Source organism: Thermobia domestica, chromosome 1 (assembly GCF_964235325.1).
Source record: "Thermobia domestica chromosome 1, izTheDome1.hap1.1, whole genome shotgun sequence".
NCBI lineage: Eukaryota > Metazoa > Arthropoda > Insecta > Zygentoma > Lepismatidae > Thermobia > Thermobia domestica.
This window is the reverse complement of record NC_137454.1, coordinates 170,557,067-170,701,245: the sequence shown is the minus strand read 5'-3', so window position 1 is coordinate 170,701,245 and position 144,179 is coordinate 170,557,067. Positions and strand designations below refer to the sequence as shown.

General features: G+C 36.3%; 1 protein-coding gene across 2 annotated transcripts; it reads left to right on the top strand.

Moving 5' to 3' along the window:
- The first annotated feature begins 56,720 nt into the window (after nt 1-56,720).
- Nucleotides 56,721-101,851, top strand: LOC145691059 (uncharacterized). 2 transcript variants are annotated; one of them, XM_081766711.1, is made up of 10 exons: nt 56,723-57,023; nt 60,388-60,577; nt 67,692-67,799; nt 73,304-73,408; nt 77,159-77,456; nt 81,773-81,807; nt 82,063-82,252; nt 91,515-91,549; nt 94,314-94,379; nt 99,810-101,851. In XM_081766711.1, exons 1-10 carry the CDS (start codon nt 56,935-56,937, stop codon nt 100,050-100,052), a joined length of 1,359 nt encoding a protein of 452 aa, XP_081622837.1. In that variant the 5' UTR covers nt 56,723-56,934; the 3' UTR covers nt 100,053-101,851. The 2 variants fall into 2 exon arrangements, with proteins under 2 accessions (XP_081622846.1, XP_081622837.1); XM_081766720.1 differs by lacking the exon at nt 73,304-73,408 and having other exon boundaries at nt 56,721-57,023.
- Nucleotides 101,852-144,179: the final 42,328 nt, after the last annotated feature.

The window sequence follows — 144,179 nt, the reverse complement described above, 5'->3', positions numbered from 1 at the left end:
CCCGAGAATGGGTTCCAAAACAGCTGAAACTAGCACTGCACCAGAAGAAGATCCTCCTGTGTGTTTGGCGGACTGCTCGCGCATCGTGCATCAGGAACTGCCACCAGCTGGTCAAAGCATCAATGCAACTGTGTACTATCAGCAGGTGTGCCGTGTTCAACAAAAACTCATAACTCTGGAGCCAGCACTTCTGAATCGCAAAGAAGTCCTCCTGTTACAGGACAAAGCTAAGTCCCACATGGCTAGGATGACCCGGGACACCATTCTTCACCTTGGATGGAAAACAGTACTGCAACCGCCATACTCCCCGGACATTACTCCGTCTGATTATCACCTGCTCCATTGCTTGGACAATCACTTTAGAGAACGCCAGTTCAAATTCCTAGTAGAGGTGCAAAATGCACTTGATATCTTCTTTGCTTCACGACACACCAAGTTCTATCGCGATGGAATCTATGGCCTTCCAGAACGTTCGAAGAAGATCGTCGAAGCTAATGGGGACTATTTTTGATCTTCAGGGTACGTCTTAAGTGACATATCGATGTTCGAAGGTGGTGGGTGGAAAAGCGTTAGAACTTTCCTGGTTACCTCGTATTTTGACTGTTTTGAACACTAAATGTGGTTTCTACTAATTAGTTTTCCTTTATAAATAGGTCAATAGTTCTAGAATGAGAATGATTAGACTGTTCATCTAGTTGTTAATAATATTAAATATATGAATAATGGATGTTATAGTAATTCAAAATATCTTATCTGTCCCAGTTGTACATCTTTGTATCTAGGAGTACTAACCTACGTCAATGAGACTTGGCAAATACATACCTATAGGCTATACATGAATATAAGCTTCGACCAACTAGAAATTTTCCGAGTACTTTCCATGTAGATGCCTGACCCAGGGGTTACAACAGGGCCGCCCAATCCTTTTCATATATACCCTTTTCAGGAAATTATTGGGGATTTTTTCCAAATTATGGATTTATTGTGATACAAAGCTAGGATAAAAAGTAATGACAATACTATTATTATTTGCACCTGTTTTTATAACCTGTCATATTCCTTCAATCTAATCACCTTCCATCTATATCACCTTCTGCCACACATGTGGAAGTCGTCGTACAGCACGTCAATCTTTGTCGATGTCCCGCAAGAACTAACATATGAAGAGAACGGGTGATGGATTCTTTTGTGTCACAGTATTTCTACCGAAGTGATTCGTTCATTTTGGCTAAAAGGTCGCCACGAAGTTTCTAAAAACATTGTTGTGCACTGCGCCCATGTGTCACTTCAGTCTTAAACCACACACGTTTAATGGCGCTTCCAATTTTCAGATTTTTCAAGAATGGTACGATATGGATAGAGTACCTTGTTATATCTTCATACCTATCAATATTTGAACGAAGCTTGGCTCATACATACACTAGGACTTCTACCGTTTTGGGGGGTATATTTTACAGATAGACCTACCTCATCCTGGAATCCTAATAGTGGCGCCACGCAGTTCTTATATGCTACACAAACACCGTGTGTGGGGGTTTCCTCGGGGTTCTCCTACTTTCTTCATTCCACCATTTCATTCATTGCTCATCAGCACCTTCTCCTTTAGCCTAGCCGGCATAACCGTGGGACGTAAAACTTAAAGATTTCATTTCATTTTTCTTCTATGTTACATTTTGGAACATAATATGCATATTAGTTCTCAGTTGATCAGAAGTGAAATTATTGATACACGCAGGTTTATCTCTCAACACGTGTCTTATTTTAAATGTTTACAGAAGGAAACACAAAGAAACCTTTTCTATGTCTCCTGTAGGAAGAATTCCTACTTTAAAATCCAAACTATGTCTTTTTTCATGTGCTTACTGTACAACTAAAGCCGAGTTCGATCCTCGCTAGGAGTACTTGGCACGGATACAAACCAAACCAGACTTGTTGTTCGAATCCATTTTTAACTGTAAACCTCGTTTTATATAGCCTCGACGAAGAAGGGGGTTAAACATCATGCAAACAATAAACATGCAAACCAATAGGAAAACGTGTTAAGAAGGTCAAGAAAACTGAAGATTTAACATCCACATCGTTATGAACTAACTCGCTACTCTTCGTGGGGGAAAGAGAAGTGAAGAACCTGTGCAAGTACATTTTTCGATCTAGAGACAGATCATTCATCTCATTGACAACTGTCTCGTTGAGGTCTTCTACACAAGACTTTTATGGTCACATCTTCGAATATAATTAACATCAGTGTACAGTAGGCACGTGCCTACGGCGCCAGCGCTGAAGGGACGCCCAAGAAAAATATATTTAAAAAATATAAATTATCGAGAAGTTTCGGTGGCAATAAGGCACCGATGTCATTTGCTGAGGCACCCACCTGTGTACACTGTGCAGTTTTGTTGGAAACAAGGCACCGATTTCATTTGCTGAACCGCTCACCTGTGTATACACATCTTATTCGCTTTCTTTCTGTTTCCTAGCAGATTAAAATACTAAACAGAGGGCGCTGTCGACTTTGATATTTTAAAAGGATTATAGATGGAGCACTGCACTGCAATGTTCGTTTCAAATACACTCGCATAACAAATAACGAGACAGTATTATCTAGTTCTATGTTTACTTTGTTCTTATGCGCACGAAATGTCGATAATTAAATCAGAATGAGTGATTTAAGAAAGAAATGATCAGGTGCAGAAAGACGCAAGTTAAACAGACAGAAGGAGAAACACGAAAGAGAGGAGCTGAAGAAAATTTCTAAACTCGAAAATTTTTTTGTTGGCAGGAAAAGTGATAAGACAACAAACACGTCAGCACATGATACAGTTGTGGATAGTATCCAGCAAGAATTCAACGTGAACACCAATTACAGTCGCACGGATGAGGTTAATCCTTGCAGTTCTGCAGTAATTCCAATGACTTTGAAAAATCCCGAAAGTTCGACTGAGAAGGCCAGTATAAGAAATGACAGTTTGGACTCACAGGAAAAGTTACAAACGAGATAGAGATCACTGATTTTGAGAGTAGGCATACCGAATCGGTTATCGAATACATTGGTATTATCGACGCATGGGTAGGCATGGGTATTATCGATACCCATGCTGCAGCTCACTCTACTACCCTATTCCAAACAGACAGTTTTCATCTGAAGGTTTTTGCGATTGGCAAAATGTTGCACACCGTGTTGTTGAGCATGAAGATTCTTCTAGTTACTGGGCAACAATGTCAGTGTTCTTGTTCTATGCCGACGTGAGAAATAGGATAGACAAACAACTCGTTCTGCAAGCGAAAACTGAAGCAAAGTCCTGGAAAAGTGTTTTAAGAGAAGTGGTTGCAGTTGTGAAACTTCTGACATCCAGAGGTTTGCCATTTCGTGGACATGAGGAGACATTCGGATCATCGCATGATGGAAATTACATGGGGTTTGAGAAGTCATAGCAGAATTCAACTCTTTTTTTGGCCGATCACATAGCGCGGTTTTGGTAATGCTGGGAGAGGAATTCCTTCCTATTTGAGCTCTATTATATGCGATGAATTCATCCAACTTTTTGGAGACAAATTAACTGAAGAAATTGTGAGAGAGTTGAAAAAAGCCAAGTATTGATCCATCATTGTTGATTTCACATCTGATATTGCACATATACCTAGGTAGATAAGTTCACTTTCGTGATTCGCTATGTTCTTTCAAATGGCGAAACAGCAGGAAGGTTTATTAGGCTTATTGAGCACCCAAGACACAAATCTCAGAAGTTAATACAAGTCGTGCTAACAGAAATTTTAAATCTTGGACTTGGTATAAAATACTATAGGGGACAAAGCTACGATAATGCTAACAACATATCAGGAGCTTACGCTTTCTTACAGGTAAGAATTATATATGTTAGTCCTTTGGCAGAATACAAAACCTGTATAAACAATTCATTGAAACTAGAGTGCGTCCATCGAAATTCACTTTTTCTTCTCTATCGATTGACAAATTTTATTTTATTCTTGAATGTTTTCATATCTTTTCTCCTCAGAATGCAGTATACCCTAATTAAATATTATTTCGGGTTATAATGGGAAAACCTATGTGAAACGTACTGTTATCTCTCTATTAAGTTTGAAATATTTTTAAAAACATAAAACTTCGCAGGTAAAAACGCCACAGAAAGAACTTTTTTTGAGTCCTTATATCTCTACCCGTTACCCTCTTAGAACGCTCATTTCAACCTAAATGTTACGATAAAAATCCCATCTCAATCCAAGCGCTAATTATGTTCAGGCAATTAATTTTAAACGGTTCAATCGTTTTCTCGCTTTCCCCATTCTGAGAACAAAGTAGGAAAATAAAAAACTAAACTGAATCGGCTTTAGAAAGCTCCTGCATGTACCCTAATTTGCTTATATTCATGGTTTAAAAGTCCTTATCTTTCGAATGAATCAGGAATTGTAATGATATCATACACATAAGTCACGGCCATAAATTCGGGAAAAATTCCCAAACTAATCGAGAGTTTTCCCAAAAGGCTTCTTTTTGGATTCAGGCACCTATCGAAGGTTCCAAGGTCAGGCAGGCACATTCACAAAATGTATGAAGTCGTCCAAACATCCATGTCTTCTAGTCAATGTATTTGTCAAGTTTGATTGAAATACGACTAGTATGAAGATAAAAGTAATTTTCATGAATATATAAAAAATAATTTGAAAATAACAACATAGAACGAATCTTATTCACGTCCTATAATTGTCTTATATTCATTATGTCTACATCATTGTCTTTAGAATGGGGCAATCTTTGGAATAATACTACATAATGTGTCACAGATCCATAAATTGAAAAGAAATTGCAAAAAGGTTCCCCGGATTCCCAGGATCAGGCATCTGCAAAAAACTTACCTCAAAGTATACTACATACTTTAGGTTATATATTTGATAAATTTCGTTCAAATGTGTACAAAGATAAAATCTATTTTTAATCCTCATTTTGAAGGAAAAAAAAGGACTGATATCATCAATTTTAAAAAGTCGTGTCACTAAGCTATTACCTGACCAGTGAAAGAGTGCGGGCGGCCGGTTTTGGAACTAAAATGCAAACAACAGTGTTTCTAACCGGATTACTTGTAATTAATCTATCACAGTTATTTTTGTCCTGTTCGTAATAAACCACTTCACGCATACGTTCAAGTTAAGACAAACAGTTTCAAACACGGGAGTCCCTGGCGGGGGACGCGTTCCCCCCAACATTTTGAAGTACAAAATATTCTATATTTTATTCTAATTTAATTTATATATTAACGAGAGAATAACATATAAATACTATTATATTTATTTGGAATATAATATTCAGGTTGTGAAACGATTATAACACAGTTCTTGATACACCTAAGGGAGTCTGTGAAGATAAGCAGAAAGGTAAGAAATAGAATCGAATATTATACACAGGTTCAGCTAGGTAGTGCCATTTTAATCACTTTCGTTGATCCGCCCCAAATTTTACATGGTAGAAACGCCAGTGATTCCAAAAGTTATAGAAGTTATTTCCAGAACACTTTAAGGGAGTGCAAAAAAAAAGTGCATACACTCTCTATATTAATTTGGTAATAACTTGCGAATAAACGTCAGTGTTGTACAAAGAAACACTTCGAACTCCGTAGGCTCGATTACGATAATAATTCTAAAAGAAATATGCATTGTAATCAGAATTTACATGCCAATGCCGAAAGGCAAATTATCCAATCCCATAGCCCTTTAAAAAATGAAGGAAAAATTTCTTCTTCACCTCCTTTTTCTCCCAAAGGGTTCACATTCATCGAAAAAATGAAATGAAATTTCTTTAGTTTAACGTCCCATTATTATGCTCTTTATGCTAGAGAAGACAGATGATTAATGAAAGTGAAAGGTTGTAAAATTAATTTTTGAGTTCACTCGGATTTCAACCTAGAACCAAGTACAACAAAGGCACATGCGCTAGCCAATAGACCAACGGAGAGGACTTCCACAGTTCTCAAGTGGAAAGATATCGGAATTCTTCTTTGGCTAAAACTCGAGAAAATAATTTGCCAACCGATAAACATACATTTAAAACAAATACAAGCAACGCGAGCCTTAACTTTATTTAAACTTACAGTTACAATGTATTGCGCAAGTCTCTAAGCTATCAACCCTAATTAATCTTTTAGTCATTGGCATTGCTATTCCTCTGTTTTACAGGTTGCTCCTGTCTTATAAGGAAATCAAATAAAACGTAATTTTTATACAATCTGCCTAATACATGGTAGAAACTCAATTGCGTGCTATGTTGTTCTTAAATTGTTAATTTCCATGCATATGTCATTACCCACAATACATCTGCATTACTGCAGGAATAACCATTCCTGCATTCAATAACAACTATATAATTTATAGCGTTCTTATTAAGCGAAACAGATTAGGCTACTTATAACATGTAAACTGAAACTTTTAGAAATCGTTGGATACACTGCAGAGTGACGCTCTCCTCTCCCCTGACCCACCGCGCTTACCTAGAAACTGATGTAAACACAACAGCAGCGACCTCCTCGAAAAACCGCACTAATATCCTGGTCAGGTTATACAAGGCTTAAACAGTATCCTCAAATCTTGCAACGCTAATTTAACTCATTTTTCGATATGCTACAATGATGAAATGTTACACAGTGACAAAGTCGGGTGACAATACATTACATTGTTACATTTTCTATATTTCTAGATAGTATGTCTTAATAGTTAGATCGATATCAGCTTTTTCATAGGCAACCAGCTTTACTGTGTTTTACTCCCTAGTAAAGCGGAATTAACTTGTACTTACACGAGGTTAACATTCGAAATTCGAACAAAATTTCCATTTTCACGATTTTTCATACCACATTTGAAAAATATAAAAATATACATTTTTAAAACAAATATGTTTTTCCTTTTAAAAAATAACAAACAATATAAATCAAATCTACTATAAAGTAAAAAATAAAATAAAATAAAAATATGGTTAAATGCATGCTTTCTTTAAAAAATAAACAAAATTAAACAAATCGTACTATATAGTAGAAAATAAAATAGCTTGAAAGTTATTTTAGAAGTAGAAAATCACTTGTTAACTTGAGACCCACTCTAGTCGGCCAGACCGTCCTCAAATCGTCAATAATAATAATAATAATAATAATAATAATAATAATAATAATAATAATAATAATAATAATAATAATAATAATAATAATAATAATAATAATAATAATAAACGGAAGTGCGTCGGGACCGTAATACAGCAAATTATGGATGCGTTAAAATATTAAATAATACTTTTGATAAAGTGGATAGTGTCAAATATCTAGGATCAATATTAACAGACGAAAATCATATTCACGAAGAAATTAAATGTCGACTAAAAGCAAGGAATTCATGTTACTATTCGGATCAAAATCTCTTGTCGTCGCGAATTCTGTCGAGGAATTTGAAGCTTTTGGAGTTGAGAGCTTTTGTGAACGCGGCATTGAACCTCGGGGTTCCATAGGCCATAGAGTTAGTTAGTTAATAATAATAATAATAATAATAATAATAATAATAATAATAATAATAATAATAATAATAATAATAATAATAATAATAATAATAATAATAATAATAATAATAATAAATGGAAGTGCGTCGGGACCGTAATACAGCAAATTATGGATGCGTTAAAATATTAAATAATACTTTTGATAAAGTGGATAGTGTCAAATATCTAGGATCAATATTAACAGACGAAAATCATATTCACGAAGAAATTAAATGTCGACTAAAAGCAGGGAATTCATGTTACTATTCGGTTCAAAATCTCTTGTCGCGAATTCTGTCGAGGAATTTGAAGCTTTTGGAGTGGAGAGCTTTTGTGAACGCGGCATTGAACCTCCGGGTTCCATAGGCCATAGAGTTAGTTAGTTAGTTAATAATAATAATAATAATAATAATAATAATAATAATAATAATAATAATAATAATAATAATAATAATAAAGAGTAATAGTTTACTAATTTATTTCAATTTTCTCGAAAATATACATGATAATTTATTCTTAAGCATATTTTATCTTGTTCAGCTCGGTGTGATGTATCGACTGATATATATTCTATACAGAATTTGGGCAATATTTTAGTTGAACAGAAATTAAATTTTAAGAGTTAATGAGAAATTTAGGCTATATCTTATTCACCGTACTATGTAGTATCTAGGTATCATAACAGAGAGCTTAATTAAGTTATTTAGCATCAACAGTTTTACTTCAATAAGTGGCATGATTTTCATACAGCATCAATTTTTATATTTGTCAATTAATTGAGTTTCTCCATTTTTTCGAAAACTACACATGAGGTTTTACAATTCAAGCATATCATATTGTTCAGCATAATGAGATCTATAGATTGGTACATGCTCCATTTTTGGATGATTTTTTCTTAAACTCAAATAATACTGTAGAATTTTGTGTTTGTACGATATTTACTTTTACGCTTTATAACATTCGTAATATTTGTAATTACGAATGTAGTTTAATTCTGGCAGTAGCTTGTACCCTGATTGCTCGCTCTTCACGCTCCCAACGCTGTGCACCCCATAGGTTAGGAACCAGGCTCTGCTTTAATGATTAAAATTATTTTTTCATGCAGGATAATTAAGTTAATAGCCATCTGAATGTTGATCTTATTCATAATTAACACAAAACTTCTTAAATTACATAGTACACGACCGCATTCACATGCAAATTTGATTATATTCCACTTATTATGTTTATTTTCTTTAAATACTCATAACACATGGAAGAAATTTCAAGTAAAAGCAGTATTTCTGAGAACATTGCCAGATGTCTGATATCACTTGTAAATAACAAAATTAGTTTGCAATCTTGCCGTCTGTGCACAAAAATATTATACACTACTTAGTCAGCATTATTGGCGAATAATAGAAATTAGTAATATAATGTATTGAATTTCTAGATTTTCTTTTATTCCTTTGATTTGATTTATAAAGAACAGACTTATCTCAAAATAAACAAATCAGAAGGAATAACAAGTTCTAGATTTTCTAAATTTTTCTTTGTGCGTTCCTTTGATTTGAGTTTTTAAGAACACACTTGCCTAAATATAAACAGATCACAAGGAGGATGATCTTAACGTATTATCCCGATGTTCACTTGTCCATGGGCCCACGAGTAGAATGAAATGTATTACGTGTAAAATTTAGTCATAGAGGCTCATTATTGGTATCCCTAGAGGCCTATAATACTCTTAAGACATCACTGATTGTTTTATATCTAAGAAGAGTAATATCTAGAGGTTTTTTTCCTTATCTCCTTGATTTTATTTACTAACAACAAACTTATCTAAATTTAAAGAGATTAGAAGAGAAAATAAGTTCTAGATATTTTACTTATTCGTTTAATTTGATTCTTTACGAACACACTTATCTAAACAGGTTGAAGGAAGAATAAGTTCAAATTTCCTATAATTTTCTTTACTTGTTCCTTTGATTAAATATTTTTAAAGAATAAACTTATCTAAATACGTATGAACATATCAGAACGGAGAGTTTTTACTTATTCATTTAATTTGATTTTTTTAGGACAGACTTATATCTTAATAAAACTAAACATATCAGCAGGAAGACAAAGTTCTAGATTTTTTACTTATTCATTTGATTTAGTTTTTTTAAACCGTCAAACTTATCAAAATATACCGAAATAAGTCGGAAGAGAGAATAAATTCTAGACTTTCTAGACTGTTTTTACTTAAACATTTACTTTGAGTTTTTTTTAGCTCTTTTTCTCGTGCTGTTCCTTGATTGAAACATAAAGTAAAAAGATTGTTAGATAAAAACGACGGGGACAAAAAAACACACTAAAGAATCGAATAGGGAGTAACATTTTGTGAAACAATATGAGATGAGTGAGAAACGATCCCCGGATAGGGCAAAGAATAAGTTATATGCACTACCAGAAAGAGAATAGTAGTGGCAAAGAAACCCAAAACTTGGTACCCACTGTGGGTTTTTCAGTTTTCACTTTCTTTTTCTTTTTTTCTTTTTTTTTTTTTTTTGAATGAAAGAAGTTGAAAGAATAGAAAGAGTAACTGAAAAGAAAAAAAAGAAAAAATAGTAGAAAGATAAATGTATGTATCTTTATTTGTCTGTGAGTGTGTGATAGTATGTAGGGGAAAGTCAGGCGTATTCATGTGTATGTGTGCGTCTTTATACTGTAGATATACGAGTATGTGAGTTAGAGATAGGTTGTGTGTGTGTGTGTGCGAAAAGAGAGAAAAAGAGACCTCTTTTCTGAAGACAGGAGTCGACGTTATTTGTTATATTACGTGTAGCAATATGGTTTCCCCGTCATTCGGAGGCTGGAACTAATTTGAAGTTGGCGGAAGGATACATTTGTCATACGGTCCCTTGTGGGCCATGATCGGGTCGGATGAAGTTATGAGAACTAGAGTGCAGTAGATCACGGGCAACTCGAAATGAGGGAGGGATATGAGAGAGAAAGAGAGAGAGATTGCAAGAGTGAGAGGGGAGGCACCCCAAGATGAGAAAGCCCTGCCGAGTGAACGGAGAGATCGAGGGGGGAGTTCAGATCCCTTACCCCCTCTCTCCCTTTCTTGAAAGAGGAATGGTCAGATCCGAGTCGAGGATAGAATCCCTTGAGGTCCGACCCGGCAAAAATCATCTCCACAACCATTCTCGAGTAAAAATCATCTTGTTCTCCTTTCTCAACTCTTGGACTGTGGAGGGGACTAGAATGAGTTCTTCAGATAGGGATACCCACTTGAATAAATTCTTACTTTATTATTATTATTATTATTATTATTATTATTATTATTATTATTATTATTATTATTATTATTATTATTATTATTATTATTACTATTATTATTATTATTATTATTATTATTAGATTCAAGTTCATTACGTGTATACAGTTGTATTATTAAAACATGCTATCAATTTCATCACTGATAAATTACAGCAATGTTAATGACAGGAAAAGTGGTTGTTTTAACATATATATTATTAACAAACTCATAATATTATATTATTAACAACAATATTATTAATATTACGCTTATATATCACTGTAATTTAATAACAAGGACTAACAGTACTTTTAGCAGTATTTCGTTGTAATTTAACAGAAATCTATTACAGTGTAGTTGGGTTTTCCAGCATTGCGATTTGCATAATCGATTTTCTTTTTTTTTTTTTAATACCGAAAAATATTGATATACCGAAAAACAGAAATTCGAAACAACAACGAGAATACAAAATCATCGAATACTGAACTAAGTCAGGAACGGGAAGTGAAAATCGGAACAAAAAACAGAAGAAAATAAAAATGATTTTTTCTAGTTGCACAATAGACTAGGAATTGTGAATGTTGCATATCTTTTAAGTGGAAGTATGAATTTTGAAAGAACAATCTTTCTAAACAAAAATCTCTAAAATATTTTATATGGCTTAAATAAATTTGTATATAATCAGTTTTCTTAGTTCATTTTTCAAGTAAAAAGAAAATCCGAAAAATTTTATACGGGAAGAATGTATGTTATGAAAAGCTTATAGAATAGGTGTATGGTGTTACATCAACATATAAGAAATGATATGAAGGCAGTAATGGTGATAGGGACTCTAAAATTAAGTGATGTAGGTAGCTGGCGAATGAAGGCTTGAGAAATGACTACACATTATATAAAACAAACACAAATTATCTTTAGTTAAATGGACTAATATGCAGTAGGGTCTCGAAATCTCTATCGCCTACAACGTACGCAGGATATTTTAAAAAATAAAAGAAACTTTTCAATTATATTTTCCAATTTTAAATAGTGTAGTAATTATACGAATAGATTATTATATTTTAAGGCTGATTCTCACGAACTGAAAGCTGAAGGTACAATGGTAGGAAAACATTCTTGAAGTTTTTTAATGTTAATGTTAAATACTAAAACAAAGTTATGTAATAAGAAATCTAGTAAATGCATTTATTATAGTATTTTCCTTCTCGTATCTTCTAGTATACCAGTTTGTTGCCCTTACCGCTGGTCAAGTGTCCGATAGAGAAGCACTGAAATTGGAACACATTACGGTGATTCCACCGTAAACAGTAGGTCTACTCCCCATGTAGTGTCAGTGCTGAAAAAGGACAGTAAACTTCAATAAAAAAAAAACAAAACAAATATACCGGTTTATTGTTGGTAATTTTTAAAAGACATCCACACCTCTGCAAAGCTTTGTGCTCCTACCGAGGGACGAACCCAGAACTTTTTACATGACAAGCATGGACCTCAAAGCCACGAAGAGTCACTACAGCCTTTCAACTATCACTCTAGTCAAGTAGCAATTGCATTCGTCACAGTATAGATCTATATATGCTTTTCTCTTCGTTCATATATCTTATGTGAAACCAGACAAATCATAGTTTAAAAGTCAGTCAAACATTTGATTACGTCTTCTTGAAGATCTTATGGTTTTCTCTTTCAAATTATTTCTTTTCACCTCATGTAATTCAACTGGTTGAGTTGCCACGATGACAAATTATGCAAATTCATACCATATTCTTTATCAGTTGTCTTTTTCTCGAAGAGACTTATTTAAAAGGACAAGTGAATAATGACAAATCTATTGTAAATCTTCAAATGTAATCAATTTATTTCTTATTTACGTGTCTATGTAGGCTAGCAACATTCGTTTAAATATGGTCCACTTAAAATTTGCCGACTATTTGTAAATTTTACTGATTCATTTTAACGAACAGAAGAAAACTATACTATACATATATTACTATTCTATGCACGGCCCATTTAAGAGCAATAACGCTCGATGGGCTGAAACCTGATGGGACCCAATTTATAATTAGCAATGTAGAAAATACAAAGATAATTCAAAGTCCAATAACACTTAACTTTACTCTATTTTATAGTTGCATTTAAAAATAGAAATAGAGGCATGTAATTCCTCTGCCTTCTCCCCCTCCTCCTACTACTACTACTGTTACTATAATAATAATAATAATAATAATAATAATAATAATAATAATAATAATAATAATAATAATAATAATAATAATAAGAATAAGAATAAGAATAAGAATATTAAACATCAGAAAGAGAACTTATTATATAGTGACTAAATGGCATAAATGGTAAATCTATAGCTAAGGTGGAATCCGTCAAGGATCTTGGTGTACCATGTAATATTTGACTTCTAACTCACATTCAGCCTTCATGTGTCTGATATTATTAAACATGAAAACGTAGTGATTGGCAATTTACTCAGAAACTGATCGAGATTCAAGAACTATGACATATGTAAGCCTACACAAAACTCTTATCAGACCTAAACTTGAATTTGCAAATGCGATTTGGATAACTGCTCTGCATTTTGAAAAAAAAAAAAAAAAAGTTCCGATGATCTTGGTTTAAGACGTAGCACCGATTACGCATATAACATCAATTTTGCCCTATCACGTCACGTTTTTCTAGAAATGAGGAGGTACGTTTATATCAATAGTACAAACTACATTATAATATAGAATCCATGATATATATATATATATATATATATATATATATATATATATATATATATATATATATATATTCCATGTACACTCATGTCCAAAATTATTGTCGTATATCTATAACTGTTCTCTTGTAAGAATATAATTTGATAAGGATTTTGCAGGGTATTTTTAATACTGATACTATGTATATAATCAGGGAATGTAAATTTCATAGGAAAAAGTTATAAATACAAAAATTAGAATGAGTAAAACAAAATATTGCTAAATGGACAAGAAAGTTTTATTTTCGTTTTATTGTTCTTATTTACTGCTTTTTTGACATGAAATTTGTCACATACATGTCTTTGCCGATTATACACACACTAACATTATAAGAAATACCAGGCGAATTCGTTATCAAATTACATTCCTACAACAACATATTTATAGACATGCGACAATAATTTTGAATATGAGTGTACATACAGTAGTTTCAAAACGACAAAAATAACTAAATATACACAAATGCAAACAAATATCATAGTTTCCTCAAATATGTACGATTAATCATACAAAAGCCTACTACGTATGAAACAATTTCTCTTTCTTTTTTTTTTTTTTTTTTTTTACCATTTCTCAAGGTAACGCCTGTATTCTCCATTTTCAGCAATCGGTAATAGTCGCCCATCATATTGATGATCCAACCATCTTGATACCTCTTTTCAATATCCTTTAAGTTCTGGTGAAAATGTTTACCGTGTAATTTCCTATACACACCAAAATTGTATGGGAAATTTTCTAAATGTGCATGCAAAAAGTGTAGTTTGACACTCATATTACACCCAAGATTTCTAAGATCTTGCAGCAACTCTTCTACAATATGTTCGTCATCAGGACTTCTTGTGTTACCCAGGAAGTTCTTCACAACATTCCTGAAGCTTTGCCATGCTTTCTTCTCCATTTGGGTCATGATATTCTCAAAAAGTGAGTTGCTGGGAAGTTTTCTTAACTGTGGTCCAGTATTTATACTAGCTGTGAGTTTTTCAATGCTCATAGTACTAAATACTTTACATATGCATTTAAAACACTTACTGTCCTTATTTAGAGCACGAACTGTCATGATGCCTAACTTTATATCCAGGGTAGGGAGTAAAATTTTTGAACGCTCCACGAGTGGTTCATGTTCAACATTCCTCACACCAGGTGACAAGAGATTTTCGGGATGGCTATTTCCTCCTAGCTCAATGTTCACTTTTTGCACGACTGTCTCATTTGCAAAGATATCAAGGAAGTTTCTTATAGCTTAATTGAAATTCCAGCAGGAGGTCTATAACTTAAAGATCGCCACACAGAAGCCATTGGTGTTCTTTGTAGTTCACACAATCTAGCAAACATTTAATATTTTCATATGTCCCCTTCATATGAATAGAATGTGCAATAGGAATAGATATTGTCCTTGTAAAGTAAGATATCTTTCAAACTTGATTTCCATGAGTCGATAAAGTCTCCAATCAGAAGCATTGTAAGTCACACAAAACTATTCTATAAGCCATGGTTTGTCACGGCAGTAAACCATTGATCCATGTTTAGCAAAGAAAGATGTCCTGGGACAAAACTTGTGAATAGTTTTATCATTCCTTATCTTATCTGATTGTAAAGATGTCACGACATCGTAGGACTCACCCATAGTAAAATTAATGTAAATTTTCTAGCAATTACTAGAATATATTCATGTTTCCTAGTGGTTTTCCTATATAGACATAAATAGTTTTTCCACTAAACCTTGATTTTTGAATATGTCGAATTCTCAAAAAAAAAAATCTGACGTGATAGAAAAGAAACTGATTACATATTTGAAATCAGTGCAAAAATTAAGTTCAGAAAATGTTATTCGTTTAAAAACAGAATGCATGCAGAGAAGTGTAATAGAAGAAATAAGGACAAAATTGAAAGGATACACAAAAACTTCTTAAACAAAATTTTAATTTAAGAGTTAGTGGCATGTGAATTTCGAGGGCATAAATTTGTAAAATCTACTGAATTAATATGTCACTTCATTTCACAATAGGATTGCATAAGTAATTTAAGTATATTGGGATCTTACTTCTTACATGAATAATAAAGGAGAAACACAAAGTGTGCTGTTTACCAGGTTGTACTGTACTTCAAAGGAAGACATGATGAAATGAAATGCTGTGTGAAGGCAGTTTACATAATGATCATAGAAGTATTGCAAAGCTGTGCCACATGCAAAACACATGTTTTTATGCCATATGGAATGTTATTCTACTATCCTAGTTTATGCGTATACCTATCGTCGCTGATGCCCGTGCTCCCTACGGACACATCTCCGAGCTGCTGCGCGTGCCCAGTGTTGCGCTCCTGCTTTAACTCGATTAGATAGCATTTTTTGTAGTGGGTACTTACACAAGTTGATTGATACTTTTAAGTTGGTCCGTGTTTATACTCAGCCCTTCTAAAGTAAATCTGCTCCCAGTAATATAACTCCTCAAATAAGATACACATTTTTAAGACAATAAGAATGTATTTTGTGTTAAGAAAGCTAATAATTAATGAACGTACGTATGTTCCCTAAAATAGGATAGTACCAAAATGATGATGGCTAACAACAAAACTTTCGAATTAAATTTTAGTCACTAGATTAAAATTTAGGGATTTCTAAGCTAGCTCTAGAATGACTAGATTAGTACTAAGGTAAGTACAAATAATTAAGACAAACTTGAAAACTGCAAACAGCAGCACATTTTAAATAGCTGCTATTGTTCCACTTTTCAAAATTGTATGTAACTTCAAAGAATAAATAAGAAGAAAACTTTATATCAGTATTTGCATTTCAGTTCTGTAAGTTATTTTTAATATTTACAAGAAACAGATTTTATTTCGTTCTTGCTTGAAATTTTATAGTAAACGAGAAAGAAAAAAGTTCAAAAAATAACAAATAAATAAAAGGAATGCCATGTAATGAAGCGTTATTAATAAATTATAAAAAGCGAAGTGATAGGATAAAAATACATTTTACATTAACTCGTAGCGCCATCTGGTACTAAATGAAAACAAACCGACACAGGAGAAAAACAAAAGAAGTGAGAAAATGAATAATAAAACACAAAAATATGAAGACCTAAAGTTGGTAAGACGCGGGAAATGAGCTGAATCGTGTAAAAGAGATACGACGAGGCAAGGAGGATAGGGAAATAAAATGTTTATATCAGCATTTTACAAGCTGGAGTAGCTTTGATCACAAAAATCTTCTAGTACTATTATGTACTATTGTATTCATAGCCACTCAAAAAGCAAGACCAACCCATTTCCAACGCATTGCTGAGAAAAAAAGCAGCACTCTACAGCACAACAGAACTAAGAGAATGAAGAGAGGGGGTTGGAAGGTAATAAGATATCTCGAGCGGATGTTGAATAAGTCAAAAGCTTCCCTCATTTTCTCCAGACATTCGTTGCCATTGCCTACTAGATTCCCGGTGCTTGTTTATGTGAATGTATTGTGAATGTCCCTTTCTCTTTCCTTCTGCTCAACTTGTTGAATTGGTCGCGGTATGCTCATCTATTGTTTATGGTTTACTATGTTTAACGCAAGAGTGCAGCACTGAACGGAAATGGAAGTTGCACCAAATGGAAAACAACTGCATTTTATACTGAGTGCTTTTAAATTGTTTTTCTTTTCTTTTCTTTTCTTTTCTTTTTCTTTTTTTTTTTTTCATTTTCAGTACTGCTACTGCAATTGCAGATAGTAAAATATGAATGTAAGTAATCATTTGTAGCAAATGAATTGTCAGTTTTAAGAAGGGAATCAATCGTCAGTTTGAAGCAGTGTTGGGCAAAATCAATTGAAATCAATTGCAATTAATCAGTCAATTGAAAGTAATTGCTCTGAAAATTAATTGCAATTGATTTCAATTGCAATTAATTTCAATTTGTAATTGACAATTAATTTCAATTGCAATTGAATTCAATCATAAAATTTGCAATTAAATTTTCGTCAATTGTTAATTGTTAATTGGTCACCAACAATTGAAACTTTTAATTGTTAATTGTCAATCGCAAAGGGTGCCATTGAAACATTTAATTGTTAATTGCAATTGACGATTGAAACTTGTAATTGTTAATTGTAATTGTTAATTGCAATTGAAATCAGCAATTAAAACTGAAGATAAGAAGATGTGTGTATATTGTGTTGTCCACTTGTTACTGTTTTAAATATTTCAAATAAGGTACTTATAAGAAATGCTGGATAACTACCATCCCTTCGCCCCCCTGGGAAGAAAGCCGTTAAACTAACTATTTTTTAAATATATTATGTTTATGGTTCTATCCCCCTCGAAAGAACTCTATATGCCCGTCATGCATACAATAGGAATGGGCACGAGCAAGTTCGAGCGAGTTTTCTTTAAAGCTCGACTCGACTCGAAACAGACATCTTTGAGCTCGACTCGAGAACTCGGCTCGAAAAATTTCCCCCAACTCGACTCGAATTCGGATCGAGTTTCCAGTTGAGTCGAGCCAAAACTAGCCAATCCGAGCTAAATCCCTTGTGTAGTTCCAAGTACTACTCTTCAAGTATCCTACATAGACAATATAATTATCAATGATACTACTACTATTACTAGAAATAATTATTATTATAACACCGTGTACCTGTATAAACATGGAATATAGGCGGCTTGTATCTCAATACTAAAAATTAGTTGACTGTCGATCTCGGTCGTCAAGAAATCTTCAGGAGGCAAGGACATCGGTCACGAGGTTCTACGTTTGAGTTCAGGAGGAGCAAGTATTCGGGCTCGAGCCAAAAATTGTTAAAAGTTATAGGACTCCAGCCAAACATGTTCAAAACTGCTCGAACCGGGTTTAGGGTTGTCAACGACTCAAGCGGCTTGCTCACAGCTCATTCACTCATCGAGCCGAACCGAGAAGTGAGAAGAATCAACAGCTCATCCAACCGAGCCAGCTCGAGCCGATGGTTCACACGAGCCGAATCGAACCGAGCTGATTGCTTACCCCAACCGAGCCGGTTCGAGCCATCGGCTCAGATAAGTTGACTCCAACCCAGCCTTTGAACTCGTTTCAACGGAACTGGTTCGAGCTATTGGCTCCAATCGAGCCGAGTCGATGACTCGTCCCTACCGAGCCAGCTCAAGCCATCGGCTCAATTGAACCCAGTCGATGGGTTATACCAACCCAGCCAGCTCAAGCTGTACGCTCAGTTGAACCGACCCGAGTCGGTTGACATCACTAACCCGCTTGGACTTCTACTTTGGCTAAAAAATTGGACCGTGCAGTTCTCAGCCTTGATGGTAAGAACCACAGTATATACTTATATTGGTGCTCACTGCGTCATTAACTTGTTCCCCCATCAACGAATTTCGAGGTACTTTGTTTTGCATCTTTATTGCGTGTTTTGGGTCGCTTTATGCGCTTATTCCCACATTTTGTGCCTCACAGCAAGTGGGTCAAAATGGACCTACTAATATGGTGGAACAAGTTATTGCTGTTCCGCAACACACGAATTTCGACGTCGTTTTCTTAACATCGTGTTGTGCCATTTTGTGCGTCTACTTCCACGTTTTGTGCGTCAAGGGAAGTGGGTTAAAATGAGTCCCCAAGGTAGGACGAAAATGAATCACTGTTCCGTCACCAACGAATTTCGAGGTCGCTTCTTTCGCATCGTTTAGTGCCAGTTTCTTGCCGTTTTGAGAGCGTACTTTCACGTTTTGTGCGTCACCGGAAGTGGGTCAAAATGGGCTTCAAAGATGGGACGAAAATGACCAATAGTTCCGCCACTATCGAATTTCGAGGTCGTTAATTTCACATCGCGTACCCTTTTGTGCGCCTATTTCGACGTTTTATGTGTCACTGGAAGACGGTCAAAATGGGCCTCAAAAGAGGGACGAAAATGACCCACAGCTCCGCCACTACCGAATTTCGAGGTCCTTCCTTTCGTATCGACTAGTGAATTTTATTGCCGTTTCGTGCCCCTATTTCCACGTTTTGTGCGTCACCGGAAGTGGGTCAAAATGGGCTTCCAAGATCGAACGAAAATGACCAAGAGTTCCGCCACTATTAAATTTCGAGGTCGTTAATTTCACATCGCGTACCCTTTTGTGCGCCTATTTCGACGTTTTATGTGTCACTGGAAGACGGTCAAAATGGGCCTCAAAGGAGGGACGAAAATGACCCACAGCTCCGCCACTACCGAATTTCGTGGTCCTTCCTTTCGCATCGACTAGTGAATGTTTCGTGCCGTTTCGTGCCCCTATTTCCAGGTTTCGCGCTTCACCAGAAGTGTGTCAAAATGAGCCTCCAAAGTGTGACGAAAATGACCCACTCTTCCGCCACTATTAAATTTCTAGGTTGTTTCTTTCGCATCGTTAGTGCCTACTTTTTAAAAAGTTTTCTGTGCCTACTTCCTCGTCTTGTGCATCACCGGAAGTGAGTTAAACGGACCTTCAAAGTGGGGGGTTAAATGACACACTGCTCCGGCACTACCGAATTTCGAGGTCCTTCCTTTCGCATTGACTAGTGCCTGTTTTGTTCCGTTTTGTGCCCCTATTTCCACGTTTTGTTCGTCACCACAAGTGTGTCAAGATGAGCCTCCAAGGTGTGACGTAAATGACGTCTGTGAAGTTGTCCCGCCCACCTAACGAATTTTTCTTTTTTTATCTACATCGTTAGTTTATCGTTAGTTTACGTTAGTTTTGCTAAAATTTTCGTTAGTTTTGCAAAAATAACGATTTTATTCGAGAAATAAATGGGCAGGCCAACTTCACGGTTCCCCGCCCACAAACGAATTTCAAAAGTTTTTCATATCACATCGTTAGTTTACGTTAGTTTTGCTAAAATTATCGTTAGTTTCGCAAAAATAACGATTTTATTCAAGAAATAAAGTTTCCCGCCAACTGTGAATTAGCCCGCCCATATTGAATTCTCATAAAATTCCAACTCATATCGTTAGCTTATCGTTAGTTTACGCTAGTTTTGCTAAAACTATCGTTAGTTTCGCAAAAATAACGATTTTATTCAAGAAATAAAGTTTCCCGCCAACTGTAAATTAGCCCGCTCATATTGAATTCTCATAAAATTCCAACTCACATCGTTAGTCTATCGTTAGTTTACGTTAGTTTTACTAAAACTATCGTTAGTTTTGCAAAAATAACGATTTTATTCGAGAAATAAATGGGCAGGCCAACTTCACGGTTCCCCGCCCACAAACGAATTTCAAAAGTTTTTCATATCACATCGTTAGTTTACGTTAGTTTTGCTAAAATTATCGTTAGTTTCGCAAAAATAACGAATTTATTCGAGAAATAAAGTTTCCCGCCAACTGTGAATTAGCCCGCCCATACTGAATTCTCATAAAATTCCAACTCATATCGTTAGTTTATCGTTACTTTACGTTAGTTTTGCTAAAATTATCGTTAGTTTCGCAAAAATAACGAATTTATTCGAGAAATAAAGTTTCCCGCCAACTGTGAATTAGCCCGCACATACTGAATTCTCATAAAATTCCAACTCATATCGTTAGTTTACGTTAGTTTTGCTATAACTATCGTTAGTTTTGCAAAAATAACGATTTTATTTAAGAAATAAAGTTTCCAGCCAACTGTGAATTAGCCCGCCCATACTGAATTCTCATAAACTTCCAACTCACATCGTTAGTTTATCATTAGTTTACGTTAGTTTTGCTAAAATTATCGTTAGTTTCGCAAAAATAACGAATTTATTCGAGAAATAAAGTTTTTCGCCAACTGTGAATTATCCCGCCCATACTGAATTCTCATAAAATTCCAACTCATATCGTTAGTTTACGTTAGTTTTACTAAAACTATTCTTAATTTTTACAAAAATAACGATTTTATTTAAGAAATAAAGTTTCCCGCCAACTGTGAATTAGCCCGTCCATACTGAATTCTCATAAACTTCCAACTCACATCGTTAATTTATCGTTAGTTTACGTTAGTTTTGCTAAAATTATCGTTAGTTTCGCAAAAATAACGATTTTATTCGAGAAATAAAGTTTCCCGACAACTGTGAATTAGCCCGCCTATATTAAATTCCCTTAAAATTCTGACTCATATCGTTAGTTTATCGTTAGTTTACGTTAGTTTTGCAAAAACTATCGTTAGTTTCGTAAAAATAACGATTTTATTCAAGAAATAAAGTTTCCCGCCAACTGTGAATTAGCCCGCGCATACTGAATTCTCATAAACTTCCAACTCATATCGTTATTTTATCGTTAGTTTACGTTAGTTTTGCTAAAATTATCGTTAGTTTCGCAAAAATAACGATTTTATTCAAGAAATAAAGTTTCCCGCCAACTGTGAATTAGCCAATCCATATTGAATGCCTTAAACTTACAACTCATATCTTAGTTTAACGTTAGTTTACGTTAGTTTTACTAAAAGTAACTTTCGTTTTGGAAAAAATAACGATTTTATTCGACAAATAAAAGTTCCCGCCAAATGTAAACTCTAACAGCACATTTACATAACAGGCATACGTAAGAAGTATATAAGGCACATACTGGACACATTCTCATGTACCTGAGGGAACATGATAGGCGTATGCCTGCTATGTAGTTGTATTTACATTTGGCGGGAACTTTTATTTCTCAAATAAAATCGTTATTTTTGCAAAACAAACGTTAATTTTAGCAAAGCTAACGTAAACTAACGATAAATTAACGATATGAGTTGGAAGTTTAAGAGAATTCAATATGGATTGGCTAATTCACAGTTGGCGAGAAACTTTATTTCTTGAATAAAATCATTATTTTTGCGAAACTAACGATAGTTTTAACAAAACTAACGTAAACTAACGATAAACTAACGATAAGCTAACGATGTGATAGAAAAAGTTATGAAATTCATTTGCGGGTGGGGAACCGTGAAATTTGTCTGCCCATTTATTTCTCGAATAAAATTGTTATTTTTGCGTAATTTACTATAGTTTTAGTAAAACTAACGTAAACTAACGATGAACTAACGATATGAGTTGGAATTTTATGAGAATTCAGTATGGGCGGGCTAATTCACAGTGGCGGGAAACTTTATTTCTTAAATTAAATCGTTATTTTTGCAAAACAAACGTTAATTTTAGCAAAGCTAACGTAAACTAACGATAAACTAACGATATGAGTTGGAAGTTTATGAGAATTCAGTATGGGCGGGCTAATTCACAGTTGGCGGGAAACTTTATTTCTTGAATAAAATCGTTGTTTTTGCGAAACTAACGATAGTTTTCGCAAAACTAACGTAAACTAACGATAAGCTAACGATGTGATAGAAAAAAGTTATGAAATTCATTTGCGGGTGGGGAACCGTGAAATTTGCCTGCCCATTTATTTCTCGAATAAAATTGTTATTTTTGCGTAATTTACTATAGTTTTAGTAAAACTAACGTAAACTAACGATGAACTAACGATATGAGTTGGAATTTTATGAGAAATCAGTATGGACGGGCTAATTCACTGTTGGCGTGAAATTTTATTTCTTAAATAAAATCGTTATTTTTGCAAAACAAACGTTAATTTTAGCAAAGCTAACGTAAACTAACGATAAACTAACGATATGAGTTGAAAATTTATGAGAATTCAGTATGGGCGGGCTAATTCACAGTTGGCGGGAAACTTTATTTCTTGAATAAAATCGTTGTTTTTGCGAAACTAACGATAGTTTTAGCAAAACTAACGTAAACTAACGATAAGCTAACGATGTGATAGAAAAAAGTTATGAAATTCATTTGCGGGTGTTGAACCGTGAAATTTGCCTGCCCATTTATTTCTCGAATAAAATTGTTATTTTTGCGTAATTTACTATAGTTTTAGTAAAACTAACGTAAACTAACGATGAACTAACGATATGAGTTGGAATTTTATGAGAAATCAGTATGGGCGGGCTAATTCACTGTTGGCGGGAAACTTTATTTCTCGAATAAATTCGTTATTTTTGCGAAACTAACGATAATTTTAGCAAAACTAACGTAAACTAACGATAAACTAACGATGTGAGTTGGAAGTTTATGAGAATTCAGTATGGGCGGGCTAATTCACAGTTGGCGGGAAACTTTATTTCTTAAATAAAATCGTTATTTTTGCGAAACTAACGATAGTTTTAGCAAAACTAACGTAAACTAACGATAAACTAACAATATGATTTGGAATTTTATGAGAATTCAGTATGGGCGGGCTAATTCACAGTTGGTGGGAAACTTTGTTTCTCGAATAAATTCGTTATTTTTGCGAAACTAACGATAATTTTAGCAAAACTAACGTAAACTAACGATAAACTAACGATGTGATATGAAAAACTTTTGAAATTCGTTTGTGGGCGGGGAACCGTGAAGTTGGCCTGCCCATTTATTTCTCGAATAAAATCGTTATTTTTGCAAAACTAACGATAGTTTTAGTAAAACTAACGTAAACTAACGATAGACTAACGATGTGAGTTGGAATTTTATGAGAATTCAATATGGGCGGGCTAATTTACAGTTGGCGGGAAACTTTATTTCTCGAATAAAATCGTTATTTTTGCGAAACTAACGATAGTTTAACAAAACTAACGTAAACTAACGATAAACTAACGATATGAGTTGGAATTTTATGAGAATTCAATATGGGCGGGCTAATTCACAGTTGGCGGGAAACTTTATTTCTTGAATAAAATCGTTATTTTTGCGAAACTAACGATAATTTTAGCAAAACTAACGTAAGCTAACGATAAACTAACGATGTGATATGAAAAACTTTTGAAATTCGTTTGTGGGCGGGGAACCGTGAAGTTGGCCTGCCCATTTATTTCTCGAATAAAATCGTTATTTTTGCAAAACTAACGATAATTTTAGCAAAACTAACGTAAACTAACGATAAACTAACGATGTAGATAAAAAAATGAAAAATTCCTTAGGTGGGCGGGACAACTTCACAGACGTACGGAAATGACCCACCTTTCCGACACTATCGAATTTCTACATCGTTACTTTCCTATCGTTTAATGCCTTTTTCTTTTAAGTTTTCTGTACCTGTTTCTCGTCTTGTTCATCACCCAAGGTGAGTTAAACGGGCCTTGAAAGCAGTGGTGCCCACCTCCCTCATGTCCATGACGCACCCCCCTCAATTGTCTATCCGTAGGTGTTCTTCCATGAAAAATTTTTTTTCGATTGATTTTTACACCCCCTCAAACATATTTATATAGATTTTTACCCCCCAAATATGTCAATGACGCAGTTTGCGTCATAGTTCCCCCTTGTGGGCCAGAGTTGGCGTGGGTCAATGAAAACTTGACCCACGACCCACTGACCCACCACCCACCGTGACCCACGACCCACTAACCCACCACCTACCATAACCCACTCTGACCCACGACCCACCATGACCCACCACCCACCGTGACCCACTCTGACCCACCACCCACCATGACCCACTGTGACCCACCATGACCAACCACCTACGGTGACCCACTCTAACCCACCACCCACCGTGACCCACTCTGACCCACCACCCACCATGACCCACTCTGACCCACCATGACCAACCACCTACGGTGACCCACTCTGACCCACCACCCACCGTGACCCACCACCCACGGTGATCCACTCTGACCCATCACCCACCATGAACTACTCTCATCTACTTTGACCTACTCTGACTCACCAAAATCCATCGTCACCAACTCTGAACACGATCCACGGCCTCTTCTGAACTGACTAAAGAGTTTACACTTGTAATAAAGCAAGAGTGCGAAATTATTACTAATCGGAGTTTGAATTTCTAGTCAATCGCTCAAGCACAACTCTGTTACAATAACGGTGGAACTGACCTTTAAGGTATAAAATGGTAAAGTGTTTGTCAGTGAGGAAATTGAAGCAGTTCGAGGTGGGGGGAAATAAGTGTGTGCCTAAAATATACTTGTACTAAGAGAGTATTCTTGCAAGTGTTAATTTCTGAACGCATTCCCCAAGAAACTTCTATTCGCAGGAAAATATCCCTGTACTATATGGAAAAGGTTATGGTTTCTCAGTTCACAGTATTTTTCTCACAAAAAACTTGAAAAATCAGTTTTTCATAGTGTATAAAGGTGGTCTGGTACCCTATGTGAGAGCATTTCCATAAAGCATGCTCATAATTGTAATTTGTGTAATCACTAAAACACCACGTTAAATATAAGTTACAAATATGCATAATTGCAATTATTATGAATATTTATTCAAAGTAGTTTACCTAAAGCAAACAAGAGACTTACTAAAAATTAGGTACAAAGTTGAATAACATAAGTAATTAGCCATTAGTAATACAAGTATACATTTTCCGTAACTCGTAATTTTCCACCTTAAAACAAATCTGAAATCGGATTTATTTCCTGTTGGTAACTTTTTCGTGGTAAATCATCCGCAGCGGAATGATGTCCATCCTTCAGCCAAGAAATAACTAGCTCGTCTATTTCGAGCTTGTCTAGCGGTGGGTCATTAACATTGATGAGCAACAAGTTAGACAATGTTTGAGCACTTAGTCTATTTCTAATATGTCATCTGTAAATTCATAAGGAGAAATCCCCGTTTGCACTCTGTCGTGGAAATTGATAATACTTCTACCCGATTTCTGCAACTTCTCATCGACAATCTACTTGTTAGACTCAAGTCTGATAACGATTTTTCTTGGCCAGGTTTGAAATACTCAGCAAGAAGTATCATCTCTCCATCACCATACAACATTTTTCCATATCGACCATGTCAGTTGGCAATGTCGACCCATGTAGAACAGAAACTTCATCTACCACACCTTTGATAGGGAATCTTGTGAATAAATTATCAATTAAAGCCTGATAAACTGATGATTTCTTATTTGTTTATAAATTTAATTTTTGTAGTTACACATGAAGGTTTGATACCATTACCAAGTTTCCTCCCCTGTCTAGAAAGCGAAAGGGAAGGAGGTTCCTGGAAAGTGTTCACAGGTGAATGGGAATTTCCCTCCTTCCCCTTCAATTACCACACTGCTGTTTGCCATGTGCCAAATTACGATGAATTTCAATTAAATTATCATAATATAATTATTTCCTTGTTGAATTATCAATACTTTTCAGTGGAAAAAAGGATGAAATTTCAAAGTTCCAAATCAAAGTAAGTAGACCAACATAAAGGAAAAACAGTGTAAAATTTTCCATACAATTATGCGTGCAATCCAAACTTAAAAGTTCCGTGTAATTAAGCTTACAGTACAAATTTTATGCCTATTTTTCTCACAACTTTATGGGTTGATTGCCCTGTGCTGTAAGCGCTCCATATAATAAACATAAGCTTCAGCAATTATTATAACAGAAAGCAATGGATATATGAAGCCAAGCACTGTATTTTTTGTTTCTGATTTTTTTTCTTAAATAACATCGATCGTTTTCGATCATTTTTACTAAAGGTGGGCACGAGTCGAGTTCGAGCCGTGTGAAAGGTTGTTTTCTCGAGTCGAGTTTCGAGCTGAGTTACTGTTTTTGAGATCGAGTTTCGAGTCGAGTCAAGTTTGGTACATGGCTCGCTCGTTTAGCTCGTTTTAGCTCGATTTGAAATCATGGCCTGATTAAACTGTAAAGCGAAAGCCATGAGAAATGTAAGCCGTACTGTGGAATACTTTTAGTGTTGCTCACGAGAGGGGACACTGCTTGCATCTCATCTCGTCTCGATAACGAGAGCACAATAGATTTTTTTTTCTTTAAATAAAAGGACAGCCTCAAATGTCGTGAGCACCAATATATGTATATACTGTAGTTTTTACCATCAAGAATGAGACCTGCACCGTCGTATTTCTGAACCTAAGCAGAAGCCCAACCCGGGTAGTGATGTCAACGGGCTCGGCTCGGTTCAACTGAGCAAACAGCTCGAGCCGGCTCGGTTGGAATGAGCCATCGGCTCGGTTCAATTGAGCCGATGGCCTCAGCCGACTCGTTCGGAATGGGTTCGGCCCTGGTGAGCCATCGGTTTTTGCCGTCTCGGTTAGGTGAGGTGTTTACCATTAAAATTTACCATATTTTCCAATATTTTATCATATATTCCTCGAATAACCCCTCCAACCATAATTATCAACATTAAATCTCCTTGTCTTTATATATGTGACTGTGTATAGCTGTGTTGAAATGGCTCCCATTATGAATGATTAATAAAAGGGATAATTCAAAATTGATCACTTTTCTGAATATCTTATCATAGGCTATGTGGAGAAATTACTAATTTTTCAGTATTAACATATTGGTTTATTAGTCTGTTTTTCTGTTAGTATCAATCATTATAAAGAATTCTAGTGACAAAAGAAATCATACTTAACTTTAAATTATCTTCATAATACTCTTTAATATAGACAGAATATTCCTATATTGTCTTTAGCTTTATAATTTTCCTATGGTATTTTTAAATTCCTCATATTTAGAATTTCTTGCGAGAAGAATAATCGTCATCTAGTTTCTACGTATTATTATTATTGTTATTATTATTATTATTATTATTATTATTATTATTATTATTATTATTATTATTATTAACAATATTATAAAAAGCCTATTCCGGATAACAATGTTGCTATTTGTATAATATGGGCAGCTCGTGGAAACATAATTGTATGCCACATTTTCTGACTTTCGAGTAAGTATGAAAAGAAAGTTCATCATTCCTATGCAATTCGATACAATGACACATACCAAACAAGTTTCCCTTGTGGTTTAATACCAATCCGGTCCACGTAATAACTTAATTTTACCAGAAGTGACAATTAACATGATGTTCGCTAAATCCTCTCGTATCATGGTAAAAACGAAATGAAATCTTTAAGTTTTATGTCCAACGGTTTTGCCGGTTAGGCTAAAGTAGACGGTGATGATGAGATATGAGTGAAATGGTGGAATGAAGAAAGTGTGAGGAAACGGGAGAATCAAGACAAAACCCACGAGCACGGTGTTTGTCCACCACAAAGTTCACACGGCGCGAGCTGTGATCGAACTAGGGACCCCAAGCACCGGAGGTGAACGCTCTACTACTGAGCTACCGCCCCCCCCCCCACACACACACATCATGGTAAATAAAGTGATGACTTCGCTTCTTCATATTTTGTATGGCCGGAAATTCTCTTTTATCTTCTTCATTGGAGGCAAACGTTCTTACAGATTTAGTGCGTTTGCACACGGCAACGATAATATCAAAGGAACCACCGATAATGTCGGCGGTGAAATCGACTTCAATGTATTCAAATTGTAGCTTGCACACGCCACCGATATTATCGGCCGATCCTCCGACACGCAGATGCTGTCGGCCAAGCCCCCGATACTGTCGGCGGTACCGCCGACACCGATTTTGTCGGGGGCAATGTTTTCTTATGATTGGATGCACACGCCACCGATAATGTCGGCCGGTCAGCGGGTTAGATGAAGAGAGTGAGTGACAAGGCGCTGTGTATTTTTGTTTCGTTTCTTGTCTTTGGAATTTTGTTCTTTCCATTTTTTCTATTACAATTGTATATTATTATTATTATTATTATTATTATTATTATTATTATTATTATTATTATTATTATTATTATTATTATTTCCTATAAACAACTTCGGAACAGCTTATTATTTTTTTACAGTCTCTATTTTGGAGTAGCTAATTCCCTTTATTAAATAAATATAAAATGTGGGAAGTCTGAAGAGTACTGGTTTCCCTCTAAATAGCTATTACCAAATAGAATATAGGAAATTTAGATAACCAATTTCTTGATTATTTTCCACTCCTTTTTTATTTTTGTTCTTTCTCTTTCTCTCTCACACACATTCTTTGATGGTATGTTTTTTAATCTATTAATGCTTTTAAATTTTAAAACATTCTGGAAATTAATTTAAGCGTAATTTTCAAAATTCGATACACTGTGAACATAAGCATATGGAAAAAATCCAGATTATTATTACTTTCTTTTATTTTCATCAGAATTGTGTGCAGATCGCTTTTCCCGGTTCCACTCAATAAGCAATGATTGAATAGAATATTTGTTGACAAGTCAAAGTAGAATTATTATTATTTTGAAACGAAACCAGCGCAATCAAACACTCTTTCCAAAGCTCCAAGGACAAGTTACTCATTTGGTATTTTCTCAACAATAGGGATGTGACTTCATGCTTCACTTGTTGCAGATTTTTTTCTCTCATTTCCAAAAACTATCCCAAATCCCCCTTTTTAAAAATAATTTGTGGAATGGCAATTGAAAACAAAGACCAAAGCCATGTATCCAAGTTTTCCCTCTCCCCTTTGTACCGGGATCGACCCCCTGATAGAGTTGTGCAGTTTAGCTACAGTGACTGAATGGAAAGATTGTGTATTATTGCATTCGTATCTTTCTAGTTTTGCTTAGATTTTTAGGGATGACAGGAATTTTTCCATTCGATATTTTTACCCTTATTGAACTTGTGGAATGTAGACCTTGCATATGGGATAAGATAACAGACTCTTTCAAGGACAGAATTGAAAAACAAAAAGCATGGCGAAAAGTTTATGCAAGCCTTGCCCAGGATTTTGAGTTCATGGACAAAAAGAAACGAGAAACGACAGGTATGTATGCAACAGCGCAAATCTGTCTTCAACATTGAAAGGGGGGGAAGAGGCGGGTAAGATCGTTCCCATGTAGCCGAGAAACAATGCTGTGGAGGATCAAGAGAGCAGAGTTGTCTTCAACATTGGGAGGCGGACAGATTTGAGGCTTATTCTGAGTGGACGTTTAATTTCATCTCACTTTCCTTTCTGGCGATCGGACACAATCAAATTTCTCTCCCAAAAGACACATTTCAAATCGGATTTTTGGGGGAGGACAATCTCCCCAGTTCCAATATTGGAGGGGACATGTCCCCTTCATCCCCCCGGGATTTGCGCCAGTGTATGTATGGAGCAATGTAAAACAGAATTACTAATTCGAATCTTATCATTTAATCTACTATGACATTAATGTTAATTGCATGGAAAACAAAATAATATACATACAATATGTAACAGTGTTCCAACAAAAATTAAAACTAATATAGTTTGCAATGTACAGCAGCATCAATTCTCATCGAAACGAAAATATGTTTACAGCGTCTATTTAAAACGGCACATCTAAACATGTTTAGGCATAGGGCTACTTTTTCTAAGTTTTGTACCGTCCTTCACACCTCTTCAAAACAATTTTTGTAGTCCTTGTTTTAAAAAATAATTTTCCCAATTTTTTTTTTTATTTGTTTTCATATATGGAGAAGATTTTTTGTGTGTCGCTTACTTCGCTCATCACCGGCAACGATATTGTCGGGGCTTCCACCGATATTGTCGGCGACGTGTGCAAAGTACGCCGACACCGACACCGATATTATCGGGGCTTCCACCGATAATGTCGGCGGTGAAATCGACTTCAATGTATTCAAATCGTAGCTTGCACACGCCACCGATATTATCGGCCGTTCCTCCGACACGCAGATGCTGTCGGCCAAGCCCCCGATACTGTCGGCGGTACCGCCGACACCGATTTTGTCGGGGGCAATGTTTTCTTATGATTGGATGCACACGCCACCGATAATGTCGGCCGGCCAGCGGGTTAGATGAAGAGAGTGACAAGGCGCTGTGTATTTTTGTTTTTTTCTTTTCTTTGGAATTTTGTTGTTTTTCCATTTTTTCTATTACAATTGTATATTATTATTATTATCTTGTCCTATAAACAACTTTGGAACAGCTTATTATTTTTTTACAGTCTCTGTTTTGGAGTAGCTAATTCCCTTTATTAAATAAATATAAAATGTGGGAAGTCTGAAGAGTACTGATTTCCCTCTAAATAGTTATCAAATAGAATATAGGAAATTTACATAACCAATTTCCGTTGATTATTTTCTACTCCCTTTTTTTTCTTTCTCTCTCTCTCTCTTTGATTGTATCTTTTTAAATCTACTAATGCATTTAAGTTTTATTATATTCTGGAAATTAATTCAAGCGTAATTTTCAAAGTTTGATACTCTGTGAACATAAGCATATGGAAAAATCCTGATTATTATTACTTTCTTTTATTTACATCAGAATTGTGTGCACACAATTTTCCCGGTCTCACTCGATAAGCAATGATTGAATAGAATATTTATTGACAAGTAGAATTATTATTATTATTATTTTGAAACGAACCTAGGATAATCAAACGTTCTTTTCAAAGCTCCCGAGGACAAGTGACTCATTTGGCATTCTCTTGATTGTGATCTCAAAAACAGGGATGTGACTCCACGCTTCACTTGTCGCACATCTTTTCTCTAACTTCCAACGCTACCCCCATTTTTTAAAAGAATTTGTAGAATGGCGAATGGAAACACAGACCAGAGCTATGTATGCAAGTTTTCCCTCTCCCCTTTGTACCGGGATCGACCACCTGATAGAGTTCTCCAGTTTAGCTATAGTGAGTGGGCGAAAAGGTTGTGTGTTCTTGTGTTCTTATCTTTCTAGTTTTGCTTACAATTTTAGAGATGGCAAAAATTTTTCCGTATGATATTTTAACCCTTATCGAACTTGTGGAATGCAGACCTTGCATATGGGATAAGACAACAGACTCTTTTAAGGACAAAATTGAAAAGCAAAAATTATATTCCTACATCAACATATTTATAGACATGCGACAATAATTTTGGACATGAGTGTACCTTTATCGCAACATTGTAGGTAACTCAATTCGTTTAAATTTATAGCCAATGTAATTTTGTATTTTGTAATTTTGTAATTTTTTACCAATGTGACTCATATATTCACGAATGTATTAATAGTCTTGATGACTACCGTATGCATATTTTGACAAACTCTCCTCTGAACCGTCATTATTACGCTTCTTCACATTTTCACACATTGTAACACCACTTTATAACTTATACATGCCTTATGCGGGTTTGTTTAATAAGCAAGTTAAATGCTCTTTGTGATCCTAATGAAAAAAAAAAGTATTGGAAATATATTTACAAGCATATTTGTGAACCGCGGCGCAGTCTTACAAATATTGAAAATCACTGTTCCAAGTTCTTTAATGTTCTTTGAAACGCAAGTTCATTTATTTTGATTCACTCATGGTCCAACTGAACCGATGTCACTCGTATAGGACTTCTGAACCATTTCCCGTATGCACAACCAGGCCGGTAGCCAGCCCAAAAATGTAGGGGGAAAGAGGCAGAAGTTAGGGATGGCCCGATCCAACCATATTATAGTTCATCACCATATTATAGGTCATTTGCAACCCTACCGTGAAAATTTTAGGAGGGGGCAGCAAAAATTTAGGGGGGCCGCCCCCCTAGACCCCCTTGGATACGGGCGGATGGGCCTGTGCACAACCTATAAAATTTTCAAAATCAGCCTCAACACTTTTATTTTCACTTCAAACATCAGTAAACAAGGTTCTTCCAAGGACACCTTCAAATTATTAACGTGTTCTGGGGGAGCCGGCACCGTTCTGAAGTTAAAATTCTATTCATTGTTGAAGATGATCTCTCGACTGAAGCGGTACCGATTGGAACAAGCACACGTTTTGTTGCCAGAGCTGACAAATTAGGAAATATAATGGATTTATATTCTTCACAGGAAAGTTTCATTAGAAATCCCTTGAAGAAACTTATTCTTTCAATCGTTTGAAAGTTCTATATTCAAATAGGACTTCGCACAAAACATGAAATAATTGTGAAAAATCGCCTATTGAGGCTCGGATCAAGGCAGAAGTTTGGAGGGTGTTACTCGAAGTTTAGGGGTGACACCCCCTATCGGGGGGGTCTGGCGGAATCCCTGACTGGATAAAACACTTGTTTGTATAATTGTTCGTCAGAGTTAAAGCCCGTCGACGGGAAAAAACGTTCTTTTCCATTGAAAGTGATATTCTAGAAATTATTGCCGTAACGTATACCCACTCTTGAATATTTTAAAATCTTTTTAATAATAATAATAATAATAATAATAATAATAATAATAATAATAATAATAATAATAATAATAATAATAATAATAATAATAATAATAATAGACTTACCTTATTGCAACTGCCAACATTTCTATGGGTGGAATACAGGGTCTCATTTCTGTATGCTGGCGTTGAATATGGTTTCCAATTCTTTCTATTAAAAAATCAAAAGTTTGTGTGGACATGCGATAGTAATTAAAAAATTTTGCATCGTCTTCGCGTAATTTCTCATATAGTGTATAAAAAGCACCTTCTACATAACGCACAGTCAATAATGGATGAACCCAAAGCTTTCGCGATCTACATTTCCTGTTTCTACGTCGTAAGTACAACAAGGCAAGAAGATATCTCTTGTTGATAGCTGGACTCATCTTCTCTCTTTCACGTCCTGTCCAATACTAGTCTCAGCGCCGACATTATCGGCCACGTGTGCAAACTATCGCCGACACCGATATTGTCGGGGCTTCCACCGATATTGTCGGCGACGTGTGCAAAGTACGCCGACACCGACACCGATATTATCGGGGCTTCCACCGATATTATCGTTGCCGTGTGCAAACGTCCTTAGACTGGACTGCAACTGAACACGTGTGGTTTATTGTTCTACAGCCCTGCAACTCTGCAAGTAAACAAGTTACCACCAAACGGAATCTGTAATCAGAGGTCCCTCTCTACAGAGGTTCAGACTTCTCTTTACTGAATAGTTTTAAGCTCTTTCCTTTTTTATAGGAGGCAATAAAAATAGGAGAAGAACAATATTACTTTTCTGCGGCAGTGTGTCATTTATTTGAGCAAAGCTATGGTATTCAAAATTTGCAGACACTCCTCAAATAACAGGAAGAATCGCACAGCTATTTACAAAGGCAATCGGAAAAACAAGTTCATTTCTCTGCTTTCACGAAAATATTTACATGTGTGACACTTTGCGTGCTGAAATTAATAATAATAATAATAATAATAATAATAATAATAATAATAATAATAATAATAATAATAATAATAATAATAATAATAATAAGAAGAAGAAGAAGAAGAAGAAGAAGAAGAAGTGTCATTGATAATAATTGTATTGTGTATGTATAATACTTGAAGAGAGTACTTGAACTACACACACGATTAGGCTCGATTTGGCTCAACTCGAAACTCGAACCAAATTCGAGTCGAGTTTGGAGTTGAGTTGGAGGAAATTTTTCGAGCCGAGTTCTCGAGTCGAGTTCAAACATGTCTGTTTCCAGTCGAGTCGAGTTTCAAAGAAAACTCGCTCGAACTGGCTCGTGCCCATCCCTAATTTTTACAAACCAACTCACTACCAATTTTCCATATATAGAAAAGTGCCCCTCCCGCACATAAAGGAGAATTTTAAAAATGCTAGGACACATTCTGTTTATTTTCAATAAAGAGTTAATACACTGAATTTCAGCTCCGTAAGTTTAACGGGTTGCGAGATACTCATTTTTTTTTCCGCAAAAATTTGTTTCCTCACTACCTCCTTAGCATATTATGCATTATAATACAAGAAATATAACATCCCAATTTGGATTAAGGCAGAACTATATACCAAAAGCAATTTCATTTGACTTGGCAATTTGACCGTGATGATCAGGCACACATAGTTACATGCATTTTTTTTTATATATTACAGTGATTCAAAAATGTATTTTTTTCCAGTAGTTAGCTCTAAAAACTCACAGGTCTCGAAAGCCAAGTTGTAGTATAAGTCCTATTGCTATTATTACAATTAAAAATATCAATATCCAAAAATGCCTGAAGTTCTTTTTTCACTTGGTTAGATATACTCACCTCAGGTAGGTAGACAGAAACAAGTGGAAAAGGAAGGGAAATGAAGGTCTTGAAAGTAAAACAGAGACAAATTTACCAGTCTTCAGAAGATACTGTCTACAATGCATTGAGCAGAGAGGGTCGGTAGACCATACTGAGTCGGTGGGTCGCAGTGGGTCATGGTGGGTGGTGGGTCATAGTAGGTCATGGTGGGTGGTGGGTCACAGTGGGTCATGGTGGGTGGTGGCTCGCAGTGGGTCACGGTGGGTGGTGGGTCACAGTGGGTCATGGTGGGTGGTGGGTCACAGTGGGTCATGGTGGGTGGTGGGTCGCAGTGGGTCACGGTGGGTGGTGGGTCACAGTGGGTCATGGTGGGTGGTGGGTCACAGTGGGTCATGGTGGGTGGTGGGTCGCAGTGGGTCACGGTGGGTGGTGGGTCACAGTGGGTCACATGCTGTTGACCCACGACCCAATGACCCACTCAGAAAACTTGACCCACTGACCCACCGACCCACTCCAACTCTGTTGTGGGCACCTCTGTTGAAAGTGAAAGTTAAATGGCTCACTGTTCCGCCTCTATCGAATTTCGGGGTCGGTTCTTTCGCATCGTTTAGTGCCTGTTTTTGTACGTTTTGTGCGGCACCGGAAGTGGGTCAAAATGGACCTACGAATATAACGAAACAAGTTAATGCTGTTCCGCTACCAACGAATTTGGAGGTCGTTTCCTTCACATCGTTTAGTGTGTATTTTGTACCGTTCTGTTCGCCTACTTCCACGTTTTGAGCATCATCAGAAATGAGTCAAAATGGTCCATCAAGGTGTAAGGAAAAAGAGCCTTTGTTCCGCAACTATCGAATTTGGAAGTCGTTTCTTTCGCATCGTATAGTGCCTTTTTGTACCGTTTTGTGCTTCTATTTCCACTTTATTACGACAACGAAAATGGGTCAAAATGGCCTACAAGTATAGCGGAATAACATAATGCTTTTCCGTCACCGTCGAATGTCGAGGTCGTTTCCTTCACATTTTTTATGCATTGATTTGTGTCGCTTTGTGCATCAGTGGAAGTGGATCAAAATGGGCCTTGAAAGTGGGATGAATATGTCTTTTTCTGCCATATTTGTAGATAATCTTTGACCCACTTTCGTTGGCGCACAAAACGTGAAAATATGCTCAGAAACGGTACAAAACATGCACTAAACAATGCGAAAAAAGCGACCTCGAAATTCGATACTGGTGGGAGAGTGGGTCATTTTTCTTCCCACATTGAATGCCCATTTTGACCCACTACCATTGATTCACAAAACGTGAAAATAGGCTTACAAACCGGTAGAAAACACGCACAAGACGATGTGAAGGAAACGACCTCGAAATCGTTCCTGACGGAACAGCATTAACTTGTTCCGCCATATTTGTAGGATAACATTGAACCATTTCCGGTGACGCACAAAACGTGGAAATAAGCTCACAAAACGACACAAAAATGGAAATTTAGCTTAATTACATGGAAATTTTAAGTTTGTACGGTACGCTTAATTATATGGAAAATTTTATACATTTTTTCGTTTACGTTGGTCTATTTTACGTTGATTTGGGACTTTCAAATTTTATTCTTTTTCCACTGAAAAGTATCTATAATTCAACAAGGAAATAATTATCAATGATAATTATAATAATTATCTATATAATTGAATTCATTGTAATTTGGTCCATGACAAATACTTTACCATTTCGTACTAGCTGTTATGCCCGTTCTTCGCACATATCAGATAAAATATCAATGTAAACAAACTGAACAAGGGAGATCAATTAAGAAACATTTCTAAAATTGGATATATTTTGTGTGAATATATATCCAACAACGTACATATGTTTTCATTGGGAAGGCCGATGGGGGCTGAATTTGAACGTAAACACTATCGGGGGTGTCACTATACATCTGAGCAACCCCGATAAATATGGATTCGACACAAATATTGTTCATTTTCTACTACTTTTACATGTCCCGGTGAACGCCCCCTCAGACCCCCTTGGTTCGAATTGTGAAAAAAATCTCCTCTGACCCCCAGCCGATACCGCGAAAACTATGAATGTGACACTAACATCTGCCTTTTTCTACTACTTTCTACATATCCCGGCAAAAGCCCCTATGATCCTCTGGATCCAATTTTAAAAAAACAACGCCTCTGGCCCGCAGCCGATGGGGGCTGTATTTGGAAGACAACGCCTGTGGAAGTAACACCATTCATCTCAGCCATAGCGAAAACTATGGATTTGGCACTAATATCGGTCATTTTCCATTATTTTTACATATCTCTTAACTGCCCCCCTCTGGTGACCCAAGGCCCGCATACAACGGTGGATGAATTTGAAAGTCATCGCTAATGGTAGTGTCACCATTGATCTCAGCAACCGCGAAAACTGGATTTGACACTAATATCGGTCATTTTGGATTACTTTTACGTTTCAGTACTCCCCCCCCCCCACGGCCCGCAGCCGAATAGGGTGAATTTGGAAGTTATGCGATCGGAGTTTTACCATTGATCTCAGCGACCACGAAAACTATGAAATCGAAATGAAATGAAATGAAATGAAATGAAATGAAATGAAATGAAATGAAATTTTGAGTTTTACGTCCCACAGTTATGCCGGTTAGACTAAAGGAGACGGTGATGATGAGTAATGAATGAGATGGTGGAATGAAGAAAGTGGGAGGAAACGGGAGAACCCTGAGAAAACCCACGCACACGGTGTTTGTCCACCACAAAGTTCACTTGGCTGGGGCTGGGATTGAACCCGGGACCCCAAGCGCCAGAGGTGAACGCTCTACCACTGAGCCACCGCGGCCCTCAATTATGAAATCGACACTGATATCGGTAATTTTTTACTACTTTTACATGTCCCGGTAAACGCCCCCCTGAGACCCCTGGTTCGAATTTTGTCAAAAACGCTTCGCCTTGGTGTGGGAACTGGACCAAGGTATCTTTGACTAAAATTTGGTAACTCTCGGTCAACTTGTCTGGTCCCCAGGCCGGTCCCGGTAAACGTCCTCCTGAGACCCCCTAGTTCGAAATTTAAAAAAAAAACTCTTCGTCTTGATCTGAAGCCCAGACCAAGGTTCCCGTGACCAAATTTTGAAAAGTTTCGGTCCACTCGTCTGGCCCAGAGGCCGACAAAGATAGACAGACAGACACACACAAACTTTTTATTTTATTTATATTAGAAAGGTCAGATCCGCCGTTATTGTAATAGAGCGGTGCTTGAGCGATTGATCGTAGATATTCAAACTCCGATGAGTGATAATTTCATAGGCTTGTTTTATTACAAGTTTAAACTCTTTAGTCAGTAGAAAAGAGGGCGTGAATCATGGGTCAGAGTTGATGACAATGGGTTTTCGTGGGTCTGTGGGTCACAGTGGGTGAGAGTGCTTCTTGGTGGGTGGTGGGCAGTGTTGGGCAAATTTCAATTGAATTAACAATTAACAATTAATCTGTAAATTTAATTGTTAATTGCAACTAACAATTGTAGTAAGTAATGGTTAATTGTTAATTGCAGTTGGCCATTAACAGCCCTTTCCCATTTGGCGGCGAACTGTCGCGCTTGGCGGCGGCGAATTGCCGCGCAGGGTAGAAAGACATTACAAGCAATGGAGCTTTTCATATATGCGCGGCGGTCGCCGCAAATTTTCGCGGCGAGGAAAAACAGCCGCCTCTCCCTGCTAGAAAGCGGTGCGGCAGATTGCCGCGTACAGCCAAGCGGAACATTGCAAGCAATGGATCTTTTTACATATAGGCGGCTATTTGCCGCTTGGGTGTTGGAGGATGGAGCCAGTGTTGCCAGGAAAGAGTAGAGAGTGATTGCGATAATTTGTATGTGTGTGTGTTTTATGTATATATATGTGTGTGTTTGTGTATTTATGTATGTTTTTATGTTCTAGCCTAGGACATCTCGAGTGCTTTTAACCAAACTTGTTACATACAATATGTGGGAAAAGATGACATGTGAAAATAATCGAAAACGACCGATACTACCGAGGTGTCGATTCCAAAGATCGTTGATTTGAAAGAGTTCAAATCAATACAAATTATTTTTTTCTATGTAATAGAAGATTGGGATAAATGTGCGGGCAACACTGGGCAAACGAGCTTCTAATTTCATAAATTTCTGGTACCCCAAAATTGAAATATGTACTATCAAATATTTCAACAATATTACATATTTTAGTCTTTTGCTATATATTTATGTACTACGTTGCTATATATATATATATATATATATATATATATATATATATATATATATATATATATATATATATATATAGCAACATAGCAAAAGAATATATATATTGTTACATAAAAATTCGTAACCCGGATTTTAGTAATAATACAGTAATGTACCTTAGCAAAGCAAGAGAGAATTCATTATTTGACATTTGATAAATGTACCGTGTTTTATATATTTTATAACTATTTTAACACTTCTATGGTTGTAATTTCTTGAATAGTCCTTTGAATTCAGGGACTAGAGCAGTGCTTTAAAGAGACTTTAGTCAATAGTCGGAACGCTTAAAACAAACGAATAAACCTGAAATACTATAATAATAATAATAATAATAATAATAATAATAATAATAATAATAATAATAATAATAATAATAATAATAATAATATACCCACAGAGGGACGACTTGGGCAATAGGAACCAGTTATCGACAGGGACGAGATGGGTATCATTCGATTCGTATTAACAAGTAGATCAATAATTCGTATGCCATTTTCCCGAAAATTCAATTTTTACCCGGGAAAATAATAAAAATTCGGGAATTAGGCCAATGGATACCAGTTGTCGACAAGGACGAGATGGGTATCATTCGATTCGTATTAACAAGTAGATCAAGAATTCGTATGCCATTTTCCCGAAAATTCAATTTTTACCCGAGAAAATAATAAAAATTAGGGAATTTGGGCAATGGGGACCAGTTGTCGACAGGAACGAGATGGGTATCATTCGATTCGTATTAACAAGTAGATCAATAATTCGTATGCCATTTTCCCGAAAATTCAATTTTTACCCGGGAAAATAATAAAAATTCGGGAATTAGGCCAATGGATACCAGTTGTCGACAAGGACGAGATGGGTATCATTCGATTCGTATTAACAAGTAGATCAATAATTCGTATGCCATTTTCCCGAAAATTCAATTTTTACCCGGGAAAATAATAAAAATTAGGGAATTTGGGCAATGGATACCAGTTGTCGACAGGGACGAGATTGGAAAATAGCATACGGCCCACTGTTCCGCCACTATCGAATTTCTAGGTCGTTTCTTTCGCATTGTTTAGTGACTATTTTTTAAAAACTTTTGTGTGCCTAATTCTTGTGCCTAATTTGTGTGCCTAATTTGTGTGCCTAGTCTTGTGAGTCACCGGAAGTGAGTTAAACGGGCTTTCAAAGTGGGAGTTAAGTGACTCACTGCTCCACCACTACCGAATTTCGAGGTCCTTCTTTCGCATTGACTAATGCTGTTTTGTGCCGTTTTGTGCCCGATTTCCACGTTTTGTGCGTCACCAGAAGTGTGTCAAGATTAGCCTCCAAAGTGTGACGAAAATGACCCACTGTTCCGACACTATCGAATTTCTACATCGTTTCTTTTGCATCGCTTGGTACCTTTTTTTAAAAAAAAAAATGTTTTCTGCATCTATTTCTCGTCTTCTGCATCACCCGAGGTGAGTTAAATGGGCCTTTATAGTGGGGGGGTTAAATGGCTCACTGTTCCGCCTCTATCGAATTTCGGGGTCGGTTCTTTCGCATCGTTTAGTGCCTGTTTTGTACGTTTTGTGCGTCACCGGAAGTGGGTCAAAATGGACCTATGAATATAACAAAACAAGTTAATGCTGTTCCGCCACCAACGAATTTGGAGGACGATTCCTTCACATCGTTTAGTGTGTATTTTGTACCGTTCTCTTCGCCTACTTCCGCGTTTTGAGCATCACCAGAAATGCGTCAACATGGTCCATCAAGGTGTGAGGAAAGAGAGCCATTGTTCCGCCACTATCGAATTTAGATGTCGTTTCTTTTGCACTCTATAGTGCCTGTTTTGTACCGTTTTGTGCTCCTATTTCCACTTTAGTGCGACAACAAAAATGGGTCAAAATGGCCTACAAGTATAGCGGAGTAACTTAATGCTATTCCGTCACCATCGAATGTCGATGTCGTTTCCTTCACATTTTTTATGCATGATTTGTGCTGCTTTGTGCATCAGTGGAAGTGGGTCAAAATGGTCCCTGAAAGTGGGATGAATATGTCCTTTTCTGCCATCTTTGTAGGTCCTCTTTGACCCACTTTCGGTGGCGCACAAAACGTGAAAATATGCTCAGAAACGGTACAAAACATGCACTAAACAATGCGAAAAAAGCGACCTCGAAATTCGATACTGGTGGGAGAGTGGGTCATTTTTCTTCCCACATTGAATGCCCATTTTGACCCACTACCATTGATTCACAAAACGTGGAAATAGGCTTAGAAAACGGTAGAAAACACGCACAAGACGATGTGAAGGAAACGACCTCGAAATCGTTCCTGACGGAACAGCATTAACTTATTCCGCCATATTTGTAGAATAACATTGAACCATTTCCGGTGACGCACAAAACGTGGAAATAAGCTCACAAAACGACACAAAAATGGAAATTTAGCTTAATTACATGGAAATTTTAAGTTTGTACGACATGCTTAATTATATGGAAAATTTTATACATTTTTCCTTAACGTTGATCTCTTTTACGTTGATTTGGGACTTTTAAATTTTATTCTTTTTCCACTGAAAAGTATCTATAGCGTCTAATTCAACAAGGAAATAATTATCAATGATAATTATAATAATTATCTATATAATTGAATTCATTGTAATTTGGTCCATGACAAGCACTTTACCATTTCGTACTAGCTGTTATGCCCGTTCTTCGCACATATCAGATAAAATATCAATGTAAACAAACTGAACAACGGGAGATCAATTAAGAAACATTTCTAAAATTGGATATATTTTGTGTGAATATATATCCAACAACGTACATGTGTTTTCATTGGGAAGGCCGATGGGGGCTGAATTTGAACGTAAACACTATCGGGGGTGTCACTATACATCTGAGCAACCCCGATAAATATGGATTCGACACAAACATTGTTCATTTTCTACTACTTTTACATGTCCCGGTGAACGCCCTCTCAGACCCCCTTGGTTCGAATTGTGAAAAAGATCTCTTCTGTCCCCCAGCCGATACCGCGAAAACTATGAATGTGACACTAATATCTGCCATTTTCTACTACTTTTTACATATCCCGATAAAAGCCCCTATGATCCTCTGGTTCCCATTTTCAAAGAACAACGCCTCTGGCCCGCAGCCGATGGGGGCTGCATTTAGAAGTCAGCGCCTGTGGAAGTATCACCATTCATCTCAGCGACCGCGAAAAATACGGATTTGACACTAATATCGGTCATTGTGGATTATTTTTACATGCCTCTTGATCCTCTTTATAATGCCTCCGTTCCTTAGCTAATGGAAGCTAAATGTGAAAGTAAACGCGGTCTTGAGTTTCACCATTGAGCTCAGCGACCCCGAAAACTATGAATTTGACATTAATATCGGTCATTTTCGATTATTTTTACATGTCTCGGAATTCCCCCCTCTAGTGACCTAAGGCCCGCATACACGGTGGATGAATTTGAAAGTCATCGCTAATGGCAGTGTCAGGCACGTAGCCAAGGGGTGGGTCCGGGGGGTCCGGACCCCCCCTTCGGATCCAGAAATGAAAAATATTAAGGAAGAATGAAACAAAAGGAAACGAGAAAAAGATGAATCAGCGTCAAAATATAAAGCTACACCAAGCGTTCGGATACTCTTTCTTATGAGAAGCTTTGTCTGGAGGAAACGAGGGAGGGGCGAGTCAAGTTGAAAATGGATATTATTGTAACGAAACATTCGGAATTCCATCTATCTCTATGTTAATAATATGGACTACAAATGACGATCGATAAACCGGTTCGATAAGATAGACTCTCAGGTAGAACTTAAGAAATGTCCAGAATCACCAATAATATGAGCCATTTTGAATTTCGCGGCAATAGTAATCCATTCTATAGGATGTCTTTACTCCCAAAAGAGATCTCGTTGCTATCCTTGACGGCATTAAACGAAGATAAAAAGAAGAAGGAAGACAAGTAGAACCGAGTTCGAATGTCCTTGGAAGACAATATCTTTTTCAATACTTTTTTTATTTTATACTCAAGATTTCTTCATAGTTTTTTTTTTTAATTAAAATAATTACTAACATATCCTCATTTTATTGTCCTAACAAACCAATATAGGTATGTTGTCAGTAAAATAGTTTACATTGATTGATCTCTTGGTGTGTAACCACAGTATTTCATATCACCCCCCCCCCCATTACGAAATCCGGGCTAAACGAACGAATATAATGTTGCCACTAAAATAGTTTAGAATGATCGAGTCCCTGGTGTGATAACTAGAGACCGGATGTTTAGGCACGAAAAACCTAGAAAATAGGCAGGCAAATAGGCACTAAAAATTTAAAAAATAGGCAGTAAAATAGGCACTAAAATGTAGCTCGAAATAATGAAGATAAATACTCCATACCATTTAAAAATAGATTCAAGTCATAAATAATGCTCAAAGAATATAGAAACATACTTCTTTGTCAATATCTTCTTTTATTGTATATATAAAAACGAAGCTTGTTATGTTTCCTTATATACTTGGTGAACCTGGAAGATGTGCACACTTCGGGGGGTGATTCGTGACATCAAAAGAATACAAAAAGTCCTCTTGCATGTTGTGGAATTCCGCGTCGCATACAAGTGACAGAGGGGCCAACTTGGAATCGAAAATCGAATCCTGACAATTGGAGCGAGACATAAAAGTATGCACATACTTTGGGAGGTGATTCGTGGCATTCAAGAGGACTTTTGGTCTTCTTTTCATGTCACAATCACCTCCCAACGTATGTGCACATCTATCTGTTCCGTTCCAATTGTCAGGATTCGATTTTCGATTCCAAGTTGGCACCCCTGTCACTCGTACACGACGCGAAATTCCACATGCAACAGGACTTTTTGTCTTCTTTTCATGTCACGAATCACCTTTCAACGTATGTGCACATCTATCTGTTCCATTCCAATTGTCAAGATTCGATTTTCGATTCCAAATTGGCATCACTATCACTCGCACACGACACTGAATTCGACAAACTACAAGAGAACTTTTGATATCGTTAATCACCTCTGAAGTATGTGCACATCTTTGAAGTTCACTCTGTGTATATATTGTAACGTACCACGTGCTTGTGTTTACAAACACCTAATATACGTATATATGTATGTATTATTTATGTTATATAAATTATATATTTTCCCAATGAAGGCTAATTTTGAAGAAAGTACATAGAATAGGCAACATTAGGCACTAAAGCAATTATTTAGGCAATAAAGGTCGAAATAGGCAAAATAGGCAAAATAAAATTGGCTTAAATCGAAACTATAACCCCATATATAAACTTTAAAACGTTATTTTTGATCATATCTTTAATATTAAAGAATAGGCATTTTGCCTAACATCCGGTCTCTAGTGATAACCATATTATTTCGTCACGGACCCCCCCTATTGCGAAATCCTGGCTACGTGCCTGGCAGTGTCACCATTGATCTCAGCGACCGCGAAAGCTATGGATTTGACACTAATATCGGTCATTTTGGATTACTTTTACGTTTCGGTATCCCTCCCCCTTCCCCGTTGACCCCCGGCCCGCAGCCGAATAGGGTGAATTTGGAAGTTAATGCGATCGGAGTTTCACCATTGATCTCAGCGACCGCGAAAACTATTAAATCGACACTAATATCGGTCATTTTTTACTACTTTTACGTGTCCCGGTAAACGACCCCCTGAGACCCTTGTTTCGAATTTTGTCAAAAACGCTTTTTCCTGGTGTGGGACCTGGACAAAGGTACCCGTGACCAAAATTTGGTTACTCTCGGTCAACTTGTCTGGTCCCTAGGTCGGTCCTGGAAAACGTCCCCCTGAGACCCCTAGTTCGAAATTAAAAAAAAAAAAAAAAAAAAAACTTCGTCTTGATCTGGGGCCTAGACCAAGCCATCCGTGACCAAAGTTTGAAAAGTTTCGGCCTACTCGTCTGGTCCACACGCCGCACAAAGATAGACAGACAGACACACACAAACTCTTTATTTTATTTATATTAGAAAGGTTGAAAGGTCAGATCCGCCGTTATTGTAATAGAGCGGTGCTTGAGCAATTGATCGTAGAAATTCAAACTCCGATGAGTGATAATTTTATAGGCTTGTTTTATTACAAGTTTAAACTCTTTAGCCAGTAGAGAAGAGGGCGTGAATCATGGGTCAGAGTTGATGACAATGGGTTTTGGTGGGTCTGTGGGTCACAGTGGGTGAGAGTGGTTCATGGTGGGTGGTGGGTCAGAGTGGGTCACGGTGGGTCGTGGGTCACGATGGGTGGTGAGTCAATTGTTCATGGCTAAAGTTTTCACTGTCCCACGCCCTCTCTGAACTACAGTGTTGAAAATTAATCAGTGAAAATCAATTGCAATTAATCAATCAATTGAAAGTAATTGCTGTGGAAATCAATTGCAATTACTTTCCACTGAAATTACTTTCAATCAATTAATTGCAATTGATTCTCCATTATTAATGGCCAACTGCAATTAACAATTAACCATTACTTACTTCAATTGTTAATTGCAATTAACAATTAAATTTACAGATTAATTGTTAATTGTTAATTCAATTGAAATTTGCCCAACACTGGCATCCAGGCCTACTGCAAGTATCGGAGTTTTCGTCTGCTTTCTGTCGAATGCGCATGCCCAACTACTTGCTTTTTTTACTCCTCCACATCACTTGCTATTGCAACCCCTCATTTGGTTTAGATATAAGCTGGCATATTTTCAAGTATTACCAACTCTATCTATTTTGAACTAAACTATAGTTTCTGTACAGAACGTACGAGCACTAACGGCAAGGAAATAGAATAGAACAGAAGTAGTTAGTTCAACTTCTTTTTGAAGCATGTCTCACTTATTTTAAAAATCGTAATTAAATGCATCGTAATTGTACTCGTAATTAAAGGCAAATTATTAATCTTCATCATAAATAAATAGTATGTCCTAGAGGCGCAGCCAGAAACTCTTTGAGGTGGCTCACACACACAAACATAAATATAAAACATTCTGTAAAATCACGGTCACCGATCTGGTAGGCCAAGGAAATCAGTACTCCAGCCCCTCGCAAAGATTGCTTAGGCCTTTAAGTATCTGGATAGTCTATCTGACAAGAAATAGACACACAGAAACGTGTCCCAGAGTTGTTTTAAGTGCTTTCTGTTTGCATCTTCAAATAATATATACACTCAGGCCCATATTCACGTACGGCGTCTGAGGTTCGGACCCCAAGATGACAAATTTCTAGGGGCGATATATAGAAAATATGTAGTTTTAAGGAACAAGCTTGAAGTATGGTATGTGGAGAAAAGCTGCTCACGAGAGAGAAATAAAGAAACTATATTGAAAACATTCTGAAAACTGAAAACATACAACAGCGGAGCCGAGTTTTCTCAGTACAACGCCAGTGGCACAAGAAGGACCTAAGACAGTTGCTTATTGGCTTCTAACGTAATCCAGGCATTTGCTTCTGTATACCCCATCAGGTCCGCAATTAGGGAGGCTTGCCCCCCCCCCCAAAAAAAAACAATTATTGTGAGTAGTTATTGATACAAAGAAATCTAGAATTGTGACGATTGGGCCTCCTAGCATATTTATGCCTCTCCCCCAAACTTTAGTGACTGGTCGCGGGCCTTAATGAACAGACTCAGCCATATAGTGCTTGTTATTAATTTACTATTATAAAGCTTCTGAAAGTTATTTCATGAATGGCTTTACAGCACTTTTGTGCTAAAGTAATGATAAACGTCGGAATAGCGGGATCATATATGGAATCTAGAGCATGCAAGGGAAATAATTTATTATCTCACTGCCATAAAAGGGACTTGATTCGGTTCACCCCTCCCTGGCTACGCCATCGCGTTCTGTACTAGAGTTGTGCTTTTGGTTAACAACACTGATCGTGGGTGGTCATCTGGTCAAGAAAAATTGGTGGTATAAAGTTTCTTTTGCGTTGTAACTTCTATTTGTGAAGTGAATAGTTATTTTATTGTTTTAGTGTAGTGTGAAGAAAATTACATTTATAAGTAATAGACCAAGTTGTGAAAAGTGTTAGGCAGCAGCAAGGTATAGTAAATTACAAACTTTTAGCAAATGATGACTGCGATAACAGTACCAGACACAAATTTAATTGACTTTTTGTTAACAATTCCCATATCTCGGTTGACCTACGAGCAGCGTTGCTCTCTGAAAGGGAGACGACCTACCCCAAAGCTGTCCATAAAAACGACAGCTAGCAATCATTCACGCACATTTCAGTCTTCGTGGTGTGATAGGTTTTCTTGCCTTTCTAGGTGCTCTGTAAGAAATAAAATGTTCTGTTTCGTCTGCATTATGTTTGGGGCAAAGGAGTCTGAATGGTGTTCAAATGCAGTGTTGGGAAGTAACGTAACGCAAGTAACGCGTTACTTGTAACGCGTTACTTTTTAAGTAACGTTTCCTAGTAACGCGTTACATTTTTTCCAAAGTAACTGTAACGGTAACGCGTTACAAATTTTTAAGTAACGTACCTAGTTTGCGTTACTTTTTTCGCGTTACATTTCGGATGAGTAACTACAATATATGTATTTTTTTTTTCGGAAACAAATGTTTCTTTCCTGTAAGTGAATTTTTCAGAATGAAACAATCGAGCATGAACTATGTATGTCAGTGACCGACAGTCACAAACACACAGAGAAACAGATAAGTTCGTAGTGCCACTTGCTGTTTTTTGAAGATGAGGACAGCTTTAGGGAAATCACGTGTACTGATTGCAAGCACCTGGAAGATTTTGTCGTAGATTTTGACAGCTCCAAATCAATACATTCAGTGAGTGAACTAGAAGCGCAATGATACCGGTAGTCTATTTTACTTTGATTGGTGTTGTTTTTATAAAGATGGAGAACGAAAATATGTTACCGTTCGAACATTTGAAAGAATACTTTTTTTTCTTAAGAGCTGAGGATGATGGTGGACAGAATTTAAAAGTAAAGTGTCTGAAGTGCCCCGGCGGAAAATATTTATCAACAACTAGGCTGCCATAATTAACGATTTACAGTATGGGGTTAATATGAACAAACCGTGTTTTGATGAGCAGGCCTACTTTATTACTAGAAAATAGTTTGCTGATGGTATGCAATATTGGAGTTCTTTCAGATCAGTTTGCTTATCCTAGAGTCCCGTTGATTATAGAGTAGTGTAATGTTTCTCTATATTCTTTATTTTTAATTTTACATAACAACATTGTTATTATTATATAATTAGTTTAGCAGAATAATAATAAGCAACCATTTTCTCTAACGCATAGGGATGAATACGAGTCAAGCTAAAACTCGACTCGACTCGAATTCAAGTCGAGTTTCGAGCCAAGTCAAGGGTAATATCCTCGAGTCGAGTTCCGAGCCGATTCAGTTTTTCGCGTCGAATTTCGAGTCCAGTCGAGTTTGTTAAATGGCTCGTTCGTCTTAAGTCGTCTTGAAATCATGGCCTGATTACACTGGAAAACGAAAGCCATGGAATACTTTTAGTGTTGCTCACGAGAGGGGACACTGCTTGCATCTCGTCTCGTCTCGATAATGAGACCACAAGAGATTTTTTATAACAAGCTCAGCTCGCCTCGGCTCAACTGAGAAGATGGCTCGAGCCGGCTCACTTGGGGTGAACCATCGGCTCGAGCTGGTTTGGTAAGGATGAACCATTTGCTCCGTTCGGCTCAATTGAGCCGAGGGCTCTAGTCGAGTCGGTTGGGTGAGCTGTTGGCTCGGCTCATTTCTCGGTTCTGGTCGATAGTGAATGAGCTGAGAGCCGAGCTTCTCGAGTAGTTGACAATTCTAAACCCGGGCCGAGCAGTTTTGAAGATATTTGGCCAGTGCCCTATAACTTTTAACAGTGTTTGGCTCGAGCCCGAATACTCAACCTAGACCCTCAATCCAAATTCAGAAGCTCGTGAACAATGTCCTTGACTCTTAGACTTCGCGACTACTGAGGTTGGCAATCAACTAGTATTTTAGTATTCAAATACAAACGGCCTATGTTGTTATAATTAATAATAATAATAATAATAATAATAATAATAATAATAATAATAATAATAATAATAATAATAATAATAATAATAATAATAATATAAGTTGTAGTAGTAGTAGTTTCATTGATAATAATTATATTGTCTATGTAATATACTTGAAGAATGTACTCGAAACTACACACCGGATTTGGGTCGAGTCGACTCGGAACTTGACCCCAATTCGAGTCGAGTTGGAGGAAATTTTTCGAGTCGAGTTCTCGGATCGAGCTCAAATATGTCTGTTTCTAGTCGAATCGAAAATGAAATGAAATTTTTGATTTTTACGTCCCATGGTTATGAAGGTTAGGCTAAAGGAGACGGTGATGATGAGTAATGAATGAAATGGTGGAGTGAAGAAAGTGGGTGGAAACGGGAGAACCCCGAGAAAACCCACGCACACGGTGTTTGTCCACCACAAAGTTCACTTGGCGGGGGCTGGGATCGAACCCGGGACCCCAAGCACCAGAGGTGAATGCTCTACCACTGAGCCACCGCGGCCCCTCTAGTCGAATCGAGTGTCAAAGAAAACTCGCTCATGTCCATCCCTACGAGTAACGCAGTATGGCATTTTATCAATGTTACATTATATGAAAATGTTCATATAACAAGTAAAAATTTGTCCTCGCATTTACATAAAGCCATTCAGAACGTGTAATAATAATAATAATAATAATAATAATAATAATAATAATAAGAAGAAGAAGAAGAAGAAGAAGAAGAAGAATAGCGGTAGCAATAGTAGTACGGAAAATTGAAGTCATCATTTTTTTACACATTTTTAAAGTTTCGGACGTAAAAGTAACGCGTTAGTAACGCGTTACTTTCGAAGTAAAGTAACAGTTACTTTTTGGAGGCAAGTAACGCGTTACTAACGCGTTACATTTTAAGAGAAAGTAAAGTAACTTGTAACGCGTTACATTTTTACAAGTAACTTACCCAACACTGTTCAAATGGTATTTCTGATTTGGGTAATTTCATAAAGAAAGCTATAAAACACGAGTCATCGAAACAACATTTGCTGCATAGTGAATCTTTTCACTTGTTAGGGAGAACACGCATTGAACATGTGATTCAAGCAATAGTCTTCTTAAGTAAACAGGAACTAGCTTTCCGTGGTCACAGGGAATTCGAAGGTTCTAGCAATAGGGGCAATTATTTAGAACTCTTAGATCTCTTGGCTCAAAGTGAGTCTTCCATGCGAGAACACTTGCAATCTTCCTTTGTGTTTAAAGGAACGTCTCCGGATATTCAAAATGATTTGATCGAAATAATAACTACTGTGCTGAAAGAAAATATAAAACTTGAAATTCAAGATTGTTGTTTTATATCGGTTCAAGCAGATGAAACTTTAGACGTTCATGCCAAAGCCAACTGAGCATAATATTTTGTTACTGCGTGAAAGATACAGTAGAAGAGAGGTTTATAGGTTTTTCGACGAGTCAAGGAATAAAACTGCTGTTGGTTTGTCCGAAATAATACATAAAGTGCTGCAAGAGTGGAGCGTAGAAAAAAAAAAAAAAAAAAAGTGGTGTGCCAGACTTACGATGGTGTAACTGTAATGGCAGGTCGAGAAGGTGGCCTGCAAAAACTAGTAAGACAATTTTGTCCATATGCTCTTCTTATTCATTGTTACGCTCACAGGTTAAATTTGGTGCTTTTACACGGTGCTAAGTCAATAAAATAAGTTCGTCTATTCGTGTCCTCTCTAATAGCATTTCATAGCTTTTTTTTCTAAATCTTCAAAGCGAACAGCGTTGCTCATTGAAAAAGGATTTAAGTTGCCACAAGCCTGTAACACGCGATGGAATTTTCATTACAGAGCGGTATCAATTATTACACTAACTGTATGAAGTTTTTTTTATAAAGTTATTGAGGATGAAGATTCGGAGTGGGATAGTGAAACTGTGAACTATGTATTAGGCATCAAAAGACACATGGATGACCCAACATTTGTGTACTTACTGCATGTTTTAGAGGCATGTTTTGTTCATATTGACCCCCTCTTCAGGCTCTTGCAATCCTCAACCGCGAGCATTACAACATGTCAACATGAAATAAATGTTGTAATCAGAATGTTGGAGAACTTAAGAGAAAATACTTTTATTGATAACCTATAGCAACACACAAAGAAACAACTTACGGGCGCTAACATACGAGATCTTAGACTCGCAGATTGTCCAGATGAAACTTAGATTCGAAGATTTTCCTCAACTTCAGTTCGTGGAATTAGTTCATCAGAAACAATTTACAGACTACAGCAAGAAATTTCCCGGAGATAAGGTAGACCAGTTAAAAAAGATCTACCCATTTTTTTTATTTTTTTATTTTTTATTTATTTATTTATTTATTTATTTTTTTTTTTTTTTTACAAAGAACAACTTGAAAATGAACTCCACAATGTTTATGCAGACGAAAGCAAGCACTTAGATCTCCATAATCTTTGGAAATTTTTAGTAGGGAATGGTCTGGACTCAATTTACCGTGAGGTAACAAATCTTCTACGTTTAGTGTTAACATTTCCTGTAACTACAGCAAGTGCGGAAAGAAGCATGAGTACGTTGAAAAGAATAAAATCATACCTGAGGAATACTATGACCAATAATAGACTCTCCAAATCTTAGTTCATTGGCTATTGAAAAGAAATTACTAACTGAGTTGTCATCTGATCAGCAGTTTTTAGAAAGAGTTATAGATGTCTTCGCGGAAAAGAACAGAAGAATGGATTTGATGTACAAAAAATATAAGGTAAGTTCCTTTGGGGAAATTTAAAATTTCATGGTTGTTTTCGAAACACGTTACTAAAATGTATTAAGGATCGTACCATACATTACATTTTCACAGTCTGTAGTTACGTTTTTAAGACTTGTTTAGATCTTGTAATTTTTTCTTAGTGTATTTTCGAGAACATGGTAGCTCAATGGCAGGGCGTTTACCACTCGTGTGTGGGGTACTTGATTCGGTCTCTGGCCACCGTCTCTAGGGTTTACAACAGCTTTTCTCGAAGTTCTCCCATTTCATACGCAACTCAGTGACGACGCCGGCTTTAGGTTCTTAGGGGGGCAAAGGAGGGGCAGATACATTTTCGGGGGGGCGGCTATTTGCCATACCAAAAATGACATATTTAATACGTTTGACTTATTTTACATTACATTGTGTATTTCGTTGCTGTTTTCATATTAGACCTAATATGATTATAAATTAAACTTATTTCAAGTAAAATTTGTAACTAACAAATAAGTAACGTCTGCACATGAAATATTTTTCAATGAAACTTTTGCAGCGTAAATATAAATTAAATTACTTTCGCGTATGCTACAAGTAACACATTCGTCTAGTACTATATGCTACGTATCTCTCTCTCTCTCTCTCTCTCTATATATATATATATATATATATATATATATATATATATATATATATATATATATATATATATATATATATATATATTGACAACCTTTTCAGTTCGTGTCTTTGAAACGGGGATGAAATCGTTGAACTGAGAAGATCACCTTCCACTCACCATCTAGAATGAGTGGGTATGTTTACGATTACTATGCGAGAGGTAAATAATTGAACCATAACTTTATAGGAAATCAACTAAAAATAAGAACTCAGACATTGAATTAATATTTGATGGTTATATTTCTCATAACTTTGTGTTGCAGTGTAAGTATGTGATGTTTGAATACGGGTATCTAGAATGTTTGCCAGAAGAGCAACGCATACCAAGCATTGAGCGATTGATCACTGATATTGAGATCACACATACCTTGGATTCTAACTTCAGTTGGTGGTCCTAGGTGGTCCTCTCCTGGGCTGGTCTCTGGATTGTAGATATCGCCAAGTTGATATCTTTCCTGGATTGTGTCTCTCTGGTCAAGACACTGCAATCATTGGTGACGATGATCGGTGAAGCTCTCTGACCAATGTCCTCTGTAACTGACTCCAAAGTTAGTTTGATGAATGTAAACGATTTGAGACTCCAGTGTCAACTTCTTAGTCTGATCCGTACTTCTAAGTCACATACGAACTTCTAAGTCGCATCTGAAATTCTTAGTCTCGAGACCTCTCGTCCTCTGGTTTTGTTCAAATCTTGTCCCCAGGAATTTGATGGTGTCAACTGACGTCAAGCACATGTGCCCTTCTTTCTTTGGAAAACAAGGTCGCTTCCTTGTGTCGCGAACAACAACTGCAATACTTGGAATGCTCTGATCTCATGATTCTAGACAATTTCTACATACCCTGAATTCGCAGACAACAAATAATGTGCTTTACTGATTTTTAAAAGCTGACAAAACAATTGTACTAATTTCATGAGAATTGCATTATTAAGAATCTTGAGCTTGACATAAATTATTTTCATTGTTTTTCCCTTCACCAACCAAAAATTAAAATCTTTAATAAATCTGATATTCCCAAATATACATAAAATTAATCATTGAATTACGAGCTCTGCTACATGAAAATACAGGCTCTGCCACAATATATATATATATATATATATATATATATATATATATAGAGAGAGAGAGAGAGAGAGAGAGAGAGAGAGAGAGGGAGAGAGAATTTACGAGGAACTACTGAAAATGTCGTAGTCCAATCCAGAAAGGGGGTAGGTACTATGTAGAAAAATGAAACCGTAATTTAGAAAAAACATATCTCTGTATGTACAAATACAAATTTTCATATTAATAATGAAATTCTTATTGTTTCTCAGGCCTCTGAAGTGATTATGTGTGCCCAAACAGCAAAATTTCACGAACATCCAGATCCTAACTGTTATAACATTTTTGTTCCACCAAGGAAAGTCACCGAAGTAAATTAATTAGGAAATCAGTGAAACACCACGGGACTCTCCTCTGTTATATATAGTGGTGAAAAAGTAAGTGATTTAGCATAAATGTGTCGATTTCTCAACAAATTATGCTTTACATCCAGGATGATTAAAAGCAATGACTCTTCCCGAGATCATGGATGCAATTTGTGGCATTATTCTTGAAAATTGCAGCATTTCAGCCAGTGGTGGATATAGCCCGGGACCGGAGGGCCTAGGCCACACCAGTTTTTAAGTGGCAAAAATAATTTAAGCTATTATTTATATAGTTTTTAAAGTTTATAGTAAACTCACGATATACTTATTATAGTCTGAGGTCTGGCTGCAACCCGCTTTCTCAGTTTTTACCTTCTCAGCACACCTTGTGTCAGATATTCTTAGCATTTCTTTGGAACTCGTCGGTAGCATAACTCAGAATGGTTTCTGTATGCGCAAGTTCTCGGCGTAATGGGTTCCCAAAAAATCTGTCAGGAGAATAAAAGAGCGACGGCATTAAGAGAAGTCTTCTTCCAATTTGACCGTATAGCTGATCAATTTCGCTCACGAATAGTAACCATGGACGAAATATGGTTGTGCCACTATGATCCTGAAACGAAACAACAGTCAATGTAGTAGTAGCACTCATTTCTCCCTCGCCCCAAGAAGTTCAAGACACAGAAGTAGGTTGAGAAACTGTTTGCAATATTCTTCTGGGATAAGTATGGAGTCGTATTCATAGACTACTTCCGCAACGGTCAGATATGTAATCCAGAATCTCTACATTAATTACAAAACTGAAAGAAAAATTCAAAGTTCAACGCCGCGGAAAATGGAAAGAAAGGAATTATGCTCCTTCAGGAGAATACACCTGTCCGTCAAGCCCCTGCGAACACAACTGACATTGCATAATCTAGGATTTTAATGTCTAGATCATCATTCTTATTCCCAAATTTAGCTCCGTCTAACTATTACGTGTACTTATTTCCCAAACTTAAATAACACTTGAAAGGACGCCATTTTAGATCTGATAGGGATAGTGCTACGAACAGTGATGCGAGGAAATCTTCAGATTTTTAAACTTTTCTGCAAAAACTGGAGCACTGGGTGGAAGCGTAGAAGAAGTAAAACTTCACCATTCCACGAGCACTACTTCTGGGTTGGGCTACGAATTTTTCAGCACTTCCTAGTCAATATGGTAGACATCACGTCAGTACTTTGAAACAAAATAAGTAAGGAAGCACTAATATATATCAATTACTAACGAAAGATCAGCACTCTGACAATACGTTTTATTGGGAATCAATTCCGTAAATTTATTATTATCATTTGCAGGAAGGGAAACGACAACTCTTTTTATCCCCTTCAAAAAATTAAGTCCTGGTTGTTGCAAACTAAGCTGTTATAAGCACATCCTCTGAATATTGAAAGCCGAGAATAGTTTCAGAAAAAAGAAGTATAGAACCTTTAAATAAAACAAAATATGAAACTGAAAACTTCAAACCTGGATAAATACAAACAAGTTACGTAAATCGTTTTACCTTTCTTTTGTTTCCAATCGAAGTTGATCCAATGAGAAGAAAACAAGTCGACCAAATCTACTATTGTTCGCTAGGCACAATAATTAAAAATCATAAGAAAGAAGTATAAAATTTACCTCAAAAGACGCTAAATTAGAAAACAAATATGCGTGCATACCCAGACGCTCAAAAAAGAAAGCTTGAGGACTAATCTGCCACATAGTAAATGAATGGAAAATAGACTACAATTTGACAATGAGATTGGTTATGATACTGATATAAAATACTATATGTAGAATGTTTAAAGATTGTAGGAGTCTGGGGGGGGGCAGTCTAGGTGGCAGTCAGGGGGGCAGAAGTAGCTACTAGGGGGCGCTTGCCCCCTCTGGCGTCGTCACTGACGCAACTGGATATTGATTCATTCATTGTACTTTTGAACTCTTGTGTTTTATGACTTGAAGGAAAATTAATTTTAAGTGGAAAATATCTGAACATGTTTTATATGTTAAGATCACAGCCACAGAAACAATCGAGGAAGAGGAGAAAATATGTCTGAAAACCAACAATCCTTATTTATTAGAGGAACCAGAAAATGACTAAAATCCCATTTTATTTAGTGTTAAGAGTTCATAATTTATAATTTTATATATATCCCCTCCAAATAGCTATGTATTGTTGATTGCAGTTGTATTGTATCGCACAAGTGACTAACTTTGGCATCCCCATTTCGGAATACCACGCTACGCTACTGGTTATATTTTATAACATCTTTGAAGGATATACTAAATTAGATTCAAACTGCACCTCCCACTAAAACTGACGTAACTGAAGATTATGACGACGCCACTCAAAGCAGTACGGGTACCACGAACTACAGAAGACAAGAGCGAAGCGCTTAGCCGTTTATCCTATTATTGTTGACAGAGGCGTGGTTTTGCACCCTCAATAAGTGCCATTCTGTTAATTCTTTTATCGTCGCGCATTAATATTATATATATTGTATGACATTTTATAGTTTGTAAAATGCCTAATACTAACAAGTGTGTAATTTGCGGGAAATACCAAAAGGTCAGAGAAACTTCATACTTCAGATTTCCTGCAGACAATGAAAGGTATGTACTTTTAAATTTCACATTTTACAGATGGAAAGTCTAAAGGCAAAACGGTATTACTAAAGCAGATGATTCTGTCAACTTTTGACGCATCTCTTACATTTTCAAGTTAGGTTTGAGCCTTGTATTTCTGGGATAATTTTGGTCCGGGGGGGATCAAAATCAAATAAAAATACCGTTCAGTTTTACTATATGGATCCGTGGATCCATATAGTAAAACTGCACCAAAAATACACCGTGTGTACAGTAGAAATGAGTTGATGTTACGTAAGGGTAATTACTAACAACATAACCTAGTCTAACCTAAACCAGGGGCCGCGGTGGCTCAGTGGTAGAGCGTTCACCTCTGGTGCTTGGGGTCCCGGGTTCGATCCCAGCCCCCGCCAAGTGAACTTTGTGGTGGACAAACACCGTGTGCGTGGGTTTTCTCGGGGTTCTCCTGTTTCCTCCCACTTTCTTCATTCCACCATTTCATTCATTACTCATCATCACCGTCTCCTTTAGCCTAACCGGCATAACCGTGGGACGTAAAACTTAAAGATTTCATTTCATTTCTAGCCTAAACCATCAAAAACAGAAAATACGGGAAGAATACGAATTTTAAGCAAATAATTCTGGCCACCAAAATCCAAAATTCGTAACCTAAACCATCAAATTACGGAAAATATACCAAGAAAATTAAGAATTTTATGCAAACAATTCTGGCCCCCATATCCATTTTTTTTTTTTTAAATAGCAGAACATGCACTGAATTAGGAGCTCCATTACCACTAGCAGATTGACCTCAGGGGGGCTCAGTATAAAGACAGTGTGGATGTATAGCATGGAGACTACAGTGCATAAAACACGAACCAGTTTGTGCTAGGTAGCCACTAAACGGCACGAATGCTATCTAACCGAGTCAGCAAGAGCGTAGCTGGAGGCCTCGAGCGAGGGGTGCTTCCGTAGGGTGTAGGCGCGTCAGCGATAGGGGGTATACGCATAAGCGAGGGTAATAACGGAGAACACTTACCGGTACGCACATACTTTCACTATCACTCAAAACTCATTTCAATGTGCTGTTTACTAACAGTAATCACTTATATTCACACTCTCGTTCCTTCACGAAAAATGTTTTGCATTGTATTTTACCTATAAATTTTCTATTTGGTAGAAGTGTCTGCTCGAGTAAGCTCGTCAAAACTCGTAGTTCTCCACACAAGATTTGAAATTAGATTAGAGCTTCTTAATTTAGAGACTAAAGTTGGATTTCCATAAAATGCAAATAACGGTCCCTTATGAGTTCTTGATTAGGTACTGCCATAGAATAGTCCGTAATAAAAATGATAATTTTATACTACATGAATGAGTGCATACGATATCCATTTCCACTGTTGGAGTATGCGTGCAGATTTACTTTTGGCGAACCAATCGGAATAATTATTGAAAAAATAGAATTCTTTCACTGATTTTGTTCTTATTGTCCCCTAAAAGGTTTGAGGTGGGCGACATGGAAATATCTCACTTGGCATAAATAAAATTCAAGGGAGCCACTAGAAGTAATTGTTGAAGAATGACAATCCTTTTAGGATTTGCGTATAAATATGGCTTCCAGGTATATGTGATAAAAGCCTACAATGCAAAAAACAAACCAACATGTGCTAGTTGGTTACTATAAAGTGTAAAGCTATCTTAGTTACTATAAAGTGTAAAGCTATCTTACCGAGTCAGAAATGGGCGAAGCTGTTGGGTCCTTGCATGGTGCGGCCGAATGAAGCGATGTATACACATACGTGTGTATACTGAAAAGAAGTGGATTTTGGCAATGATACAAGTTTCAATAGCAGTTATGATTTAATACTAGTAACGCTCCACTTGTAAACGTAAACTACAGCTTCTGTACACTGCGCAGAAATATACCGCCGGCGAAAAATACCATATAATATAGTCATCTTTCATATGTACTCAGTTATTTTATCCGGCGTAAAACGCTTGTAATGATCTTACACTAGTGACCCCACTTATAAACCTAAAGTGCAGCTGTATTACTTGGTGTTTAATTATGTCACCTGCAGTAATTTGTTCCGTATAAATATGTTTTTTTGATTCAAAGTATTCAATTTTACCAGTAAATCTTCAAAAATTTGGTGCGCCAAAACTACACCACTACTGGCGCATTTGTGCACAATATAGGAAACAAGTTTTATGCTTATATTTGTAATATTACTAGTGTCAAAATACCACAGGTATACTAGAGTTAAAATGAGTATGTTACGACTGTTGGTGTTGTTCCAGTTAGGCGCACCACATTTTGCAAAGTTGAGAGGTAAAATTCATACTATGCATGGAAAGACGTAAGGAACAAATTCTTGCAGGAGGAAGAATTAAATACTGAGTATTGAGCTGTATTTTATGTTCACAGAGGGTTAAGTGGTGTATCACCGGACCAATTTTAGGAAATTTACCTGGTAAATTGGAGAATTCATTTTGGTTTGTAAGGAAGAGGGTGAAAATCAGATGAGAGGAATAGTTAAAGTTAAGAAACTGCTTGTTGTTGGTTATTTTTGATGGTGTAAGCGGCATTGTATGTGGAGGTGGAAGGGACTATTTGGCGGAGAGGTACAATTATGATTTAGTTAGTGTAGTGTGGAAATGTCGCATATATTTCTACACAACTTTCTATTCTAATTTGATAAAGTAGACATGCCTCTGTTTTGAAGATCTAACGTAATTTAGTATATTTTGATATGTTTTTGGATAGCATTTAGTACCGCCCCCAAATACACATAAGGTAAGTGTTCTATGTCATATATTATGCTTTGCACTAACCTCGTTTATGTGTATGCCGGCAAATCTGAGGCATTCCAGAGTCAGTTTGGTATCATTCTGTGTTTGAATAAATAACGCTGTGATTGCAAACAAAGGTATTGAACGGCTTGGTGGAAGAACAGCGTATGACCCTACAATTTTAGATAGCAAACAAAGTTAGTTTGGCATATTCCTCAGCTAAGAAGTTCAAACCACAGATAAAAGCAGCAGCTTTCATATGATGCATGAAAAACAGCTTCTATGGAGGAGTGGGATAAACTCTTCTCCCGTCAACTTCTTCAGTTAAGTTAAAATGATATGTGCAAGAACACAATCCTAGTTTTACAGTAAGTCGAGAATTTTATTTTAATGGCATTTTATTTACATTTAGTTAGTCAGCTCTAACACGAAAGTTGTTTTCTTGTTTAGTATATGTTCGTGTTAGGGCTTCTTGGTTTGTTTGGATACATATTATGGAAAGTAATTTGTATTTTTTTTTTTTTTTTTTTTTAATTCGAGACAAGAACTTGTATTGTTTTTCTTTTACTTTACTTTGGTTTTTAATTGTTGATTCCAGGTGTAAACAGTGGCTTCATAGGATAGGAAAACTGGAGATGATGAAGTCCTTTGATCCGCAGACTATATTTAAAAAGTATCGTATTTGTGCGGATCATTTCCAGGACTGGTGTTTTACATCAACTGAAAGGAAGAGGCTAATAGCATCAGCTGTCCCCTTTGCCACTAAGGAAGATGTAATATATAGAAAAGTATGTACTTTGATGTTCAGTCTCGCATTGAAAATATTAGTTTTGAACAGTAGAATTTTATTAATAAACTCTAAAATACGCATTTTGCTCCTCCACATACTTATAGATTGTTCAAAAATTCTACTAAACATGAAATTTATAGTGACAAGTGTCAGCTTTTTTAAAGCTTTGGTAAGGAATAATATTTTGATAGGGATAGGAGTGTGGAAATTAAATGTTTATACTCATAAATAAAAACATCTCTGTTTGTTTTATATATTTAGGAGTAAATAAGATGTTTTATTTATGAAAATAAACATTTAATTTCCGTACTTAAATTCTACCAAATTACTGTTACTTGCCTAATTCTCGAAAATGCTAATAATTTTTAGCGAAACTTCGACGTTTGGTGTAGTTTTTTTGAAACGATCTATAACAATTTGGTGAAGCAAACATGAGTACTTTCGCAATTTATTGATAAAATTGCTATCCAGGCGCTTCATGTTACAAGAATTTTACTGGTTTCAGCAACAATCACTATTGCTGTATATTATTGTAGTAAGTTATAATTTGACGTTGTCTATGGCTATGTAGCTGATTCGACAATAAAACTTATTATTATTCTATAATAATACACTATCAGCTATTATCAAATTTCTTTGCGTACCACCGCTTAGTATGTTAATAATATCACTGTTCGACAAAATTCAACTTTTTTTCTTTTTTCTGGGGTTGCAATAGCTGATTTTTATGTCAACGGATCTCCTAACTTCGAACCTGCAATTTACTTTGCTCTGTCTGGGGTAGTTTTGGAAATATTTTGTGATACATGTTTTACTATCTGTGCTGTAATAGAAGTTATATTATGTCTGGTAGTACAAAATACAATTGACTTATTGCATATGAAATGAATACACAAAGCACTATAAACACATAATCACCATGGAAACAATGCAGACATGCTGTTTGCAGCTTTCAAAGTGAAAATACCTGTAACTGTAATTCAGGAAGTGACCTATGGTAGCCGATTTTATTACAGACAGTCCCTAGCAATTGTCAACCAGAAGTGAAGGTACCCACTTTCCTGCATAACGTTTGTCTAATGTTTTGTATGTCCTTATGGAATCTCTCACCATGTTCATCCGAGAAGTCACTGGAATTAGGTGGGAAGTAATTCAGATTAGAGTAAATAAAGTGCTTTCACGGACATATTGTACCCCAAGGATTGATAAGCGTTGGTAATTCTGTGCCTGTTTCTTGCTCAGCAAATTCCATACATGTCCCAAAAGATCCATGCACGCATGGAAGTTCTTGAAACCAATCCTTGCACGTTTTTCTTTGTTCGATAATCTGGCTTCGAACACAGGGTCAGGTATTAGTTCACGCTACTATCTACCATAGTAATGAATCATCGTTATGAAAGTCAATTTTACAGCTAGACTTATTCAAACACATCAAATACTACAGGTGATTCACTCCCTTATCCATAGAAAATATCTTTCAGTTTATTCGGGGATCGAACTAACGATTCCACACACCAGAGGTGAGCGCTCTACCACTGAGCTACGGTGTCCCCTGTTTTTATGAATACAAAAGATGATTATTTACATAATCTTACCTCAGGATTAAATAACATGCATTTATAAAATTAAATTTATAACGGAGTAAGAAGAGAGGAACAAAATTAATTTCGTAGATATGACAATCAGCAAGCAAGACGATAAGTTTTAAGTAAACCATTTTAGGAAACCAAATACCTACATAAACTGAAAATAAAACTTTAAAAGAAAAAAGAAGAAGAAGAAGAATTTTAGGAATGGTCCAAAAAAATGGATCAGAAGATTGCGATCTTGGCAAAAAATTAGTTTTTGGATCAGGGGTCACAAAACTTTTGAACGGTTCCAAAATCTTTTTTAAATAACTTAATAAGCACATCATACTGAGTTAACTGATAGTTTGGGTTCGGCTATACTATATGTAGTTCTCCAGATATATGGCGTGCAAGAAGATTTTTTATTAAAATATATTGGATTTTTTTATCCAAAAGATTGGCATTTCGTATAGTGTAAGATTGAATGTAAGTGTAATTTTCTTTTTACAGTTTACTAACTAGTATCACGAAAGTAGAATGAAGAAAAACAGACGTAACTAATAGTAAAACTCGGCTCGCAAACCAGCTACTAAAAATCGATGCTAGTGAATTGGAAACAACAAGATTTAAGCATATACTAAAATGACTCGGTTATTACTTACACTGAATAAGATAAATGTTAAAAGACAGATAAATTTGTTTAGCGATATGACCAACTTATCGTTTAGACTGCAAATAATATTACAAGAATATGGTTCAAGGCGGTGTTAAATTAATAAATGTAGAGAAATCATTAGCAAGCTACAAGAATTATTACGTGGGTGAGAAAGTAGTTTCAGGCAAATATTAGATCGAGTGCAATTCTAATTAAGGATATATCATGATAAAAAAGAAACATTGAAACTACAGTAGGATAAAGGAGTGTCGGGGATACCAAAGTTATTAATCTGCCAGCTTCAGCATTATCAAAACACTTAAGTGACACCAAACATTCAATCTAAGAATTTGATCGTATTATATAAAACTTCATTATTAGCGAAAGATCTATATATGAATCTTAGTTTATCGGAAAGAAACGTCCGAAATTAAATTTAGACAAAAGCGACTTAGATAGAAAATGGTATCCATCCAATTAACAATAATTACGTGTTCTGCACCGAGATGTTACGGAATAAAATATTAGTAAATAACTAGAAGTTGTTGTACAAATTGAAGTATGGGAACATTACAGGCTAGTGGAAGAGAACATGATAATTGCTCAGCGAAAATAATTGTAAATACTTTACCATCCTGTATATACCAGAAAATGGTGTACACACACACACATACATACACTACCAAAGTATAGTAACTTGTTTTATATATTTTGCCCACGGTAGTTCAGTGGTAGAGCTCGGGTGTGTGTGGTCCTGGTTTGATCCTAGTCCGCACCATGTGAATCTTGTGGTGGACGAACTTCGGTGTTTAGGCTTTATCGGGTTCTCCCGTTTCCTCCCACTTCCCTCGTTGCACCATATCATCACTGTCTCCCTTAGCCTCGCTGCATAATGATAGGATGTTAAACTAAAAACATAAATGTTTGTTTATTATTATATTTTCATGCTTTTTATAGGAAGGTGGAAAGAATACGTGGAAGACTTATATGAGAGTAGGGATAGACCGTGTAGCCTAAATGTTGAAGTGGAAAATGAAGTAGGCGAGGATGATAAAGGATTTAGTATTCTTCGGGATGAGTTTGAAAAGGCTATATCTGAGATTAGGAATGGAAAGGCAACCGGAATAGATAACATACCAATTGAATTCATTAAAAATATAGGAGACAAGGGAAAGAAAGAATTGTGGCGACTATGCAATGAAATATATGGAACAGGAGAATGGCCAAGAGACTTTCTGAAAACGATCATGATACCGATGGCTAAGAAATCGAACGCAAAGAGATGTGAGGATTATAGAACTATTAGTCTCATATCTCATGCAGCTAAAATTCTGCTCCGAATACTGAACAGAAGGTTATATGGAAGAACAAATAAAGATGTTGAGGAGGAGCAGTTCGGGTTCAGAAGAGGCAAGGGCACAAGAGATGCTATTGAATTATTAAGGGTGATCGGTGAAAGATTTATAGAAAAAGGGAAAGAGGTGTATGTTGTATTTATTGATCTAGAAAAGGCTTTTGACCACGTGAATTGGGAATTGTTGTTGGGAGTTCTAACAAAGATAGGGTTGGAATGGAAAGATAGAAGACTAATAAGAAACTTATACATGAACCAACAAGTAAGTGTTAGGATAGGGGAAGAACTGACGGAAGAGAGTGCAATTGGAAGGGGAGTTCGACAAGGATGCTGCCTCTCGCCAACACTATTTAATGTCTATCTAGAAGAGATAGTGAAAAAGAGCCTACATGATGATGATGGCATTTCGGTAGGAGGTAGAATGATTAGATGCATAAGATTTGCAGACGATATGGCCCTTGTTGCAGAATCTGAAAAGAAAATCAATAAAATGTTAGAAAAAATGAGAAGGGGTTTTGAAGAATATGGGATGAAAATAAATGTTAGAAAGACAAAAGCCATGGTGATTGGAACGAAGGGGTCTGTGTCAAATATAAAAGTAGGAGGGGGGAAAATAGAACAAGTGAATAGTTTTCGGTACCTGGGTAGTGTTCTTAGTAATGACATGAAATGCGAACGTGAAATAAAAGCAAGGATAGAAATGGCGAAAGAAGCCTTTAAAAGAAAGAAAAGTCTGTTTTGTGGGACCTTGAACAAAGAGTTGAGAAAAAGACTCATAAAATGCTTCGTGTGGAGTGTTGTGCTGTATGGGACGGAAACGTGGACATTGCGTAAGGGTGACGAAAATCGACTGGAAGCCTTCGAAATGTGGGTGTGGAGAAGAATGGAAAGAGTTAGTTGGGTCGAGCGGAAAACGAATGAGAGAGTGTTAGAAATGGTGGGTGAGAAAAGAACACTTTTAGATATTATTAGGAAGAGGAAGAGAAACTGGTTGGGACATTGCCTAAGAAGAGATTATATCATGAGGGACGTCCTAGAGGGTATGGTGGCGGGAAAGAGAGGGAGGAGGCGAAGGAGACTACAATTAATGGATGATATTAAAACAGAAAGATCATACGCGAAGACGAAAAGGTTAGCGGAGGACCGTGGAGCATGGAAGCTTCTCAGCTGCGGCAAGTGACCTGCCAATAAAGGCAGAATACCTATGATGATGATTCATGCTTTTTATGTTTTAAAAGTATATTACCGTATTTTTATTTATTTTTTTAATTAATTTTTTCTTAACTTTTTCAAAAATATTTGATTTTGAAACCTTTTTTTTATCTATATTACACATTTTTTTCTGCTCGTTTTCCTTCCAGTCTATGTGTTCTTACCGAAGTTCCCTTCCGCTAGTTTTATCTTCCTGCATTAAAGTCCATCTGGTTTCAGGCTTGTAACACTATCAGGTAACCCTGGATTACAACATGGCGCCCATTTAAAGCCTTCTACATCTTTTATTTTTATTATTATCATTATTATTTACTATTTTTCTTTTTCCCTATTTCTTCCCCTCCATATGTGATGAATAATGTTAATGATAGTACTTATAATAATATTTTTTAATGTATGTAAATGTGTTTTCACTATTTTTCCGCAAGTACTTCATTATATATGTAAGATGTGGATACATTAGAAGAAAATTGGCTTCTCAGGACAAGATATGTTAAGAATTCCATCTAAAGTATGATTGTAGTCCCCATGATGACTCTGTTGTATTTCTTTTATATTTACTGAGATTTTCAGATATACTCATGAAACAAATGACAGTTCACTTTGAACATTTATACTGTTACATGATGTAATAAGCGCATCCTTCATATTTATTTACATTTTGGTAAGGCACAGTGGCTCAATTGTAGAGTGATTACCTCTGGTGCGTTGGATCGCCGGTTCGATCCCTTACAGTATCATGTCCGTGGACTTTTTTCGGGGTACTCCCGTTTCCTCCCATAATCTCATTCCTTTGGTTCTTCTGTCATCTCTCACTTCCTCAATCATCCGTTTCCTTTAGCGTACAGTGCATAATCGTGGGACTTTAAACTGAATGATTTCATTTTATTTGATATATTCATTATTTCACACTAGGAATTACGTTAATTTGTCCTTGTCTGTTTTGTTTCCTGGTATACTAAAACATTATATACAACACTGATAACCGATAAAGAGTCTCTCAAGTTGAAGATCGCTTAAAGGAGGGTTAGGAACGGGTTGCTACCGAAATTCGTAGACGCATAGTTATGGAAACAGGCAGCAGTGACTTCCATAATTAGGCAAGATAAAAATATTTCTTCTTTGAAATGGATAAAAATTTAAGGGATAGTAGCATCAACAAACAAAATCCGGATTAAAATAAGTAATATTTTGAAGATATGTTGCCGTATGCTAAATCGTATTGCGAAGGAACTGAAAGGACTAAAGAGCACGTAGACCCGACAGAAGAGAAAATGTGCCGAAAGCGAGCTATAACAATATTTCCTAATTGACCTTTGTTAAAGAAATCACTTCAGAATAGGAAGTTAACTTCAACGTAATAAAAATGTGTCACGAATTAGCATGACGTAAAAACTTCGTGAAGGAGTGTCCGAAGGATATTTGAAAATATAGCATTCGTGTAACGGACAAAAATTTATCCCAACTATGGCGAAAAATGATTACACTAGGCAAAGTAATGCTGAGACTAGAAGGAAGAAATTAATGGGAAATTCGTATTTCAGTTATTCCTTTGTTTTTATTTTATTTCACAAATGCATAAACTAGTATCATGTGTCTAAGTTTTCAGTGATATAATTATCATTTATGCAAACCATAGTATATGAAACTAATTCCAGTAGAAGCTTTGAGAAAAGACTGCGTCGTGTACCACGTGAAGTATCGTACTAAGTTGAAGATCTGAAGTTCTATTTCGAAGTACGGACCAGACAAAATCTATGCTGAAGAATAAATATGAACAATGAAACAAATGTCATCAGAGACTATTTGGCGCCAACAATGAATGCAATGAATGAGTGGTTTCCATCTAGTGATGAAATATTTATACAAAACGGCACAAATTGTAATCATTCAAAGAATTCAATAGAGAACTTGTTTCTGGAGGTATTTGTATTCAACAACGGGGTAAGAACCCAGAAATGAACATTAACGGCAGGAAAGTAGTCCCTATCGGGTCGTTGAGGCGCGTATTGAACCAAAGCTCAATAGCTTACAACAAAAGCCTAATTTGAGCCTAAGCCTACATCTTTACCGGTTAGAGAGAGGACGTTGAATCTTCAAATATATGCATAAAATTGTTTGAAACTGTTCGAAAAAGATTTGCCTTATAGTATACAAGTACTGATGTATAATATATTAATAATTATATATATATATATATATATATATATATATATACTGAGATATAGAGAAATAACAGTTTGTTTTCCAAGTAAGTTTCAGTTGTCCATTTTCCTAATAGTTTGTCCACGATTGTATATTAAATGTTTAAACTTAATTTCAGGTCGATGAAGAAACCCAGTGTGAATCAAAAAGTTCGTCGGAGGAAGTAAATTCACATGTCGAAAATAATGGGAATTCCAATAATATCTGTGATAATGTCAAAATAGAGGTAAGACCAAATGGAAAAGTAAATTAATAAACGAAAATGAAAACCAATTGAAACTTAGCTTAGTAGAATGTTGTGGTACTGTGGTTCTATTGTTCCAATATGTTCAAGTTTTCTCTTAATAAAAATAAATTCAACTTTCAACGATATTATTTGTGGTAAGTACCGTAGTATAACTAGCATAATGTTTATTTGCACATCATAATATATCACAACAATAATTTCCGCGTACTACATTTGATAACTTTCTGAAATCTTGCAGTAGATTTCTTGAGAACACTTGAAAACATCATTTTATTAAAATATAAATTTTAGAAATGTTTTCTGATACCAAGAAACATGACGGAAATGCTGTACGAGGGTCACTACGAAAGTTTTGAGATACGCATTGTTATGACACAGTATTTAAATTCCAACAATTGCGTTCGGTAGTGCTATCCAGAGCGAAGAAACGAAGCAAGTTTCAACTCGCCTCGCTTATCGGCGTGGCCGTATCGCCTTCACTTGTTTGTTGATGTGAGCAGTATTCGGCTGTCTAGAATGGAGCTCGAAAGGGAACATTTTCGGGCAGTGATCCTTTACGATTTCAAAAGTGGTTTGAACTAGACACAAAGCCTTGACCGTTTGCAGGGGCATTTGGGGACTTTACTCCTTCCCGTGCTACAATTTTTCGGTGGTTTGGTGAATTCAGAAGAGGCCGGACATTGCTTAGAGGTGAAGAGAGAGCTGGACGTCCGGCAACAGCTGTGTCAGATGAAAACATTGCCGCTGTGGAACAAATGATTCGAGAAAATCCTCGAACAACTTTCAAGGACATTGAATCTACAGTGAACATTGGATCGCCAACAGTAACAAAAATTCTTCCTGATCATCTTCGGCTCAGGAAGGTTTCATCTCGTTGGGTGCCTCACACTTTGACTGAACAGCAGAAGCGCATGCGTGTGGAATGGTGTGAAGAAATGCTTGCAAAGATTTGATGGGGGCAATTCTCGACGCGTCTGTAACATTGTTACTGATGATGAGACTTGGATCTATCAATTTGACCCTGAAAGTAAACGCCAGTCTACAGTTCGGATTTTTCCAGACGAAAATCCACCCACGAAAGTGAAGCGTGGGGAAGAATATGGTCGCAACTTTCCTCTCCAAATCTGGCCATGTTGCAACTGTTCCACTTAAAGAACAAAGGACTGTTACTGCTCAGTGGTACACCACTGTTTGTCTAACAAAAATGTTCCAGAAGCTTCGGGAACGGCATCCAAGAACTGGATTGCGTGGGATCCTGCTTCATCATGACAACGCATCCGCATACACGGCCAACATCAGAATTCAGTTTTTAGAATTACGGAGATCAAACTTATGACTCATCCGCCGTATAGCCCTGACCTGACCCCGTGTGATTTTTTTCTGTTCCCCAGGATCAAAGATCGCATGCGTGGGAAGAGATTTTGCAGCCCTGAAGAAGCTGTAGCGGCTTACGAGAATGAACTTTCAACACTTGAAGAAAAAGACTGGCAACACTGCTTCCAAAAGTGGTTTTCGAGGATGCAAAAGTGTGTACAGTGCAATGGTGAATACTTTGAGAAAATGTAAGTGTTAAATTGATTTTAAGATGTAAGTTATTTCACATCTCAAAACTTTCGTAGTGACCCTCGTAACTTCAGAGAAAATGTGTATTATTTTGTCAGATCTAAATTATGCATGCCAACTCTTCATTGCATGCAAACAATACAGTTACCTATTGATCTTAAGTTACTTCAAGTAGCACTTGGGTAGCTTCGTATGACCATTCCTTGTGTTTTTCTTCCCATTGTTCTTTTGACAAGTTAAAACGTGAGAGGGATTACCGATTGTTATTGAAACTTCCAGTTTCCTTTCTCTTTCTTTCCTTCAATTTCATTCATTCTAATTGTCACCGTCTCCCTTACAGTACATAATGGTGGTACGTTACGTAAACTAGAAATTTTATTTATTTTCTTTCCGATCCAACCAACGATGAAAAATTTCATAAAAAATATACGTTGAATTTCCATCATATAAACCTCAAGAAACTTTCATTATATTTGATGGTAAAATGTTGTTTAATAATACTATCACCCACTTCCGTATTTCAAACCAAAATGTTAAAATTTCCTACATATGGTTGCTGGGTTTTGGTAAAGAGAGACTTGGGGTATGGCAAAGAGAAATGACTTTTTTTAAACTAATCTATTGTTAAAACTCATTTTCTTCTTGTAGAAAGAGTTACAAGTTTATCGCTTTTCGTGTCGATTAGATCCTAAGTCTTGTACTTCGATCATACCTACAAGAGTGGAAGATTTTGAGAGGAGAAATATCTCATTATGCTGGGATCGGTATAGTGTAAGCGTTATAGAGTTGGATTGCCGACTCTAAGCTCATTGTAACAGCGTGAATCCAGACATTAGTCCCATTGCGTTCGTAGGTTAGGAAAATAGTTGTTAGAATATCTTGTTAATGTTTGGAGGCAAGACGTAGCACAGGTAAAGGCAATGGTATCATATGATCTTTTTATCAATGGTCATCTGATGCGATTCATGCCGTAGAACAGAGCATAGCTCAATTTGATATCTCGACCCGTTCCGGAGATATGGTAAATATTGATAAACAGGGTTCCCACTCATCCTGAAAATCCTGGAAAACCTCGAAATGTCCTTGAAATGATTTTGTCCTGGAAACATCATGGAAATGTCCTTGAAAATGCATTTCTGTCCTTGAAATTTAAAGAAATACTGAATGTCAGATTTCTCATAATTATAATGAAGATTTTAATTGATTGATATTTTTGTGTGCTATTCCTGTTTTTGTGCTGAATAATAATTTGTCATGATCCTGCATATGTAGATGGTTGGTGGGCTTTCTTTCCCCCAACAAGGTGGTTGGCTGGGAGAACTTCTCTCTTCTTCTTTCATCACTAGTCTGTCAACCCATTCTTGGATGCTGTCTTCACTAGCACTGCCCTCCAGAAACTGCTTTGTACCAATTATCAATCCTCCGTAATCAGTCTCTTTTCGCAACAGTACTTACTCTTCAGTAAAATTTTATATGAATGCTATTTGTGACAAGGTCATAAAATAAGAGGAAAGAGATAATTGAAAATATACAGCAGGCGCAGAGAAAGAAAAAGAAATTGATGGAAACAAGTGAAGCTTTGGAGACTGAAGCAAAGCAGCTTGCACATGAAACAGAGCAGAAGTCTTGTTTTACTTTATTGACAAAGTCAAATGCTATCCGTAAAGCAGCTTCACCAAGAAAGAAAGAGATTATGTCTATAGATGAGGAAATCATACAACTCCATACTCAGTTGAGAAACTTGTAATATATATATATATATATATATATATATTTCCTAATTATATCTGTCATACTGTCACGCAATGAAGATGCCATGTACGAAAAAGAGACATGTTGTTTGTAAATTTATTCGGTGTACAATTAAAATGTTATGTAGAAAGAATGAAAATACATGTGCTGGATGTGGGTGGATCGGGTGGTTATAAGGGGAGTTGGGATGCCACCAAGAAGGAAGAAGCAGCACATTACGCTTCGCTTTGTGTATTTAATTGTTGTGTATTAATACTGTATTTGCATTAATATTCACTGCATAATCTACTGTACTTTTCATTTCATTGTTGAGAGTTTTCAACCTGCAGTTGCAATCCTGTTGTATCTTCCTGTGTCGAAGTCCTGAGATATATATATATTTAAGAAAGAGAGTGGAAACCCTGGATAAAGCGCAGCATTGGTTAAAATTGTGTAATTGCGAGAACTTGTAATTACAACTGCCAAAAACTCTTGCTGTTGAAGCAGAGGAAAACAGCAATCAGTATATCGTAAACATTTACTACAAATACAATATTTTAAGCAGTGTTACAAATTATCAAATTTCCGGAACGGTTTTAGATATCAAACTGCTGTAAACGACAAATTATGTAAGAAACTATCTATTGAAACCATGTTTTTATCCATGGTTCAGAAGTTACACATTGTCTGAAGTTGAAAAAACTCACCCTATATATACCCAGTACTGATCTTTCTTAAGGAATGTTTTGTAGAAGCTGCGACATGGCTTTTAGTTCAGCTCCTGCAGTCATATTCTAGATGAATACTTTATTGTGAAAATTTTTGAAACTAAAGGATGTCTCAAAAAGAACGCCGTATTTGAAAAGCCCATTATTTTTATTTACTGTTGGCAACATTGTTTTTGCATGTTTTGTTATCAGTGAGGTTTGGTTTTGATACCATACTTTTGTTTTCTAGGTCAGTGTTTGTGGAGTAACGTCATGGAAAGATACAGTACGGAGCAGCGAGTGTTAATTGTTAAAACTCACTACAAAAATGGTGAAAGTTCCGCGGAAACTGTTCGGAAATTCCGTACGATTCTTGGATTCAACAATGCACCAAATGAATCCACTGTTCGTAAGTTGATCAAGAAATCTGAAGAAACTGGTTCAACAATGGACATCGAAAGCCCTGGACGCCCTCGAAGTGGCCACAGTGAGGCAAATAATGTTGCTGTGCATGATGCTGATACAGTGAATCCGGGAAAATCATGTCTCCATCAAGCTCAAGAAATGCGCGTGTGTCCAGCAACAATACACAGGATCTTAACAAAAGATTTGTACTTACACCCAAACAGAGTTCTGTTAGCACAGAAACTTAAACCAGCGGATCATGGAAAACAACGGCAATTTGTGTAATGGATCCTGTAAAAGGAACGAGAGACATGGTTTCAGAAAGCGCATCATCGTTTTCCGAGACGAAGCTCACTTCCATGTAAACGGCTTTGTGAACAAGCGTAATTGCCGAATATGGGGATCAAAGAACCCTAGAGTAATTAAAAAAAAAAAAAAAAAAGAAGCATCCGCAGCGAGATACAGTTTGGTGTGGATTTGGAGTAGGGTCTTAATCGGTCCTTACTTTTTTGAAGATTAACAAGAAAGGGATGTCACGGAGAATGGTGTTCGTTATCTTGCGATGCTCACTGCTTTCCTTTGGTCCTGTTTGGAACAAAGGAACATCGACATTTTATGGTTCCAACAAGACGGCGCAACTTATCACACGTTAGGAGAGACAATTGCTGCGTTAAAAGTTCTCGGACAGATTAATCTCGATAAAAGGAGACTTAATCTACCCATGTTGTGACCTGACACCTTGTGACTTTTTCCTAAGGGGGTACGCTAAGTCACGAGTTTACCAGAACAAATCCCGTAATCTGTTGGAACTCAAACAAGAAATTCGAGGGAGTTAATGGGGAAATGTGTGAGCGGGTGATGGTTAATTTCATGTACCGAGCGATTGCATATAAGGCTAGTAACGGGGAAGGGGGGAGGGGGTTAATGCCCAATATTGTGTTTCACGTTTACACCTCAACACCTGAAGTTTTTTCAAATAAATAAATTCGATTTATAGTAGTTTCAAATCCGGCGTTCTTTTTGAGATAACCTTTATTTTTTAGGTGTTTATACATAATTTTACATTTTTAATTTCAGACCGATGAAGAAAGCCAGAGTGAATCGAAGAGTTCATTAGAACAACTAAAATCTCATGTTAAAACCAATAGAAACTCCAACATCTGTGATAATACCAAGAGTAAGGTATGGTTAAAGGAAAAAGATTTTTTTTAAATGGTAAATTGAATTGAAACGTACGTAGCTGAAACGAAGTAATCGCGAAGCGGGAATAAAAAGTATAACACTTTCCAGCAGATAGTGAAAACAATCATAATACAAGGCCTCTCGCTAAATGTTTCATCAGGTGGAGAAGGGATAAGAGAGAAATATATATATATATCAAAGAGAAAATTATAAGCTTTTCCATCATATTTTGATTTGGTAATAATTAAAAAGGAAGATCATGTCAAAACAAGATTAAATTTTCTTTGTTGTTTAGGTGATATAAATAAAACTTCTTACCTTTACCATGATAGAGATGAGTTAGAGATCTTCAATTTGGTCCGCAAACGCGTTCTTCTATTCACCTCGAATTACCGGATATTCCTCACATGTATGGGTCAATCTGTTAATACCATCTGCATAAATATCTGTTGGAAGCAAAACAGGTTTCCACTGCATTAATTATCTCACCATCCACAAAACAAGTAATCCAGCGGAGCCAGATCAGGTAAATATGGTTGATGGGGCAAAGATTCCTATTCACATTGACGGACAGAAGTAACTGTTTCTGGTGCTCAGTGTACGGTGCATTGTCCGCTAGCAACAAAATACCTTGCTAGAACAAACCCTGGCCCTTCGCTTTAATAATAATCTGTAATTTTGCGGTAGATTCCTGTGATTATAGCACGTCTTTGTAAGTAATCAGTCAAGTTCACAACTTTATGGCCTCAAAACACGGACAACATAACATTGTTGGATTAACGATGCACGTTAGTATTTTTAGAAGTGGAAGACGATGTGTGTTTCAGTGTTTCACTCATTTATTTGGCTTCAGGGTCAAATAGATACACACAACATTCATGCGTAATCAGTAATTTGTTTACAAATAATGAAATCCTTGTCCTTGTGATATACATCCAGAATACTTTGTCCTCATTGTACACATGGCTGTTTATGAAAAGGAGTCAACAATTGGGGAACTAACCCTGCTGCCAATTTGCTCATATGCAGAATGTCATGTAGTATGGTGTGAACGGACTCCTTACTAATCTTTCCCTCCTTAGCTAAAATATTAACTGTCATATGTCTAACTTCGAACACTAGGCCCTCAACTTTTACCACCACGTTTGAGTATGTAGCCGTTAAGGGATGGCTTTCTCTTGGTCCATCCTGTAGAACTATGAGACCACGTTTGAATTTTCTCTCTTCCAGTATTTCACTGCGTCATGAGATAGGCATCCTCACCATGCATAGCTGCCATCTTTACATGTATCGCTTGAGTCAATTTTCCTTGAAGATGGAAGAACATAATCACAACTGGGTATTCGATTTTATCCAACATGCTGCTGCAGTCTAATTTTTTGGGTTGTAACATATATTGAACCTGTAAAGACACAAATTAGCATACACATTAGTGAGATGTCAACCTATCATTGTTGATATTTTTGCATTACTAGTACTGTTACTGTGAGAGTAAAAAAATTGGCCACTATTATTATTATTATTATTATTATTATTATTATTATTATTATTAGTGAATACTGTTTACGAAATGTAGGTTTTAAAGTACCCAATCATAGCATAAGAAATGGCACGATTTTGGTTCCTCTGAATTGGAATTATGAAATTTTAAAAAGATTGATAGATTCTTAAAGCACATTTTAGACTTAATGTATTAAGGAAGTGAAAAGTTTATGAAATCTGACTGATAGTTTTTAAGCAATGACGTTCAGAAACATTAAGCTAAAATGTAATTTTAAGACTGCTGTTCTTAGCTTTTCGTTATTTTAGATAGATCGAAAGCTTGATAATTTTTACAGCGTTAATAAGGAATTATTTCTTCATAACTGACATTTATCTACATTGTGTTTTATATTAGTGCTCCTCTTTCTACTATTTTCTTATTTATTATTAGTACTATTGTTATCATTAGTATTATTATTCCATCGCATTGTAGTGGATACCACGTGCTGTATATTTGCCTAAAGCTGTTTGCAACACTGAAATAAAGATTATTATTATTATTATAAAGAAAGATTAAAATACAATTGAAAAATTAATTTCAGATAGCAACATATTAATACAGGCTTTTCCAACTTCCCAACTTGCGTCTCTCGCGAGCCCATTACAATTTAGAAAAATAAATTGTACACCTTCTGAAAGGTCTATAAGTTTAGACTCTTCTATTTACTAGTTTTTTATTTACCTTTTTATTATTTTTTTAATAACCCATGAAGCCTTTAATAATAAATATGATACTGTCCTGAAAACTGACCTCACATCTTACATGTAATTGAGATAAGTTCGCTCCACATTTTATCTAATACAGTGCATATCTGTTTCTATCCAACGTGGTAATGTCTCGTCGGTCCTTGGCACTTTACCTCCTGGAAAGAAACTGGATGAGGTGTTTATACTGTGATAAGAATAGTTTTATTGTATATTAATCCATGGACAATAGTTTTTCTTTGACCTTATAATTATATATTTAAATTGTAATGTATATGAATGCAGTGCAATTATGTCATTTCGGTTAATAATCTTATAATTTTAAATTTTATTGTGACTTATTGTAATAGCTTATTAGAAGAAATCTTTAATAATAAGTTAAAAATCAGTTTTGAATTAGACTGGATCAAGCAACGCCTGCAACATCCGCTACACTGTTCAGTTCAAATCTAAATATATCGCAATGTCATAGGCATTCAGTAAAATATGTCATCAGTCAAAAGAAGTTCAGAAGCACTATTAGTACAAAAAGTATATTACATTAATCCGAGTATATCTATGAAGTAAAATTGCATCATAATAATTACCGGTATTTATAGGCTTAGTTATACAGGGTGTTACAAAAATTTTGTCACAATATTTTGGAAATAGATTCTTCACATCAAAATAAGAAAAAAAAAGTTCATATAGACCTGTGCTCGAAAGTGCATAGTTTTGTAGTTACAGGGTGCAAAAACGTGAAAAAATGAATTTTAAGGGTCATAGTTCCACTACTGTAGTCGAGTCAAGGTATCACTGAGGAACCAGTATGTGAACTACTCAAATCTCCATAGTCATTTTTAGAGAATCTGTTTGGGAATGCTTGATCACTCTCCACCTACCTCTACAAAATTAGTGTGCAAGTACTGGAGCATTCTTAAACATGGATATTTGGATAGTTCACATACTAGTTCCTCAGTGATGTCTTGACCCGACTACGATAGATCCCATAGTAGTGGAGCTATGAACTTTTAAAGTTCACTTGTATCACGTTTCACCCTGTAACTCCGAAACTATACACTTTTGCACACAGGTCCATACGAACTTTTTTTTTTTTTTTTTTCTTATTTTGATATGAGGAGTCTGTCCCCAAAATATTGTAACATTCTATATAAGATTTAAGATAAGTAATTGATTGTTTAGTCGAATTCTTTTATGTATCTTCTAGTATATACAGTTGAGAATTCAAACATTTACGGATAATCTTCTTGTAATAGTATGGATGATTTGCAACCAATCGCATGATGATTATATTATTATCACTGTGAGTACTAAGTACGTACTTAGCTTTGAAGATTAACGTTTCGTCATCGACGTGTAGATAATAAAATAATGAAAGGGAAGAAATTGTCTTTCTAAATCATTATTCATTGTCATCCATAGTGAATATATCTGGATGATTATAAAACAACGCTCATGATATTGCTTATATGAATATTTTATATATTTATTTTCTCTTCCTAGGATTCTGGTGCCGAAGTCCCAGTTATCTCTTCCATGAACGACATGTGGTGTTTCATATGCAATGAATTGATTAGTGAGCATAGTGCATTTTCTCTTGAATCGTTGACAGACTCCTCAGGAATTCAAATATCCAAGAAACTTGGTGAAATATTACAGAACATTGGTGTTGTTAATAAAAAGGAATTTTGTTGCGACCGGTGTAAAAGATTGTTAATTACTTTAGATCAGTTGGAACAGGAATGTTTGAACTTGAAGAAAGCTATCGCTAATGTGGATGACCACACCAGGAAAAAAAGAGGTAACTTTTCTGCCTGATTCAAGGCTCTATGTTGTATAAACTAATCTTGTGCAAAATACCTATGAACTTAGAATAATTCCTATCCGTTATGAAGAGGTTACTAACAAGCTTGAGGAAAAGAAAACTACCAGTGTCCATAAAATGGAGGGTTCTGTCTCGTAATAACATAAAATTTGCCAATACAAAAAAAAAAAAAAAAAAAAAAAAAAGTTATTGAGGTGTCCGTTAAGGAATCCTTCACTGTACTTTTATTTTTATTGCATTTTCGTTACGTACAGTAGTTAGCGAGGGTATTATTGTGTTATTAATTTTTATGTAATGTTAATAAACAATAGTTACAACAGTATGTAAGGTTTGCTTACTGGCAAATTTAATTAAACTATTTGTGCAGGACAATTTTAATGTTTTTTCTGCAGTTCTATTTAGATTCGTGATAAAAAGACAAGATTGTACAAGTTATTAATAATAACCTTCCCGATTACAAACATTAATAACTCAGGGTTATCAACATGCACATAACACACAACACGGTACATGAAAATGATATAGAGTTCCTCGTGGCTATATGGTTAACGTACGCGTTTTTGGCGGGGAGACCTGGGTCCGAGTCACGGCGGGTTCGGATTCCACGTTAAGTTGTTGGTGTACGTCTCATATAGCTTCGATGCTAAAGCAATGCTCAATTCTAATTAAACAAGAACATCAATGAAAGTGATTTCAAAAGAAAGACAAACTCAAAGTTTTGTTTCGTAACATACATATAAATTTACAGATCACAAATGCTCAATATGAGCCCCTTTTCTAACTCGACACAGATTAAGTGTATAGTCGAATTCCTGCCAATTGCTTTGTAACATTCAACAGCTTTAATCAGTATTAATAAAATTTCAGATGTCTACGAATAATTCTCCACAGTCAGTTGCTCACGTCTCTATAACCTCAATGCTGAGAAGCACGTTAACTCAAAATTATCTCAGAAAGTACAGACCTTCATAAAAGTATTCGTGTCATTGCAGACACGTTAGGCGTACACCACTGTCGTTCGGCGGGTCCATGTAATCAGTAAGTTAAAAAGTTGGACTCATAGGTACCACCTAAGTTGATATCTGGCCAACAAGAATTGCCGTGTGGAGGTGTGCCGTTCTTTGAGTGCCAGGAATAACCGGAATATTTCTTGCATCTTGTTGTCATTTTAGATTAAAAATGGACATGCTATGACAATCGTGAATGTACAGGATAACGATTGGATCGTGATCAGTGTCCAGAACGACTTCCAAACCTAACTTGTGGTGTTGTTTTCGGTATGATGAAAATGAATGATCTATCTTGTCTTTCTCAGGCTAGGTGAAACATTAAAGCAAGTCGTTAGAGCAATGTATCCCCAATAGATGTATCGTGCAGCCCCATAGAGCGTGTTGCGAAAATATCAAATTTAAAAGTAAATATTATGCCGTACAGGAAGCCTATTAGTGTAGATTGTATACGACATATATTACTTTTACCATGAAGCCTTTAGTAATAGGTAAATTGAGTCATATATTAATAACCTAACCTAAGTGTGTCGCGATGTGTGAGTGTTAAGCAAAGTATGTTGTCAGTCAAAAAACATATTTTGCAAGCATTGACTTATACGAGGGTTACTACGAAAGTTTTGAGATGTGAAATAACTTACATACTTAAAATCAATTTAACATTTACATTTTCGCAAAGTATTCACCATTACACTGTAAACACTTTTGCATCCTCGAAAACCACTTTTAGAAGCAATGTTGCCAGTCTTTTTCTTCAAGTGTTGAAAGTTCATTCTCGTAAGCCATTACAGCTTCTTCAGGGCTGCAAAATCTCTTCCCACGCATACAATCTTTGATCCTGGGGAACAAAAAAAAAAAAATAAAATAAAATAAAAAAATAAAATAAAAAATCACACGGAGCCAGGTCAGAGCTATACGGCGGATGAGTCATAAGTTTGACCTCCGTAGATTCTAAAAACTGAATTGTGATGTTGGCCGTGTGTGCGGACGCGTTGTCATGATGAAGCAGGATCCCATGCAATCCAGTTCTTGGACGCCGTTCCCGAAGCTTCTGGAACACTTTTGTTAGGCAAACAGTGATGTACCACTGAGCAGTAACAGTCCTTTGTTCTTCAAGTGGAACAGTTGCAACATGGCCAGATTTGGAGAAGAAAGTTGCGACCATCTTCTTCCCCACACTTCGCGGTCGCTTCACTTTCGTGGGTGGATTTTCGTCTGGAAAGATCCAAACTGTAGACTGGCGTTTATTTTCAGGGTCAAATTAATATATCCAAGTCTCATCACCAGTAACAATGTCAGAGACGCGTCAAGAATTGTCTCCATCAAATCTTGCAAGCATTTCTTCACACCATTCCACACGCATGTGCTTCTGCTGTTCAGTCAAAGTGTGAGGCACCCAACGAGATGAAACCTTCCTGAGCCGAACATGATCATGAAGAATTTTTGTTACTGTTGGCGATCCAATGTTTACTGTAGATTCAATGTTCTTGAAAGTTGTTCGAGGATTTTCTCGAATCATTTGTTCCACAGCGGCAATGTTTTCATCTGACACAGCTGTTGCCGGACGTCCAGCTCTCTCTTCATCTTTAAGCGATGTCCGACCTCTTCGGAATTCACCAAACCATCGAAAAATCGTTGCACGGGAAGGAGCAAGGTCCCTAAATGCCCTCTACAAACGGTCAAAGCTTTGTGTCTCGTTCAAACCACTTTTGAAATCGTAAAGGATCATTGCCCGAAAATGTTCCCTTTCAAGCTCCATTCTAGACAGCCGAATACTGCTCGCATGAACAAACAAGTGAAGGCGATACGGCCACGCCGATAAGCGGGGCGAGTTGAAACTTGCTTCGCTTCTTCGCTCTTGATACCACTACCGAACGCAATTGTTAAAATTCAAATACTGTGCCACAACAAAGCGAATCTCAAAACTTTCGTAGTGACCCTCGTAGTGATGCACTCCATGAAATATACCTCAGATTTGACCACAAATATCCAGCAATTGTCAACATACATTTTGCCCTCATATTCCTCAACAGTGCTCCGCCACATTTCATGCTAAGGATGATGCAGGCTCTCCACTCACCATATTCCGCTGACATCTCTCCCACTGACTACCATTCTTCCGGCCTATCAATCACTTCTTAGGCGAGGAAACCTTCCCTGATAATAAGAAATGAAAGTAGATCGAGGACTTCGTATCGCAGACTCCAGACTTGTTTCGCCATGAATCGAAACGTTCGCTGAGTGATAGCAAAAATATTTGGTTGCACTGTCGACTATTTTCATTAACTGGATATTGTAGGTTTTTTCCTTCGGAAACGACGCACTTGGGGGGGGGGGGGGATTTCCTTGACACCAACCTAATACTACGCATGCAAAAATTTGGTACTATTTGATCATTGCGTGCAAAAATTTTTAAAGTTCTTTTGCGATTGAGGGAACGTTCACTCTGTGATATTTCAATGCTTCATACAGTTATCTGCAAAAGTCTGTACTTACCCTGTATTTCTTTTGTCAATAGCTTTAGAGGAAACCTGTTTTCCTAAGTCAAACTATTCACTTCATTCGGAAATTATTAAATAAAGGGTAGGTATACATTCTCTGTAGTGTACGAACTTAAACCAGTTATGAAATATTGTCCTTAATTAAGGCAGGGTTCCTGCTGGTCAGGGAAGTCAGGGAAGATCAGGGAAAAGACGGAAAATTTTATAAAATAATTTTTTCTAACTTTAATTGTACACCAATTTCAGCTTAGCCAACCATTATAATACCTATTTGAGCAATTGATTACTATTCGCCTCTATGCAAAAAAAAAAAAAATGTTCTTATATATAAATATTGACCGTTATTTATTCCTAATTTAAATTTCAACGTCATCCGACACCTGTCATGAAAGTCAGGGAATTTCCTGCCAAAAGTCAGGAAAAGTCAGGGAAATAGATTTCTCCAGATCAGTAGGAACCTCGTAAGGGAACACGGTGATTCAATTGTAACGTACTCACCTATAAAATGCAGGATTTTCAGTTCGATTCTAAACCATTTAAATTTGTGGAGGACAATCTCTTGTCTGTGGTTTTTCTGATTTTTCTCCCGTTTCCTCCCACGTCTTTATATTCTACCTGTTCCGTACATATTCACTTGCAGCTATCATTCTTGAACCTACAAGGTATGTTTGATATAACTGATTCGTTTGTAGAATTTAAAATTGAAAATCAAGTTAATATTTTTTTTTTTTTTATGTAACGATAGTCTTGGTTATGAATCTTTGCTTTGTTTTTTGTTTTCTAGGTTCGCAATCGTCAAATGAAACTGCGGAAGATGAAGTAAGTCGTAGTTTATTTTCGAAGATTTGTGTCGTATAACCTAGTAATAACCTATTTCTAAAATAAAACTCTGTTTTGATAAACATGAAATTTGAAAATATTAATTAGTTTTTCTGTAATTTTTTTTAATTATTTTGTTTTTATTGGGAACTCTAAACCTATGATTGATAATATATATATTCTCGATAGTCCAAAGTATATTCTCGATATTGTTGGGCACTCCAAATAATCTATATGCTTGTTTTCCTTCTATAGAGGTGTGTTGAAGTACGAAGTAACTCACCTACGAGTCATCGACATAGAATATTGTCAAATGCTTTGAATGAGTTGGAAGAACGTTATTTTAAGTTGAAGAAAACTATTTTGACTTATGTGAAGGAGAAAAACAACAGCGAACGTGAATTGTATTTAGTGTATGTTATGGATGACGACGACAGCAGCACAGGTAAGTCGAATAAGTAGGTTACTTGCTTTCTTTTTTAAGTAAGCAGCTTCATTGCGTGAGATGGATTACTATTTAGGTTATTCGAGTGCTATACTTACTTTTTCTCAGTTTAACTCATTTAAATAACATACCACGTGGCCCACAAGTAAGTTGACACTCGGAAGTTATTAGACCTTGTTTGAGTAGCATAGTAGTTATTATACAAGTACTTGACTAGAACACCAGTTCCCATAATTTAGTTGATACTATCAGTGATGAGACTCACGTTTGATTTAATTTGATTTTGTGTTTAGCGTCCCATTTAGCAGTGAGTGTCCCATTTTTATATGACATGAACCTACAGCGTAACGTGGGATCCAAACTACATGAACTCCCGCCGGGAACGAACCCGGATCTCCCATGCTAAAGGCGCGCACGCTAACAGGTTAATGAGACTCATGTTCGGTGAAATTGTTATTTATTTGTGTCCTGCTGTTTTTAGTCTAGTTAGATGGTGTTAGTTAAGAAGCAATAAACAGAAAACTTTCTACAAAACAGTGTGTTTTTATGCCGCAGATGCGGTGGAAATATGGCCATAATTACAACTTATGTTGTTGAATTTTTTGTGAAAATATGAAACAAAATCTTTGTTGAACGTCCCACGATTATGCCTTTTAAGCTAAGGAAGACGGATGATTAAGGCAAGTGAATTATGATGGATGAATAGGTGGAATGGGAATGTGAGAAGAAACGAGAGTAACCCCGAGAAAACCTATGTACATGATGTTGTCTACCACAAACTTACTTGGCCCTACGCACCAGAAGTAACCGCTCTACCACTAAGCCACCATGCCTCCTTTGAATCGTGTATGTGGATCGTTCTCCAAACATTACACCGCCATCTCACAAAGGTATTCGAAAACAACAACAAAAAAAAAAAAAAAAAAAAAAAAAAAAAATTGAAAAGACCGGGTCGGTAAGAAAACCTCTTTGTTCAGGTAGTACATAAAAGAATTTAAATGCTATTGCACAATGCTATGTCTAATATGTAGGCTACATTATGTACAAATGTACAAAATACCTACAACAAATCTAGAAAGAATGCAGAAGACGTTGAAGTTGTGCGTGTGCCCATATAAAACATTTAAAATTGTAAACACGTTACCTGTATTGCTTTTGGTTTGAAGTTTACCTCTGCACTTAAAACGTAGTTTTCCAGCTGATGTGTAGGTCATTGTGTATTTCAATGCTTAAGTTTATTTCTTGTTTAATTCAACTATAAGCCAAATGAACGCAGTCAATAAGGTAGACTACAAGCAAGAAGAAAAAAAATAAGAACATGGAAAGAACGAATTTGAAAGGTATGAGCATAAAACTTCACGATATTTAAGTAAAACTTACTATCAATGTATTTCATATTCTCTTAAAGATTGCCTTGGTAATATTTGTCATATATATATAATATGAATATTCATTTTCACCTTTACGGACTTACAAGGAGATCTCATCACTTCATAGTGGATTAGCAAATCAAAACTACTACTGACATATAGCAGGGATGAATCTCTCTATATAAAAGAAGTCCTGACTGACTGACTGACTAATGAACTCCCAGGCCAGACCGCTTAAGCTAGAAACTTGAAATTTAGACAGGGCATAGAATTTGTGATGTAAGGTCTCACTAAGGAGGATTTTTAGAAATTTGACGGGATAGTAAGAGGGAAAGAGGGGTGTCAATTACTATCTTAAAGTGACTACATTTTGCAATCTATGAAGGTTAAAGACATGAAATTTGGTATATGGACTTTGTAACGGACCATTTTGGCACATGGTCCTTACAGTATATGTATGCTTTAATGTAAATTCAGTTTGTCAACTCTTGCATTAGCTGTTTATCTGCAAGTTTGAAAGAGTTTGTTTATTTAGTATATTTTATCATTTTGTAAAAGATTATTTATAGCTAGATGGGTAATATGTTATTAAACTTGTAGATTCGGAATAATGAACTATGTAATAAAATTTAAATTTTCTGTTTAAATATTGATCGAAATTATATAACAAAATAATTATCTATTTTAATATTTTATCTATGGTCAAGGCAATATACAAAACATGTGATTTTAATGAAAACTAAAGCCTTTATGAAATGTTCTGTAAGAAGAAGAAGAAAAGTAGTAGATACAGATGTACTAAAAAAATAGATTATTGATGTATTAAGATGTATTAAGTTCCTGTCATGAAAATTGTTATTGATGCTTTATAATTGAAACAAGGTGAAAAGAATACATAATATTATTACAGTAATAGTGTTAAATCATTTGGTGCACTGTACTGTGAAATTTTATATAATAATATTTATATTTTACTGCAGGTGATATAAATATGAACATGTATGAGTAAATAGTTAGGATCCCTGACAACATTTCATCACCTGAATACGTCGTACTTCTCTGTCGTGGGTGAAAATAGGTATCGTAGTTGTTCTTGGCAGATGATCTATAGTTATGAAGCGTACTGATGGTGGATATGGCCGGGTACCATAGTAACACAACATTAGTCGCTAATGCATATTCGTCAGGAAACTGTAATGAGTAATGATCACGGTGAAGCTAAATACTTGAGGCAATGCTGCAATATATAAATGCATGGTGCCAATAGAGCCCTATCTAGTTTGCATGTAGCGTATTGCCCTCTTTGAAGACTTCACGTCTGTGGTATTTAAATAAGTTTACAGCCTGATTGAGACATGTAACATTAAGAGGCGTTATAGAGAAATGTACGTACTTCCTTTCCATACCATCATCTGGTGTTTCCTTCCTACAAGTCACACCGATAAATCTGTTAACTGCCAATCCAGCTATATTTAATAATTATCATTATGCCACGACCATCTGGAGATTCCCAATCCCGACCACATTGCTACGCACCACGACCAGGGGACTTGGCAGCGTACCTATCGATATCCAGGCCAACATAAATTCTAAATCTATTTGGAACCGTCTCGTGTTGCCTTGGTGATGTTAATAGTCGTGACCCGGCAATGTGAAGGGGCGGCTACAGTAGAGAATGGCGACCCAGCCAGGATGTCGCTAGAGGGCGTTAGTGTCTCGGTTTTGGCATCCTAGTTGTGATTGCGAAAGCCTGTGGAGGTGTTTTGTGAAGAGAAGTTATCTAACATCAATCGACGAAGGTGTAGAAATTGTTGGGGAACCGTTGTGTGAAAATATGACAAAGTCGAAGAACAAAAGAAATGTTACGGGAAATAAAGACTCCCAATTGAAATACGCTTGTGGATGTGAGCCAAAGGAGGGTGAAAGTGAACCCACAGTGAAATGCGAAGAGTGTGAGACCGTGTTCCACGTTGAGTGTTTGGACCTTGAACCGGAACAATATGAAGCGATTTGTAGTCCTGAAAATAAGTGGAAATGTAAGAAATGTGTAGAAAAAGAGACTGAAATAGGAATGAATGATCTTGAAAGATCATCCCATCAAGAGTGTACTGAAAGTGTCGACAATCAAACAGAGGTGCCTCAAATGTCTCCGGAAATGCAATTTATGCTGAGAGAGTTTCGTGAGCTCAGTAGTAGATTGGAGGAAAAGTTCACTTCAGCGTTGCAACAGGGAGAGGAAAAGTTCACTTCAGCGTTGCAACAGGACAAAGAGGATAGGAAGAAGGAAATAACAGATCTCAAGGCGACCATGATTCTTTTAAATAGCGAGTTGAGAAAGGAGGTGTATGACGACCTAACTCAAATGAAGACGGCAATAGCGGAAATCCAAGTGACGGAGACCAAACAGAAGGATGAGATTCTGCAGATGCAAGAGAAAATTGTGTCAGAGGAGAAGAACTTGAAAACTCTGAAAGCTACAGTGGACTGTCATAGTAAATTACTTTCGGAGTTGAGTACTCAGGTAGAAAGACAAAAGAATAATTATGAATTATTGTCTCAGCGAATTACAGGTAAAACTAACCATAACAATGCTGATATTTCAAGTGTTAAAGTTGATAATCCTGTTATAATTCATGATTCTGTTTCAGGTATGAATGCATCTTCCGAAATACCCGTGATTGCGACATCTGTTTCTTTAAGTACCGCCACGGTAACAACAGTTACTAGTCAATTGGGATATGATTGCTGTAAATGTATTAGACATGTAAATTCGGGAACATCACAGACGAACACGAACCCTACCATGTTGAATGTAGGACGTCCAATACCATCACATCGCGAGGATAATTCGAGTGAGGAGTGGAAAAAATATTTACTTCCATATCGATATTCTACAGATAGAAACTGTTCCGACTATTCTGATCGTGAAAACGCTATATCCTTAGCCGAGTTGCGGAAAGGTTTACCTATTGATGATGAGTATCGAGATAGTACTTGTTGTATGAAATCTTATCGAGATAATACTTGTTGTATGAAACCTGGTGATTTAAGAGATATCCCTAAATATGGGGGTCAAGTTACACCAGGGGCGGCTCGGATGTTCCTCGATGAGTTCGAACAATATGCTGCGATGTTCAAAATAACTGGGAATGACAAATTGTTATTATTAACGCGCTGTTTAGTCAAGTCTGCAGGTGCCTGGTTACGAAACGTATCTAGTTCCATTTACAGCTATGATGATTTCTTGTATATGTTCAGAAAACATTATTTGTCTCCTAATATGGAGAGATCTCAGAAGCGTCAACTACTGCAGGAACGGTATGACAAGTCTCGTCACGCGTCACTGGTGGAGTTTGCGTGGGGATTGGTGGACAAATACAGAATGATTGTTGAAGAGTATGATGAGGATGAAGCCATCGATATTGTTCTATCTTGTCTTCCTCCCGATGATTCAAGATTGTTACGCGCCGCTCCTTGTCGTTCAGTAGAGGACCTATTATTCCGTCTGGCGGATATACAGAGATGTCCTAATTATCCCCCGAGACAAACGCCTGTCATAAGAACTGCCTTTAACAGAACTTCGCAAAACAAACAAATGGCAAATTCGGCGGTACAAACAAGTTCTATGGAATTTAATACAGCACAAGGTCGATTTCAACGTTATCGGAACTATAATGGTAGTCGCTTCCGTAGAAGAAATTGTAATTATTCAAATGATGATAATGAAAGGCAGAGATGTTGTTGTCACACCAGTTGTCCTGTCCATAGTAATGTAGCTAATAATCCAGAAATGGAAGATAATTGCGTGGGATCTAACTTTACCGAAACAAACACTACCATTAATGCAATTACGAGTCAGGAAAACTAAGTGTGCACTCTGTGTTAACAGAAAAAGAACAATCCTTATTGTTTTATTAATTATTTGTGTTTAGTTATTGTAGTTGTTATGTTAAACCTTTATTGTAAAGTTAACCCTTTAATGCTATGTTAACCCTTTGTTGCCCAACGTTAATGGAGGTTACGATATTTTGTGAAAAATTTTTAAAACTACCATTTTAAAATTTTTCTTTGATGGGCCGGCAAAACTGTAACGGACCATTTTGGCACATGGTCCTTACAGTATATGTATGCTTTAATGTAAATTCAGTTTGTCAACTCTTGCATTAGCTGTTTATCTGCAAGTTTGAAAGAGTTTGTTTATTTAGTATATTTTATCATTTTGTAAAAGATTATTTATAGCTAGATGGGTAATATGTTATTAAACTTGTAGATTCGGAATAATGAACTATGTAATAAAATTTAAATTTTCTGTTTAAATATTGATCGAAATTATATAACAAAATAATTATCTATTTTAATATTTTATCTATGGTCAAGGCAATATACAAAACATGTGATTTTAATGAAAACTAAAGCCTTTATGAAATGTTCTGTAAGAAGAAGAAGAAAAGTAGTAGATACAGATGTACTAAAAAAATAGATTATTGATGTATTAAGATGTATTAAGTTCCTGTCATGAAAATTGTTATTGATGCTTTATAATTGAAACAAGGTGAAAAGAATACATAATATTATTACAGTAATAGTGTTAAATCATTTGGTGCACTGTACTGTGAAATTTTATATAATAATATTTATATTTTACTGCAGGTGATATAAATATGAACATGTATGAGTAAATAGTTAGGATCCCTGACAACATTTCATCACCTGAATACGTCGTACTTCTCTGTCGTGGGTGAAAATAGGTATCGTAGTTGTTCTTGGCAGATGATCTATAGTTATGAAGCGTACTGATGGTGGATATGGCCGGGTACCATAGTAACACAACATTAGTCGCTAATGCATATTCGTCAGGAAACTGTAATGAGTAATGATCACGGTGAAGCTAAATACTTGAGGCAATGCTGCAATATATAAATGCATGGTGCCAATAGAGCCCTATCTAGTTTGCATGTAGCGTATTGCCCTCTTTGAAGACTTCACGTCTGTGGTATTTAAATAAGTTTACAGCCTGATTGAGACATGTAACATTAAGAGGCGTTATAGAGAAATGTACGTACTTCCTTTCCATACCATCATCTGGTGTTTCCTTCCTACAAGTCACACCGATAAATCTGTTAACTGCCAATCCAGCTATATTTAATAATTATCATTATGCCACGACCATCTGGAGATTCCCAATCCCGACCACATTGCTACGCACCACGACCAGGGGACTTGGCAGCGTACCTATCGATATCCAGGCCAACATAAATTCTAAATCTATTTGGAACCGTCTCGTGTTGCCTTGGTGATGTTAATAGTCGTGACCCGGCAATGTGAAGGGGCGGCTACAACTTTCCATTTTAAATAATTAGACACGTGTTCAAGCATTTTTTGATATTTGATTTAAAAGGGAGGGATATATATATATATATATATATATATATATATATATATATATAAAATTTGCTATAGAAGGGAAGGAAAAAAGGCAAGAAGAAAAATGGACGGGGTTACAATTGTTATAATTGGATGGACATATCTCGACATTCATTAAGATTAGAGACATGTAATTTTGGAATGTCAAGTGTAGGCTTTTCATGTAAAGTATCTAGGTAATTAAAGGCAAGTTGCAACGTTTTTGATATTTCCCCTACAAGAGAAGAAGAAACTTAAAAAAAAAAAAAAAAAAAAGAAAAAAAAAAGAGTTGGTGTTGCGATTGTTAGAATGTCATGGCCATATCTCGAAATCCGTTAAGGTTAGAGGCATGAAAATTGGTTTTTAGGGTTTTAATTTGAAATAACTAAAGATATGTTTCAGTATTTTTAGATGTTTCCCATAGAAGGGAAGAAGAATTGTTAAAATAAGATGACCACATCTCGAAATCCCTTATTGTCTGCACAACAAGAGCTGGCCCCTAATAGATATCTGTACGTGTTATAAACTGTACGAAAGGGAGAGTTGTTAGCCAATTACTGCAGTGTTCTTTCATGCTGTTTCTAGGCAATTACCACGCTGTTGCCGATAGTGGAGGATTGAATCTTTTGTGAAATAGTTGTTTTAGTGTGTGGTAGTGTGTGCTGTATTAAGTGTTCTTTCCAAATTTATAATAGTTATATGTTGTAAATAGTTTCATTGTGTGTTATATTTACAAAATAAGTGTGACGACTGAATTTTGGAACAACAATGCAAAACAAAAGTGATTCAACATATAGAAGTCAATCACCTGAAATGATATATAATGCTCAGTGCTATTTCGAAGACAAGAAAAAGAAAAAAGAACCCCTTTTATCCCACTTTAGATTTTTACTTTGATTCGTTACGGAAAGATTTAGGGTGAGAAATCAACTCTGCGAAAAGTACTTAAAAAGATAGATATAAGAAATTTTCAGGGGGGAAGATTTTATTAGAGAGGGAGGATATAGTTCGTAGTTTTTTGAGGGAAGTGACAAATATCTAATTCGAGAAAATGGTATACGGAACATGGGTCAATGCTAACCACTCACATAGCAAATGTTGGACTGACTCGACACTTAAAAGTACAATGCCTGTCCCAATTGGTAAAAGAGGGAGATTGATTTTGTTGCAAGCAGGCACATGTGAAGGCTTCATACCAAACTCTCTTCCCTTTAGATCACATAAGACAACAGACAAGAAATATTTGTGGGACGAGACGAGAAAACTTTATTTCTCGTAGTAGTAGTAGTTGTTGTTGTTGTATTTAGAGTAAAAATATCAAAAAAGTATGTCGCGATGCCCTGGATGTTCAGTAAAGTGTGTCGTCAGTAAGAAAAGGTTGAGAACTACTGCTCTAATATATATAGTCCTAACAGTGGCACAAATAATCCTGGGTGACACACATACTTCTAATAATGACACAAATAGGCCTAACATTGATGCAAATTCTACTTTTAAAAGGTTTGAGAACAATATAATCATAAAATGAAAGAACATTTTTTGTGAACAATTTTTTTCGTCGTTTATAAGGTTTTTCAGATTGTTCTATCAGTGGCAAGAACTTCTTTTCAGTAGTTTAATAAAATTTCAAAAAACTGCTAAGCAAACTTCCGATAATAGAAGGTTAAAAGGTTGATAAAGTATCAGACTTTTCTAATAGAAGAGGATCTTTAGAGTTAATTAGGAATATAAATATTCATGAGCTAGCTTCGTAAATTTGAAGGCAAGGTGTGCGAAAAGTCTCTCTCTTCTTTTACAAAAAAAAAAAAAAAAAAAAAAAGGAACAAAGCCAGAATATATATCACAGGAGATTGCATATCGGGAACAGCTTTTCTCAAGATTTTCAAATTTGATTCTGAAATTCGACTTCGACTTTTCCTGATTTTCGGTAAGGGAATATCGAGGGTAGTAAGTTCTTTTATTTTATTTTATTTTATTTTATTTTATTTATAAAAATAATTCCAATAATACAATTTGTTTCATTGTAATTCTGGATTCATTGATATTCTGAAACTGTATGAAGCTTTTTGCAGTTAGTTTGCTCCAATAAAATTGAATTTTCACAACGTGAATTTTCTGAAAGCCGCCACTGCACACTCAATACAAACAAAAGTTATATTTGTAATGAATTATGTCACTGTATAAACACTTCTGAATCAAGTTACAATTTAATAAAGGCGCAGGCATTTTTTCCTGATATATGTTTCCTTTGAATGCATGTAGATGTACACTGTACACTAAAGTGCTTATGTAAATATGCTTAGCCGAAGAATATTTATACATTTTGAATCCTTAATTTCTGCTGTAAATTATTAATTTTTGTGATTGGAATTGTGTATTTGAAAAATAATTTAGTTACATACAGACAGTTGTAACCAGATTTTTTTTTATACCTTTTTACTTAAATATCGAACTTGACTAATTAGGAAGTTTTATCTTGTTTTTCTAGGTAGTCTTTCAGCAGATGAAACATCGGATATAGAAGTAAGTCACAATTTGTTTTCTGACCCATCAATTAACTCAACATTTTGAAAAAAAAAAATTATTCTAACATTATTTTTAAGGCTATACTTAACCTTCGTTACATTAGCTGAATGATAGAATCATAAGCATTCGTTTCTAATAAATAGTATAACGCTGTATTATAATATGGCAAAATGTAATACACAGAGTTAGGACGACTGAGAAAACTGACTCACTATACATGGATCTGTTCCATTTTCATCTGCATTAAACATCAAATTAGACATTTAATATACAAATCATGAACTGCTGTCCTAGTTTTTCTCTATGTATCCTTAAATGGTAGAATTTTTGCAACCTTCCGTGATGGCATTGTCAAAAACACATATTAGAAGAAAAGTTAATGAGATAAGATAAACTCAATAATGTAAACATGTATAATTGGTTAAACATGTATAAAATGTTGTATACATAAACATATTATAAAGTGGTAACAGGTAATTAAGATATTTAACTTGTGGAAGTATCATGAAGTAAGAATGTTTAGGTTTGAATTTTAAAATATATTCATTATACATATTTCATACTCTTTAATCAGTTCCCATTTATCCAGATTGACCCGTCATAAAAATTGTCAAAGAAGACAACGAAATCCGGATATTTATGCTATTTTATAAATTCGGAACACATAGTACAACAAGATAGTACGAAGCTTTGCTTTATTTTATTTTATTTACTTTGTTGTTTGTTTGCCCACCAACAACCATACGAAATTTTTATTTTATTTTATTTACTTTGTTGTTTGTTTGCCCACCAACAACCATACGAAATTTATATCATATTTCTGAAATTATTCAAAAAATTTCGCTATAAGACAAGCAATAGCACAGGTAGCGACATCTATTAGCGTCAGATAGGCAAGCAATAGCGGGAGTGACATATTAGCGTGATTGTATGTTAATAGAAATTAGAGGGATAAATAGACTGAGACGTTATTGTTAGGATATGCAGTACTGTTGATCAAATACAACACTGAGAGTGACACATTGGTGTGAAATGAAATTCATACCTCATATTCGTTATGATTCTGCAACATGTTTAACCTTGATAAATCAGTATCGCGTGAACCTCTAAGTCGATACCACAAGACATCGACATTATCTGGTAGAAGATCGTGACGGACAAAATGCCAACCATGTTCCACACATGTTCGACAGGAGATATGTCAGATAATGGTACAGGCCAAGGAAGCAGCAGTATCTGTCGGTCCTTGAAGACCTGAACTTTTGAGGATACTTGAAGTTGGATATTTTCCTTCTGAAATGTGAGATCGACTGAAGTTGTCTATAGAAAGTACATTACTTTGATCTCTTTAATACTTATTTCATGTATTGCTCATTGATAAAGTTGGCCTAAATGCATAGCAGTCAAAATCGCATGTTATACCCAATTGCACCCTACAATATCTTTACTCGGCCATTATAATGTACGCTGGTAGATTGCACTTAGTACGATAACGACGTCTACATTTGTAGCTATCACTATAAGACAAGTTGAAGTGGGACTTTCCAGATACAGCACGAGAAACCCAGGTTCGATTTCCAGCAGGAGCCCACTTGGCTTGGATCTTGCGTTAAGCTGTAGGTCAACATCTCATATAGCCTCGCTGTTGAAAGGGATACTAAATCCTAATACAACTAATCAATTGACCGAAAACAGGACCATCTGCCACTGAGCACGACGTCGACGGTTTTCATGCATCCATTGGTGTCCGAGGCGTCTGTGATTCTGAGTCAATGCTATACGACACAAATTCATGGATGCTACTGGCCCAGCGCTCACCAGACGCCATTGAACTTTCGACCCAATTATCCGCCCGTTATCATGCTCCAGCGTCGACTTAACCCTGTACTCGAGGCTGTACAGTCCATCACGACTATATGGGCAAGATGTCTGTCATCTCGTGATGTAATCATATTGCGAAGTGCACTGCCCAATCATTCTCTCTTTTGGCCATTGCTTTCATCACATATGCATCACAGTGTTTGGTGGCGTGTCCTATACGCACATCAATTTTACGGTACGAGAGACCGTAAGTCCAAATTTTCCGTAAATCGAGCATGCGTCACCATGCGAACCCAGTCGTTTCTGTGTATTGCCACGTTTGACGACGTCGACAAGGCTACTGGATAAACTGCTCTTTCTCACGATACTAATTCTGGCACCAAACTGAAAGAGCTCTTGGAGGATCCAATAATGCGCATGCCGCTGAAACGGTACTATTTCGCATATCAAATCTTACTGTGCAATCCTGTAAGTTTGGACTCATGATCTTCTTTCTTGGTCTTGCAATTTTTACAAACAGTAGTATACTTAATTCAGCCCTTCAAGCGTCGTATATTAACAGTTTAAATAGACATTTAAATATAGTTCATAGTAGAAAAGAAAAAACAAAATAAGACAGTATATGGATATAATTCGTAATGTGTTACACATAACCGGCCTTCCCTTGGATAATGTTTCGCATTATTTTATTTATAAGGTTTGAATTTTGAGAAGTACAATTTTGATTATAAATTTTTCTTTGTCTTGATATATGTCGCTGTCTTTATGAGCTAGACTATCATAAGATTAGGTGAACTGATTGGTTAGAAGTAGATAATTCTAAACAAGGTTCAACATATGGGATGAAATTGATAATTTTGAACAACTTAGAAGAACTTTAAGTTGTATTGTTCCTATATGTTTTAGTTGCAAGATATTAATAATCTCCAACCATTTACAGATTGACAATTCGCAGAGTATGCACTTAGGAACGAATTCAGAACAAATTAGTAAAATGGACGTAGAGGTAAGAAGAAATTTGAGTTATTATAGCTGATTGTGGCAGAAAATAATAAAGATGCAATTGATATGTAACATTTTGTTTAGAGTTAAGTTGGATTAGATAAGATTATCTATAAAATACATTCTCAAATTGTTTGTGTTTGTTCAATTTGTTTTTTTTTTTTTTTTTTTTATTTATGACGTAATGAAATAATGTAGTTCTCGACTCTCTATATCATTACTCTCTTTGTACACCAGGTTGTCTATAAAAGTATTGAGCCTTTAGAAGAGTCAAAATTGAGAATATTTATGATGATTTGAAAATAATATTATGAAACCACATATGCGCCATTTTGTTCGATAATATTATGTCATTTTTCCGGCAACCACTATCCCGCTGCTATAGAACTTCAGTGGTTTCTTGTCAAAAATTGTGACACATGGTTTTCACAGGTCTCTTTCAAAACTAACTTAACACCATTCAGGGAGTTCTACAGAGACCAAAACAAATGATAGTCTGACGGTTCCGATTCGGGCTATATGGTGGATACATTAAAACCTCGCTGTAAGTCCCCTCAATTTTTGACGGATTGTCAAAGATGTATGAGGTGTGGCGTTTTCAGCATGGTATACGACACCCCTTCTATTGACCAGTTCCGGCCGTTTCTTTCGAATTGGTAGTTGCACTTGCTCTAATTGTCAACAGTACGGTTCGAGTTCGCCCAGCAACAAAGGCACAGCATAACCTCTTTGGACATCAGTGTGGACTTTGGCACAGAGTATAGAGCTTTTCCTCGCTTTAACCATGATCTTTCTCGCGCATTGTTCTCGTGGTCAACTGCTTCAGGAATGGTTCGAGTTTGTTACGTTTCAGTAGAGATTTACAGATGGAAAATCGATTGAATAAACGCTTTTGAGTCAAATCAAACGTCGCGTTTCTTTTTGTAGCCTACTTTTTTCGTAACAGTATGTGATAATGGATGTTTAGCTGATTGACGATGTCATAACTGTTCACATCTTGGTCTTGCTCGATTTTCACAAGAATATCATTCACTATTTCTGTGATCGGTTGCTCACTGCGAGGAGCATCTTTGACATCGAAATATCTAGAATGAAAGCGACCGAACTACCTTTAGGCTGTTGGTTTTGATAACGTAACTTGCCATACACAGTACAAATTTTTTCATACGGGCCTGCAAAGCATTTGCACCTTTATCGAAATAAAATGTAGCGCAGTTTCACGGAAAGTTCATCATCTTCACAACGCAATACATTCCGTCTAAGAATTCCATCACTTGTTGCACATCTATTAGCTTCAGCTGTGAGCGTCAAATGACGTTAGCCCTGAACCGCTGCTACTCATACAGCCTGGAATTTGGAACACTAATGTCATCTTGTGTGCAAGACTGAATACTTTTTCGACTACCTAATATTGCTTCCGATATACTTGTATTCGTTATCACTGTATTGTAAATTCTGAAACAATTTAGCTTATTTTGTAAAAGACATGTGTTCGGTTTTCTACTTCGTATTAGTATTCCTGTCTCATTATTATTCTATTAATCATAAAAATTTTACAGTTGTATTTAAAGAGGGAATATATAAAATCTCGACTCATTTTTGTGAAAAATATGGAATATTGGGATGACACCATTCCTATCATATTAGTTTGTTATAATGCAATTGTAGGATTTAATATTCATTGAGGACAATTCAGTGTGGCATAAAAGGACTGCAGGATAGTCTACTTACCTGGCTAATAAATCCTCTTTCTTCACCACCAATTTTGTTCAATATGACGGTCACAGACCCGAACAATCGCCCGGCATCGTAGTTTTCACTATACCAAACTCCTCCGTAGAATGAGAAGGGGAATGCCGCGCTATACCACTTGGCAACTTCCTGAAGACCCTGCAAGATACAGGAGTGGTGATAAGAAAGTGCCTGTTTGAGGAGTCCAGACCTATAGTTTCATTGGTGCGGCATCCGGTGTTTCACAGGAATGGACGAAGGGGTTCATTCAAATTCCCATCTCTTCTGCCTTCCTTACGTAGAACGCCTGGAATGATCGAGCAGTATGGCTGGACGCCTTGTCCATATGGATTCATACATTTGTGGTCTCGCCATCGCGCAAGTGGGGGATGCGTGTGTCATGGAGAGAATTCATGACATTTACTTAGAAGCAGGCTGTGCTTACTTTATTGTTGGAAGGCACTTTGACAAGTAGCAGTATTCTCACACCAACAGAAATCTCTTGGGAAACTTTTCCTTGCACTACAACATAAAGTCAGAATGGCTGTTGTGGTCTGTTGACGGTAGAAAGTGGATTGAATTATGTCGATCTTATATAGTTAGGATACACATCCATTTCCATTTGCCTGCTACAAGATATGTTTCATACAGTTTTTTGGCGTCTGTGTGTCTCTCCTGGTTGCATGTGGTGTTCTGTGAGGTGTTATCTACGCGCTTGCAATGCGGGATTGCTAGCGGCTGATAGTGGAAATTATGCATTTTGAGACACCATGTTGTATGCCCAAACTTCTCTTCTGGGGATTGCTCTCGTATTGGATCTATTGCGACTTCGAGCGAGCTGGAGTTGTTTTCTTCTTACAATTTCTGGCCTACCATGTACCACAGGGGCATATTGGACACATTGTCGTATGATAAGACCTACACAAGTTTACTTTCATTGTTCCACAGATCGTGCTTAGCTACTGGTACTTTATCAAGGACAGGCTTCAGTGTAGCCAGCAATGTATCGGAACTTAACAGCGTTGAATATATCGTTCGAAGGGTCAGTGACTGGTCGACCGGTGAAGGGTCGACTGGTTTTAATGTGGACAACTTCCTCTGAATAATTGGAGTAATCATTGAAACAACTCAAATGCGACTTTAGAAGCCTATAAGTTGTGATATTTCGTTCCGTACACCATGAATTTAATAAACATCCAGTTAAACAATTGCGTAACTTGAGGTCCACAATAAGTCGTCGTGACCCTATATAAATCCAACGGTCAGAAAATAATTAGTATGGACGCACGAACTTTGCAAAATATGACGGTGTGAATTTATGTGGAATGATAATGGCACTGCTGTCATTTTAAACTGGTAATACTAAAACTACTGTAATAAATCCGAGTATTTCGTGTAATAACAGGAGATTGTGGAAAACATGAACCGACGTAGATTTTATTCAGGTTATAGGTATCCACAGATTCACTTCAGAGATAACTCATTGTCAGTCGATGATTGTGTTTGACTGTTCATATTCCGATATACGATAATTTTTGTTTTGTGTCAGTGTATAACGTGTGACTTCATTGTCGAACGAAATGTGCTGCAATACCTGTTAACTGTTGGTGGCTTCAAGCAGATCAAAACATATTTCCTCGCTAGCGACATAATCTTCATCTTCTAGCTTATAAAAGATTTGTACATAATAGACTTTTTTTTTCAGTGTGAACGTAATACCTTCTACACAATGGAATGAGGGATATTCAGTTTTTCACTAATGACAGCAGGCTAAATTTTTCAGTGATAACGCCGGGCTGATGCATTAGGATTACGTTCAATTAGTGCTTGAATTTATTGTAAGTCGTTTGTGTTGTAAATGGCGTTGTTTGAACCTTCTTCATCTTCCTACTTCTGAACTCGTAAATTTATTCACAAAGAGCCTAACATTCGCTCTTGTTGGATCTTCTTAGAATTGGCACCTATGGGACTCTCGAACTTGTAGAACATTCCATTTAATCTTGCACTTATCATGGTATCACGTTCTTCTGTTGTAAATAGGTATTAACACCTTACATTTCCTGCAACGAGAAAACAAAAATCAATTTGTATTTCATATAACAAGTTCGATGCGCCTTAGTTTTCATGCCATTATGAAAAATATGTAGGAGTGGGAACATCAATAAAGAAATGTACGTAAACCTACATTAATATCGATATAGGAAAATGTTTGCAGAATAATTCAAGTTATATTTTCTACTCAAAATTGTACTGTCCGTGTAAAATTACATGTATCTGTAGTCAACTCCTAAGACGACCATATTCGTAATGGCTGTGCAGAATTGATGCATAACGTAAAAGACAGTAACATTCTTAATGCATGTTAAGAATCTATATCATATGCATAGAATTAATTGTTAGCGTTATTTTATATTGAGTATATAATCTAGATACAAAACTAGCAATCACTTTCTGTTTAAAAGTGTGTAGATAGCCAACAAATGAATTAAATCTTTTGTCAGTTGCTGCGTAGATTAATGTATTCAGAAGAGCTCCTTCGTAGCTGTGTTGTTTGAACAGAAACCCAGTTTCGATTCCTGGTGGGAGCTCATGTGATACGGATACCACGTCGAGATTTAAGTCCACGTCTTACATTGCTTCGATGCTGAAAGAGGCACTAAATTCCAGATAAACCATCAATCAATTAACACATTCAGAAAATAGTAGAAGAAATTCTAATCAAATTATTTGCTTCCTTAGATTTTCATGTGAGGCTGATCACTTGTATTTTCTCTTCTTACATGTAGGGTAGGATCCCTTGAGGAGCACAATAACACTTGCACTTGCGATATTGACTGTATGTAATTGTATACTTTGTGTTGACGTTATTGTTCAATTCTAGTGTAATATTTTACTATGTAGATAACTGATGATCGTGGCAGTTGGTAATTATTGTAGTCAAAGTAAACATTTAATTTGGTCATTAATCTTCAGAAAAGTGGATTTCCGTATATTTGTTATGAGTTAAATATGATTTCTTTGAATTTTGTGCTAATTCTAATTAAATAGTCAATATTTTAAAAAAAATTAATTAATTAACTTTATTAAGTGTAATTTATAATGTTAGACCTATCCTCTCTTTGGTTCTATAACAGAGCTATATGAAGGAAGAATTTTGGTAAGGCCTCGTAAGTGTTGAGATTCATGAGTCAAATTTCTAATATCTGTATATTCGTATTCCTTTGTATTAAGAACTATAATTATGCCCATAATCATTTTACTTCTACAATGAAAATATTAGGTGTGCAAAAAAATAAATATCAATTGAAAATAAAAATTTCTTGTTTTTTAAAAATTGAAACTGGTAGAATTTCAACAAAAAAATGATGACCTAATCCAAAAATTATACTTTTTATATATTTACTATGTATGGATCAGGTATTTCCATTTTTCTTTTTTTAGTTACGTCTTCGTTCATAAAACTGCAAACTGGTACAGATATCTCTTTAAAATCGCTATGAAAAATATTTTAAGGAAAGATATGGATTTTTTGTTGGTTACTGTATACTCTGTATGTTACACATAAATTATGCAATATCTTTATATTGCCCAATTAATTTTTCTAAACTAGAAATCGTAAAATGCAAGTATCCTTAATTTAGAGTTGTAAATATTGTAAGATTATTGTATTACAAAAATAACATTTTCAAATTATGTGTTTCAGCATTCGTATGTGAAAAGAAGAGCAGAAATATCAGTACAAAATCTTACTTCGAGTACTGAAGTTGATAAACTACCTCAGAAATCTGGATTTCCTTGGAAAATGGAGACCGTAGAGACGTTACCTCTGCCATCTTCTATATATACGTTGCAAACTGTACTTGATAATTTAGATCAGCATGTAAAAGAAAAACGTGGTGTACCCATTCTCAAGATTGAGAGGAAAAGACGCTCAAAAATAAAGTAATTAAATGTTCAAGAAAAATGTATGTAATTAATCTGTTATGCAAGAGGAATATATATATAGATATAGATATAGATATATCATAGTTTCATAGGAATCAATCCTATAATATTTCCCATCATAAATAAATAAATAAATAAAAACACGCTCTAATAAGACAAAACTGAACAACTCACAATAATTTAAAATTAAAACCCAAAAGGATTAAAAACAACATAAATATTAAATATTTTAACATCGTAATACAACCAAAGAATTCAAATAATCTCCCCATGAATTCGAACGAAGGACACCAAAATAGATAATCCTAAACTATCTTCACATACTCTAAAAGTTAAAAATAATAAACAAAAGTAACCTTCAACATATAAACTGCCCAAAGAATAAGACAACAGTTTAAAAAAAAAAAAAAAAAAAAAAAAAACCACCTTATTAACACAATAAACTCAAGTCTTAGCAAAACCATCAGTAAATGCGTACGTTGAATGACAAAACAGGTTATTCCTAAAATAATTAAGAAACAAGAAAACAAAATAAACAATATTTTCTTAAGCTTTTATAGTTTAATCAAAACGTTGGTCTTATAAACTATTAATGAATCGAATTGAAATTAAAATAACCTGAATATTACTTATAATTTTAGCAGTCCTAAGATTCATTTTAATTCAAATATCTCACCCATTATCAATAGGTCTAATACTCATTATTAACACCTGGGGGCGCGGTGGCTCAGTGGTAGAGCGTTCACCTCTGGTGCTTGGGGACCCGGGTTCGAACCCAGCCCCCGCCAAGTGAACTTTGTGGTGGACAAACACCGTGCTCGTGGGTTTTCTCGGGGTTCTCCCGTTTCCTCCCACTTTCTTCATTCCACCATTTCACTTATATCTCATTATCACCGTCTCCTTTAGCCTAACCGGCATAACCGTGGGACGTAAAACAAAGATTTCATTTCATTTCATTCATTATTAACACCATCATCACTTGTTTATTTATTTCAACTATAAGAGAATCACCTTGATTCTCTTATATTCTTTTTCTAGTTTTCCTTGGGGCATACCAGTCTTATTTATTTACGTTACAAGACTAGCATCAAACGAAATATTCACTCTAACCTCCAACCTTCTCTTGTTAACTTTACTTATTCCTCCCCTCTTATTGTTCATCTGAATAATTAACCCTCTTTTCTTACCAAATATAATTTCAATTCCTGACCCTCACTTATCTATAACTAATTACCAAGAAATTCCTAGTATAAAATTTTACATAATATCAGTCTTAATAAATACTATTATATTAGCTACAAACTTATTTATTACATTAATTGCTGTAGTAAAAATTACTTCACTATATCAAGGACCCCTTTGGCCTTCCAAAACATGTGTCAACACCAATTCGCTTACCAATCCCCTTTTCAAAATTGTTAATAATGCCTTAGTTGATCTTTCTGCACCAATTAACACCTCATATTGATGAAACTATGATTGCAATTTAGCACTTTTTCTAGATTCTATGCGTCATTTGCTGTTTGTTGAAGGCGCCTGTTGGCAACAGTACTAACTCACTCTTATCACATCATCCTGGACTCTGGGAAAACCTTGCCTGCTGTTCTTCAGTCGGGAAGAACCCAGATGTTCATTCAGTTAGTCAAGTTTTTGTACGTATATTACCGAGGCATTTTTTTTAACTGGTTGTGTGTCTGTGCGTGGTGGTTGTGTAACTGGTGGATTGTGCGTAGTTTTAGTGCTGTGACGGGTTGTGTGATTAATAGTTACTAATGTCATTAATGTGAAAGATATTTTTTTTTTAAATGCCAAAACCTCAGTATACTTAAGAGTTATAGAAATGAATGGGAGAATATGTCAGAAATTAAAGATTGGATTTAGCCTGTTCCAACAGACAATACTAAAGTATTTTGTAAATCAGAAACGAGAGCTAAAATGTTTCACTTAAAAAAACATACGAACAAAGAAACACATTTCAGCAGCAAAGCCGTTTAGCAGTAAAGGACAAACGAAACTTAGTTTTGAACCTAGTCCTGCAATCTAGTGTAGTGATAAGGCAGAAGCGAAACTTTCACTCTTTATTGCGGCACATTCATCACTAATTATTAGTGATCGTTTGTCAGAGTTATGCAAAGATTTTTTTTATTTTTTGAGACTTCAAAACTGCAAATATTCGTTTGCATAGAAGTAAGTGTAAAGAATTGATCGTAAATATACAAGCTCGTACCTGCTTTCCACTTTCTCAATACATTATTAAGCGATATCAGTGACAAACAATTTAGTGTTATCATAGAAGAATCAACAGAGAGAAGTTTAAAGGTTGTTGGCTGTGTATATTCGATATTTTAGTGATGAACAAAATTGTTTCCATCTTTCTTTGAAGTATTGAACTCGAAAAGTATGATACTAATATTATTGTAAATGCTATATAAGAACTACTGATATCATTGAAACTTGATCCCCCCCCAAAAAAAAAATCAAGGTATAGGAACCGACAATGCTAGTATAATGTCTGGTATAAATAATAGCGTTCATGCCCAAATGAAAAAGGCGTTTCAGAACAATTACATTATACTCATTCGCTGTATTTGTCATTCCTTACAGTTAGCTTTATCTCATGCGACGGAAGAAACCTTACCCAGAAATATTGAGTTCCTCATTCGAGAAACGTATAAATGGTTTTCACGTTCTATGATGCGTCGTTTAGCTTCAAGGACAAATGCATTACTATTAATTGAAGCGAAGGAGAACCTTTGCAAATACCTGAAAGGTTCAACAATATGTGGATACCAATTGAGCCAGCAGTAAATAGGATTCTGGCATAATATTCAGAATTAACATTATCTTTTAATCTAGCTTGGCATCAAGATTATTGCTATATCGCAGAAATGCTACATACGAGGGCTAGTCAAGAAAGACTTGGACTGATTTTTTTTCTAGGCAATTTATTATTACTCAGCAACAGGCACATGATCCTTTTCAAAGTAGTCCCCGCCCATTTGAATGCACTTTTTCATTCGAGTCTTCCAGTCCTCAAACACGTGTCGCAGGCCATTCTTTGAGAGGTCCTTCAAAACCGCCTCCGATGCCTTCAGAACCTCGGAATTATCGGAGAAGCGGCGTCCACGCAGTCTGGATTTTAGGGCAGGGAATAGAAAAAAGTCGCACGGTGCGGTAGGCGTCTCCACCATCCTCAAACCTTTGCAACAGCTCCCTGCAAGTCCCCACTCGAACGGCCTTCTGCTCTGGTGTCAGGAGTCGCGGAATCCATCGCGCACACACTCGGCTCATGTGGAGGTGGTCATGCAAAATTTTGAAGGCACTGCCATGAGATATGCGTAGTGCGGCTGCCAGATCGTCGATACTGATGCGGCGATTTTCTCTAACAATGACTGCTGCCGTGTTAATGTTCACCTCAGTAACAGCTGACGCTGATACACCTGGTCCACCAGCTTTCGTGATCGTCATTCGGCCCTCTTTAAACTCTTTGAACCACCAGAACACGGTACTTCGTGGCAGAGCGTCATCTTTGTAGGCTGCTCTCAACATTCCTAGAGTTTCTGTTGCACTTTTCCCCAGGCGATAGCAGAACCGTATAGCTGCAAATTGTTCATCTCGTAATGACTCCATTTCTTCTACAGGCGACTTCTAGAGGCGGCGCAGAACATCACCTGCAATAAAAAGTCGTGGTTACCAAACATGCAATGATTCCTTAACAACATTTTATATATATGCACAGCAAGACCCACCCTACTTGTATGCCAAACTATGAAGCTCCAGCGTTAACAGAACTGCCGGGAGAAAAATCAGTCCAAGTCTTTCTTGACTTGCCCTCGTAATATGTACAGTGGCCGGTCAATAAAATATATCTTTCTTCCATAAAGACTATTTTAAATCAGGTTCAGAGGGTCAATAAACTTTTTCAGTGTAATAGTATAGATCCTACAAAATTATTGGAAATATTATCAAATTTGGTTCGTTCTCTAAGTGGTAGTATTCTAAATCCCACTGCTAGAAATGATCCCTTAAAAGATAGCATTGATGGTCATATTGATCCCTCCCCATATCTTGGTTACACAGTAGAGAGTGAGCTCAAAGCCTGTAAGTTACCATCAGACGTTGAAAAAAGTCTTCGGGGAAGATGTGTAACTTTTAGTATATATATATATATATATATATATCGATGGTTGAGCGCCAAAAGGGCGTAACTGTCGAATTTTCATATTTTGAGTTAATGCTATGAGGACATGTATAATGGATTGAATTTTCTTGTGCCAAGACGCCTTAATGAAAATCTCTATCCTTGGAACGTTATTCGAAAATGATATAAAGGTATAACTGAGTTATTAGCATTTGGTTCTGTGCCAGAGAGGCACATATCGCTTAAGCCTCTAAACTAATAAAATTGCAGTTACGCCTTTTTGGCGCTCAACCATCGATATATATATTAAAAAAAAAAAAACGTTAAAGAAATTCAGAATAGACTTCCTGATAACATAGAAATCCTTCAGAAAATGTTGCTTCTCAGTGTCAATGAGAATTTGAGACCAGTGAAACAGTTTATTACTGACTTAGGTATAGCTTTGGGGTTTGAAGATAAAATCAATGAAATTGAAAATCAGTGGCGGAACATACATTTCATGAAATAAATAGATAAGTCTTCAACTGAAGAATTTTGGCAAGAAGTAAATCATTACAGGGATGCTTGAGGAGAGAATCCATTTTCAGAATTATCTTCATTGGCTTTTTTCTACATTCGAATGCGGAAGTTGAGCATGTATTTAGCCAAGTGAATATAGTTAAAAACAAACTTAGAAACAGGTGGAAAACAAAAAAGCTTTCTTCAGTTTTAAAGGGGAAATTTGGGTTTACCGTGTGCAAAAGTGTTGTTTTTCATACGAAATTCCAGCCACAGTTTTGCGACGAGTTGGGACAAAAGTATCGTACACCCGGTAGAAACAGGCGAAACAAAAGAAGCTCGGTCTCAATCTAGATGATTATGGCGACGATGGCAAGTATTTATGTTAGGTGAGTGTTGCTTTAACTCTTTGAAGCATGGTGGTACTAATATTATATATACTCCATCTTTTATATACCACCGTGCTTCAAAGAGTTAATTTTTATGTTATTATAGAAATCAATTTGTTTCCGCACGGAAGTTTTTTTAAAGCCATTTCTGGCCATTTTTAGCTACTGATTTTAGCCAGCTATTTAAGGTTTATCTTTCCCCTAGCACGAGCTTGATTATCTCATAATTCTGTCACTTACTCTCTTCAAGTCCACCAATTTCCCCATCATATTCTTATGCAAGTCCATCAATTTCCCCTTTATATTCTTATCCAAGTCAATTCCAACGCCATTTTCGAATCAAAAGATCCAATATATATTTCATGCAAAAGTTTTCTTGTAGGTCTTATATCTGGAGAACTACATATAGTGGAGCCAAACCCAAACTATCACTTAACTCAGTTTGATCTGCTTATTCCGTAAAAAATACAAAAACTCGATTTAGAGTCCGTTCAAAAATTTTGTGGCCCTGATCCAAAATTGCATCAAAAGATCCACTATACAGTCGTGGCCAGAAGTTTAGAAGCACCTTTCCGAAAACAGCATATTGGTAATGGTTTAAGAGCTATTTCTTTCACTTCGTTTGCTCTATTTTACCTTCCGTCATAACGCAACAGCAATTATGACATGTTTTTAAAACATAATTGCGCTTTCTTTGATTCTTGTATACACTCATCTGTATTGAACTTCTGCACACTTCAAACCGGCTGCGTGCGTCAGTGTTTTCTGAATACTGGCGTTTGAAGTAATTGTTGATTTTAATAGTTGGGAATGAGTAGTTTTCATTTTCTGTTGATTGGTTTTGGACAGAACACCTGGCTGCTTGCTGATAAGCGAAAAAAAAAGGGGAAAAAAATATGCGATTATAATGTCTGTCAAGCTAATAATAAAGTACTGTACTGTACTCTACAGTAGTGTTGACATTACCGAAAGTTCAATGTAGGATTTTACATGAATTAAATAGAAATGTACTTTTAATTAAGTAATTGGGGTTCTTTTGATTGTATTTCATTGTGACGAAATTTAACTTTTCTTTTTGTTCGATACGATGTCCACATCTAAAAGAGGCAAAGAGTTGAGCCCAGAAACAAGAGCTACACGAAGAAGGCCAGTCAAGTCGCGAAATTGCAGCCAAATTGAAGATTGCACCCAGTACTGTCACTAAAACATTGAAGAGAGTAAAGAAAACTGGTTCTTATGAGTCACGCCATCGAGTAAGTAGATCTCATGTTACATCAGTCCAAACGGACAACCCGGTTATTCGATTATATCAGCAATCTCCACGAAGTTCTTCAAGCAAAATAGAAGCAAACCTTCCAAAAAGACGTCAGAAAACCTAGTTGTTGAACAATCTAATGACGTTTGTTTAATACAAGTTTGAAATCATACACTCCTGCTAAGAAACCAAAGTTATCACCGAAAAATATCAAGGATCGTATTGCATTTTGCAAACGCTACAAGAACTGTACAGCGGAACAGTTGGGAGTCAGTGATGTTTTCCGATGAAACAACTTTCATACAATTCTTCAGTTATCATAAACATGTCAGGCGAACAGTTAACAAGCGATATGATCCCTGTTATGTCATTCCAATTGTAAAACAAATAGAAAAGGTGATGGTTTGGGGATCAATTTCAGCCAAGGGAAGTGGAGGATTCTAGATTATGCCCAAGAATACTACCGTAAATGGATCTGCTTACCTCAAGATACTCCAAGAGAAACTTCCATCTTTCATGGAGATTCATGTATGTACTTACTTCCAGCAAGACGGATGACTTGGTACACAGGCTGTCAAGTCATGGATTGCGTCTCGCAGCTACATACACTGCTTGAATCATGGCCCGGAAGTTCCCCAGACTTGAATATCATCGAAAATTCATGGTATAACATGAAGAAGAAAGTGGCTAACAGGTCTCGAACATCGTACAACGACCTAGTGTAGAAAATTAAGAATGTCTGGGTTACTGAAATTACTCCAGAATATTGCCAGGATTTAGCTCGTTCCATGCCTAAACAGATACAACTAGTGTTAAGGAATAACGGACATGCTATAAAGTATTAAAAGCCTCATTTTCTTTATGTACGTGTTCATCTATCATTGTGCGATATGACGGAAGCTAAAACAGAGCAAACGAAGTGACAGAAGCAGCTCCAAAACCATTAATTTGCGTCCCAAGTGTAAATATGCTGTTTTCGGGAACTTTTGGCCCCGACTGTATTACAATCAAAAATTTTCTTGTATGCCTTATATCTGGAGAACTACGTATAGTGCAGCCAAACCCAAACTATCACATAACTCAGTATGGTGTGCTTATTCCGTAAAAATAATACGAACACTCGATTTAGGGGCTGTTCAAAAATTTTGTGGCTTCTCACCCAAAAACTAATTATTGGCCAAGATTGCAGTCTTTTGATGCATTTTTTGATCATTCCTAAAATTCTTGTTTCTATTATTTTCTATTATTCTTGTTTCTGTTTGTATCTATTTCCTACTTTTCTTCATCTTCCGTTTAGTCTCTTGGATGCATACTATGCTCACTCTTCCTCTTGTCAGCGTTTCTAATACCTTGTAACTCCTTCCTATCACGTTCCCGACGTTCTACATTCCTATTCTTATCTGCTGTTTCTGGACCCGCTTCTTCACTGTTAAGGGATACCCTTTGCTCACTTATCATAGCCTTAAAGCAATCGCGTTCTCTCTGCAGTATGCTCTAGCTCTTTTTTTCTTCTTCTTCTATTCCTTTTTCGAGCCATATTTAGTTTCGTAATTGTTTTTACAACCTAACATCAACCCCAACGTGGAGATCAGAATTTTCGTCAAGATTTTCTCCCGTAACCGTGATTGTCAGCCACTGTTTATCCGTAATAAACGCCTGGTTATTTCACAGTTAATCTCTGTACCTGAGGGCAACGTTCATAGTTTGGGGGAAGTTTCGTAGGTCAATTTCGAAAAAAAAAAAAAAAAAAAAAAAAAAAAAAGTCTACGGAAATTCTCGCGCCGACTGACCAATATTAATGTTACCTTTTTTCTCTGTTCTTCAGAAATAAACCATTACAATAGCAATAGTTGTGTATGTGCGTTCAAAGATGCATAATTTGTACCTATTGATGGCTGGTATTTTTTGTAGAAAAAACAAAGAGTTAATGAAAAAGTGAAAAAATAAAAGCAAAGAATAAATGAATAAACCAAATGTAGTTGGCACTTCGTTTAATATAGCTAATTAATGTTATCATGTAACATCTGTCACAGGAATTGGACACTCAACAAACTAGGGAAAATTTAATAAGTGAAGGAAAAATTTTGTGTCAGTCGAGGGAATTTTCGTGAGGAAACCTATGAACACTGCCTTAGAGTCGTTCCACTATTCGCAATTGTGCATCCCCCAGTCACACTTGGCACATGCGTTATCCTTGTTCGGACAGTCTGCGTACAATACATTTCGCGACAACACTGTACAAATATATATATGTAAGTAATTAACATTATTAGTAATTAGTGTACGATTATAGAATAGTAACTTAAAACCGTAAACATTGAAGACTCATACACCATTTAACATGCACATATGGTAACTACACTTAGTGCAGGCGCTACCTTGTATCATGTGTGACTTATATGTGACCTCATTTTGACTGATGGGTGTTATTACCCACTTAAAAGAGAGTTAATTTCTTTTGGTCACGTAATCTAGTTCATGGTTGTTTATTCGCCATATTGGATTCAAGATGGCGGATCATTATCTTTAAACTCTCATAACTCGGCCATTTATGGACTGATTTTGATTATCTTTTTTCCTTTGAAAAGAGAAAATTATACTCTACAATTTTGTATTCTTGAACTTTTCGCGAAATCTGCGCAGTTTTCCGTAAAAATTGCGAAGAGTAGAATTGAAGATAAAATTTTATTCTATTTTCGTAATTTTCTCGAAAATTGCTAATAATTCAATAAGACAAAAAAGAAGCAGAATTTAAGGGTCCATGACATTTGGGCGCAAAACCTTTTATCCAAATAGGTTTACCTACCTCCATATGCTATAATGTATTTCTAGAGCCCAAATGTTTAAGCACTGGAAATTTCGAAATACTTCCGCAAATAATTTTGCAAAAACTAAAAATAACATCCTGAAAACAGTGAAGTTTCTGCATATCATGCTCAACTTGTCTCTACCAGTTGAAAAGAAATGGGAAGAAACCGTAGCAAACTATTGACTGTCCGGTCTCCGTACTATGTGGCTTAGTTTTAAAAGAATATTTCCTTTTAATAAAATAAGACATATGTAATTTGTGTTTAAAAAAAAAAAAACGGTTTTCGTTCATGTTTAGTTATTTTAAAGATGTGATTATATATTCATACTGCACTGTGCACTGTATAATAAATTATTAAAATACACGTGGTACAAAATATAAGAAATTAGGTACTGGCCTGTACCAAGAGGTCAGAAGAAACGAATAAGAGCTGTTTTAGAAAAAAAAAAGTGATATTTTTAATGAAATGGATGATTCAGGAAGTATTTATTGAATGCTTTTTTATTATTTGATCTGCCCATTAGGCCGGATAGTTGATACTCTATTGTATTAATAAAAAGTTATTTCAGATTTCATAAAAATAGCCACTTATAGGCACTAGCTATACATTGAAATAGGAAGAATAGGCCAAATAAAATTTACTGTAGGCAGTCTGTGACACCCCAAAACAAATGTTTGTCCTTTATAATATATCTAACGTAAACGAATGATACGATTGGGCGGCAAAAGAAGAACAGCGTTATTTCCAATAAGGATATGAAATCTGTATGACAGTATGACCGAGTTTTCAGAGACCAGTTAAGAACGAACAACCACGCCGAAGCAGCTCATCGTGGACTGCTTTGCGCCCAAATGTCCTGCTCCAGAATTTAATAAGCTTTAAAACGGCATACAACATGCTGGATTTAGTTTAAAACTAGGGTAAATATTAAAGGAAAATTAATAGTATGTATAATTTTAATTGTTGTTACAAAAAAAGCTTTTCCGTCTTTTTTACCTTCTAGCAATATGTCTGTACTGCAGGCGCTGACCCATCTGACGTGTGAAGTTTTATGTCCCCTAAGTCTTGTTGTGGGATACGGTCACATTATCCGGATCATAGTCGTCTGGTTGCCATATTTAAAAATGGACGCGAAATTACTAGGATTTTTTTTTTTTTTTTTTTTTTTTTTTTTTTTTTTTTTTGTCTAAGTATATCTCCGTACCCAGTGGTCCGAATTTACAGCCTGGTTGGTCATTTTACTTCTTTGTAAAGTAAATCTCATAATTCTAAATTATAGTGTAATTTAAAGAAAAATTACAATTACGTATTTTCAGATATAAGTTTTTAAAAAAAGTGAATTCAAAGAGCAAAAAATATTTTTACAAATAGATATAAATTAGTAACATAGTGCAAAAAATTAAAATGAATATTGCAAATCTTTCAGAGTCGAGATAAACTTAAACAACATTATTTATAAAGGTTTCTGCATTGGTCAAACTAATACTTTTACATTTACAAAAGTCACAGCAAAATACTTCCAATTTTCTATAGAAACATACAGTTTCTCTGAAGCACATCTGGCAATTACATTGCTTAGGAAAATCTTCAAGCTCCGATGGGTCGTCTGTCACCTACGGAATTAAAATATCGTCTTCTTTTATGTAAGTATATAGTCCAACGGATTGAGTTTCTCAGACGGTTCCAAAGCATGAATCCATTTATAGCATGTAAGTAGCTTCTTTCTATGTGAAGACTGATAGATCTTGAAAAGGGCTAGCAGGGGCTAAATTTTGAAAGTTTTGTAATTTTAAAATTAATTTCTACATCTTTATTTTTGACGAGAAATGGACTTCTGACAAAACCGGAAAAATCACAGCTGTTTCATGAACCAGAAAAGGGCTACAAACACCGCGAAATTCAGAAATTCCCCAATCATGTGGTAAAGCAACAGTTATAGACCTTGTAGCGGTTGCAAGGAAGGTTCCAACAAAATCTTTAATAACTTGAGGACATATGAAGAGTTTGTAAGAAGCATTTAGAAAGCTATCTGCCAAGCTTCTCACACAAGTGAGTGCATCAAAATTGTTTTTAACTTTTATAAGAAGAAAATTTTAAAAGCGCTTGAAAGGTCCAAGCGATCACAAAAACAACCAGTACAGTAGAATATGGAGCCCCAAATGACAGCACACCGCTTCCTGTAGATACTGACGCTTACTGGGCCTCATCTAGAAACAAAGAATCGTTGCAGTCATACTTTGTTGATTGGATAGCCCGGGAAAAAGATTCTGTTACTTCATCTGTTCCGATTTATCTTGGTCATGTAGTAAAACTTGGTCAACCAATATGTGTTTCTATAAGGAATGAAATAGATGAGAAGAACTTAGTTTAGAATCTGATCATGAAGAAGCAAATGAGAGGATCGTAGCCATATTCCTCACATGACACTGACTTCAAAAGTAAGCAACGTTGTTATTTGTTCTACTGATACCGATGTTTTTCTTGATGCTCTGTATCACTACCTACAAAAGTGGAAAAGTTTAGGACTGCAAGAACTTTGGATTTCCTTTGCAGTAGGAAAATCATCGCGGTACATTCCACTTCACTCATTTGAAAGCAGAGTACCGTTTGCTGTTTTAGCAGCTTTGAAAGCAGCAGAATCATTGTGTGGAAGTCCTCTTGTTAGATTTTGGCAAAGGGCTTCTAAATGAGAACATGAAAAAAAAAAAAAAAAAAAAAAAAAACAAGAAGTTTTGGTTCTTGCTCTTGGCTCAAACTTAGGTACAATGGATAAATTTACGTTTCCATCAGTTCCATAAAAGAAAATCGAAACTTTCAAGATTTGGCTCCTACTTCAAGCTCTTTATCAGTCTTTACATAAAAGGAAGCTACTTGCAATGCTATAAATGGATTCATGCTTTGGAACCGTCTGAGAAATTCAATTCGTTGGACTACGGTTACATAAAATAAGACGATATTTTAATTCCGTAGGTGACAGAAGACCCATTGGAGCCTGAAGATTTTCTTAAGCAATGCAATTACCAGATGTGGGGGAGAGAGGGGTAGCCCCGGTCAGTTCGATATAGCGTGAAAAATTTGTCGTAAATAGAAGCAGATGATGGCACCTTACTAGCAGCTGTCAGATAAAGTAATTTTGAGCGCGACGCCATTGTAGGAGTTATAGGTATTAAATGAAGGTGTGCTTTTCGCTGCGTTTGATGTAATATTAGGCAAAATATTCGACACTGTAAGTACTATTCCATTTGATATTTTTATTAAGTGACTGTTTAGGTAGGCACTATGCTTATATAGTTTTAAAGCAATCTATAAATTAATGCATTCATTTGTTTGTATGTTGGTGTTGACCGTGTTTTGCTCAAAACATGCCTTTTGGGTAGCCCCGGCCAAACGGATGGGGTAATGGCAGTCAGTGACCGAGGCTCCCCGACATTAAAATAAACGGTAATAAAGAATTCTTGACAATCAACCCCCAAACCAAGCTCTTCAAGTGTAATCTAACTCAGAGACCAGATGATGAAGTTGAACAAGGAACTTCCACTGGATCCAGGCGTATATATTCATTTGATGATTTTTTTGCCAATACCAATAGATTTATATTTCAAATATATTAAAGTGCGAAACTGCGGCTTATTATCAGTTCCTGTAGATACCTAACTATTCTAAAGTTAATGAATAAATTTGAAATCTTAATGGTGTTCATTTTGTGTGTGTGTGTGTGTGTGTGTGTGTGTTTTTGTTTTTGTTTTTTGTTGTTTCATATGTAAAGAATGGGGAAATCCCTGACTGCCGTTACCCAACAGTGAGGGAAATAATGGTCAATTGAGTATGTTCATATTTTCGTTTTTAGCTTGGCAATGAAATAAGAGATGTATTTTGAAATTGGTCACAATAAACTAGACAGAATTATCTATAGGATCGAGTTATCGCGGAAACTTTTCGTGCTTTACGAGCTAGATTATAACGATTCTTGCTTAGGTGACCGCCATTCTCCCCTGCTTCAGAGAAACTGTATGTCCCTATAGAAATCGGAAATATTGTGCTGTGACTTTCGTAAATATAAAAGTATTAGTTTGGACCAATGCAGAAACCCTTATAAATAATGCAGTCTTGGGAAGTAACGTAACGCAAGTAACGCGTTACTTGTAACGCGTTACTTTTTAAGTAACGTTTCCTAGTAACGCGTTACATTTTTTCCAAAGTAACTGTAACGGTAACGCGTTACAAATTCTTAAGTAACGTACCTAGTTTGCGTTACTTTTTCGCGTTACATTTCGGATGAGTAACTACAATATGTATCTTTTTTTTTTTTCGGAAACAAATATTTCCTTCCTGTAAGTGAATTTCTCAGAATGGAACAATGGAGCATGAACGATGTCAGTGACCGACAATTCCTGCACTGTTCGCCTTTTCCCGTTTCGCCTTATGATTTCTAGCAATGAAATTTGCATGTAAAACTATTATCACTTTTCATCTTAATGTAAGGCGGAACGGGAAATCTCGATGTGCATTTTCCCGTTTCGCCTTACGAACTTTACGTTGGTAGGCTTGCAAATACATTCATAGATACAGTTTGATTTGTTTATTTACATAACAAAATATAGCGCCACTTGCTGTTTTTGGAAGATGAAAACAGCCTCAGGGAAATCACGTGTACTGATTGCAAGCACCTGGAAGATTTTTCCTTAGATTTTGACAGCTCCAAATCAATACATTCAGTGATTGAACTACGAGTGCAATGATACTGGTAGTCTATTTTACTTTGAATGGTGTTGTTTTTATAAAGATGGAGAACGAAAATATTTTATCATTCGAACATTTGAAAGAATACTTTTTCTTAAAAGCTGAAGATGATGGTGAACAGCAGTGGCGTATTTAGGGGTGGGGCTTCCGGGCTTAATCCTCCTCCCCCGAAATCTTACTTACTATAGTAAAGTATATAACATATCTTGCAGAATTTTCACATTTTCAGGCAAAGCCCCCCCCCCTACGAAACAAAATCGTAAATACGCCACTGGTGAACAGAATTTAAAAGTAAAGGAACTTTTAAAATAGGCGGGAAATATTTATCAACAACTAGGGTGCCATAATTAACGACATTCAGTAAGGGTTTAATATGAAGAAACTGTCTTCTGATGAGCAGGCCTACTTTATTGATGTAGTGTTGATGATATGTAATATTAGGGTTCTTTCAGATCAGTTTGCATATCCTAAAGTCCCGTTGATTATAGAGTTTGGAACAACTAGCTTTAAAAAGCATGAATCGATCTTAGAGTTACTGGCAAATTTTGATTCACCCTAGTTCATGTGTTTTCATTTTGTTAGTTGTAGTGTAATGTTTCTCTATATTCTGTATTTTTAATTTTACATATATGGCAACATTGTTATTATTATATAATTAGTTTAGCAGAGTAATAATAAGCAACCATTTTTTTTCTAACGCATAGGAATGGGCACGAGTCAAAGCTAAAACTCGACTCGAATCCAAGTCGAGTTTCGAGTTGAGTCAAAAGTAATATTCTCGAGTCGAGTTCCGAGCCGATTCTCTGTTTTTGGCGTCGAGTCGAGTTTGATAAATGGCTCCCTCGTTTTAACTCGTTTTGAAATCATGGGCTGATTACACTGGAAAGCGAAAGCCATGAGAAATGTAAGCTAAGCAGTAATATGGAATACTTTTAGTGTTGCTCACGAGAGGGGACACTGCTCGCATCTCGTCTCGTCTCGATTGCGAGACTACATGAGATTTTTTTTTATAACAAGCTTAGCTCGGCTCGACCTAACTAAGCCGATGGTTCGAGCCGGCTCGCTTGGGGTGAACCATCGGCTCGAGCTGGCTTGGTTGGGATAAGCCATCTGCTCGGTTCGACTCAACTGAGCGAAGGGCTCTAGCCGACTCGGTTGGGTGAGTTGTTGGCTCAGCTCACTTCTCGGTTTGAGTCGATAGTGAATGAGCTGTGGGCCGATCTGCTCGAGTCGTTGACAATTTTAAACCCGGGCCGAGCAGTTTTGAAGATATTTGGCCAGTGACCTATAACTTTTAACAACGTTTAGCTCGAGCACGAATACACAACATAAACCCTCAACCCAAATTCATGTCCTTGAGTCCTAGACTTCACGACTACCGAGGTTGGCAATCAACTACTTTTTTTAGTATTCATATATAAACCGCCTATCTTTCATGTTTATACACAGTGTTGTTATAATAATAAAAATAATAATATTAATAATAATAATAATAATAATAATAATAATAATAATAATAATAATAAGTTGTTGTAGTAGTAGTAGTACCATTGATAATAATTATTAGAGACCGGATGTTAGGCAAAATGCCTATTCTTTAATATTAAAGATATGATCAAAAATAACGTTTTAAAGTTTATATAGGGGGTTACAGTTTCGGTTTAAGCCAATTTTATTTTGCCTATTTTGCCTATTTCGACCTTTACTGCCTGAATAATTGCTTTAGTGCCTAATGTTGCCTATTCTATGCATTTTCTTCAAAATAAGCCTTCATTGGGAAAATATATAATTTATATAACATAAATAATACATATATACGTATATTAGGTGTTTGTAAACACAAGCAAGTGGTACGTTACAATATATACACAGGGTGAACTTCAAAGATGTGCACATACTTCCGAGGTGATTGATTAATGATATCAAAAGTTCTCTTGTAGTTTGTCGAATACAGTGTCGTGTGCCAGTGATAGTGATGCCAATTTGGAATCGAAAATCGAATCCTGACAATTGGAAAGGAACAGATAGATGTGCACATACATTGGGAGGTGATTCGTGACATGAAAAGAAGACAAAAAGTCCTCTTGAATGTCACGAATCACCTCCCAAAGTATGTGTATACTTTTATGTCTCGCTCCAATTGTCAGGATTCGATTTTCGATTCCAAGTTGCCCCCCTGTCACGCGGAATTCCACAACATGCAAGAGGACTTTTTGTATTCTTTTGATGTCACTAATCACCTCCCGAAGTATGTGCACATCTTCCAGGTTCACCCAGTATATAAGGAAACATAACAAGCTTCGCTTTTATGTATACAATAAAAGAAGGTATTGACAAAGAAGTATGTTTCTATATTGTTTGAGCATTATTTATGACTTGAATCTATTTTTTTAAATGGTATCGAGTATTTATCTTCAATATTTCGAGCTACATTTTGGTGCCTATTTTACTGCCTATTTTTTAAATTTTCAGTGCCAATTTGCCTGCCTATTTTCTAGGTTTTTCGTGCCTGAACATCCGGTCTCTAATAATTATATTGTCTATGTAAGATACTTGAAGAGAGTACTCGAAACTATACACCAGATTTGGCTCGACTCAACTCGAAACTCGACCCGAATTCGAGTCGAGTTGGACGAAATTTTTCAAGCCGAGTTCTCGGGTCGGGCTCAAAGTTGTCTGTTTCTAGTCAAATCGATTTTCAAAGAAAACTTGCTCGAATTCACTTGTGCCCATCCCTACGAGTAACGCAGTATCGCATTTTAGTCAATGTTACATTACGTTAAAATAAAATGTTCATATAGTTGTCAAGTAAAAATTAGTCCTTGCATTTACATAAATCGATTCAGAACGTGCAATAATAATAATAATAATAATAATAGCGGTATTAATAGCAGTACGGAAAACTGAAGTAATAAGATTTTTTCACATATTCAAAGTTTCGGACCTAAAAGTAACGCGTTACTTTCGAAGTAAAGTAACAGTTACTTTTTTGAGGCAAGTAACGCGTTACTAACGCGTTACATTTTAAGAGAAAGTAAAGTAACTTGTAACGCGTTACATTTTTACAAGTAACTTACCCAACACTGAAATAATGTTGTTTAAGTGTTTATCTCGACTCTGAAAGATTTGCAATACTCATTTAATTTTTTGTCACTGTTATTAATTTGTATCAGTATTATCCACTACGACGTATTTGTCTGAAAGTACATACTTCTATTTGTAAAAATACTTTTTGCTCTTTGAATCCACTTTTTTTTTTTAAAAAAAAAAAAACGTATCTGAAAATACGTCATTGTGCCATTTTTTAAAAAAAAAAATACACTATAATTTAGAACTATGAGATTTACTTTACAAAGAAGTAAAATGACCAACCAGACTGTGAATTCGGACCACTGGGTACGGAGATATACTTAGACAAAAATCTAGTAATTTGGCGTCCATTTTTAAATATGGCAACCAAACGACTATGATCTGGATCATATGACCACCCCACAACAAGACTTAGGGGGCATACAACTTCACACTGAAAAGGGTCAGCACCTGCAGTACAGACATATTGCTAGAAGGTAAAAACGGCGGAAAAGCTATTTTTGTAACAACAATTAAAATTATTCATACTATTAGTTTCCCTTTAATATATAGCCCAGTTTTAAACTAAATCCAGCATGTATGCCGTTTTAAAGCTTATTAAATTCTGCTTTCGTGTGTGTGTGTGTGTGTGTATCTTATTAAAATGTTGAATTATTAGCCATTTTCGAGAAAATTATGAAAATAGAATAACGCAATTTTGGGGGGAAACGGCACAGATTTCGCGAAAAGTTCAAGAATACAAAATTGTAGAGTATAATTTTCTCTTTCCAAAGGAAAAAAAGATAATCAAAATTGGTCCATAAATGGCCAAGTTATGAGGGTTTCAAGAAGGTCGTGATCCGCCATCTTGAATCTAATATGACGATTAAACAATGAACCAAACTACGTGATCAAAAGAAATTAACTCTATTTTAAATTGGTAATAACTAGAGACCGGATGTTTAGGCACTAAAAACCTGGAAAATAGGCACTTAAAATTTAAAAAATAGGCACTAAAATGTAACTCGAAATAATTAAGATAAATACGCAATACCATTAAAAAATAGATTCAAGTCATAGATAATGTTCAAAGAATATAGAAACATACTTGTTTGTTAAATAATATCTTCTTTTACTGTATATACAAAAACGAGGCATGTTATGCATTGCACATACTGACTGGGTTGATCTGAAAGATGTGCACATACTTCAGGAGGTGATTCGAGACATGAAAAGAAGACAAAAAGTGCTGTTGCATGTTGTCGAATTCTGCGTCGTGTTCGAGTGACAGGGGTGCCAAATTGAAATCGAAATCGAATCCTGATAATTGGAACGAGACATAAAGGTGCGCACATACTTCAGATGATGATTCGTGAAATTCAAGAGGACTTTTATCTTCTTTTCATGTAACGAATCACCTCCCGAAGTATGTGAACATCTTTGAAGTTCATCCTGTATATATATTGTAACGTACCACGAGCTTGTGTTTACAAACACATAATATAAGTAAATATGTGTGTATTGTGTTACGTAAATTATACATTTTCCCAATGGAGGCTTATTTTGAAGAAAATGCATAGAATAGGCAATATTAGGCACTAAAGCAATTATTTAGGCAGTAAAGGTCGAAATAGGCAAAAATAAAATTGGATTAAATCGAAACTATAACCCCCCATATAAACTTTAAAACGTTATTTTTGATCATATCTTTAATATTAAAGAATAGGCATTTTGCCTAACATCCGGTCTCTAGTAATAACACTTAGCAGTTAAAAAGAGGGTACATGTAGTGCACATGTGACATGAGCTAGCGCATATACTAACTACGAAAATTTCACTTGAAGTGCACACCACGTTGTTTTTTAATAACGAATTGGGTAAGTAGCCTTCTTACCTCGGCTGGCAAAATGTAACGTTATCTTTTATCTCCACAGAACATGAGGGCAACCTATTGCTTTTTGTTATTGCTGTTGACATACGTAACAGCACTTAAGGAATTGAGCATTGGAAGGTTTAATTCTGGAGCGCACACACGCATGGGCACCGACTTGAAGAAAATATTGGGGGGCCTAAACAATGAATAAATATATAATCATATTCAGCTGTTTTCTATTGACTGCTTGATAAAGGCCCCCTTTCCTCCCCCATATCTGGCCCACAATTCGGTTGCAAAATTCACGATATAAGTCAAATTCGCTTAAAGGCATTAAAACAAATTCAAGTTCAAAATTTGAGAACTTCACTGCAACCCTCAAACCTGTGACCTTCTTGAAACCCTCACTGCAACTTTGCGCAATACATTAATCTTTACTTTTCATGTCAGTGCTACCAGAGTGTTGGTTGAAGCTTCAGCACTCTATTAAAAATATCGTTTTGAAAACGGAAGGCTGTTCCTAATATTGAATTAAAGGCATGACGAAGTTTGCGATAGAAATTATTGCTCCTCTTTGCTAATGCTTCCCCGACTGGATTATATTGGGGGAGCCTACCTCCCCAAAGTCGGCGCCTATGCACACATATTTGCACAAACGACGAAAATTAAGTGACATTAGTTTTCGTATATTCGGCAACGCTAAACGTGTTTTGTTGTTTAGTCGGTGATATCATAAAAGAAAGGAAGGGGAAGAAAGAATGAAAGAATACAGTGCAATGAGTACCGTAAGACGGGATTACTTTGCACAAGATTTAAGCAATTTTAAAGAAAATCGCATGTAACTTTCAAACGTAATGATTTGGAACACTGTATTTTAAACATATAAGGCTTTATGCAGAGTCGTTTTGACGTAGCGTCATACTAAAGGCCTGACTACTGCAGGAATCATGTTAGTCGAACTCTTTAGTATGGCACTAATCACGCGTCAGAACGACTCAACACAACGCCTATATATAAGGAAAACAGTACAAGTTCATTAGTAAACATTCAATATGACCATAGTTATTGAAACATGAACTTTGGTGTAAAGTAACCCCATGAGTAGGGTTACTTTGCACAACATACAAAAAAATATGTTCAACATACGGACGACGTTTTTGTGCAATGTTTTCCCTTCAGTATTTACATTTTACTTTCTACACAAAACTGCATGCAGTCTACAAATATTGATATTACGAGGGCAGGGTAAAAAGTTCTCGGCCTGACCCAGAGATAGCACTCCAATCAGCAAAATTCTATTGTTCTTGCCTGGGGGCGCTTTTCAGTTGTTCGTATAATAAGTGTCAACTTGTTCTATCAAGTAGTTTGTGTGCAGGCATTGTTGCAGTTAAACGTCTTGCGTGTTAGTTGTGAAAATGGATAAACTTGAATATCGTGCGGTAACCATATTTTTCGTTTTGGATGGATTAACCCCTACGAAAATTCATCTGAAGTTGACAAAAGTTTACGGGGACTCTGCTCCTTCCATGTCAACTGTTAAAAAGTGGGCAGCTGAATTTAAACGTGGTCGCATATCCCTCGAAGATGACTCACTTGAAGGAAGGCCGAAAACCACAACCACGCCGGAAACAATCGAAAACCTGCATGATATCGTATTGGACAACAGGCGAGTGAAGGTGAGTGAGATAGCTGAGAGTGTGAAGATATCGGAGAAACGGGTGTGAAACATCTCGCACAAAGAACTAGGGATGCAAAAGCTCTGGACAAGATGGGTGCCGCATTTGCTGACTGCCGAGTAAAAGCAAATGCGAAAACGATTTTCGCAGCAATCTTTGGACCAATTCAAAAGGGATCCGACCAATTTTGTGCGGCGATTTGTGACAATGGATGAGACATGGGTTCACCACTACACAACAGAAATGAAACAATAGTCCAAGCAGTGGGTGGAAGCCGGTGGTGCAGCGCCGAAGAAAGCGAAGATGATCGTATCGGCCGGAAAGGTCATGGCCAGTGTGTTTTGGGATGCGAAAGGGATCCTGTTAATTGATTGCCTTGCAAAAGGGAGAACTATTACAGGCGAATATTACTCCAACCTTCTTGGCCAGCTGGACGCCAAAATTCGCAAGAAGAGGCCTTTCTTGAAGAAAAAGAAAATCTTTCACCAGCACAACATACCTGTGCACAAGGGTGCGTTGGCGACGGGAAAACTGCGGGATTTAGGGCACGATTTGCTCGGCCACCCCCATATTCTCCTGTTTTGGTACCATCAGACTTCTGTTTCCAAACTTGAAGAGATTTATTTCTGGGAAGTGCTTCACATCGAATGAAGAAGTTGAGAGAGCCGTGGATTACTATTTTCACAACCTTCCAGACTCTCACTTCCGGGAAGGAATACTGATGTTGGGGAAACGCTGGACCAAGTGTATTGAAGTTAAGGGAGATTATGTCGAAAAATAAAATCATTTTTGAACTGAAATTCGCACTCTTTGTCACGCCGAGAACTTTTCACCCCGCCCTCGTAGAATGATGGTATCGGTATCAGTACTTAGTTTTAATTATCGATATTTGGAAAGAAAAGTATTTTCTGGTACTGGCACTGGAACCACATTCTAATAGTTTAGCATATGTCCCACAAAAATACCAAGTTAGGAACAGAAAAATTCTCCGTGATTTGCCTTGGTTATTTCTTATGTGCAAGAATATCATCCCAACCTAACCAGTGGAAGATTTACGGGGTTTGGGACTTTCAGGCTGAAGCCCATCCAAAGTGCATGATTTTTTTTAAAAAAAATCTAATGTTTGTCATTCCTATGCGTATAAGCTGCAAGCCTCCCCAAAAGTCTACTGATTTCTAAATAATAATAATAATAATAATAATAATAATAAAATGAAGCCTTTGTGATAGTGAAGCCCCTCTCAAACTGCTTTTCTGGATACACCACTGTTCATAATTTATTTTCCAACAAGAAATTCATTTCGGCATCTACTTAAATTAGAAATTTGCCTAAATTTAGAATGCAGGAGGATAACTTTAAAACGTTTCACATTTCAATTTCAACTATTGCATCAAAGTCCCATTATACACAGTAATATTCTACGAAACTGACTTAACTTTGACGAAAATTCTTATAGATAGTATCTTCCAAATTTTGGTGGCTTTTACAGTGACTGGTTTCCATACCTCTACAACAAAGAACCCTCCAGGTAATTAGAACTGATGTTAACCGCCAATATTATAGCCATAATAAGTTAGATGCTCTATCTTACGGTGTCAGTTGAAACTTCCTCTTTACTGTTCATGGTTTTACCTACAGAGAACTGTGAAACTCTTTTCATATTTTGTGCAAAGTAACCCCGTCATACTGTATTTCAAGAGAAACTTCCATAGTTTAGTCTAATTGCAATTAGTGCTTGTTACGCCTACTGATTAACTAGAAATAAAAACTATGAGTATAATATTTCTCGAACACTCTGTATAATCTATGAAAATGGTCATATAACAGTAGCTGCTCGTTTAATCTTATTACAATATAAATAAATTACACAATCGTACTGCCTACTGTTTCCAGTGATTTCAGAACATTCAGCTGGAAATAAGTGGTCTATATCAACTCCACAACAAAGTTACAGAAAATGGCGTTCCTTCAAAAACAAAAGAAAATAAACTGAAATTGTAAGAATACACAATAGGATGTACAGAAATTTTTGCTAGCGACTGTCGCATTAAACGCAAAACTTCGAGCACATACAAGCTGCCAATATAAACATAATGGACATAATGCAGAGTCGTTTTGACGTAAGATTAGCGTCATACTAAGGACCTGACTACTGTAGGAAACATGTTAGTTGAACTCTTCAGAATGGTACTAATGGCGTCAGAACCGCTCTGCATAAGTCCCACTATTATTAGGCCTACATGCATACAAGAAGGATGGAGAAAATTCGGAGGAGGAAACGAAAACAAATCAGTGAAGAAATGCTTCCCGAATTTATAGAAAAAAGAATAATACTGGACATATGAAGAGAAAAATAAACTCAGGTAGAGGGTAAGAAGGATCACGCAGTTTCAATTTTGTATGTTAGATATCAATTGCTGCAGGATTTTTGTTGCAATCTAGCTACGCAATTTATAACTTTTACTTTTTTTCTACAGTAGAGAATATAGTGTAGCTAACTACCGTTTAAGTCACCATTATCCATGATCATGTTTGGTTTGGCTCAGGTCCGTATCCACGGAGGGGCATGGAGGGCCTCTCACCTAAAATTTTCACGGTAGGCTTGCAAATGAACTACGATATGGTTGGATCGGGGTTCCGTAACTTCTGGCGCCGGCCCCCTACATTTTGGGCTGGCTACGGGCCTGGATTGCAGCGGCGGATCCAGGCCGAGGGACCTAGGCCCCCTGATTTTTGAGTAACAAAAATAATTGAAGCTATTATTTATTTATTTTTGGAAGTTTATAGTAGAGTAATAATATATCTATCATAGTCTGTGTTCTGGCAGGTTCCCCCCAATTTTTACCTTCTAGATCCGCCACTGCTGAATTGTCTCCATTGACCAACTCGGCTGAGATGATAACTCTAGCTATTGCCCAAAAAAATCGAAAATTCGCTTTAGTTCAAGACTTACTGTGCGGAGTAACAAATGGACGGACGGACATACTAACAGACTATCTTGTAAGTCCCACTTGTGTGGTCTTATGATAAGCCAGTTTAAACATTACATGAGAAGATTTTTTTTATGAATACAGATATCCAAACTCGCTCTCCTGGCTGTCGGTCTCAATAATTGAGCACGAACACGTGTGAAATCGGGCGTTATAACTGTATAGCGAGCCGAAACCTGAGACCGAGGAACGCGAGCATCAATGATGCTTGTGAATCTAGCATTTAGCTAGCACGGGCATCATTGACGAGAATGATTGCGAGCTCGAGTGAGTGCGTCTGAGCTAGCATGAGCCTCAATGAGATGAGTAAGCGCGATTCTCACTGAGGATAGTGAGCCTGAGGGTTGTAGTGTCAAATTCATTTGTACCGGAGTGCTTTCATGGGAGATAAGATAATTAAAACCCCAATTTAAGCATAAACACAAAACTGAAATCAAATTATGAATGTTTATTTTAAGGCCCCGTCCAACGTTTTCAGCTGAGATCATCAATCCCTATATAATACCAAGGTGAACTTCTCTTCAAAGTATTATGAAAACTGTCTTCTGCATTTCGAAATTTCTCCAGATATTAACGCGCTCTAATATTACCCTAACAAGGAAAAGTAAAAGTGAGCATACAATATTAATACTAACAAACATTCGGACGAATTTTGAAATGTATAAAATAAATAGTTTTCATAATATTTTGGAAAGAAATATGCCATGTTATTATAGAGGGAATTCCCAACGCATTCCGAGTGTTGAACACAGCCTTAATATTGTATAATGGAACAATATATAACAGAAACAGCCATAGTATGTACTGGTTGTTTTTCACGAAAGAAAACTTTCTTCCTCCCGATAAGAGAAGAATGTTTTCGCAGAAGAGAGGAAAATTGAGAACAGACAATTACCGTAGTAGATACGAACAAGATGAAGCTGAGTAGCCTAATTGTCACTCGTTTGATTAACCTGTGTGTGCACCAAAGTTCCAAACTATGCGAGTGGCGTTAGCCGCATGGCAGGATTACCAGAGGTACTGATTTCACTTGAGATTTCTTTCATACGCAGTTTTTCAAGAAAATCAAAAGCATATGCTGAACCAAATCAAATTTAATGTAAGGAGCTGTGTACATACTTTGTTATTGTGCAATGAATAAGTAAGGCTATTTGACATAGGATCAAACACTAAAGCATGTAAAGCATTAATTTTCCCATATGAAAAGAAGGAACATCAAATAATACAATAAAAATTTTAATACATCTACAGCAGTGACGAATCCAGAAAAACATCATGGAGTAATAAGCTGACATGTCAAAGAAACGCAGACAAACACACACACACACACATATATATATATATATATATATATATATATATATATATATATATATATATATATATATAAAAGCCGATGAACTGACCACGTGTCACCAGATGAAACATTAGCCGCATGGCTGGGCAGACTTTCATGTGTTCTTGCGACACCACATTCAGTATTTTATTTCAGTACACAGAAGTGAGCCAAATTGCAAAGGAAGATAGATAAACAAGTCTTATTTTTATTTATTTATTTTTCACAGCCAGACAGGTTTGAAATACTGATAAAATTAGTTCACACTTAGAAAGAAGTACTCAGCTCACTGCCGCTACAATCAATGAAGGCCTATGGCTAGCCAGATGTAGTACGTTCAACGTGGTAATGCGTGGTCAGTGCATCAGCTTTCAGATGACATATTCTGACTTTTTGGACCTGAGTTCGCTACTTCTTAATTCACGAAGTTCTCCGATTGTCTCATGATAAAGAAAACTCAAATGAAATCTTTCAGTTTTGTGAGCCACGATTATGCCTTGGATACTAAAGGGAGGTGATGATAATGAACGAAATGGTGGAATGAAGAAAGTGGGAGGAAACGGAAGAATAAGAGAAAAACACGCATTGTTAGTTGTCTACCACAGGGCTAATTTTGCGCGACCTGGGATCATCCACGCAGCAAAGTGAAACGCTTTACTACTGAACCACCTCGGCCCTTCATAATAATGAGTCAACACCATAGAATGTGAGTAATCCAATTGGAAGTAGAACTAGAGATCACGCACTAAGAAAAAACGAAATTTTTAAGTTTTACGTCCACGGTTATGCCGGTTAGGCTAAAGGAGACGGTGGTGATAAGAAATGAATGAAATGGTGGAATGAAGAAAGTGGGAGGAATCGGAAAAACCCCGAGAAAACCCACGAGCACGGTGTTCATCCACACAAAGTCCACACGTCGCGAACTGAGATCGAACCAGGGACCCCAAGCACCGGAGGTGAACGCTCTACCACTGAGCCACCGTGTCCCCCACGCGCTAAGAAGTTGTATGTATTAATAATTCAGCTAAGTAGGTCAATAATTTAAAAAAAAATCTTGAGCAAAGTGTCTCTTTCTTGGTGTTCTTACTCGCATACACAGAAAGTACATTTTAATGCTTATGTCGGCGAGAAAGAGTCCCAGCTCCCAAAAAGAAGAATAATTCAGTACATAACCAATTTGTAATTTGTTAAAATTAGGGTGACCAGATTCTGACAAGCGAAAATTGGGACACAATATAATAGTATATGATAGTTTACTGCGTCGGCAATACGCATGTCTTTATTTCATTTAACGTTAACCTTAAGTTAAAAAATTTGTTTCTGTTAAAAAGCAAAGTACTGAACAAAATAAGGATTGAAATAATTGAACACAACTCCAAATGGTTTGATAAATGGCAAAGTGTTTATTTTTTGAACGTAGAGTGAAGCTTCTGTAGTAGATGGAAAGTGTTAGCATATTTCGTTAGTAGCCGTTTTAATAATGTAGAAGAAAAGCGTGTAAATTAATTTGTCTGAGAGCTTGTTGTCGTTTATTATTCGGTGAATAAATAAGGAATTATTAGAGTAAAATGATTAATTATTATTTTTCCAGTTCAGGTGTATTCCTGGTTCTATGGGTTTTTATCATAGCAGAATGTATTACTGTCATATGGAATTATATGAAAACGTCTAAAGTTATCAATTGGCGACGAGGATGGGATGAAATCGAACCAAAATAGAAAACAGTCTAATTCACTTTTTTAAGTAGTTTGGTAGAGAAACAACAAATAGTAAATAGAAGTAATATATGTTGGATACAATTATTTTGCAACAACATTCCGTTGAAATTTGAGGTTGATACAGGAGCTGCTGCCACAGTAGTGCCAATTAGCATATATTACAAATATTTTAGCGATCTTCAATTAGAAATTTCAGATATTCATTTAAAGGCAGCGGAAGGCTTATCTTTAATTATGCATGGCCAAATCACGTATTAGTGCAGAAAGATACATTTGCTTGGAAGATGATTATGGTGATTGTCACAGATAAGTTAAATCATCCTATTATGGGGAGGCCATGGATTGATGTCATGTTTAAAAATTGGAGAATTGTTTCAAAAGCCGGTAGACAATACGGTTCTTAATATGAATTATACAACGTTGAATAATATTAGGAGTACATTAAGGCAGAAATTTTCTGACGTATTCTCGGATTCTGTTAGTCAGCCAATTGCAGGATTCAAGTTTCAGATTCCAGTTAGGCCGGATGCCATCCGATATTTAGAAAATATTACCAATTACCTTATACTATTGCTGACTAAGTGAAGAAGGATGTCGAAGTTTTAGTCAAACAAGGAATCTGGAAAACTGTATCGTATTCGGATTGGGCTACTCCAATGGTAGTGGTGAAGAAAAAGAATGGAGAATTTAGATTATGTATAGACTATAAGGTGACGTTAAATAAGGTATTAGAAAAGATGGTTTATCCACTTCCTAAACCAGAAGATATTTTTAACAATTTGCTGGGAATGACCGCTTTTACGGTAATTGATTTACGGATGGCGTATCAACAAATATTGGTTGATGATCGATCTAAACCTTTTCTTACAGTTAATACACCTTGGGGACTTTTTCAGCCACAACGGTTACCATTTGGATTGACGTGCAGTCCCCATATATTTCAGAGGGTAATAGAGCAAATTTTAAAAGATTTTCCGGGTGTATTTGCATTTCTAGATGACATTTTAATAGCTGGGCATGATAGAGAAGAGTGTTTTGAACGCACTAATAATGTGCTAAAACGTTTAGAAGAGTATCACGTTAAAGTACGCTTGGATAAATGTCAATTTTTACAACCCGAGATTGAATATCTGGGACATACGATTTCTCCAAGAGGTATTTTTCCGATGGTGAAACATCAAGAGACAATTTTAAAATGTGAAACACCAAAAGACGTGTCTCAATTAAAAGCGTATTTAGGTATGTTAAACTTCTTTCACAAGCATCTGCCAAATTTTTCTTTAAAACTGCCTCACTTATTTGAATTATTAAAAAAGAAACAGAGATGGGTTTGGACAAAGGTGCATGATAAAGAATTCCAATTATCAAAAGACATGCTAAGGAAAGCAAAATGGAACCAACCTTTTGACAAATCAGCTGAAGTCGTTCTCATCACTGATAGTAGTGCGTACGGAGTTGGAGCTCAACTTTGTAACAGGAGACAAGGAAAACTGCATACTGTAGCTTGCGCATCAGCAACCTTAACTGATGCTGAGAAAAATTACAGTCAATTTGAAAAGGAGACCCTAGCAATAATATTCGCTGTTAAAAAGTTCCATAAATATCTATTTGGTAGACCTTTTGAGATTCAAACGGGTTCGCTACCAGCAAAATTAATTTTTGGAGAAAAAACATGCATACCAACTTTAGCTTCGCCCCGCTTACAAAGGTGGGCATTACTCTTACTTAATTATGACTATGTGATAAATTATTCCAAACATGTGGAAGTAGCAGATTGTTTGTCTCGGTTGCCATTGTCAGAAGAAGTGAGAGATTGGGAAATATCTCAAAATTTTGTTACTAATATCACAGTTGATCCACCCTTCTTCGCCAGGATTTGCAAGGAAACGACTCTGGATTCTACGATTCATGTGATAAAGAACTGGTTGCTTCATGGTTGGCCTTCAAGATTGCCATCTACAGGTAATGTGAAGGAATTAAAAGCTTATTATCTTCGACGTCATGAGTTATATGTGCAACAACAGTGTCTCTTTTGGGGTCATAAACTGGTAATACCGGCGTCTTTAAGATCTATGATATTACAAATATTACATGAAGGACATTTAGGTGCACAAAACATGAAGGCTGAGGCAAGGTCACATTATTGGTGGCCTTCGTTGGATCAAGACATAGATCTCGTAGTTCAAACATGTACTTCATGTCAGGCTCTACACAATAAAGCACCACAACAGAAATATATATCATGGAGAGACTCAATACATCCTTGGCAACGAATCCATCTAGATTTCTTGAGTTGGCTGGAAGAAAATTTCTTTTGTTAGTAGATTCGATGTCAAAATGGATAGAAGTATGGCAAATGAACTCTACTAATACTTCAGAAACAATTACAAAGTTGAACACTTGTTTCAATAAATTTGGTTGGCCTCAAGTCATGGTAACGGATAATGGTCCGCCCTTCTGTGGTAAGGACTTCAAGGACTATTGGCTAAAAAGGGGAGTGAAGATACTGAATTCTCCACCGTGGCATCCCGAGAGTAATGGTCTAGCGGAAAGAACGGTGCAAACCGTAAAGGGTTTGATGAAAAAGAAGTTAATGGAAAAGGGACTTTCTGTGTGTTCCTCTTCACAGTTGTTAAGGATCTTGGAAGACAGTATATGGACTTAGGTTCACACGATCGGAAAAGTTGCATAATTCACCAGCCGGTTTACTCTTCCGTTATGAACCACGTACCCGGTATAATATCACGTATCAAGACTGTAGGAAAGGCAAAGATGACCAGGATACTAGCAAAGACAATGGTGTTTACAACCATAACCAATACAGTAAAGGTCAATTAGTATGGGTCTTAAATAACCCCTGTCAATTCCCAAAATTTGTACCAGGAAGAATTATTCGAGGTATAGGTAACTCTTTGTATGAAGTGTGGGTAGAAAACAAGTGTAGAAAGGTGCATGTACACCACTTACGTAGTCGAAGACAGAAATCAGAGAACATTAAAGAATCTTGTAACGACTTACCAGTGAATAACCGGACAAGTGAAAATGTAAAAATACCAACGGCGGTAAATAGGTCTTCTGATAATTTTTGGTGGTATTTGGAAACTGAAACCTTGCCCAATAATCTTGGTCCACCATTATTATCAGAAAAAAAGGAGGAGGATGGAACGTCATTACGTCGCTCCGAGCGGCAGCACAGATGTCCAGATAGATATACGCCTGAATAAAAAAAAGGAGGAGAATGTTGTAGTAGATGGAAAGTGTTAGCATATTTCGTTAGTAGCCGTTTTAATAATGTAGAAGAAAAGCGTGTAAATTAATTTGTCTGTGAGCTTGTTGTCGTTTATTATTCGGTGAATAAATAAGGAATTATTAGAGTAAAATGATTAATTATTATTTTTCCAGTTCAGGTGTATTCCTGGTTCTATGGGTTTTTATCATAGCAGAATGTATTACTGTCATATGGAATTATATGAAAACGTCTAAAGTTATCAGCTTCGTGTAGAGCTAAAGAATATTTTTAAAATCGATATTCGGAGCGCGGGACTATTTTAAGGAATGTGCGAAAATTTAGACCGGCACGAGGGAACCGATGCTATTTAACTTGGTTAGCATCATTGTCGTAAGTTGAGAAAGAAACCTTCCCTACCTTACCGATATCTCAACAAGCCCTTCTCAGTAAAAGCAATATCTTGCAAAACAGTGGTTTGTTGATTGTTCTCCTTCCCTAACCTTTTAATTGAGTTGATTTCGAGTTTAACGTCCCTTTCAGCAGCGAGGCTATATGAGACGGGACATACTGATTAACGTGGAATTCGAACCACATGAGCTCCCGCCGGAAATCGGACCCGGGTCTCCAAAGGCGCGTACGCTAACCAACATAATCTTTTAAGAAGTGTTAAAAAAGCGGTTCATCATTCAGGAAGAGAGTATCTGTGATTCAAAATGAGGTGAATAAAGAATGAAATATTAAAATATTGCAAATACATTAACTCAGGACATTTCTTACGACATTTAAAAAAAGAAGAACATTTCTCGATTTTCTAATCGTCTTCGCTACATGCAGGACCTCTTTGAAAAACAGTACTGTTCTGCGAAAATCAGTACGTCTTGTCACCCTAGTTGAAATATTATGTAGGGTTAAACAAAACTTCCGGGAAGTAAGTTTTTTTTTAACATGACTGCAGAATACTTATGATAAATTCTAAGATAAATTGTGTTATCGGGATCACAAATGAAACATACTTCATATTAGCAGATTCAATTTTTGATATTACTATACTAAGAGTTTCAATGCGTCAGCCCGTTCTTTACGCCACTGGTCTGTAGTGTGGACTAATACAGATACTTTGAATAGTATGGTTGAATATATTATACCAATTTTAATAACAGTTCTCACAATTTTGTTTCCCGCACAGACAGCTCTTTCTGTTTTTTTATTAAATGCAATATGAGTCCACTTTTTCCTTTCTTTTCTACAAAGTTTTGACATTTTATGTGTAATCCTTTTAATGTCGGAATGCATTATTATATTTAGTGATTTTCTTTTTTCATTTTCTGTTTCAAATCACAACAATCAATTTAACAATATTATAAACAATAAACTAAGAAATGAAATATGTGTATTGATTTTTAAAGCTCGTATGATCTGACCATCCTGTATAGTAAAGCAGAAAAACACTCACTTCATATACACCTACCAAAATATTTTGTTTTTCTGCCCCAGCCTAGCCACAGACTCATTCTCATTGGTTGATCAGGTAATATGACAATAAACTTTCATTTCTTATTTCAGTGTATACATCTTACAACAACACGTGGTTGAGTAAATTGAGCTCTGATGCATACTGTACGTAATTATCAAAGTTGATATGATTTAGGGCCATATGCATACCCACCCAACCAGGTACATTCTAGGAACGTGCCATTTAAGTTCCATATGTATCGTTTACGTACCTGGTACTTGAGAAATGTACATTTCATATGCATAGCATGTGTCGCTAGGTATGTGCCTTTCGAGGAATTTCTGACACTTGAAAGGTACTTTTACATGCTTCACTGGAATGTGAGGAATGTGAATGGCACATACCCCATGTACCATGGCATGGTTGTGCGTAAGTTGCTTCGTATTGCGACTAGGGTTGCCAATTTAGCCACTTTGTGACGAGATCTGGCCATTTTGAGAACGTCGTTAGTCACATAATTTCCAAAGAGCCAATAGTGGCTTTTTAGCCGTATGCTTTTCACTTCTATAGCCACTTTCTGAGTTTAGCCACATTGTAATATATTGTGTGTGTCATTTTGCAGTTTTCTGCAGTGTTTTCTTTCTTCTTGCATGCAGTATGTAATAAGCAAATACATTACATACAAAATTAATATATTGTCAGTTATATATGGTGCGTATTGGGAAAAACACTCCCCAAAAAAGTTCATCTTAGACTGGAGAAATGGTTATCCTTCCTTTTCCATTATTATTTGGCTATGAAACAAATGCCGGAGACATATACAACCGCTATATACAACAGTGTGGTGTTGGAATGTGTAATGATTAGGATGTGATGTTTTATTTTATTTTTTTGAAAGTTCAACACTTCCAATGTACCCGTAAAAATGTACTAAAGAAATAGTGCCCATGTTTGTTAAATATTCAATTATAACTGGACAATCTACATGAAATTTGCAATCGATCAGTGAAAACGTCATCTTTCTAGAGCCTGTAGTTTCTGAGATCTCATTGTCGAGAAACATATATGTGTATTTTAATAGAGCTCCAAAGATGGCAGCACAATTCATTTGCATGTATTTCGGAGAAGGCTTACTAAAGGCAAAGGCCTTTGAACAATAATTTAAAAGGATAAACTTTGTGAAAAATATTTATTTCAGTAATTTATTTCAACTACACTCTTTTAAAAATATTTGTCTTTGTTATAAACGTGAAATCACAAATAACCGTAAATCAAAGGTTTGAATGCTAAGATTATAGGTTAGAGCTCGGTCGCTCGTAAATGTTACTGTATTTTAATAGATAGTTAAATTGCCACACAGATGTCGGAGGAGGGCATATATTTTCAGAGTTAGTTGCTTGGCTTTTTTTAAAAGTACAAGCTTCTAAATTCGAACGTAAAAATGAAGCGTTAAGGTTTTAGTATTTAAGTACTCGCACCCCCAGTTGTATAGCACTGCCCTAAGGAACATTACTGACATGCCTAGTACATTCCTGGCACATGCCAATGCCAAGTAAATGTGTCAAGTACATACACGGTACGTGATATACACATAATAGATACATTCCTCGGTATGTGTCATGCACGTACTTTTGGGCGGAAGTAACCTTATTCCTTACATGTGTATTTCACATGATTGCTCTATTCACGTACCTATCATGTACATTCCAATGTACCTCGAGGAACATTCTTTACACATGATCAGTATGTACTTGTGTTGGGTGGGTAGTCGACCACGTAGGGGTCCCCTAGACGAACCGTACCTGTGGGCTCCCTCAACCATACCCTTGACTGTGCAATGCATAAAGCTTCCAAAGTGATCCCTCAGGTACGGTTAACACTGAGGGCTGGTTGGTCTAGTCACACCTCGAGCGAGGCTAAAATTTTGTAAAAAAAAAGTTGAAGGTAAAACTCCGAAGCTCAATTCTACTATGATAAAGAGTTAACATCGAAACAGCAACTGCATGTATACAACGTATGTGATATCAAAAAATGAAATAAATGTTCTGAACTTTGTTCTTGCAAAGGCGGAAAAATATCGGTGTAGATTAGCAATACATTTCTTTTTTTAATTTTTAGGTAAAGTGTTAACTCGCAAAAAGAAATAAGAAGGATATGTAGCTAGAAAACGTGTGAGACTGTAGCTTTATAATAGAAATCCCACTAGAAATAAATTACATATACACTATTTTTTTTATTTTTTTTTGACAAAATCACCCCATAGTATTTTTGAGAATGTATTTTCTAAACAATTTCCTAGTAAAAGTTAACCTTAGGAGAGCATAAATATTAAGTCTATAAATACAGTATTTTGGGGGGAAATTCCATGCAAATAACGTAAAACTTCTTATCTACTTATTCCCAGAGTGTTATCATCCAATTGCGTACAATTGTATAAGACATCCTACATGCATATAGTGGAAGCCACACGTCTCAAAACCACGCACCAAGCTTTGCAAGCTGCTTATTACAAGCGATTTTTGCATCTATTACGGTTTATGCCAAGGTCCCACCCAACACAAGTACATACTGATCATGTGTAAAGAATGTTCCTCGAGGTACATTGGAATGTACATGATAGGTACGTGAATAGAGCAATCATGTGAAATACACATGTAAGGAATAAGGTTACTTCCGCCCAAAAGTACGTGCATGACACATACCGAGGAATGTATCTATTATGTGTATATCACGTACCTTGTATGTACTTGACACATTTACTTGGCATTGGCATGTGCCAGGAATGTACTAGGCATGTCAATAATGTTCCTTAGGGCAGTGCTATGCAACTGGGGGTGCGAGTACTTAAATACTAAAACCTTAACGCTTCATTTTTACGTTCGAATTTAGAAGCTTGTACTTTTAAAAAAAGCCAAGCAACTAACTCTGAAAATATATACCCTCCTCCGGCATCTGTGTGGCATTTTAACTATCTATTAAAATACTACAGTAACATTTACGAGCGACCGAGCTCTAACCTATAATCTTAGCATTCAAACCTTTGATTTACGGTTATTTGTGATTTCACGTTTATAACAAAGACAAATATTTTTAAAAGAGTGTAGTTTAAATAAATTACTGAAATAAATATTTTTCACAAAGTTTATCCTTTTAAATTATTGTTCAAAGGCCTTTGCCTTTAGTAAGCCTTCTCCGAAATACATGCAAATGAATTGTGCTGCCATCTTTGGAGCTCTTTTAAAATACACATATATGTTTCTCGACAATGAGATCTCAGAAACTACAGGCTCTAGAAAGATGACGTTTTCACTGATCGATTGCAAATTTCATGTAGATTGTCCAGTTATAATTGAATATTTAACAAACATGGGCACTATTTCTTTAGTACATTTTTACGGGTACATTGGAAGTGTTGAAATTTCAAAAAAATAAAATAAAACATCACATCCTAATCATTACACATTCCAACACCACACTGTTGTATATAGCGGTTGTATATGTCTCCGGCATTTGTTTCATAGCCAAATAATAATGGAAAAGGAAGGATAACCATTTCTCCAGTCTAAGATGAACTTTTTTGGGGAGTGTTTTTCCCAATACGCACCATATATAACTGACAATATATTAATTTTGTATGTAATGTATTTGCTTATTACATACTGCATGCAAGAAGAAAGAAAACACTGGTCGTACATGAATTAGAAACTCCAACCGGAAGTAGGCTCAAATCTTGCAAACGGTGCGAGATATTCAGAAAAATAATCGCAAAATCCCCCTTTATGATACCCCTTGGCTATTTTTAAATCAATACGTCTTTAACTTGTGTCTGTAAAGAGACATGTACAGATGTTGTAAGGAATGATAAGGCGATATATGCTCATATGCGAATAATGCGTTGTGTAGAGAGCGCAGGTTCAGCTAGTTTCTTGCAAAAATTCTTCAATCGAAGATTTATAATCGCCACTGATTTTCAATTTTGTCGATATTATCTTCAAATTCCACAGAAGGTGAAAGAAGAAGCTAAATCAGTAAAAGATGTTTCACCGGTTTCAAGCTTATTGCCACTGAAAAGCGACATTTCCTGAAGGATGTCTATATTATCAGGCTGAATTTCTTTAAGGAGTTAGTTTATACTTAAACTTACGTCTTCCCGAAAATTTTATTTAACGTCTGGTTTTAACGTACAGGTTTTGAACTAATTCTCTGCTGTGTAACGTCACAATATAACCATCAATGCTAATTTTATGAGGACAATTATGACAGTGGGGTTTAGAATGTTACAACCTAGAGAACGCATCAAACGTCAGAAAATTGCAAAATGACACACACAATATATTACAATGTGGCTAAACTCAGAAAGTGGCTATAGAAGTGAAAAGCATATGGCTAAAAAGCCACTATTGGCTCTTTGGAAATTATGTGACTAACGACGTTCTCAAAATGGCCAGATCTCGTCACAAAGTGGCTAAATTGGCAACCCTAGTCGCAATACGAAGCAACTTACGCACAACCATGCCATGGTACATGGGGTATGTGCCATTCACATTCCTCACATTCCAGTGAAGCATGTAAAAGTACCTTTCAAGTGTCAGAAATTCCTCGAAAGGCACGTACCTAGCGACACGTGCTATGCATATGAAATGTACATTTTTCAAGTACCAGGTACGTAAACGGTACATATGGAACTTAAATGGCACGTTCCTAGAATGTACCTGGTTGGGTGGGGTGAAGCTGGAGGGCTATAGTCGAGGTGCGTCCGTAGGGAACGGGCGAGTTTGCGATTTTGGTTATACGTGTAAGCGAATTAGGGGTTCACTCGAGCAGGCACTTCCACGAAATAGAAAATTTATAGGTAAAATACGATGTGAATCCCTACATTTTTCGCGAAGGAATGAGAGTAAATAAAATTAATTACTATCAATGGCAGCATATTGAAATGAATTTTAAGTGATAATGAAAGTATTGTATGTGTAAGTGTACTCTTCCATTATCCTCGTATATACGTATACCCCCATCGCTGACGCGCCTGCTCCGTATGAACGCACCCGCTCACTGTCGCTTGGGGGGCCATGATGCGCTCCTACCATAACTCAGTTAGGTAGCATTCGTGCTTTTAGCCACATAGCACAAATTGATTAGTATCTTATGCACTGTAGTTTTTATGCCATATGCCCACACTGTATTTATACTGTGCCCTCCTGAAGTCAATCTGCAAGTAGTAATACAGCTTTTCATATAGTGCATGCTTTGCTAAAAGAAATACAAAGCTCTAACCTAACCTGAAAATGTAAGAAATGTGTCAAAATTTGGTAGAACTGTTTGCTCGAATAATGATCAAATTAGTATAAAAAAATATGCATCAATCTGTAGTAGATGGTCACAGGTACATGTGAACCGATGCATACTTGAGCAATTACAGCACCAAACATGAGATCGATGATTCCCACTTGTCTTTCCTTATGTACATACCACCATCGCTAATGTGCCTACTTCCGCGGTAAAAATCACGCGTGATCCCTCAAATTGTTCCCAGCTTGAAATCGGAATAAATGCAAACTTAGCTTGTGTTGGGCATGGTTTTTCGCACTTGTTTGTTTAGAACATATACGTTTGCAAGCATATTATAAAGGTGTACGCAGCTGGTGGTCAGGTAAGAAACAAAGAATGCAGAAGATGTTAGATCATAAGTGGAAAAAAGGGATGGTAGCGCTCCTCAACTTTACCTATGCTAACTGAGAAATGAGGCAAATACAAACAGGGAGAAGGATGTACAGATATTAGAATTTCAGTGATGATTCCAGTTTTTTTTTTTTTTTTTTTTTTTTTTTTTTTAATCTTGGTGGTGCTGGCGATTTCAATATACTGCGGAATACTGAGAATTCACATTGAGCACGATAGGTTATATGGTCCTGAGGGAATGTCATGGTTCTCGGGGAGAAATTCCCCCCGCCCGATCCTTGAAGTCCCCACTGGTCCCCTAAAATCAATTTTTAAGCTAATCTAAATTCTACTACAGTACCAATATTGTAACAACAAGTGTCTCTCGCTTATTTTATTTCAGGTAGAAGTTGTTAGTCCACCCTTTGATCTTGTATTCAATATTTGTACGGGCGAAAGCAAAATATCTTGCAATCTTCTTTCAGGAATTGGTATATATTTTTAAAATTGGTTGCCATCAAAATGTCATTTATTATTGCTTAATCAGCTCAACGAATTCGGTAAACTCATTAACATACTCAAATATTTTGTCAGCACGGAGAATATGCATTTTATACAACAACAGAAACAGCTACGGGCTAGTAAAGGGTGCGTTGAAGCACCCCTAGCCATTTCCTTGACTTACGGGGAGGTTACGGGCTTGTTTGACCCTGCGGGAGAACTCTGCAACGCAAATTATCACGTGTCCCGTACGTAGCCCCTAAGTAACCCGCAGAATAACTATGCATACGGCCCTTATACATGATAGTTGTATAAAGTTAGCATTTTTATAGAAACAAGGAAAAAGGCAGCTTGATATTAGCATTTATCAAGTTGATACGATTTATATATGTAGACGTAGCTCTTTATAAAGTTACTTAACACTTAAGCATTTTTATTGACACAAGGGGAAAAGCACCATGATAATGTTTAAAGATTAAGGGCCATATGCATAGTCGACCACGTAGGGGTCCCCTAGACGAACCGTACCTGTGGGCTCCCTCAACCATACCCTTGACTGTGCAATGCATAAAGCTTCCAAAGTGATCCCTCAGGTACGGTTAACACTGAGGGCTGGTTGGTCTAGTCACACCTCGAGCGAGGCTAAAATTTTGTAAAAAAAAAGTTGAAGGTAAAACTCCGAAGCTCAATTCTACTATGATAAAGAGTTAACATCGAAACAGCAACTGCATGTATACAACGTATGTGATATCAAAAAATGAAATAAATGTTCTGAACTTTGTTCTTGCAAAGGCGGAAAAATATCGGTGTAGATTAGCAATACATTTCTTTTTTTAATTTTTAGGTAAAGTGTTAACTCGCAAAAAGAAATAAGAAGGATATGTAGCTAGAAAACGTGTGAGACTGTAGCTTTATAATAGAAATCCCACTAGAAATAAATTACATATACACTATTTTTTTTTTATTTTTTTTTTTGACAAAATCACCCCATAGTATTTTTGAGAATGTATTTTCTAAACAATTTCCTAGTAAAAGTTAACCTTAGGAGAGCATAAATATTAAGTCTATAAATACAGTATTTTGGGGGGAAATTCCATGCAAATAACGTAAAACTTCTTATCTACTTATTCCCAGAGTGTTATCATCCAATTGCGTACAATTGTATAAGACATCCTACATGCATATAGTGGAAGCCACACGTCTCAAAACCACGCACCAAGCTTTGCAAGCTGCTTATTACAAGCGATTTTTGCATCTATTACGGTTTTTATGCCAAGGTGAAGCTGGAGGGCTATAGTCGAGGTGCGTCCGTAGGGAACGGGCGAGTTTGCGATTTTGGTTATACGTGTAAGCGAATTAGGGGTTCACTCGAGCAGGCACTTCCACGAAATAGAAAATTTATAGGTAAAATACGATGTGAATCCCTACATTTTTCGCGAAGGAATGAGAGTAAATAAAATTAATTACTATCAATGGCAGCATATTGAAATGAATTTTAAGTGATAATGAAAGTATTGTATGTGTAAGTGTACTCTTCCATTATCCTCGTATATACGTATACCCCCATCGCTGACGCGCCTGCTCCGTATGAACGCACCCGCTCACTGTCGCTTGGGGGGCCATGATGCGCTCCTACCATAACTCAGTTAGGTAGCATTCGTGCTTTTAGCCACATAGCACAAATTGATTAGTATCTTATGCACTGTAGTTTTTATGCCATATGCCCACACTGTATTTATACTGTGCCCTCCTGAAGTCAATCTGCAAGTAGTAATACAGCTTTTCATATAGTGCATGCTTTGCTAAAAGAAATACAAAGCTCTAACCTAACCTGAAAATGTAAGAAATGTGTCAAAATTTGGTAGAACTGTTTGCTCGAATAATGATCAAATTAGTATAAAAAAATATGCATCAATCTGTAGTAGATGGTCACAGGTACATGTGAACCGATGCATACTTGAGCAATTACAGCACCAAACATGAGATCGATGATTCCCACTTGTCTTTCCTTATGTACATACCACCATCGCTAATGTGCCTACTTCCGCGGTAAAAATCACGCGTGATCCCTCAAATTGTTCCCAGCTTGAAATCGGAATAAATGCAAACTTAGCTTGTGTTGGGCATGGTTTTTCGCACTTGTTTGTTTAGAACATATACGTTTGCAAGCATATTATAAAGGTGTACGCAGCTGGTGGTCAGGTAAGAAACAAAGAATGCAGAAGATGTTAGATCATAAGTGGAAAAAAGGGATGGTAGCGCTCCTCAACTTTACCTATGCTAACTGAGAAATGAGGCAAATACAAACAGGGAGAAGGATGTACAGATATTAGAATTTCAGTGATGATTCCAGTTTTTTTTTTTTTTTTTTTTTTTAATCTTGGTGGTGCTGGCGATTTCAATATACTGCGGAATACTGAGAATTCACATTGAGCACGATAGGTTATATGGTCCTGAGGGAATGTCATGGTTCTCGGGGAGAAATTCCCCCCGCCCGATCCTTGAAGTCCCCACTGGTCCCCTAAAATCAATTTTTAAGCTAATCTAAATTCTACTACAGTACCAATATTGTAACAACAAGTGTCTCTCGCTTATTTTATTTCAGGTAGAAGTTGTTAGTCCACCCTTTGATCTTGTATTCAATATTTGTACGGGCGAAAGCAAAATATCTTGCAATCTTCTTTCAGGAATTGGTATATATTTTTAAAATTGGTTGCCATCAAAATGTCATTTATTATTGCTTAATCAGCTCAACGAATTCGGTAAACTCATTAACATACTCAAATATTTTGTCAGCACGGAGAATATGCATTTTATACAACAACAGAAACAGCTACGGGCTAGTAAAGGGTGCGTTGAAGCACCCCTAGCCATTTCCTTGACTTACGGGGAGGTTACGGGCTTGTTTGACCCTGCGGGAGAACTCTGCAACGCAAATTATCACGTGTCCCGTACGTAGCCCCTAAGTAACCCGCAGAATAACTATGCATACGGCCCTAAATCTCTCTATTCGCAAAGTGTGACCTTTGAATATAGATTTCAATCCATTTTTCCTGTCCCCATTATGTGTTGGCTTCTGGTGAATAGATTGTTCTAAATTTTAGTCCTTATAAATAAAATAATAGTTTGTAATGCGCTGTTACTTTAACGTATGACTATTTACGGTCTGTCGTTAATTAATGCTTTAAAATATTGATAATTTCTGCTATATTTGGGAATTTGTAGGTTGTGATTTAATTATAATTTACCTTACCGATAAAATTTTTGTTATCTTTACATATTTCATTCTATAAGTAATCAGTTACTGTAATTTTGCCATATCTAGATTCTGACTTCTAAAGAAACTGTTCAGAATAAACTGGTCTTGCGGTTTTGGATAAGAGTATTAAGTACGCAATAGGTGTAATGAAATTAATGCGAATTTGAAAGAAGTAATCGCGGTAATAATGTAAAAAGAATCCTCTAACACAATCACCAATTAAAGAATTGTAAGTAGTAAACTGGAGATTATTCAATAAAAGACATACAACCCCTTTAACGTACAACAAACAAGGAGGATAGGCGGATTACAGAGTTACAACAAATGTTAACTACTGATATTGTAAATATTGATCGACAACCTATTTTATAGTATTTATCTGCTCCATCGCTTTCTATTGTTTGGATATCGTCGAAAATGGATTACTCACCGGGCGAATCACACATAGTCTTGTTCAGAGCCGTAGCTAAGGGGGGGCCAGCGGGGCGCCCGCCCCGGGCGCTGATAGCAAGGGGGCGCCGAACGAGCAAGGAGAAAGAAAAAGTGGTATTGGACATGAGTAAAATACGAGTCGCCCCCAGAAAGTATTGGCGCCCTATTAGATCAATATTGCTGTCGGTTATCAATGAAATACGCAGATTTCTTAAAAATTTTCTTGCTCGCTTCGCTCGCAATCCAAGGGTTTAAATAAGTCACAACAAGTTTTTACTTATTACTTAAAGAGTTTATTATAGATGATTTCTTAATGACATGTGGTATACAAGGTCCCGAGTATGCAGGATAGCGGCGTATTTACGATTTTGTTTCGGGAGGGGCTTTGCTAACTTTCGGGGGGGGGGGCTTTGCCTGAAAATGTGAAAATTCTGCAAGATATTTCATATACTTTACTATAGTAAGTAAGATTTCGGGGGGGGGGTTAAGCCCCGAAGCCCCCTTAAATACGCCACTGATGCAGGAGCATTTTTAAAATCAGAAACGATCAAAGTCGACGTTTTAACAGTGATGAGTTTGCTTAGTTCAAAACGTTTTTTTTATCTACCCAATCGGATTAATCACGACGCACAGTGGGGCCAAAGCACTGAATTCTTGGCAAAAATAAGAATTCGCAATATGAAGCAGAAAATTGAAAGAAAACAAATTAGTTTGGTGTGTGCAGTGGCTACAATAATGTTATTTGGACATTATTTCATCAAAAGCATAGAGTTTTACATCATAAAATGAAATAGGTCTATTCCTTATATTCGCGCCTAAATTATGTAACAGATTATGTGATTGGCATAAAGAAACGCGTGGGCAATATGCTTTCATTTGGCAATTTATGATTGGCTTATATTCTTACGCATGAAAGGAAAAAGTGTACTTATTCATTTTACAAGTGAAGAGTAATAAAATTGAAGAAAAGTTCTTGCTTCTCAAAATTATTTCAAAGTTGTGGATGATTCGTTATGACAATGAAGATGCAAGGACGCTTCAATACATAAAAATTATCTCATCAGAAGTTCTCGATATGAATATATTATCAGATATATTAAACATATTATGATTTACAAGCATCAGTAACCTGTCCAGGTTGTTTTATATTTTGCATCGTGCATTACGTGAGCTCATTTCAGGGCTTGATTGGAACATTCTCAGCTGGAGCGAGCGGAGGCTCATTACAGTTGATTCCAATGTCACTTCTGTGCACGCATCACGAAAAACACAATACTAAATTGATCAACACCATTTTTAATATGGTTCTACGTTATGGTCCATAGATTGTTTAGCATTGGCGTTTCAAAATGTCACCACCATTAATTAAATATATTTGACTAGAGTTTAGTTCTGTTGGTGAATGCCAGAGAAGTATGACTAGATGTTGGAAACAAGATGGGTCCTGGAGGCGAAACCCCCAACGAGGTCTGGGGGCAAAATTCTCAGAATCGACCTATATTCAACTTCGTCATTGCGTGCATGGGGATCACACGTCTAATAATCTAACACTTACTCTCACATTCATCCCACCTAAATTCAAAAGCAACATTGCATCCAGAATGCGGTTTTCTTCAAACATTTTCATGTGCTATACTTCCCAAAAGTGCGAATATGTGCAGGTTTTCTCTTTGCATACAGTAAGAACAATGTTTCCGCTACGACATATTAAAAAATCACAGACTTATTATGCCATATTTTCTACTAAAATGCCATTCTATCGTTTGACCATAGTTTATATGCTTTCAGTATTACAGCATTTTCCAAGTATGATATTAAGTAGGAGATTATCATAGGGATATGATAATGATATTAGCATCATTGCAAATATGACTATTGACTACACATCACATCAACATTCTAAATATACAAAACGATACATACATGTCGGTCGTGTCACCATGTTTACCAGCCACTGAATATCTACACGCAATGTAGGAATAGTCGCATTCAAAGTCAATTTCCTATCTTCTGTCACTAAGCAGCGCCTCTCCGGCTTCGGCGGATAACCACATATACACGTCCCATGAGTTCATTGTAAACTGATATCACTTCTTTTCTTGCACACTATCTTATGTGTACACTATTAAGCTTTCATTATAACAAATCATATCGAGTCAATCTTTTACTTCATTTTTCGAGTTTTTGCTCAGAATTGCCGCGTTTGGACCCACTTTGGTGCGACGGTGAGAATGAAGGTATGAAAGTGAGAAGAGTGAAGGGACATTCAAGATGCTGTTTGCGTGGAGTATTAAAAATAAAGGTAAACAAGGGGAACAATAACATTTTCGAACTTCAAGCAGTTGTAGAATAGGGGCTTAAGGGATCAGAACTTAGCCCAACGAAGTTCGACTTTTTCAGACACTAGTCACTACCTATGATTTATTTTAAAATTCCATTGACATATCAAATGCTTCCAATTTGGAGGAATTTATTGGGGTCATTTTTTCATCAACTTTTTGTATGGCCAGCATATTATTTTGTGCATACGTGTCTAGTTGTGTGATGTTTTTATCTATCTACATACACACATTCTTTATATATGTACGTGTTAGTGTATTTTAATATGTCAATTAATAATAAGTGCCTTAAATTCGGAACTTTGATCCATTAAGAAATTAAGTACTAAATAATTACTTTAATTTCAGGTATATGTAGTAGTCAAATATATACAGGGTTTTCATAAAGTCTGGACGGATTTAATTTGCTTATAACTTTCTCATATGAATCAAATAAAGTGCTAACGGTAGCGGAAGGATTAAATTTTTACCTGTAATCTGCACCAGCTCAGTTCATTCATCGCCACACCTCCAACTGGCCGCCATTTACGTCCACATACTACGGTACATTTACGTCCACACATTGATACGGTAAAAAAAAAAATAGTCATCTCAGAGGAGTTTTTCATTTATTTATTTCTTTAAAAGACACACACACCAATACAGCTTACAACTTACTTTTAACAGTCAACATTGAAACAACAATGAAAACAACAATGGATGGAATTTGGTAAGAAACTGACCCTTGCCCTTCCTCTCCTTCTCTCAACGTGTTCAGAGTTG

What these genes read in the sequence shown, in the direction of transcription:
- LOC145691059 (XM_081766711.1), top strand. Translation starts at nt 56,935, where the DNA reads ATGCCTAATACTAACAAGTGTGTAATTTGCGGGAAATACCAAAAGGTC. An exon ending in TTTCCTGCAGACAATGAAAG is followed by an intron (nt 57,024 to 60,387) that starts GTATGTACTTTT and finishes TGTTGATTCCAG; the next exon opens with GTGTAAACAGTGGCTTCATA. An exon ending in TGACGACGACAGCAGCACAG is followed by an intron (nt 82,253 to 91,514) that starts GTAAGTCGAATA and finishes TTGTTTTTCTAG; the next exon opens with GTAGTCTTTCAGCAGATGAA.